We start from the raw sequence: 144,179 nt of genomic DNA on the forward strand, positions 1-144,179 counted from the left end.
CGACCCTTTGACCAAACCTACATTCGGCCCGAAGTCCACTCGGCTCGAGGTCCACTCAGCCTAGGACCCACGACTCGGCCCTTGGCCCATCATCTGGCTTGACCTGTCCGAGTCACTCCACTCGGACCTCGGCCTACTAAAAAAAGCTTTTTGCACTCGGACATGCACGATTCGGCCCGTCCGAGTCACTTGCTCGAACCCTGCAATTCGGACCAGTTGGGCCAAGTGTGTGCCTAACTCAGTCTTAGAGATTTGACTTGACCCAACTGGAGCTTCGCAGCACAACCTGCCGTGAGCCCTCCTCACGATTAGAGCCTGATTCTGGCGCACCGAGTAGACAAAATCGAAAGGCATGGCCGCTTAACAGTTTGAGTGGACTGTGGCGATACCTAGAAAACCAAAGACTTAGAAGGTGACCCACCGAGCCATAAAACCCTGATTGAGCCCAAAAAACGACAAGGCAACGTAGCCGAAAGGCCCAAAATCCCATCTACACAACCAGAGAATTAATCTACAAAGCCTATCAGGCTCGAGGATTCATGAGACGCTTAGAGGCTGTTTGCCGCACACACCTTGAATTTTTGCACTTGAAGTGCACTTAAGAAAAATTGAAAGCTTGATTGAACACACATGCACCAGAAAGAACACACACACGGAGTGGAGATAACTTGAGGACTGTATTTAATAAGTCAAGGAACTCACTCAGATAAGCCACTCAAGCAACCCACGAATAGGAGAGAACCCACGGACGGAGACAAACCATCAACACGCAAAGTAGGATCAAGAAAGTGGCACAAACAAAGGGGATTTGACAAACCCACTCAATCCGATCGATAGCTTGGCAAAGCACGAGAACTCGACTATGGCGGAGGAAAGCTCGAACCGCAGATCCAATGAGAAACTCAACTTGGGCATCTTCCTAGAGACTATTCAGCAGTTCGTCAGCAGCTACGATGCGCACGCCCGATATGAGCACCCCGGTCGGACAACAGATACTATCGTCGCAAACTTCGAAGAAGAGAGGAAGCTAGCCCATAAGGCTTTGCAAGGCATAGCCGCATACAATAGAGACCAGTAGGTCAAGAGTCAAAGGCAAAGCACGGAGTTGTGTGAGATACAGCAAGTGCTAAACTTAGCCGGTAGAAATCGAATGGATCACGAGAGAGCCCTAGAAGGAGACTTAATGCTGAGCGAACTTCTTATGAAGCGATTGTTAGACAACACCACAGCAGAGCAAAGTGCCACAACATTAGCGACCTCACTGCTGGAAGGGTTAGGAGCAACCCAAGGCTCTAAGAGCCACTCTAAAATCTTGATAGTCGCAAAGCAGCTTGACAAGTACCAATCCATGACAACCCATACAGCTTTGTAGAGCAGTTCAAGCAAGTCTGCGAAGCCTGCCTCAACGACCTAACTCAGTGTTCTCAAGCGTTCGGACTCTGCTTAGGTGACAAGGGCAAGACATGGTATACAAGCTTAGATGTTGCAGAGCAGGCAAACTTCAATAGCCTCAAGGATCTCTTCATTAAGATATTTGCCGAGCTTGGATACTCCAACAATCTGCTGGTGTGACTGATGAATGTCAAGCAGAAAGAGAAGGAGGACATTCGCGATTATGTAACCCACGTAAGGAGCCTCTTTAAGAGAATCCCTACAGGTGAATGACCGACTGAAATAGCAATTTCAACTGTGTTCATCAGCGGAATTCGAAACGAGGAACTGTATAAGGCTTTGGCAGCCAACTCGAGCTTGCAGTGAGACACGCTAGCTAGGGTTTTTGAGAAAGCTGTCAGAGTTGATGATCAACTGAAAGAGAGAAGCTCCAGGAACTCCAACTCAGAAGAAACCATCTCGCGAGGCTTGGAAAGAGCACCAACCTTTGGTGAGCGACCAGCACCATCATCCCAAGATAAGGGGAAGGCCACTAAGACGAACCATGACTTGGCTGATGTCAAGATTGAGATAGTCAAGCTGCAAGACCTGTGGGGATGACCAACGCGGCCACACGTCTAATGTGTATACTGTGGCAAAAATCATTTGCTAGCCGAGTGTCAAGATCCTCGGTCAAGACCTTGCGCTAACTGCGGCAGGTTCAGTCACGACGCTATGCACTGCAATAGGCCCAGGAGACTTCCGTACTTCCAACCATATGCTCAGCCTTACCTAGCTAACAAACCACAGCCACTTTTCGGAAGGGGAGCCCCATTGGCCCTTCCTGTGCCTAATGACATGAAGCCGGCTGTCCCAGGATTGACATAAACCCTACAAGTATATCTAGGCCACCCGATCCCTATGTGACCCATCCATTGAGTGATGCTCCAGTCCACTACATGGAAGAGCCAAATGAGAAAGAGACTTACTTATACCCTTATGTCTCTCACAACGAAGAGGGCGACGCCGTCCTCATGGACTATTGACCAGTACCAGTGATGGCGTTAGGGAGAGAACGAGGTAAAAGGCCAAGGGGATAGACGCTGGATCCAATCATCTGTTGGACCTGTGGACACCCAGGCCATGTCTCATCACGTTGCCCTGAGAGGGCATAGTAAAATAGAGACAAAGCTGACCTAAGATGTGTAGAGTGTGAAATCATCCATCTCTTCATTGATTGTCCAAAGCAGAAACCTTCTGCAAATTCAGTAGAAGTACCATCTGTCCCATTGGGATTGTTCGGCATTGAGAACCTTGATGGGGAGGCCACACCCATCCCATTGCGGGTCATGATCCGTGCCCAGACAAAGCAGGCCGGCATATCACTACTAGGGCCCAACAACCTCAATGCAACCTCGACGGGGAAAAAGAGCCGCAGGCAAAGGAAGAGGAGGCCGGAGGCTAAGGTCGCACTGAAAGCTAAGAGTGCTACAACTCTACCTATTGGAAAGAAAGTCGAGGACACAGAGACGGAAATTTCAGCCCCCAAGACGGTCGAAAAGGGAAGTGCCAAGGTAGGGGAGTACCCGCATCTGAAGAGCCAACTCGAGGCCATAGAGAAGGTAAGGGACTGGGTAAAAGAGGCACAAGAGCACTTAAGAGACGCTGAGCCCATCCTAGAGGACAAGAGCGAGGATCTCATTAGCATGAGCATGGCAGACTCACCCCCTCAACCAAAGTCAAGAAGGGCAACCACACCACAGACAACACCCCTTAGGGCAAACCTTGATGCCGCAGGCCCACAAATCAGTCACGACCATTGGCCAGGACAATTCCGCACAGGAGAGGGACGAGCAATCAACAGCCTCCTCACCACGCTAGTGACCACCCCAGTGACATTAAGCCTACGAGACCTGCTTAAGCAGTACCCCACCCTATGGCGAAACCTCAAGCAATGGGTCGAGGAATCACGAGAACAGGCATCGGATCTGCAGGATCAGGACGTAGAAACACAAACACCGAGTCTAACGCTACACTCTGTGCCAAAATCCTGGTACATTAACACTTTCTAGAAAGGCACTGAGATGCATGCAGCGTTACCAGTCCTAGCCTTAGGAGACACAACAAGAAAGGGGATCGTAGACACGGGAGCCAGGGTTAGTGTGCTAAGCCATGTAGTACTGTAGACCTAGGGAAACCCACCTGTTGAGACCGCTTGGTTTAATGTCATGTTAGCAAACAGCATGAGGGTGAGGCCATTCGGGGTACTTAAAACTGGCTAGTGAAAATCGCAGGTGTCCAGTTCTCTCTCGACTTTATAGTCATGAAGGGGGTGGACTACGATGTCCTGTTAGGCTGGCCCTGGATGCGCAATGCCAGAGTTATTGAAGATTGGGGTAACGACTTGATATTCTTAAGCAACAGGGCAGAAGCTATGAGGATGGAGATGGACACTTGGAAAATCTCACCAGTCAACTTGGATGCCATCTCCTCGATGCTCAAGGGCGAAATCAAGTCAAGAAGTCTTATGGACCCCTGACCAAGTATATCCCATGTCCAGAAGACGAGCGAGATTGGATAAATGTCTTTGCTACAATTGACCTGCCGTTCTCGGACTAAGAAGTGCATGAGCAAGCCATCAAGATGATGGGCATGACCGACGACATGCCCTCTATACCAGTGTGCATGATGGAAGGAACCCATCTTGGGAGACCTAAGCCCTTCACCTTCCAAGTGCCAGGCAACAAGAGAGAACTCCAGGAGGCCCTAGAATACTTAACAGACAAGCTGGCTGACAACTCAGCAGCAAACCTCACACCACTCCAGGACCTCTTAGGCGAATCCGAGTGGCAATGGACCAGAGTGCATGACTTGAACCTTATGTACAACTAGGCCTTAGTCCCGGATCGGCGACAAGAGATGTACCAAGCCCTACGGGACGATGAACCGGCTGGCACAGAGGACTCTGACGATGAGTACAAAGATTGCCAACCCTTCAGGGATGGAAGTGAGGGTGAGGTGGATTCGGTAGAGTACGACACTGAGGGACATGAAATAGAACAAATACGGGCAGATTTCAAGCCGCAAAAAAGAAGTGACTACAAGATAGAGCGAGGATTCATGCACATAAATTGTGACCCTGCTTGGTTAGAACATGTAGCAACCATAGACCTTGAGCAAGCGGGCCTAGCTCAACTAGGGGCGACGCAAGTGCTTAGAGCTGAATCACCATCTAAACTGCGACCACCAGGGGAGACCCCCTCTTTTAGCGAAGATGGCGAGTTCGACTCTAAGTCAGAAGTGAGATCAGATATCGACCCAGAAATATCTAGGCCGCCCAAGACCCGACCGATGCACAGCTGGTGACTTACCCATCCACCTGAGGCACAAACGATTGAAGCAAGGAAGGGCGACCCAACCCAGGGACACCCGAACATACGAGCAACAAAAACCACGGGACCTTCCAAAACGATTTACGAAATTCAAGAAAAGAGATAGAGTAGTGATCTTGATGGGTGCCAAACAGCAAGGGCAAACGAGCGGACCAATCGAGGGACAAGCCAAGGTCAAAGAGGTGAACTTACCCCGGGAAGGGGAGACACCCCGACTAGTCTTCATTGTCGATGACTTGGCTGAGAACGAGGAAGCGAGTCTGGTCGCTCTCTTGCAAGAGTATGTGGACGTGTTCGCATGGTCCTTGGAAGAGCTTAAAGGGGTAGATCCAAGTGCAGGGACTCATAACATACCCATGACACCTGACGCAGCGCCAGTGAAGCAGCAACTATACCCAATGAATCCTAGGCATGCTCATGCTGTCAAGGAATAAATTGATAAGTTGATGAAAGTAGGATTCATTTACGAAATTGAGCACACAAACTGGGTATCACCCATAGTCATTGTGATGAAAAAAAACAGAAAAATTGGAGTGTGTGTCAATTATAAAAAGGTGAACGCTGCTACCAAAAGGGATAATTATCAATTGCCATACACCGATTATATGCTTGAAAGAGTGGCAGACAAGGAGGCCTACAATTTTCTAGACGACTTCTTAGGATACAACCAGGTGCAAGTGCATCATGCCGACATGCATAAGACTGCCTTCGCCACCGAGTGGGACGTCTTTGTGTACATAGTCATGCCTTTCGGTTTGACTAATGCCCCTGCCACCTTCCAACGTCTCATGTGCACCATATTTAAAGACATGCTTCGCAAGGAGTTAGAAGTCTTTGTTGATGACCTCTGCGTTCACTCGACTTGGATGGAACACTTGAACAAACTCCAAGTAGTCTTTGATTAGTGTCGCCTATATCGTCTCTCCCTGAACCCCTTGAAATCCCAGTTTTGGGTGAAACATGGATGCATCCTCAGCCATGTGGTGTCGAAGAACGGCATTGCCACTGACTTCTCAAAGGTCAGGACGACCTTCCACCCCCAACCAACTACAAGGGAGTTCAATACTTCTTAGACCATACGGGATACTATCGACGGTTTGTGTTGAATTACGCATTGATAGCAAGACCTTTATACAAACTGTTGATTGTCTTCGAATGGACTGAAGCCTGCCAATGCGCATATGAAGAGTTAAAGAGGGCTCTAACCACAGCACCAATTCTACGAGCCCCGAATTAGACCATAACCTTCCACGTGCATATCGATGCTTCTAAAATCGCTATGGGGGCAGTGTTGTGTCAACTTGGCAAGCACAACCTAGATTATCCAGTGAGCTTTGCTAGCAGACAACTCATGGAGATGGAAATGAATTACTCGACGACGGAAAGAGAGGGCTTGGCCTTGGTGTTTGCTGTGAAGAAGTTCCAGTATTATCTATTGGCTGCGCCCTTTACCTTCTTTGTAGACCATCAAGCCTTGCTATACCTAGTGAACAAACCTTGCGTTACAGGACGCATAGCATGGTGGCTCCTTCTGCTTTTGGAGTTTAACTTCTCTGTGGTTGTACGAAAGGGGAAACAACACTACATGGCTGATCATATGTCACTCATCCCCACTGTGGAATCCGCTGGAGAAGGCATTATCGACGAATTGCAAGATGCCCACCTCTTTAACCTCTCCAACGGGAGGGATTTATTCAAGGCTGATCTAACACCATATTGGGCAGATGACATAGTCCAACTGCTTGAGCACGAACTGCCTGAACGACCAATAGAGAAGGCAAGACTGAGACAACTTATTCTCAAAATCCAACCCTACCAGTTGATAGCAGGCCAGCTATATCGCTTAGGGCAAGATGGATTTATACGCATATGCGTGTGCGAACATGAGATGCACGACGTGCTCTCGAAGGCACAAAGTGGAATTGCTAGTGGATACTTTTGCGGAGACACAACAGCCCGCAATGTGTTGCAGTCTCAACTATGGTAGCCAATGCTGTTTCGTGATGCTGCGCGATTTGTTAAGCATTATGACGAATGTCAATGGACAAAGGTCTCGATTCGCAAGGATCAGATGAAGTTGATCTTAGTCATTGTACGACAACCCTTCGAAAAATGGGGGATCGACTTCATGGGACCCATCAGCCTTGCTGCACAGTATTCTCAGGCCAAATACATCATTGTGGCCACCACAGACTACCTAACGAAATGGGCAGAGGTGAGAGAAACCCGAAAGAACGATGCTCGAACGACTGCCAAGTTCTTATGGGAGCAGGTGATCTCATGATTTGGATGCCCCATCGAACTAGTCAGTGACTAGGGGACACACCTCATCAATGAAGTGATAACTCATCTCCTATCCACCTTCCTAATTATCCATCGGAAATCCTCTCCATACTACCCTCAAGCAAACGGCCAGGCGGAATCCACAAATAAGATTCTTGTCAACGTCCTAACCAAGGTAATCTCGACCTCACGCAGTGACTGGGATAACAAGCTGATGGCGGCCTTGTGGGCTTACCACACAGCTTACAAAACGACCGTCGGACAAACCCCCTTTAGGTTGACCTACGGAATCGAAGCAATTCTCCCCATAGTATTCTTCGTGCCTAGCCTATGAATTGCACTTCAGGAGCGATGGGACAGAAAGGAAGCATGGATGCAATGCCTAGTAGAGCTCGAATGTCTCTCGGAGACTCGTTTTCTAGCCACTCATGCACTCATATGCAAGAAGGCATGACGCAAGAGCTGGTTTGACAACCATGTCAAGCAATGCGACTTCGAGCAAGGAAACCTAGTGCTCCTATACTCAGTCAAGGGGCACAAGCAAAAAATGAAGTTTCGAGGTCTTGGACTTTTCAGGGTTCGTGCGATCAGCCGAACCGGCAATGTCAAGCTCGAGACACTAGCCGGCGAAGGAATAGGCTTCTTCAATGGCAGCCACGTTAAGAAATACTATCCCCCCACTCATCCTTTGCATGAACCACCAATGTTGGAACTACCAGTCAACGTCCGAGTGGCCACCATCACCGAAATCGATGACATGGATGAGGAAATCATGAAACCTGCATACCTGCACATCATAGTCACTGCCAGGCGAACATGCATCTTCAATGCCTTAATTGACGAGGGAGCGGACTTCAATGTCTTGACTCACGATCATTGGACCCAACTTGGCAAACCGCCACTACTACCCACTAACGCCAGGTTAAATCCATATGGGGGCCACTCCTATGCACTCCTCGGCAAGTGCAGGGCTGTCGTTTCTATGGAGACTAAAACTGTACCAATGATCTTCTACGTGCTGCCAAACACCAAGGACGCATGCACGGGGACGTTGCTAGGGCGAACCTTCAAGAAGCAAACTCGTTGCCACGTCGATTATAAGTTGTAGTGCATTCACCTAGCCATAGGCAACATTTACATGGATACACCTTTCAGCAAGGGTTGCGCGATGGAATAGTCCACACGACCACCGATAGGACTATTAGCATCCGAATCTAAGGAGAAGGGTAGTGCCTGGCCCCACCCACCACCTCTCAAGAACCACTACTCGTGGTAACAAAAGCTAAGGCTCAACAGCCTAGGTTCCAATGGAAGCCTAAACAGTCGCAACCGCCGTCCCGGAGTCATCGCACACGACCTCATAAGACCCAAAGTGCTAAACCTAGGATGCTAAGGTGCGGTTACAAAAATTAGGTCATCATCCAGCAAAGGTGGGTCTCCAAAGCCCTCTTGCATGCGCAAGGCTACTATGAGGGAAAGACCTGGTTATATATCCCTAAAGCCCACTTAGCCAAGACCGCCACTCATATGCTACCCCCAAGCCCGATCACCCTCAGCCCCATCAAACCTCAAAACCATGAGCCGTAGTGCTCCCCAGGCCTACATCCATTAAGCCCATCTACACATATGCCCGAGAGACTCGAACAAGCCTACCGGCCCAAGTGACAGACACCGTTGCATGACCCATCACCCACTAGAGTCCATCCGACTACAATGATCCACTCTGAAGGCAGCAGTCCATTAGAAGTAGTTGCTGCTCCCCCAGCCCCAAGCCAGGAAGCCCAACCGCAACCTAAGGCACACCCGCAACCACAACTATCCACTGTCGAAGGCTCTAGTGCTATCAAACCCCAATCGCCAATACGTCTTAAACCCTCCTACAAGCGGAAGTCATTTTTGACACTGGCCTCAGATCTAGCCAAAGATACAGGGGAAGACGTGGTTGATTGCATTAAGTGGCTCGATGCCACCTTCAGAGAGCTAGCTCTAAGCTATGACCGCTTGGACTTAGGCTTGTTGCCCGAGCCTTTTGCAACCGAAATTCGCACGATGCCTTGTTCTTGGGAGACATTTGAACTTGCCTTCGCAAAGGCAACAAACTCCGCTGCTGTATCGCTCAACAGCGAGGTCTCTAAAGAGCAAGCCCTCAAACAGCGCCTCATAATGTCACACGATCAGCGAACCACTTCTGCCATCACCAACCAAGAAATTGCAAAATTATCCCAACTTGCGGGGGTTGAATCCCCATTCTTGCCGCACTGGTATACTCTTAGGTTGCAATGGGAAGTAGAGGGATGCTGAGTCATGACCAATGCGGAGCAGCGCCGCACAATCAAAACAGCAAAGTACGACCCCACTTATATCGCGCCAACCTCGTATAGAGTGTTAACCACTCTTTGCAACTGCCCCCCTGAAAGAGCACATCAAAGGACATCCTTACCTCGATCGCCTACTGACTGAGGAGGAGCTACACATTGCTAGCCATGGTGCCTCCGGTGACTTCCTAACAGATGTTCTCACTTACATAACACATGTTGGCACTCGTCCTTTTGATCTCGATCGCGCAGCTCAGTTAGAGTAGAACTCGATTTTTACACTTGGTTCCTACACCGGTGACTCCTAAGACCCATTACCCAAGGTCCTCAACCTCCCACACCTTCAATCCTAGTAAGGATTCTTCTCAAGCTGGGAAGGGAAGGGGAGTAAGGCGAATCAAGAGATCAATGGTGAATCAAGAGATCAATTAAAACCAGTGAAAATCAAGCAAAACGCATAAGCGTGTAGACAATGAGTGAGGTAGGAAGATGTCAAGAGAACTTTAAAATAAAAGGCAAAAAGTTAAAGCTGAAAGGGAAGGCTCCACATTGGATAATATTTTAAGGCTTTCATTCAGTAAACACATAGAGTCTTTCCTTTTTAATCTATGATTTCTTTTGTGAATTGTTAATTTGGAAGCACTAATGAAAACTGGGGTTTGTGACAGGAATGAAAGATGTCGCAACAAGACCGTGCCCACCGACTTCCATTCACGAAAGAGGAAAGAGCACAGTACAGCATCACTCTAGAGAGCCGCGCCTACAACCAGCTAAAGTTTCGAACCATTCACAACATAGAAAGTTTGGTGGCCAAGTGGGAGGCGGCCAGGAGAGTCATTGAAAAATGCAAGTTCACCAAGTACCTGGAAAGATTCGCACAAGAAACCCAACCACACAAAGTGTGTGGAATTTCTCAGGTCTTACGATCCCGACAATGAGTGCGGCACCATCACAATAGAAAGGGGACAAAACGCCAAACAGGTGATGGTTCACTTAACCCCCGCCTTGGTGGAGAAGGCATTGGGATTGGAGCTGAAAATAGAAAAGAAGCAGAAGAGAGATGTGTATGCCATGCTGAGGATGAGAAAGGAGGACGTGCTGACAAATGATGGCATCAACATTTAGGACATCCTTGATGCAGAAACCAGATTGCAGGCAAAACTAGTACACGCGCTCTTCTCCAGCCAGCGCTACAATGTATTGATGCACTGAATCAGTGTGCCTGTGCTGGAGAACGTAGCGGCTCATACCTTGCATGAAGTCGATTGGAACGACTATGTACACAAAACTATCGACCAGGCAGCTAAAGCACTGGCCTTAGGAAGCACGCCCATAAGAGGAGAGTCTCCAGCATTTAGGGCCACAGAAAGAAAGAAGGCCTCGTTCATCACCTATGGAAGCATTTTAACTGCGCTCATCCAGGAGGCAGTGAAAGAGACACAAGATGCAGAAGAAGGGGAAGGGGAAACACCCGACAGGTCACCCCCTCATCAGTACCAAGAGAGGTCCAGCGGACAGGACTAAAGCTGATAAGGAAGGACAGGGGCAAGAAGAGCAATCAAGCAAAAATCGGGTCAAGGAACCCAAGAAGAAGACAATGCATAAGAAAAAGAAACCAGGAAGGAGAAAGAGGATTTGGAAAAAGTAAAAAGACAATCCCTCAAGGAGGCCAAGGAGAGGGAGAAGAAGAGGAATCAGGAAGAAGAAGAAACAACAGAACAAGTTAAGAGGGCTAAAAAGGCATCAAAATAGGAGGCTGAGAAGAGAAAAAGAGAAGAGCATCTTTGATAGCGTGTGCATGCTTGGAATTCATAGTATATGATCACTATTTAATTGGGACCACATTTGGTACCATGTGAATATTATGAGTGATGATGCTGGGGTCTACTCCTTTCACCACATGAATGCATCTTTGAACTCTTGTAAGAGGGTTATACGGTTAGTTTCCTCATCCTCAGTTAGGTCATCAATAATGAACATTGGTTGGGGTTTTTCACATACCCTAGCTAAGTTGACTTCTTTGACATTTTCTAGGCCTTCTATTGGTTCACTAGCTTGCCCTTCTACAGGGTAGAAGGGAACATATAATTTCTCCTGTATGGGCAAGAGACAAAGATTAACCAGAAAATAAGTTAAGGAACTTTTTTGTCAAAAGGATTGCTTACTCTGTATTTGTGTCAGTACTATAAGTTACACAAACAAAGCCTGTTCCCTAAAAGGCTTAATTAAGGAAGATGATTTTGAATGTCACACATAAATGTGATATGACCTAATTAGAAAAATAAAGCTATCAAGGAATGTGGGTGGACGGAAGCCCTGACAGGTCTATCCTATGGTAGGGTGGTCCCAGAGAACTAGGAGGCTTCTCACAAGGATTTATCCACGACTGGCCCTTAGTAATTGTTAGGTTGGAACCCTGATTCATGTTGTCTAGTGGAAGAGGAATTGGGGTTGTTGTATGTCAAGACCATGGAGTCATAGCTTATGAGAGCCGAAAGCTTGATGACAAGGAGCATTAATTACATGTTTATGAGCAAGAGGTGTTAGCAATATTGCATGTTATTAAACAGTGGCATCATTATGTCTATGGCAATCATTTCAAGGTCAAAAGCAATCATCATGTGCTGACATACTTCCTTTCACAACCAAATTTGTCTCCCAAAGCAATGAAGATGGTTAGCTACTCTTCAAGGATATGACTTTGAGATATCTTATATGGCTGGAAAAGACAATGTGGCGGCGGATGACTTATCAAGAATGTGGGCATGTTCCATCTCTACAATTTCAATTGTGCATAAGGATTGGATACATGATATCCAAGAATAGTATTTGCTTGATGAGCAAGCATTAAAGATGATGAAGGAATTTCAGCAAGGCAAAGAAGAAGAGTATCCCAATTTCAAATGGCACAACGGTCTTTTATGGTATCATAGTAGAGTTTACTTGACACCACAATCTTCTTTCAAAGATTGTATCTTGCATGAGATGCACTTTTTGCCTTTAGCAGGACACCATGGATTGTTCAAAGCATTTGGTAATATCCATAAGAGTTTCTATTGGAAGGGCGTTTGAAGGGATGCCAAGGATTATGTTATGCAATGTCTTTTGTGTCTACAAAATAAGGACTCCTCTCTTCTACCTGGCAACTTACTTCAGCCACTCTCTATTCCTCAAGGCAAGTGGACTAATATTACAATGGATTCTATTGTGGGATTACCTACAACAAATCATGGGTGAAATACATTTATGTGATGGTAGACTAGTTGACTAAATTAACTCATTTCATCCCTACCAAAGCTTAATTTCCAGCAAAGCAAGTGGCTAAACAATTTATGGAATGTATTTTTAAGCTTCATGGTATGTCATTGAATATCGTATCCGATCGCGATACCAAGTTCATGGAAAGTTTTTGGAGGAGTTTGTTCACTTCTATGGGAACAAGTTATCCTTGTAATCTTTCCTTGTAAATTGTCTCAATTCCAGCTTTGAGGACAAAGCTCTTTTAGGCGAGGATGGCTTGTAATAAAGCATAAATGCCTTAGTCTAGGGTACACTAGGGTTAAGTATAAAAGGTAAAGATGTAACATGTGAAGGATATTTTTGCCATTTTAAAACATTACATGTTTGAGGTCTCAACCTCCCACCATCCAAGAGGGTGAATACTCTTGGCCACCATAGCTTAGGGTCCATACCATGCTACATCCTCTCATCATTTCATTCTCATCCATTCATGGTAATATCATTTCATGCCTAGCCACCTTGGCTATTGTTTCTTGGCATTTAGTCTATTTCTTTGTATTTTCAATTTAATGGTTACATGTGGGAATTAGCTTCTTTACAATGATGGCATTCACGGACAATGTATGTATGCAAAATGCGTCTAATAATTTTTTGCTCATTGAATTTGTACATTTGGATTCTATTGGACACCCCCCAATGTTTATTGTATATGATAGACTTGCAAGTATGCAATATTCTTGTTTGGGAATGCATACTATGGATGCTTTTGACACTCAGTAGGACAAGCAGTGTATTTACCATTGTGTAGTGGATGCTTTTCTTGTTGATGTATTGTTTGACATAGAAGCATACATATAGTGCTTTTGCTTAGTCTATTGGTGTTACTCTGTTGAAAATTTAGTTCAAAATCATGTCTTCAACAAACATGATTGTAAGTGTGATCAAAGGTGAGAATCTTGGCAATAATAATTAACTTGCATGGAAGTTTCATATAAGGAATTATCTCTTTGGTAAGGACTTGTGGTTGCAGCATGCCTACATAGTCTAGGCAAGGAGTATCAATCATTCATTTCTAGTATCTCAATGAGAGAGAATATACCAACCTCTACCCAAGCTAAGTGCAAGTATTCCCAAAGAGAAGAGGAATAACTTAGCCATGCTCACTTCTAAACTTTCAGACATGAGATGTGGCATAAGCAAATAGGCCACGTGAATTTTCAATGATTGACTAGTCTTCCAAAGCTCAAAGTTGTTACATGTGTGCTAATGTTCAAGGCTACAAGCCCTTCGTGCATTTATAATGCTCACCAAATTGCCAAGCAAGGATGTAAGTCATTTCCTAAGGAGGGAAAGAGAGCATAGAGAGTGCTAGAGTTGGTGCATAGTGATGTATAGATAGCATTGCAACATATCATGAGTGGGATGAAATATGATGTCTCCTTTGTGGATGACTTTTTTAGAAAGACTTGGGTGCATTTCCTACGAGAAAAGTCTGAAGTGTTTGAGAAGTTCAAGCTCTTTCATAGCATGGTTCAGCATGAGATTGGGGAGTATATTATTACCATCCATTCGAATGGAGGGGGAGAATATATATCCAAGGAGTTTACACAAAACTTAAATTCTCATGGTATACAATTACATGTTTCATGTTCTTATAACACACATGAAAATGGTGTGGCAATATGAAAAAATAGGAGTATTCCCGAGGTTGCTACAACATTACCAAATGAAAGACACATGCCTAGATGATTTTGGGTAGAAGCACTACAATGTGCCATTTACATTATGAATAGGATACCTACAACGATAGTATACAACAAAACTCCTGAGGAGGTGTACATTGGGTATAAGCCAAATACATCTCATTTAAAAGTTATTGGATGCATTTGCTATGTTCACATTCTTGATGAGAAGAGGAAGAAGCTAGTTCCTAAGATAGAGAGATGTATTTTTGTTGGATATATAGGAGAAGCAAAAGGCTATAGGTGTTACAATCTAATCACTCATGAGCTTTATATTAGTTGTGATGTAGTCTTTGATGAGTTGAGTAGTTGGTACACACCAATCATGACTACTCATGATACACTTGCTAATATGGATGGCAATTAGGTGCAACGACATGCATAGTCGGGGGCTACAAGTACTTCATGTAGCAGGGTGACTACAATAGAGATACCACATGTAAGTGGCTATAGAATGGAAAGAAATGCACATAATGCTACTAATGTTACAATAGTAAATTAGCCTTGTTCTTATGAGCTTAGAAGTAAAAAATCCATGCCAAAGAGTCTGAAATCCAATGTTCAAGGGATTTCTAATATTCAACCATATGTTGATGGTTAATGGTCAATCAATGACATCTAGAATAACAAATTTTGAGCAGTGAATGGGTCTACAAAGAGGTGGAGTAGAAGCTAGTTTACCACATCATTCTACACCTCATACCCATTACAAAGATTTACATATAATGGATTTGTAGCTATACCATCATGCGTACATGAAAATTTTATTGGAAGAAAAAGAGTGCAAGAAATTTGAGAATGCAATGGAGAACCCTCAATGGGTACAAGCCATGGATGAGGAGATGGATGCTTTAGAGCAGTAAGGTACATGGTCTCTTGTTGACTTGCTCGATAGCAAAAATGTTACTAGATGCAAATGGGTATATAAGATAAAGCATAACTCTAATGGTAGTGTGAGCATGATAAGGCTAGACTTGTGGCAAAAGGCGATGCTTAGTAGTGTGAGCATGATAAGGTTAGACTTGTGGCCAAAGGCTATGCTTAGTAGTGTGGCATTGATTATGAAGAGACTTTTAGCTCGGTGACTAAGATGGCTACCCTTCACACAATGGTTGTATTGGCTACATCTAATAGGTGGCAGTTGCATCCAATGGATGTGAATAATGCAATCTTGAATGGATATGGAGATCAGAGGTATCTACATAGGATATGCAAATTCATAAGGCGATCTATGGGTAATAAGTGCCAAGAGCATGACATGGTTGCATTATAGCCTATTTACAACAAATAGTTGGGATTTCATGTCTATCCATCTTGCTCTTTCTTGTTTGCAGGGAGTGATAAGGTCTTGATGATTCTATATGTTGATAATCTCATTCTTATGGGTGATAATGAGCAGCTCATTGCTCGGGTCAAGGGTCAATTACAACAAGAAATTGAGATGAAGGATCTCGGAGTGCTCATATACTTTCTTGATATCGAGGTGGTGAAAGAAGGAGACAATAATACATGGCAATTAAAAAGACAATATGGATTAGACATGCTAATAACAAAGTATGGTATGATAGCATGTAAACCCATGAGCACATTGCTTGATCCAAATGCAAAGTTATAAGTACACGAGGGTAATGAGATAGAGGATCCAAATACATACAAGTGTATGGTAGGAAGTCTCATTTACCTTACCATTACACAACCTGATCTCAACTATGTTGTTGGAGTTGTGAGTCAATTTATGCAATCACCTAGGAAATCACATTTACATGCAGTACATAGGATCATGTGCTATGTGAAGACTATAGTGGGTAATGGATTATACTATAAGGTAGACATTGAGCACACACTTTATGCCTACACATATGTAGACTCGGTAGGTAAGACAAATGATCTGAGATCAACATCATGATATGTATTCAGTCTATTAGGTGCATCAATTTCATGGATGTCAAAGAAGCAACCTAATGTTGCTGAATCTTCTATAGATGCCGAGTATAGAGGGGTAGCAATTGCATCAAGTGAGGCCATATGGTTATGTAGCTTGCTAGAGAAGATTGGCTATGACATAATGGATCATGTACCTCTTTATTGTGATAACATTAGCTACATCAAGCGAGCTAATAACCCAATGTTTTATGCCCGTACGAAACACATAGAGATCCATTACCACTTCGTTTGTGAGAAGGTACTTAATGGAGAAATAGGCCTATAGCATGTGTCTACTAAGTAGTAGGCTGTAGACGTTTTCACTAAGCAATCGCCTCCAAGAGAAACTAGAGTACTTCTAACAAGCTTGCTATGGGAATACACAGCTTGAATGATGCAAGCTCAAGCACTCATCCTCCTCGTGACTTGAGCTCGAGGGGAAGTGTTGATATATACGGTGCACATGATACCAGGCTATAATATTTGTCAACTTGTACATGATTAGGTAGAGAGACATGTAACACTCTACTACTCGCACATTGAGTTGTAGTGTGTATGTGTGGTGCTTGTAAATAAGGCACGCTTAGTCATTTTCATTTAGTGAGAGTGAGAATACACTACAATAATAGAAGAGAGTAGAGCCCAAGAGCTCCCTTCCGCCATATCTTTTTTGTTGCGTATGAGTGCACGATACATGTGTTACATTCTTGATATTATTGCTATACCTTTACAAAACTATAAGTTAATTCTTAATTAAAAAAACTACGAAATGCCAAAGCCATTACAGCTTAGACTTTGACCAAGTAACTTTCTTGATTTTGGTTTCATCTTTTGCTAGGTACTCCTCCTCAACATGAGGTGTTAGGTTATGCAACAGTTTCGAGCCAAATATGATTATCTTTCACAATGTTAGAATCTATGCTTTTTTCTTTTTGTCATAATGCACAATAAAGGAATGCAAAGAAAAGCAAAGAAGAGTGCATGTCTTCTCGAAAGATAAGGGAATGACATCTTTCCCCTTAAATATAAAATAACAAAGAGATCCGTACCAACTCTTTGACAAGGTATTTGTATAGCATGTTTATGTGTTTTTTGTATTATTCATATGCTTTTTATGGAGTTATAAGTCAAGTCTTAAAAAAATATGCTTTTACGAAGTTATAAGTCTAGTCTAAAAAAAAAGGGAAATGTAAAAGACATTACATCTTAGACTTTGACCAAGCGACTTTCTTGCTTTTGGTTGTATGTTTTGCAAGGTACTCTACGTCAACATGATGTCTCAAGTTTCATTATTAGTTTCTAGCCAAAATTTATTAGCTTTATTTATTATCTAATGCATGGTAGAAAACATACATTTCATTTTGCTTAGATATGGTTAAAAATACATTCAATTCGACAAGATTTATATTACACATGAAAAATACAATTCTTATACATAGTTCAAAAGGCACACATTCATTTGCCTAGATATGGCTAAAAGAAACTTCAATTTGTTGGGATTAATATGATTCATGAGTTTTTGGAATAAATTACTCCATGCATTAGTATTTTAGTCAAAGGATGTACCTCTTATTTTTCAATGGAAAAACATCAACTAGACTCGATCAAAACATTGTTAAAAAAATCATGTGGTTTTTTCAAGCATTGGGATTAAGATATTCCCATTACCTAAACCTGGCTGCATGTGCCAACCTAGTTTTAAAAATAGGATAGATTTTTGAGATGCCACGACCCCCGATGCGGGCGAGGCAAAACAAGACTAATGCATCTCCCTAGGAATTGAACTCAACTGGAATGTGCATGCAAGCTGGGTCATGCGCGTGCACAAAGTCGCACGCGCAACAAGCCCTTGGGACTCTGAAGTTGAAGTTGGGAGGTCATCTATACTATTAGTTAAGGAGAGGTGGGGGACGGGTGCCACATGGCAGCCCCTCACCTCCCCCACAAAAAAAAAGAGAACGTGGGGGCGGGTGCCACGCGTCCAACACCAACACCCGCCCCTTGGCAAAAATCGCGCCCGCCCCTGGCGAGTCTAAGCGCGGAGCGCGTAGTAAGCCATTGAGAGGTCATTGGCATAACCAGCAAGCCCTTGAGAAGTCATTGGCACTCTTCTTATTAGAAAATGAACACTTTCAAACCTTGAAAATAAGGCGCGCACACAAAATCTTCTGCGTTACTCATCCCCTTCGTCTTCGATGCCGAGCAGGTCCGGCCATAGCGGCCACAGCTTGCTGTCCTCCCATGGAGACCGCGACTGTCATCAATCTCCGCGAGCTCCTTCGCTCCCGTTCCCCCTTCTCCGTCCACCTTCGCAGGGCCCCCCAGACTCGCCTTCCCCAGGACTTGCACACCCCTCACCCTTGCGCCAAAGACGAGACGGTTGCTGCTGCTTCTGCCGCCGCCAAATCTTCCAACCTGCTCCCTCTCGCAAGCCCGCCTCTGCTTTTGGTTGGCCGCATCCATCTATGGAACAGCAGCTCGCAGCATTCTTCACCTTGCACGCTCAAGTCCGACTGCCTTGCATTCGTCGATGACTCCGCGGTAATCTGCTGCACTGTCCAGCATTTCGATCCGCGGCTTCTTGGTGCCCATGTACAGCTGATCTCCTGGAATTACATTCCTGTGTCGAATGGCGGTGCGTGCTTGGAAATTCGTGAGGTTGAAGTTATCCAGGGAACTTACTTGTCTCGGGGCTCTCCCTACCTTTGTCCTGAGTTGGCTGACATGCCTAACTCGGTACTTGAGACACCTCCGCCAAAGCAGAAGCAAGGGAAACCTAGGATGGTTCTTGCAGGGTGCATGAGCTTCATCAGTCCGCCATTTGGAATTCCGCATGGAGAATCCAGGATGCAGTTTGCTTCCAGCAACGTGGATAGGGCTGCAGACAACTCTTTGAAAACTGAATTTGTACAAAATTCCACTAACCTAAAGGACTCGCATGATAGAAGGCAGAGGGAAGTATTATTGCCTTTATCTGGCGGTGCATCTAAACTTCCAGGCTACAGTCAAAATCCTGCAAATTTGCCAAATGTTAAAGCCCCACATAGCACACTGGATAACAAATTACAAACAGGGATAATGCAAGGTTTTTTGGTCGGGCTAACTGCCTGTAAACATACCCCTAGTTGTGCAGTGCCTAAACTAGAGCATCATGGGAATATTAGATCATTGGCTAATTGTGATATGCAAGATGAAGTTGGGAAGGCTTCATCACGGAGGGTGACATATGTCTATTTCTCTGGTTCACCAGCTGCCTGGCGACCTATCTTGCTGAACGCATCTGGTCACTGCATCGTTGTGACAGGTCTGCGGGAAAAGTTAGTTGTTGCTGGGGCACAACGGAGGAAATATTTTGTCTATGCAGCTACAAGGATGAGTATTGTTGCTTTGCTTTGCATGCTCACAGACAAAAGTCACACGAACCAGTTGTATAGGCCTGTTAGAAGTCTAAGTTGTTCCTCAGGACTGGAAGGGAATGGAAGTTACCATGAATCAAAATGGTTTGGCAACAAGGCACATTGCACATTCCAGGGCAATGAAATAGGATCATACACAGGATTAGTCACTGAAATATTTGTGAGGGGAAGATTAGTGGAACTTGACAATTGTGTTTGGCTTCTATCAACTCACCAACCATTATCCCAAGTGCATGGCCTCCGGATAGGGGCAATGGTAAGGATACAGCTTTTAATACATCTAAACTGCTTTTGAAAATTTTGTGGAGTACTAAAACAGTCTCTAGCTTTTAAAGAATACCAATGATTTCTTTGTGTTGTGAGAAGCACAAGATCTCACATTTATTGGTTGTACTATCCCTGGTCACAAATCATTATCTGCTATTGGTAACAAGGATAAGCTGATTCATAGCAAGTTGAAATGTTATTACACAAAGTGCCTTGAGCTAGAAAAATGGCCCTTACATGTAATAGACACAGACATAATTATTGGGGCAGCAGGTTTTGGGTAAGTGCAGTAAACAAGCACGACTGGGTCAGCTTTCAGAGAGCAGCAAGTTGACTTTGTAGTCAAAGACGAGCTTGGTAACCTCAAGGCAACATTAACATTTTTACATCATATTCGTGACAGCCATGAGTGGCTTGCACATCGCTATAGTTATGTATTTAATATTTGAGATTTGACAGAGTATATTTGTATTTGAGAGTTCATAGATGTACAAGATAACCATCAATACAAAGTAAGGTTTTGTCCAGAAGACCTATTGTTATACAAGATGACATTTCAGAGCAAGAGATTGTTTGTTCTTGAATGTTTAGGGACAGTATCCTGTACAAAGACTTTGAACATTCTTGAGCAAAGTTTGGTCATAGTGACAAAATGGCAGTCCCATTATTTCTTCCATCAACATGAACTTGGTTGGAAATAACAAAACAGACTCAACGGGGTGCAAAACTTTGGGTGCAATTGATTAATCATGGGGATTTAATGGGAATTTGTCAATCTTGTGTTTGAAAGGTAGTATGGGGGGTTGGTGAGTGTCTGAGGGTAGTGGGGGGGAATGCCCATCATAGCTGTCCCAGAGTAAAAGGATGTGGTAAAGTGGGGGTAGGTGAAAGGTATGGTGTTAAAGTTTGGCATTTCCCCCAATGATGCACCAAGAGGTGGAGTGATTGGAGGGTAGGTAGATGGTAGGATGGAGAAAGAGAAAGTGTTAGGAGTAGAGATGAAAGATCTAACCCCTAGTGTGCTTTGAGCGGAAGTCGAATGTAATCTAAGATTTTAAAATGAGGATTTTAGATTAGAATGTGGAGAAGATAGTAGTTGGATGGCAGGGAGTTAAGAAGTATGATTTACATGCTCAAATGAAATAGATGGTAGAGATATATGTGTTGAAGGGTGTTTACTTCAAGAGTCTCCTTTATTAAAGTTAACATACTGGAAACCATTCAGATCCTACACACCAAAAGGAGAAATAGAAGAGGGTTTTGGCTTATACGAATCAAAAGGGTTAGACGAACGTGACATAAGGCTTGGCTGTGATGAAGGAGATGGATTGCCAAATATGCTGAATGTTGTGGTCTCTCCAAGAGCAAGGAGATGACTAGTCTCACCAATCGGTCCAAACGGAATAGTAGCACTTGTTGGAGTGAGTGTAAACTGAATTGTATGTGATATGTGAGTACTCCTTAAACTCTTCATTTATAAGATGATCAAAATGAGAAGAAGAGGATGGTAATGGTGAAGTTGTGTCTACCTTCCCCTTGAGACCATAATGCTTTCTCAGAGCCTCTAGTGATGGAGAAGGTTGATAGGATGCCATAGGATTTGAAGAAGAAGGCGCCTAAGACATTGTGAGTTAGAATCAAGTTGTGTGTGAGTCTTGCGTAAAGACTAGCCTCCACAATCACCGTAGGATACTCTTTAGAAGAGCATTGGCTCTGATACCATGTGAAGATATGCTAGGGTAGATGTTGAAAACGCAAGCTTATCAGATGCTATGATGATGCAGTAGATGGAGACCTCCAAACAGTAGAGTGATGGCTGAAAATAGGGTGCCTAGGGTTGGATAGTGATGGGCTATAGTCGGCGATGGCTAAACAATAGATGGTAGGTGGTTGATGGTTAAAATTTGCACGGTAGAGTGAGAAATCTGCACAAAAGGATAAGGTTGAATGGAGGGCACAATTTGTTTATTTATAGATGTTGAAGGATGCTCCAAAAAATTAGGGTTTTTGGGGACCATTGAAACTCTCTCAAATTGCAAATCAGATTTTCTTTTTCATTAATTAAGCATGATTTGGGACTGTTTCAAGATGCTAATTAGTTGCTAAGCGTATGTTAGCTCATCCACCTCTTAGTCACGATCAACACTTTGGATTTCTCAATATGGAAATGTCTATTTATGACAAAGCGAAGCTCAGGTGAAACTAAACGAAGTTTTGAATGGATTCATGTTGAAAAGTCAAGAGGGGTGAAATATCATTGGGAATTAGGGCTTTAGGGTTCTCTTGAAATGCGTTGAGATGCAACATTCGATTGGATGTGGCTTGCCACACTCTCTAATGTGCAAGGAGTATCTTTAAACCCACTTAAGTGCTTGGTGATTCATTTTAACAGGGGAATCCTTTCCATGAAGAAACTAATTTAACTTGTTCAATCTTGGATAATTTCCAATAGTACCTTGTCATTGGTTAATGGATTATGCTTGGTTGCATTTAGCTTTGCGATGCGTATGGGAAACTAGTTGATCCAATTGCCATAGTATTGTTCCAATGCAAAGTTGCTCACTTTTGTAATGACCTTAAATGCTTCATCCCAATAATATTGAAGGGTCGGACCTTTGTGATTGCACTAAATGCTTTCAATGCAATAGATGAATGATTCTTTGTTGCTTGGTTGCACCCCTCTCAACAAATTTGCAAGTGGTGTTGGGATTGCAATTGCATCCTGTTCTTGTAACATCTTGCTAAAAGGTGCTAGCATATTGATGTGTCCAAAACACATCATCACAATTCAAAAGGGGTATGGTGGCTCGTGAATATATGTTTGAAAGATATGTACTTGATGGTACCTTCTCTATAGATCTATGTTGGAGAGAGGGTAGCACTATTGAGTTCAAGGCTTTGTGATATATATTGGTTTTTGAGTTGTGCACATTCCCTTGAATGTCATGGTCTTGGGTTCTAAAGTATACACATTCCATTGTATTCAATCAAGTTCATGAATGAATACTAATAAAGCTTCACCATCTTGCTTGCCTAACTAGCCAACCATTGTGAGAACCATGTACAATTGAAAGGGAATTTATCTTTGAGAGAGCAAACTCATCCTCTAATTGAACAAGATATTGTGGTGGAACAACCTATTTCTAAACGACTTGCGAAAATCCAGCCAATAATTGGTCATTATCCCTATGACTAGGTCCATTGAGTACTAAGATAATGCTGCCACCACACAGATGTTGATGGCACCTTTTCCTAATCCATGCATGAGTAGGCAAGAACTTACCTATTAAAGTCATGTAAAAAAGAATTGACTTAAGATCGATTTGTTTTACTGTTATATTATTGAAGGAGGTTATGGGTGTTTCAATGCATGCCATCTCATAGGCAGGTGCTTGCGAGACGGCCACATGCTAAGTTGTTACATCATTTACTTTGGAATGTTAAGCTAAAACAACTCAATTACTAGTCAAACAAGTGAATAACTAGTTAGACCTTAATTAGCTCTTTTAAAACAGCCCCTAAAGTCAAGATTACCAAAGTTTTTGTGTCCCATAAGCAAACACCCAAACTTTTGGGAGGATCCACATATATAAATAGGAGGCTACCTAGCCATTTGCTCCACCTTGTTTTGCAATTCTCCATCAACTAGTGCCTTCATTGCCATTGCCCAACTCTAGGCAATCAGTTTGGACAGCCAGATTGCTGTGTTACTACAACTGCCTCCATTGCGGTTTTCCATGTCATCATCCAACAGTCACCTGCCCCTGAGTCTGTGTTTTCATCTGTCCAGAGTTGTACGACAGCTGATGTCAGCATCAGCCCAGTTGCTTGCATCATTTGAGGACCATACAAGAAGCTAAGTCCAAGGTATTGTGGACCATACAAGATCCTCAAGTGCCTAGGACCTAATGCTTATAGACTGCAACTACCTAAGAACCTTTACCTGAGAACCTAAAGGTTCATAATGTATTCCATATCAGCCTATTGAAGAAGTATGTATCTAATCCTAGTCACGTACTTGATGACCAACAAGTTGTAATGCCTAGTCAAGGAGTCCTTACGGCCTGACAGGATCTTAGATGTTAGGGAGAGACAACTGAGATCCAGAACCTTGAGAGAATGCCTCGTCCAATGGAAAGATTATCCTGAGGAGGATGCCACTTGGATAGACGAAAGCACTCTCAACCATCAATATCCCCAGTTTATCTCGAGATGAGGACATCTCGATTCCTCCAAGGGGGAGAGAATGTAATATTTCTGCTGAAAATATTACGAGCCGCGTGAGTCTCATGCAGTGACAATGTCGGCATTGTGGTTACGGACAGTTCGGTCATTAAATAGTACACTCTCCATTCGCCAATCAAGACTAAGGACTAAGAAACTCGCATATTTTCATGTGAGCCTCCTCTTGGGAGGAGGTCAAGAGGAAATTGATTAATTTATGGCAATTTGTTTTTTTATCCCTTCTTTCGCCTAGCCGAAGGCTGTGCTGGAGGAGAGGGAGTAGGTGCGGATGACTAGGCTCTCTTGCTGGAGGACATGGGGGGAGAATGGCCATGCAATAGGCCGCGTGGGGGGGGAGGTCCCCTCCCTTAAAAGCTATATAAACCCCCTATGTGAGGGTGGTAAGGGAAGGAAGAAAAGAAGGGCTGCGACGCCGCCAGTTTGAGAGAGAGAGGAGAGCAACAGCGCCGCTCTGAATGTGCCTAGAGGAAGGAGGATTGCCTTGGAAGAACCGCCGCCGCCATATTTCGCCATCCTGCCCACCAACATCCGTCAATAATAATTGTCCCCTCTTCCTCCATGTGGATTCTGACAGCCCCACAGAAGCTTCCAAGAAGCTTCTTGGAAGCTTCTAAGGGCCCCTTAGAAAGCCCCCTTCCTGTGGGCTTTCATAAGCCCCTTCCCAAGCGGGTTTTATAACCCTCCCCCACCAAAGCACCCCTTCACCGTGGAATTTCTCTTACAAGTCCCTTTTGGGCCATTTACCCCCGGTTTCTTCAAACCCCTTTTCCTTACATCCCCCATAAAGCTCCCACTAGCCGGGTTTTTAAGCTCCCTTTTCCCCCCTTGCATTCCACAAAACCAATTTTAACCCCTTCATCGTGGAAATCCCTACTCAAAGATCATTTTAAACCCCCGGGCTTCCTTTTAAAACCCTTCCCACACAAGTCTTTTTAAACCATTGTATCCTTTTTCGTGAAGGCCTATTATATCCGGAATTTTCAAGTTCCCTTTTCCTTACAATCCCCAAAAGCCATTTTGCCAGTTGTAAAGTCCTTTCCGTGGACTCACGTAAGGCCATTATAGCCAGGATTTAAAGCCTTTCCCATTGTATCATCACAAGCCCAAACTCTTTGCCAGGATTAAGGGCTCTCCCATTGAACCCTCCTAAAGTTAACTTCTTTTTCCTCTGAGCTTCGAGGAGGAAGACTATAAGGTCTTCCAAAGCCCAATTCCACAAGACGGTGCATTGGTCAAGGACGTGCGTGTGAGGGAGACGGGCCAAGATCATAAGTCTGCGGCCAAGGCAAGAAGGTCGAATTCGCGATGGCCCCTAAAAAGGCACAAGGTGCAACCGCAGGAGGATCATCTCCTAACATCCATGTGGACATTTCACCGAATCCACAAGTCCAGGTTTTCTTCTTATTTTTTATTTACGTCATAATATTGCAATTATGCATGGTTAATTCATGGAAGCAAGATGCGCTTTTACGATTGAAAACATTGGCTATCTTAAGGGAAATAAGTCACAATTGAAGAATCGGTCATTTGTATTTCTCAAAGAAATGAACAGAAGAAAAACATAAGATGTTTATGCATTCTTAGCAAATTGTTTTTATGCATTGCAAAGTAACGAATTTAGATAAACTAATGACTATCATTTCAAAGTCGAAATTATTGTAGTACACTTCGATTATGCATGGAAAGATTAAATTGCATATCGCATTATTAGACATCTCTTTTTCGCAATGATTCATTAAAGAAGATTGCTAACAACCGTAGGAAATTGCAAGGCATGGAAATGATTCTAAGGCTGCACGAAGTAGATTAAACTCTAGGCAATTGGCATAAATCTCGTTCAACTGCGTAGTTGTTAGAAAAGGCTGCATGGTTCAAATAAAAAAACCCTAAAGCTTAGTAGCTTGAGTCTTGAATGCATGTTCTAGAAGGATCAATAGAAATTATGTCGTAACTTAGCATATGCTTTGATCTTAACGGGAAAAGTTAGGGTTTGTAAATCTAATCATACGTAGGCAATGGATCATGTGTTTACGAGAATGGTATCGTAAATATCTTCAAGAATAGACAAGTAAATTGGTTTACCCTAAACACCTAAACCACGAAGGACTCGCTTAGGAATGGTTAAATTGATGCAACATATCCCAAGTGCTAACTGGGATTTAGCACCTTGAGGACATGACCTAGTCGCTCTTATTGCCAAGCTGAAACTCTCATACCCTAAATACCTGTTTACATTCACGGAATGTAGGGACAACAGGACATATTTGCAAGAAATGATCTAGGGTTTCTACCCTAAGGATCGCTCGCTAAAAAGATGAAACTCGGTTTGAATTGGAACCCTAGGACCGACAATGTCGGCCTAGTGCAATCAGGAACGGATTGGATATGAAGACACCCTAACCCTGTTTCCTATATAATCATGATTCCGTGATTAGAAGACGCTGTTCGATGGGTAAAATAGTCCCATGGATTAGGTGCGACACTTGTGCAACAAGTTGCAAAGTCGCATGATCTTGTGAATTGATCACAAGGGAATGGCCAATTCCTCGGAAAGAGATTGGCAGATTCTTGTGCAAGTTTATCTTGCAAGGGGATGAGTAATCGTCCTGATATAGCACATTTCTTGGGAAAAGTGACCAAGATAAGGGAATTAGATAATTGCTTGGAAGCAAAGGACCAACCAATAATTTGGAGCAACATATTATTTGTTAAAAGAACTTAAGGTATTGGTTAAGTTGGGCCAATAGCGTACGGCCCTAATCCAAGGACATACGGGTTAACAAACAAATCCTTGGGAATCTTGCCGAGTCACAATTGATCCCGGATCGAATGCTGGATGCATTCGGAGAGAAGGATTCACTCCTTAGCAATTGGCCAAATAACGACCACTGAAAATGATTGTGCTTGTAACATTTTTAAAGAGCATTGTTTGCTTTGTTTGCTCAAGGAATTAAAGGATGAAAAGATATCTAATGCTTCAGGTTGAAGGCCTGAAGGGAGAGGTAGTCTCAGTTACCCCCGACTGTCTGCCTGATCCTAACCAAGGGGGTTGTTAACCGCGCCGGGAAGGTGGACCGAACCCGCCGCGAGAGATTTCTCCGCTGAGCGCTACTTGGAGCAGGAGGACGCTTGGGTGCCAGGGGGGGGGACTCTGGCCGTAAATCCCTCGCCTTCCGGGCCCTACACAAGAGGCCAACGTGACTCAAGATTGGATCTCAAGGCCTGCATACTAGTGTACAGGCGGAATCTTGGATTAGTAATCCCTGTGGATTGCTGGATAGCCTTTGGACGGATTATGAATAAGCCTACGGGCTGGAATTTATAAATGTATTCCAAAGATAAATATGATAAGCTGTTGAAAAGGAACTTGTTTGACATTGCTTTTCTATGTCAAGTGCTATGATTACGTGAAGGAACCGGTGCCTAACGGGCTAATTAAGGAAGCTGTTTGATGCATGTCCAACTAAAAATGTGGCAGGTAATTAGATAACTAAAACAACTTGAGGAAAGTGCGGTGGATGTGGCCATGGGTCCGTCCTACGGATGGGTGGTCCCATTCTCAATCATGATGGACAGCAAGAAGATCATTTCAAAGGAAATGAATAGCAAGGGCGCTGACTTAGAGTCTAAGTTATAATAATCCCGATTTACGTTGTTTTAGGGGAACAGAATGGGACTATGCCTTATGGCAGAGAGGTCGAGCCTTGCATCCCTCTCGTTTCCCATTCTCCTTGAATCAAGTGCAGTGTGAATCCGCTTCGGCCCTGGTGTTTCTGCGTAAAGTAGTTCGCTCGAGGTTCGACGCTAGTTGCCGTTTAGGAAATGACCATTAGGGGAAACCCTGATTCAGGTCGGTCCTAAGTGGGAACGGCCAGAATACTTCCGCTACGTGGCAGACGCGGAAAGTCCTGGATCGCAAACCCCGTAACATTCCATGGGAGTGCCAGGCGGAGCTTTCTAGATCTCCTTTCCGATGGACTGCTAAGACGTGTTCTGAAGGGAACAGGTGGACACGTTACACACACTTTGACTGTAAACCAACCATGTATCATTTCTCTATCCAAGAAAGCAAAAACCATAAGATTAGCTTTGAGGTGCAGTGAATTCACCAACTTACATCTTTCGTAGTAGCACTACACACCACACCGAGGGAACTATCAACCATAGATACATTTTATTCCTTTAGGCCCTTTGCTTTTGCGCAATTAGGTGGTGGCCCGTGGGGACTTGTCTCCCAATCCAAGAACCTTTAGGATACTATTCGCATTGGTTATCTACCTAAGTGTACCTACCCTTGAGTGTTGACTAGTTGATATCATAGTTTGCACATATGTCATTATCTAGTGGACCTTTTGGTTACAGGGACATTAGGAGCTTTGACATTCAGTCTGTCATGTGTTTTGACGGAGGCAGCTCTTTCTAGAGCATGCATTTCTTTTTGATTGATTGAGGGTGCGTTCACACTTGTTTTTGTTGGCGATCATGCAATTGGCTAGATTTTTGGTACCCCTACACAACAATCAAGCAGTTTATTTGCTCCATTTTCTCCATTTTTATGCAATTGGCAAGATTTTTGGCACTCCTACATGACAATCGACTAGTTTATTTGCTAGTCATTATCATCCTCTGCAGGTTTCAGCACACTCTGATATACAGGGGGACTCTTCTCCATCTTTCGATGTTGCATTTTGTCATCTGCTTGATATGATGCCCTCATTGATGCCTTGGGCTGGGTGTAAGGATTGATAAGTCCTCTTTGTATTTATCATTCTTTTGAGTTTAGTGCAGATTTTCCTCTTCCATTCTCTTCTTTCATTGTAGTCTCTTTCCCTCTCTCTTTTTTTTTCCGTAAAAGGTAATTGTATTAAATACAAAAAAAGGTACAAGTTTACATGATCACAAGATACACGATGGCTCTAAGCCATCGAGTTACAAAAGTCATGGCAAAGACGCAGAGGAAATTGCCATATATCAGGGAAGCAAGTCCTCCCGAGAGAGTAAGTCAGAGTGGCGAATGAGATCTTATCTGCCAATGTAGGAGACCTTTAAGCCTCGCAATATGTCCCGGAACATTAGAGGCCGAATCAAAAAGAAAGGCTTTTCGAGTGGTCCAATTGTGCCAGCAGCCCCAATATCTAAGAAAGTGAAACAAGATCTTCATATGTGACTATGCCGGTGTGGGGTATTTGGGCCGTACAAAAACCCAATCAAAAGGGCTTAGCGAGAAACCAACCACTACTCGCCAAACCGCTGACAAGAGTGACTAGATATTCTTATTGAGAGGGCAAGAAATAAATCGATGATGGGCCGATTCCACATTAGTGGTGCAAAAGAAACAATTGCTGTTAGAGATTCGACGCTTGGAAAGGGCTGAAGCAAGAGGAAGACCACCAATCATCACCCTCCAAAGAAAGACCTTGCATTTGAAAGGTGTCTTGTTCAACCAGCCCTCCATCACAGTTGCCTTCCACTATGACTGAGATTTACGCAATCCCCATACAGTATTAGCTTTAGTAACCAGCCATTGATGATCTTTAATCAGAAGATGATACACCTGGTTAGCTGAGGCCTTTTCCAAATTCAACCGACCTGCAAGGTCCCAGTCCTGCCAAGGACGATCCGAAGCAAGGGCAGGAAACGGTTGCCTGCTCTGGAGCACTAGCAAAAGTTGTTCTCATAAATCACGGTATCCACAAGGGATTTTGAAAAGCCTCTTGGCTGTACGAAACGATATCAACACATTGCGACTGGCAAGGGTGGCATCTGCAACTGAAGTCAAGCCCAAACGTGCCATGCGGTTAAATTTTGGTCTGAGCTCATGTTTGGCGTCCCAAGAAAGTAATTGCGAGGCTGCCAACAATTCCAGTTGAAAAGAGTTAGTATGTAAGCAGTCCTCCGTTGGATGCCATTTCTCTCTCTCTCTCTCTCTCTCTCCCCCCGTGTGTTTGTGTTTCCTTTCCTTTACGCACTCTCACATGGTATCATCACCAAAGTGAGGACTCCAAGGTTCTATGAAGAGAAGACTACACTTAGCTTGTTGTTTGGAGTAGATCTGTCATTCACGAAGAATGTAGAATTTCTATCTTTTTTGGGCCTTCTACAAAGTGTATAGGGCATCTATAACTTCTCTTTGTAGGGTGTAGCTGATTCCTCCTCTTTTTGGCCAGCCTAACCGCAAAATGGAGGTGTTTTTTGTGTTTGTAGGTCTATTTGAAGAGTTATGGAGTACCAGTTTGGTAGGTTTAATGACTCAGATGAGGAGATTGTTTAGCCTTTCTTTGATAGGCGATATCAGTGTGATTGTCATGAAGAGCAACGTGAAGATCAACACTTAAATCCTCGTTTTTGCTTTGATAGATCAAGAAGATTGAGTCTCTTTCCCTCCCCCTTTCTTTCCTACATGTTTTTCATAGAGCCCATACTATAGATCCTTGCATAGTCATGATGGTCGTTTTCTTCAGGTGTGAGTGCTTCCTTCTATTTCCAAAGAAGGTTAACTTGATGGTCCAAACTACTTTCTTTGGTCTTGCAAAGTGGGGTGTATCCTTGACATCTTCAACTTATGGGACTTTCTTACTATCCCAATCCCTTGTCTAGCGGAGGATTTGTGCATTGGTACCAAGCAACCCTTTGGGATCGGCTCAACTCTAGAGGGTGATCTTTTCTCTTTACTAGTCTATGGGATTTTGTCCTTGTGCTTATGTGTAGGGGCTTTGGATTGTAGCAGAAGTGTGGACAAAGCTCTCTTCTCTCTATCATCAAAAGACCCTTGCTCATTGTATCACCATAGAGAAGAAACTCGAGATGCTCTTAGTTGATGATTCCCCTTCTATCCAGGATCTCATTAACAAGATGGAGGATTTGTGGGATGAGCTTGCACCCATTAGCAAGGGAATCTCATCAGAGTACATGGCAATGCCATCTTCCTAGTATGATGTCATGTGCAGTGGCTTGCTTACTTCGAGGGTTTGGGAGACTCTTCTATGGGAAGAGCTAGCTCCACTTGTTTTGAAGCACAAAGAGCGATTCAAGGAGATTGCTATAGTGGATCTAGCCTTACTTAGGCTTTTATTGTAGGTTTGGGAGGGGGCAACACAAAGGACAAGAAGCCCAAGCACAAGAAGAAGAAGTGGGTTAAAACATTCAAAGTCTTCCTTGGGCTCTAACATAGATTCAAAGTAGCTTAAATGCCCGCATTGTGGGGAGGGTACTCTTCTGATGAGAAGTTTTGGAAGAAACGCCCTCACCTTCTTCCAAGAGTGAAGAATAGAGCCAACATATCCGAGCCTTCTTGAACTTGTTCACCAGTTGTTACATATGAGTCCGTCTTTCTTTACATCCATGAGATGGAGAAGCCTTCTTTTTCGGCTTCAAAGTGGCCTTGGCTCATTGATAGTGGTGCTTCAGGTCATGATTCCTTGCGGAGATTTGTTGCAGGATCCTTGTCCATCATAGGGTATAGCCACTATTGATGTTTTTTGGCGCCTCTTAGTGGTGTTGGCACTTTGTTGCTATTGCTTGCCCATCCCTCAAGCTTCGTTTCGAAACTCCCCTATTCTAGACTTGGGCTTCCCACTCCTCTTTGCTCATGGCCTTACTAGACTTTGTACCTAGGTTGTCTTCACATGGGAGGCCGTTTATGTTGAGGATTCTTCGTCAATCGCTATTTTAACGACAAGTTGGCACAAAGAGGGCTATATAGGCTCTATTCCCCTTCATTTGTGCAAGGTCCTTTGAGGCAATTGTCTATTGTTGCACTTGTTCTCGATTGTGCACCATCTATCCCATGTGTTCCATCCCATCCCCCACCATCACCTTTGGTGGTTTCCTCATAATCCCAATCCCTTTCAGAGGGGGACGATATTGGCGATGTGGCTATGGATTTCTTGGTCCCATGTGTTTCAGATGGGGATTCCTAGGATCCTGAATGAGAAGCTTCTTCATTGACAACAGACTAAGGACTTCTTTCTCATTGGCACTTCTTTTGCCACCCTTGGATCCATTTTGTCTTCTTTAGCCTTCAGCCACACCCGGGATGTGAGAGGGGGTATTAATAGTCATGCGTGTCATGCACATCCATCTCCTACTAGTGAGCCTTAGTTTGAGGCAAACGAGGACATTAGGAGCTTTGATACTTAGTCTATCATGTATTTTGATGGAGGAGGCAGCTCTTTCTAGAGCATGCGTTTCTTTTCGAGTTGGCTTCAAGTGTGTTCACATTGGCTGTGGTTTATTTCTAGCCTTGCATTTCTTTTTTAGTGATCCTCTGTATTCACACCTATTTTTTGTGGCGATCAGCTCACACTGTAGGCGATTGCATTTTCTCCATTATTTCATGTAGTCAGCTAGATGTTTGCACTCCCACATAGCAGTCAGCCAATTTATTTGCTGATTGGCTATTTATAGCCATTTCCCAATTGCTAGTCATTATTATCCTTTGCAGGTTTCGGCACACTCCGACGTATAGGGGACTCTTCTCTGTCTAGCAATGTTGCCTTTTGTCATCAGCTTGATTCGGTGCCCTCATCGACATCTTGGGTTGTGTGCAAGGATTCATGAGTCTTTGTATTCTCAGCATTCTTTTGATGTTCAGTGTAGATTTTCTCCTTCCATTCTCTTCTTTAATTGCAGTCTCTCTCTCCCCTTCTCTCTCTATGTTTATGTTTCCTTTTCCGTTGCACACTCTCACACATGGTGAATCACTGTTCTATTTGATTTTCTCACGTCTTGGTATATGGATTCCATTTCCCCAACATACTTTTGAGTTCTTCCTTTGCAATGTTATTATCTTCCTTTGCAGCCTCTCTCTTCTCTCTTGTTGTGCAGTCTATTATAGAAGATTCTCACCCTTCCATCGCTGCACCCACTTTTGACACGGTGTCAAATGTCCATGCTTGGGATCTTGGTGCTGATTTCTGCTGCTGCCCCATCTATCCTTGCACTTCTGCATTGCTGATCTACCTTCTCCTGATTGCTGCTACCTAGACGACCCCTGTCTGCTTTTGATTGTCCAGTTTTCAGCACTCTAGACTTGCATTTTGATATCAACTTCCTGCCTTCAATATTTCTGCAGTATTTTCGTCCTGTACTGCCTTGCTTCTACTGACAGGGTTGCCTTGCAGCATCTGTATTTTCAGTCTTTCTCATCCTTGTAGGCTGGGCAACTGTTGATTGTCCGGTTTTGAGCACTCTGAACTTGCATTTTGTAATCAACTGCCTGCCTTCTATATTTCTGCAGTATTTTCTTCCTGTATTGCCTGTACTTAATGCTTCTACTGACAGCATTTTGGCTTGCAGCATCTTCATTTTCAGTCGTTCTCATCCCTGTAGGCTGGGCAATTGATCTTGCAGGCTTTCTTGGCTATGTTGATCAGATTTTCCCCAATACTTGATTGCTGCCATGTGGCCATCTAATAACCAGCCCATTTGACTTGAGGACCTGCACTCAACTCGACTAGCTTGGTTTTCACCTTCACCTCAACTGACCTTCTGTATCCTCGGCCATGCCTATTCTCAACCAATGACTGATCACCCTCACTTCCTATGTGGCCAGCGGACCTTTGGCTTGCTTTGAGTCGTTCAGACATGGATCTGAATGCCCCTCCAGGCATATCTCGAATGCCATCGCCTCAACCAGCATTTCTATTAATCCCCGCTCCTCCACTGGAGTGACCAAAGTGCTCTACTTGAGGACCTGCAATTAATCCTCTGACGTGGTTGAGGAAACATGAAAAGGATGCTGAGACCACACACAAAACAGTGAAAACAAAGCTTAATTGAGATTATCTTGTGAAAGAAAAGTTGGAGTGCATGAGTCTCAGAAGTGGTTCAAAACCTGCAAGTTTTCTGTAATTGCTGGTGTTTGTTTGGTTTTTTTTTTTGTGATGTCTTTTTTCTGGTTGCCATATGTTAATAATAATAATAATAATATTGCTTTTTTGGAATAGTTTGTGTGTCTTGCTTGCGCTTTTGGGTTTCACACGTGGAAACATGGGCTGAGAAGCTTTTAGAAATCGACTCTAGTCTAACCATGTAATCTGGGTCTTCCTTGAAGAGAGGCTGGGGTGGCAAGGTGCTGGCATTTATTTTTAATTTGATCTCAAGTGTGTGCTTGGGTCACGAGCTATCATTGGATAGTGTCTATAATCAACTAACAGAAGCATAGTTTGAGTAGAATAATTTCCTTAACCTTTTCAACTTGCAGATATGGAAAAACATGCAGATCTAGATGTAATCGTGTTAATTTTGGACAGTTTGTTTCAAATAGGTGAGTGCAAGGCACGTGCACTTTCTCAAAGTATCATGCTCGACTGAGACAGCTTTGCTGTTGGCTGCCTGTACAATATCACATATTGTGATAAAATGCTTCTCCCCCCTCAAGACCTTGTAAGAACAGCTCCATTGGTAGGGCATAGGAGGTTGTTCATTAACAAATTATTACTAAGTTGAGCTGGTCTTCCAACTTTTCCCCTTGCACTTGAAGGTACACAGGACAGTGGGAACTGCAAAGTTGTTTGAGTGGTTTCCTTGAGTCTCTGCCTTTTTCCTCCACTTTTTGGTAATGTGCTCTTTGTGTTTCTTTCACTTCTTTATTTGCTAGTGTTTTTCTACATATCAAGTTTTGTGGATTGATGTACGAAAAAGCTGAAACTCAAGCCTTACAGGGCTTTGCAGATAATAGCAAGTCTGAAGCAGAAGTTTCATGGTTTCTACAATGACAAGGAGATTCTTGGGACCACTAAGGTGACAGCTGTACAAGTTTGAGTATTTTAAGATTCTAGGAATCCTGCCCTGCTATAGCTGTATACGATCATTCAGTGGTTGTGGTTATGACAAAGTTCTTTCAAGGCATCGGATCTACAGGAAAGATGCATTGCTTTAGTCCCAACAGATTAAAGTTTTCAAATGACTTGGCTGCCTCCTTAGAAAGAAGATCCTCATAGTTACAAATCTCAATTGTGTGGTCCATTTTTTGTGAGGTTTTTGGCTGACGATGAACTACTCAATAGTACAGGTTCCACTTTTGTATTGTTGTTGGTAAAAGGTCACTTGCTTCTTCTTTGAGATAGGACTAAATATGCATCATATTCATTATGGTGGCTGCATGAGTATGCCTGAAAAATTTGTGTTCTTATGATTAATCTTATCAGAAACTAGTCATGTAATGTTGCCTGAAAAATTTGTGTTCCTATGATTAATCTTATCAGAAACTAGTCATGTAATGTCACTTTGTTGTTTCTATTGGCATGGAACAGAGCAGAGGGTTTGCAGAAAAGTACATCAAGGATTTTTTCAATGTTGCAGAGGGTTCTATTCGTGTATGACATGTACAGTTTTTAAGGGCAAATATTTATTTTCTGTGTGACATTTGGTCTGAATTGTTCAGTTTAAATATCAAAGCCTGCTCATGATTACTTATTATTGTGCTTTTTGGGCAGGATGTTTTCAAGGAGTTCTTTTTGCATCATCAATTCTGTCGCCTAGCCATGTCTGTTTCTAATGTATTTTCACCACAGGTTAATGTTGTCATGAAATTTGCTCAATGCTGGAAGTGAATTGCATTTAATGTGCTGCTTGAACTGCTGTGCTTGACAACACTTACTAAATGCACTTATCAATTAAGTCAAAAAAAGAACCACTGCATGTTCTAAGTCAAAATTTGACAATTATCTAAGTCAGTTCCAGGAGCATGGCATAATGAAGCATAAGCAATTCTTGAATATAGATTGTATGTTTGATCACCGGCAGGATGGATCTTTTGTAAACGAGTTTGGAGTTATTGTTACTAAGCTTCTCTCACTCTGCAGGTTCCACCATTGAAAAATTTCTGCAGGCATATTCAGTTACTGTGGCATGACCATAATTCAGTATTGTGCGGTTTGAAGCCAGATTATTCTGGAAAAGGGGAAACTGGATATGCTGTCCTCTCATGTGAGACAACAAAAGCTGTTTTCTTGAGACGGGTGATATCAAGCAAGGCCATTGATGTGATTTTACTAGGTTATCTTCAGGTAAGACACAAGCAGTTGGCTTTTCATACAGAAGTTAAATTTCACAGCTTAATTTTCTTGGCTTGGCGGGCTGAATTTTTCTCCTGAACTGATTAGAAGCTAAGACACGAAAAGAGACCACCAAAGCCAGAGTATGCTGGCAGTGAGTGCAGTGTCCCCTAAGCATAACTAACAGTAGGGTTGGATGGCTGAGCAGGTCGGTGAAATAGTAAACTGCAATCTGCTGTTTGCAGGATGATGCAGCCTCAAGGGTGTGGAAACACTAAAACCTACACAAGCTAAATGTAGGGTACGTGTCGGTGGTGCTGGTGGGTTCCCCCAGAGCAGTAAGCTTGCTCTGTACTCACCATCTTTCGTAATGCCCTTGAATTGCCTTCGAAATGTGTGGAGCAGTTGGCGAAGTGCCCAAGAAGGTTGGGGAGAAGACTGGAGGAAAAGCCCTTGACAAGGTCCAAGGAGGAGGGTTATGCAGCCTGGAAAGTTTGAGAGAAGGTCCAGAGAAGGTGGAGAGAACTCTAGAAAAGAAAGGGCCCGTGGTCCAAGGTCCAAGGTCCAGGTTTTAAGGATCTGACTGGTCTAAGATCCAAGGTTCATGGTCCAGAGTTGGATCCCAGTTTGAGGTCCCCTGAGAGGAGATAGGTGAAGATATAGGAAAGAGAATGCAGAGAGGAGAGAGAGTGCTTGAGAGAGGTGAAAAGAACAGAGAGGAGGGAGGAGAAGGGAGGGCAGAGAAGAGAGAGAGTGCTAGAGTACGGTGATAGGTGACATAGAGGAGAGAGGGTGAAGAGATTGGGAATTGAGAGGAGAGGGATGGAGTAGTGGAGTGAAGAAGTGGAGTGTAGTGTGGTGCTAGTTGAGGTGGAGTGGAGTGGAGTGTAGTATGAAATACAATTGTGGAGTGAGGTGGAGTTGAGAGGGAAGAGAGAGAGGAGAAGTACACAGTAGAGAGAAGTCCACACACTTCTATTACTTTTCAATGATCCTCATGACAGAGAGTTGCTTCCTTTTTATAGAAGAGAAGGGCTAAACAAACAATCTTATTACATCTTTTCTTTCTCTGGAGGGAGACTGATGTGCACTGAATGCGAGGAAAAATCTGTGCGCGTGCCAAAGTCCTCCAAAAAAAATTTGGGACTAGGTTTAGTCTTGGGTCTAGAGTCCAGGTCTAGAGTCCTAGAGTCCGAGGTCCAAAGTCTTGGATGAGAAAAACAAAAACAATAATGAAGAAGAAGAAAAAGGAGGAGGAGGAGAAGAAGAGACCACGAAAAGGAAAAAAGGAGAGAAAAGAAGAGAAAACAAAAGATAAGAGAAAAAACTAAGAAAGAGAAATAGAAGAAAGAAAAACACATTGGATATTGGACCCTACATCCAAACCTAACTTGGATATGAACCTTGGACCCGACTTCCTTTCTACCACTTGGGTTTACACTATGGATCCAAACCCAAGGACCTTGAATCGCACTTCCTTTTTTCCGCTTGGGTCTAGAATGGACCCTTGACCCTACTTCCTTTTGTCAATTCCAAGTTGGGTTTGTGGACCTAGGACCCTCCTTCCTTTTCTGCACGTGGGTCTAGACCGGACGGACCTTGGACCCTAATGTTGCCTCTTGGGTTCACACTCTAACCCACACCCAACTTTCCTTTGTTGAGAAACAATAGGGTTTGAATGGAGAAACATAGAGTGCATAGCAAACAATGCAACAAAGAAGCTCATAAAGAATGATTAACTGTGAATTGTGTTGAATGATCTTCGAGCTTATCTCCATTGTATTAGTATGATTCAAGGTTCACGATTCATCCTTCTTCTTTAGAGTTTCTAAGTTTTTGTCATATTGTTTCCCATGCAGTGTGTTTCTCCTTGCAAACCCTACATCTCTCTACATGGTATTAGGGGGGAGGTGCTCAAAGATGTAAAATCCTCATTCTTTGTTGAGATGAAGAAAGGTAGCAGGATTGGTGACACTCGTAGTTTCCATATTATTTTACCACCATGGGGGGTATCATTATCTTCTTTTCCCTTGCACCCTCTCTTTACAGGTTTGACACAGTGCTGCTACAGCTTCTCCATAGATGGAAGCACAGATCAATATCAGTCTACTCCTTCGGGAGAGAGTAGTTGTTTGACACCTTCCATTACTTCGGCTCCGCAGTTCACTCCATTGAGAGACATCGACTGTTACCCACTTTTGGCCCTATGTGAGCCTATCCTTTTCCCACCCTCAACTACTCAAGTTTGAGTGGCCACCTCTAGGAGTTCTTCAACATCTTCGACATCTTGACACCCTAGATACCTTCTTCGGCATGGCTGACGGCACTTCCTTTGTCATCAGTTGGTTTGGAGCTCGTGATCCATGAGTTTTTAGATTCCGTATCTCTTGCAAAGGGGGATGTACTCTTTTTGCTCTCAGAGGGGGCTCCTATTTCTTCTTCGGCTTTAGAGGGGCCTTTGAGTCTCCACGCTCAGAGGGGGCATCTACTCATCATGAAGTTCTTCCCCACCATTTACTCTTTTTTGGGGATGGTTGCCTTCATGCAATCATTTCTCCTATTCATACCCAAGATCTTCAGCGCGACCACTTAGATTGGGGCCTTGGAGGTTTGGTCGTGACTCGGTGATGAGGCCTTCAAATTCCTTCCAGCATGGAGTTATGGAGCTAGTGGCTTCTCTCTCCCGAGGTGGAGTCAGGTCTTACAGTTCATCCCGTCTATTGTCCCTTACTATAGGTTACCTATGAGATTGAAATCTTGGATCTTTGGGATCCTTTACATCTTCTTTGTATCTCTCTTCGCTTCTCTTTCATCGCTTTTTGGGCATGAGAGGGGGTGTTGAGAAACCACTTTTTCAGTTTACACACTTCATTTAGGGTTTCTCATTGATAGCCCCAACAAGGGTTGATGTCCTCATTTTGGTCACTTTTTCTGTGAGTGCCCACTTAGTGGTGCATCACCCTAGACAACTTATGCCTATAAATAGGCTGTCACTTCATTCATTCTTCACATCACTCGTTCTTCATCCCTCTTTCTTCATCACTCCGACACTCTTTTCTCTCCACTCCATTGTTTCTCATACCCCTATTGGAGGACATTGTAGTTCGTGCTCACTCTTCCTTTTCTCCTTTAGGCGCCTTGTTTCCTCATCATCAGGTTTGCGTTTGGAGGTCTTTTGCAGTTGTCGACCCTCCTCCCTTGCTAGCGACATCTCCCCCATCATCTAGTGTCAGTCTTTTGTAGTTGGCAACAACCTCCACCTATCAGCATCATTTGTATCTTGTGTTTGGCAGCCTAGAGGTGTTTTCTGTATTCGGTGACATCATTGCCACGTGGTGGCACTTTTGCAATTCGCATTTGTTGATTAGGGGCATCAGGCTTTAGCTTTTCTCACCCAAGCGTTAGTCTCGACTAGTTGACGTTATCATGTACCATTGTGTTGGGTAGTCAGGAGGCATTTGGCATTTGCATTTTGCATCTTGGCCCACTTTCCGACATTTGAGGACTATAGTTTGCTATCCTTGATAGCTAGTGATCATCTTGCTCATCTCTGACGGCATCAAAGGATTGAGATTCGCTTCCTTGACAACTATCCTTCACCTACTTGATTAGTTCGATAGCCCACTGCCTGGAGGATTGCATTTCACTCCCTTCATTGTGCAGATTCCCACAGGTGCTACTTTGTGATCCAGACAGGACAATGCAGTCAGCTTCTGAGCTTCTTCTTTGTTGTATCAGCTTTTCTTCTCATATCATGATTCAGTGCATCATCACCGTGCTCTTCTCGTGTTTCTGAGTTTCTCTTCTCTCTCAATGTTTGTTGTACACACAATGTTTCTCCCCGCAAACCCTATTGTCTCTTTGCACCATTGCACATCTTGATACCATCCACACATTTTTGGCTCAAATTGTGGTTTTTTTCCTTCTTCTCTTTCAACACCAACACAGAGGATGTATAGTCTCTAACTAGGATGGGAACTTGGAGGTTTTAGCCATTACTTGGTGGCTCTACCTTTGCATGCTTACCAACATGGAGCAACGGAGCCAGTGGCTTCTCTCCTAAGGTCGAGCTTAGGTACTACCAGCCCATTCTATTTCTTGCTCTTCCTTTCAAGTTTCCATTTAGATGAAACACTTGGATTATCGGGTGGAGAATGTCTGTTTTACTCCTCTTACAACACCTTTATGGGCCAGAGAGGGGGTATTGAGCAATATCAACTCATTCACTTGATCACACCTTTGACCTTAGCCCTCTACTACTACTGTCCATACCCCTACCTTTGCGGATATCTTAGTGCATGGTGCTGTCCATTTGATCGTGACATTATACTAGTAGGTGACTTCATTCTAGAGGTCTTCGCCACATTGCCATCAGCTCCAGACACTCCAGATTGCTGTGTTCACAGCTTGGTGACTTGTTCATCATGTTTGGTTACAAACAACTCATCTTGTTCTAATCCAAACTAGAGGTGTTGATACATATATGACTTATATTTAATATTATTCCACTGCTATGTGTTTGACATGTCTTCGATCGTTTCCACCTCTAACCATGCCTTGACAACACCTTTGGACAGACATGTAAATTTTTTCGACTCCACATCTACAACCCTCCTTACAAAGTTGGATTTGAATATTGCTTTTGTACTCCTTGATATTGGCCCTACCCATACTTTCAGCTCCCATTTTCCCATCCCCTCTTACTCATATGTTTTTTGGCCCTCTTTATCAACTACTGCAAGGTGGACAAGGAGAGTGCCATTCTTGGGAGTCTAATTGGTGCTTATCCTTCTATGCCTATTGGACCTTATTATATTCTGGTTTCTTTGACTTTTCTTTGATCTCGCCTAATTGGACCCACATGAAATCTATTGGGTCCACTCATGTTCCTTGCAGCATACATTAGAGGCTACACACTCTTCATCTTAGACCAGGATTGTGAGTTGATGAAACTCTAAGCTTGTCATTGGTAACTTCTACCAGTAGGGGAGGTGATGTAGATGATGAGACCTATTGACCTTCTCGTCAATCTGTTTTGCTGGAATTTGAGGAGGATTTGCCTTCCACCCCCTCTTTCCCCTAAGGTAGATCCATTGCCATTACCTATGCCACCTTCATCTCTAAGCTCATCATTGGTAACTTCTACCAGTAGGGGAGGTGATGTAGATGATGAGACCTATTGACCTTCTCGTCAATCTGTTTTGCTGGAATTTGAGGAGGATTTGCCTTCCACCCCTCTTTCCCCTAAGGTAGATCCATTGCCATTACCTATGCCACCTTCATCTTTCTTTTTTGTAGACGAGCCACCTTCTCTTATCTCATCCATCTACCCTCTCTACCCTTCCTCCTTTCCCCTGGCCCATCTTGTCACTCTTACCCCCACACTTCCTTTCCTTGATGAATGTCTATGTAAAAAAAATGGTCATCAACATATCACTCTCCTCTCCCTCAAGGCAAACGACTTGACTCAAACACCATTATTGTTGTCCTCAACTTTCGTAAAACTAATGTAGTTGATCCACTTATCCATAATCATGTCCAAAACCTCCTCACCAATCCCACTTCTTTCCTCTAAAAAAAGGGGGGAAAAACGAAAGGTTAAAAACAGCAATTAGAGGAAAAGAAATCAAATACTAAAGAAAACAGCAAAAGATAATAAAAAAAAGCAAGAAAGTAAAAGAGAAACCTCTTGTTTGACTCATCCCATCTTCTCTCTCCTCTCCTTGCCTCTACAACATTCTTGTTTGCACCCTTCTCTTCATCAACTTCTCTTGCTCTGGTCCTATCTTTTTGAAAAAATCGATTCACTTTGTTTGTGTATTCAATATGACTTCAACCGCTCCTACGTCCATCTATGCCTTTGTAACATCTTTTGACTCCCCTATACTTTTGTCTCCTCCATATCTATGCACCTCTCTATTGCATCTCACTCCTCGGCACTTGGCCTATCCACACTTTTGGCTCCCATTTGTGAAGATATGCTAGTTTGCACTGAGGAAACATAGAAAGTACAACCACGACTAAAACACCAAGCCTAAGACAATGAGGTGCAAAATGTAAAACACAAAATTTAAATTTCAAAGCGTAAAATCCTAAATGCAAAACCCAAAACCCAAAACCCAAAACAAAAAACGCAAAACCCAAAACTCAAATAGCAAAACCATAAACGCAAAACATGGATCACCAAGGTAGTAGGAAGCCATGTGACAGTAGGAGGAGATATTAAATGATGAAGGGAGCAGCAAATCTGCAAATTGCAGCAGTTGGTGCAGTGTTGGATGACGTATCGGGGCATGCATTGCAAAATATAGCCTGTTTGATGCTGAGTGGATGCCTAGACAGCAAGGCGGCCTCCCTCATTAGCAAATGCAGCAGTTGGAGGGGTTGAATGATGTCACTAGCAATTGGAGTGATGGGCAGCAAAAGTGGATAGGTTGCGAGGGGAGGATGATCATGTGGCACTAGTCTAGAGCAGTTGGACAGCCGCGGGAAGAAGGTTGATGGTTGAGATTTGCATGTGAATGCGAGAAATGTGCATAGAAGGATAGGATTGAATGGTGGGCAGCCTATCTATTTATAGACGTGGAAGGATCCTCCCTTATCAGGGTTTTGCATGTGGGATATACAAACTCTCTAGAATTGCTTCCCATTCAATAAAACTTTTGGTAACTTATTGTTTTGGGGATGTTTTAAAGAGCGAATTAGCGGGTAATGAATTTTTAGTTGGGCACCCCCTCATAGGCCCAAAGCTAGAACCAAGAAGGGATTGGAAGAAAAGCTCTAGCCCATTTTGGTTACCCCAAGGCGTCCCACCTCAAAGTAGCTAGGGCATCAACACATCAGTTGCACAATGGCCTATCAAGACTACAGAGGCGATGCTTATCTTACCAAAGGAGTCTAAGTACTCACCCAAGAGGGGACATGGCATTGGACAAACGGTGCTCATCGGTTGTCCAATGGCTTACGAAGTCCTACAAAGACGGATGGAACCATGTTGAACATTTGTTTTTTTGTCGGAGGAGAATAGATATGGTTTGTGGCCTTTCAAGTAATTGTGTTCCGTGGGGAGAATGAAAAGGGATGGTTAGATCCAACATATCACAAAACAAACAAGCTAACCTGACCAATGGAGGGTGTCGATGACGACGGAAAGGGTGATGAAGAATGGCAAGGTGATGAAGAACTGTTGGTGGAGATAGCTTATGATCTGCCCAGGTGTGCTCTACATAATGAGATGCGTCGTGTTGGAGGTAAAGGTGTTCGTGGCTAGCCGCCCGTGTATTACTACATTGATAGTACTCGTACACCTGTACATTGCAAGTGGCGGGCACCCATCATTGTCACATCATTCTCTATTCTTTCAGTGACATTTGAATAAAAGAAAGGCCGGTCACACATTGTGATTGTTGGAGTTCCCACATCTTGTTTCTCTCTCTCTCTCTCTCTCTCTCTCTCTCTCGGTTCCACTCGCATGTTTTCACTTTGGGCTCACTCTGTGCAAGTGGTATTAGAGCCAACCATTCGAGGGGCTTCTTCATCCTTTGCTTCAGCCTGGATTCAAAGATTCAACTCAAGGTTTCATGGCAGCCATTGTTTTTTTCTCTCGAGATATGCATTGAGTCTTTCCTTCTTGTGGCTTGTTTCAGCTTGCTTGTGCTTGTTGAGGAGCTTCCCAAGGCTTAGCTGAGCTTTGTTGAGTGCTTATTAAGTTGAGGAGCAACCATTTTATCCATTTTTGAGTGGATACAAAGCATGCTGTAGAAGTCGTGGATAGTTATGGCAGCTTGACAACACTGTTGTATTTTGGCCATAACCTTTGCATATGGTATTGTATTTAGGTGTTTTATAGCTAGAAATGAAGAGTGCGGCGAGATCTATAAATCTGGGCACTCACGGAGTTGATTGTATGCAGTTTTTTGTTCTCTGTTTTGCACAGAACAGAACAATTTTGGTTTGGACAATAGACAATAAATTCCATAATGCATGTTTGATGCTTCGGGGATGCTATTTTGGTGCCTAGATGATATGGTTATGGTTTTGGGCTGATTTGAGCACGCATTTGGCTCACTTTTCTCGGAGTTTTCATTGTTGTAATAACATGGCTGAATATCATTTATTTGGGAAAAGCATATGCCTCTTGTCACTTGATGCTTTTGGGGCTTGGTATTGATGCTTGAATGTTTGCTTGACACTTGGGGATGCTTGTCAGATGTCTTAAAATGCTTTTGGGCTTTGACTTAGCTCGCATTCACTCCGTTTTGTCTGTCATATCCTTGCTGTTCATAGTGGACAAAAAGCAGTTATCTAATAAAGATTATGGTCACTATTCTTTGAAGCTACTGGGGTACCAATATTGGATGTATTGACACTTTGGTTGTCATGTATGTCTATGGATATTTTTTATGACATGCTCCAAAGCTGAGATTGGCTTTTTGATGCTTTGACATTGGTTGCCATTCATGTCCTTGGATGCTACAATCAGAGTCTTGCCGACTACTTGGGTTCAGTGCTTTTGTATATATACTTTATGGATATTGGATGTCAGGATGTCATCACCATGATGTTTTGAGCTTTGCTTGTTCATTTGGCATTCGACTTTTGCTTCAGTCGGAGCTGTTCGACTTTCTGTATTGAGCCGCTTTTACACTTGGATGTACTACAAAACATTTGGTTTATGCAGTTGAACTTGAGCTTATCACAGTGAGAGAGAGGGACTCATTGTGCCATGTACATACTCTCTTGATATTTATTGAATGTAGTTACTCTATTGTGGGTTGATTTGATCTCTTGGCTTGGACCTGGTACTTATGTCTGCCAGGGTGTTGTTAGTGGTATTTATATGCTTTTGGGTTATGTATTGAGCTTTTACTCAGCGGGTTATGCATATGACAATTCTCCTTATTTACCCTTGAGACCTACCTTGTGCATGGTATCTATGCCTACTGCATGTATGGTTTTTGACACATTGCAGTTGTGATAGTTTTCAGTGCTGGCTGTTCTTGGCTTCTTCCTTCTTGGTTGATCACAATTGGTTGTTGGTATATTGCTGCAATTTGTTACAGCAACTTGTCATTTTAGTTTTATGCATTCTATTCAAGGGCGACCACATGGACTCCATAGTTTTTTGCTTACAATTTGTGGACAGCTCATGACTTTGGCAGTATCTCCTATCTCTTGCTTGATTTAGCAGTGGTTTTGGGGCTGATTTGCAGGGTATTACAGCAGCTTGTCTTGCCCTTCTGTGTACTTGCTTGGTCTCATTATGGCTAGCGGTTTTTGCGATAGCGTTATTGTCAATATTGAGAAATTGGATGGGACAAATCAAAGCTATTGAAAGACCTATATATGGTAGGTTTTAGTGTAGAAATTGCAGGGTTAGACCACTAAAAAAAAAGGGGTTGCCAAATGCAAAAACATTGCGACTAAGAATTGGGATAAACTAGATGAGCTATGCAGGTCCACAATCATTTTATCACTCTCTAAGCATTAGAGTGCATATGAGCTTTGAACAGATTGAGAATCTTTATGACAAGCAGAGTCTTATATCTCAAATGTATTGGTTGAAATTGTAGGATGTTATGATTGCCCTCTTGATAGAAAAGGTAAACAGAAAGAATGTGGATGCTTTCCGTATATCACATGCATTGACTAGGAGAGGCCGGCAAGATGAAATGGCCATGGTAGAGACTCTAACAAGTCTTAATCTAGGACACATGGATAGTCTCGTAGTCGTAAATCCTGTCTTATTTGCCATTATTGTGGGAAAGCAAGTCATATTCGGCCATAGTGCCATAAAATGCTTGAAGACGAGCGCAAGGAAAAGGGAAAGGGTAAAGTGTAGGATAAGAATTGTGATCGTAGCATTGTGCCTAGCAAGTCTATTGTCAAGATTGAGGAGATTAATGTAGTGCAGCTTGATATATCTCATGATATTATCTTGGCAGCTTTTTCTTTGGATACTTCACAGTTGATTGATGCTTTGTTTGGATATACTCAGTGTTGGTTGATAGATTTAGGGGCTTTTTTTCCATGTGACCCCTATTGAGAGTGGTTTTACTCCTATCGCAGCATGACTAGATCTGTCCGTTTGGGTAATGACGTGGCATTGGAGATAGCTGGTATTGGTGATGTCCAGTTGCGTTTTGGTTTAGGTAGCATGTTCACTCTTCATATTATATGTCATGTACCGGCTCTCACGAAGAGTCTTATCTCTGCTAGCACCTTGGATGATACAGGTTATGTTCTATTTTGGTGATTCCTCTTGGAAGATTACTCGTGGGAATCTTGTTATTGCACATGGTGCTAAGTCTAGTATTCTCTATCCTTTGTTTGTATCTGGGTTAGTTGACCATGTTTTGGTTGTGGTTGCAGTTCCATAGGTATCTCTTTAGCATCATTGCCTTGGACACATGTCTTTGAAAGGAACGAAAATGCTTACTAGTTTGCAATATCTTCCATTCCTTGACTATTAAGTGTTTTGAGTCTTGTGATCATTGTTTATATGGTAGGCAGACACGTAATATGCATAAGAAGTTTGGTATTAAGCGCATGGGTGAGCCTTTGGCTCTTGTTCATTTGGATGTATATGGTCGCATGCCTTGTGAGTCACTAGGTGGTGCGAAGTACTTTGTCACATTTATTGATGATTACTCATAAGGTTTGGGCTTTCTATGTTAAGCGAAAATCGGATGTTTTGTTTACCTTTCAGCGTTGGCTTGCTCTAGTTGAGAACCAGTCTAGGTATAGATTGAAATGCCAAAGGTCAGATAATTGGGGTGAGTATGTCTCAAAATCTTTTAAGTAGTTTTGCGATGAGCGAGGTATTAAGCATCAATTGACTGCTTCTTACAGTCCTCCCTAGAATGGTATTGCTGAACGCATGAACATGACGATTCAGGAGAGAGTCTGTCGTATGCTTATCCTGGCAGGCTTATCCCAACAGTTTTGGGCTGAGACAATTACTATTGCTGTACACTTGATTAACTGGTCCCCTTGGATTGCTATTGATTGCTAGGTTGCAGAGGATGTATGGATTAGAAACTCTCAATTCTATGCTTATTTGCGTTTCTTTGATTGTGAGGCATTTTGCCATGTTTCCAAGGAAAAGCGTAATAAGTTGGATCCTGAGTCCGTGAAATGCATCTTTCTTGGTTATGGGGATGCAGGTGAGATGGGCTATCGTCTATGAGATCCGTAGGTTTGCATGGTTATTCACAACCATGATGTTGTTTTTCATGAAAAAAAGATGGATAAGTAGCTTGAGCAAGTGGTTGAGGTACGTAGGGTGATTTTTCAGGAGGAGCCTTTTGCTCCCATATGACCAACTAGATAGCTTGTAGCATAGTTGATGCTCAAGTGGTCTAGGCTCTGCTTGTTGTGTAGGATCAGCTTTTTGAGATGCTCTACTAGAGCTAGACATCCGCTTGAGCGCTTTACGTCCTTGATGAATTATGTTATGGTGACAGATGCAAGTGAGTCTCTCTCTTATGATGGGGCTATGCATAAAGATGATAGTCACTTATGGAACATGGTCATGCGATCGGAGTTTGACTCCTTACAGACTAACCATACATCAGATATGGTTCCTTTGCACAGTGGCAAGAAGGCATTGGCATACAAGTGGATGTATAAGTTGAAAAGTATCCCTGGACGCCCCAAGCTTACTTATAAGGGCAGATTGGTAGCTAAAGGTTTCAAGCACGAATATGGTATTGACTTCGATGAAGCCTTTTTTCCTGTGGTCAAAATGACAACCCTACGCTTGATACTAGTATTTGTTGCTCAGCTAGATTTGAACCTTAATCAGATGGATGCAAAGACAGCTTTTTTACAGAGGGACTTGCATGATGAGATCTATATGTGGCAGCCTAAGGGCTTTGAAGAAAAAGGTAGGGAACACTTAGTGTGCAAGTCGAGAAAGAGCCTATATGGCGTTAAGCATGCACGTAGGGAACGGTACCACAGGTTTGATGCTTTTATGCATTCGCAAGGTTATAGCCATAGTGCTATGAATTTGTATTTATACACAAAGAAGGCTCGTGATGGAAGCCTTATGATTTTGGTACTCCATATGGAGGATATGCTTATTGTTGGGAGAGCTCATGATGAGTTGGATGCCCTTGAAAACCTAGCTCAAGAAGAGCTTTGAGATGAAGGACATCGGATAGGTCTCGCACATTCTTGGAATGTGTGTCACGATGATTGCTCTAAGGGGCTTTTTTATTTGTCTCACAGAAGGAGTATATCCATAAATTCCTTGAGCAATTTCATATGCATGATGGTAAGTCTATTGGCTGTCCTCTAGCTTCTCATGTGAAGGTTAGTTAGGCCAATTGTCCGTAGTTTGAAGAGTAGAAGGCCGAGATGGCCAAGATCCCTTATGCATTTGCCATGGTGGCAAGGCCCAGGCGTATGGGATCTGCTGCCGTGTAATGGTCGACCGTCAGGAGTCCGAGGTTGGACAAGGCCCAATCAGGCGACTCGGTGGGGAATGGACCGGACGGGTTTGGACGGGACCGAACGTGGCGGATAGGATTGGACGGGTCGAACTAGTTGACCCGTCCGTCAGATGTGGACAACCTTGATCTATCCTACTGTAGTTCTTGGCTTCTGAGAGGAATTATTAGACCAAGGTCTAGGTTTTTTCAAAGAGTATCTAACTGTGATACCATGTAAAGAAATACCCTAACACAAAAACTTAAATACAATCGCACAACAATGCACAAACTGATAATAGAACACAGTTAGGGTCAGGGTAGCACAAAGACCATGAATATAATGAATGATGAAATGAATGAATTTGAATAGATACGATGAATGAATACTAACTCCCGAAATCCTGTGTTTGGAGGACCGGCGTAGAGAGTATGAGCTGGATTTTGTGTCTTACTTTGATGGATCCTAAAGCACAGCAAGGCAGCCTCTGAAGGTGTCTAGTAGCAGCAGACACACTAGTGGATGCCCGATTAGTAAGGGATGGGCAATGAGGTGAGAGAAAACTGCAAATGCAAGTCTGAATGATGATGTGGTACGTTGTCAAGAGTGCAAAAACTGCAAAATGCAGATTTTGGAGATGCTTGAAGCAGGGCAATAGTAGTTTTGATGCAAGTGGCAGCTTGAGAGTGAAAGCACTGCTAGAAATAGACCATCAGCAGTAGGCGACTTCTCCAGGGCAGCAAATGCAAGTAGTAGATGGCCACCAGCAGCCAAGACACAACCTTCTGGGGGACTGGTAGAAAGCAAGTGACAACAGTTATGAATAGCAAACTGCGAGGGAAGGCTGGTAAACAGACGCTAGATCGTAGATGATGATAATGGAGAGCTCCAATTGAGATATTTTTTGAGAATGAGGGGTGGACAGCGAAGCTTCAACACTTGCAAACTGCAAAAATGGGATTGGACTGAATGGAGGGTAGCTTGCCTATTTATAGAAAGTTTGGAGCTCTCTAGGTTTGGGTTTCTTTTTAATAAAAGGTTTTAATTCATTAATTAATTTGAGTTTTGGAGCTATTTTAATAAAGCTAATGCATTGTAGCTCAACAACCATAAGGTCTTGGGTTCAACTCCTACATTCTGCAGGGTCGAGATAAGAACATATCATACTTGTTAAGCGGACTACATTGTCAAGCCATCTCAGATATTGTTGGCTTGTGTTTTTTGTGTGAATCCATTTGTTAGTTGTGTTTGTACACTATGCGAACCCTGGTGTATCCTCACATGGAATTAGAGCTGGTGCTCTTGGAAGATTGTTTGGAGCTATTGTGAGAGCTAGGTTTTGCATGAGCAGCACAAGCTGACTCATGATATCTCTGTCATAACTTGCAATGTCTTAGTAATCTTCATCCTGGGAGCACCTCGTTTCCACCTTGGTTCTTTTTCTCTGGTAGTTTTGCCTGCTGGAAAGTGGGTTGTTTGAGCCCTGCTCTGAATTAGGTTCCTTAAAAGCCTAGAGAAAGGGCAAATAGGAAATTTTGGTCACATAGGTGATACAGATAAAAGGGAAACGCAAGGAAACAACAGATTAGGATGTGTTGTGTTTATATTTGGGAAGACACCGTTTTCCTGGAGAATGTGATTTTTCCTAGACAATATAACATTCGTAGGATGGGAAATGGGAAAGTATGGTCTGCAGATCCCTGTAAAGCTAAGTCACACAATAAAGGTTTGATGCATTACAGGTTATCTATCTTAATTGTAATGTGAAGTTATTTATGATTGTTCCTCATAGACCTGCACTTCTTCCTTTGCATTTGTCTGAATACTGGATGGGTATGTATTACATCCTCTCAAAATTGTATGTGTTGTAGATAATATTAATTCTTGATTGTAGTTTGAAGTCCTTTTAGGTAGATCTGGAATTTGGTCATGCAAAGATATTAAGTAAAAGGTGCTTGACACAGATTGAACTGCTGTGGTAGCACAGTTCTATGGAATGCTACAAAATGGCTTATTGAGTGTTTTTCTGTGCACATATTGTAGTTTTCTAGAACGTCTGGAAGATTGCAATTGATTGATTCGACTGGAGCAATAGATGTTGTGATTCCTGACCTTCAATCTGCATATTTCTTCGAAACAGCATATCAGGTTTGAGAAATTGCAATTTTTCTTTCTTGTCTTTCTTGTATACATTGATTGCTTAAGATAAATGGCGACCTTGTGTTGATCTGACTTTGTGAAGTAGAGAGATAATATGGTGCCAGCAGGCAGAGCTACTGTAATTCCAGCTTGTTTAAGGGGATGTTTACAGATCCTCAGTGCTGGGTGCTTGTCACCCATGTAAAGAGTCTACATTGCCGTGAGTTCTCAGGCCAGCTATTGTGTGTTCAGCCATCCTCCTGAAAGTTGTCATATGGTGTGGAGATCAATTTATGGCTGTGTGACATGATCAGGTTGATTGTGTTTTGCATGTACATGACATGTTTTGGGTATTGGTTGTAGGGCTTTTCATGACCTGTGCCCTTAAAAAGCAATTACTAGGTTAGGAAAGGGTTGCCCATGGCTCTGGCACTCCATGTTGGGCTTATGTATAGAGGGGTGGGCCCGGGGGGTGGGGGGAGATGGGGGGACTATTCTAGATTTGGAGACACATATGATTGCTCTTCATTGGTCACTGTTCCAGGCTTTGTGTGAGGGTCAGCAGCACTGGTCTTTGATTGCCATGTTTTATCTTGAGCCACAGGGTATTAAGCATGGAAACACGAGTATTTCTGCTTTATGGTGGCATGTGGTTAATGCTGACCAGCTTTTTCAACTTAAATATTCCATGCTTTTGAATAATTTGATCTACTTGTACTCTTGATCATGCTGTGCTTTTGAGATTATGTTTTGGTAATTAATACAATTACACTTTATGAAAAAAAAAAGATTGTGTTGGTATCTAATATTAATGTTTATGTGAGAGAGAGAGAGAGAGAGAGAGAGAGAGAGAGAGAGAGAGAGAGAGAGAGAGAGAGAGAGAGAGAGAGAGAGAGAGAGAGAGAGAGATGGCGACCTGTCACGATTGGCTTTCTGCATTTGTGATCGGAATCTGGTTCTGCTATGGCAAATCTGCAGGAATCTAATAGTATGGAGATGGCCTTTCTTGATCAGCAGATTGGGCAAGGGAATGACAAAGACTTGGCAGACTTGGATGGTGATTCGTTGGCTGAAGAATTCGGGCCGTTGCTGGACGGTGATGAGATGGGCAAACGTTGTAGGGCGTTGGTCGAAGAACCGGTCTTAGGCCCGAATTTGCCTCAGCTAGAGGGTCATGTTTCGTGCTCACAACCTGATGGGTCTCTTCAGTTCATGTTGGATAGTGCCAATCATCTTATGTCGGATTATGTCCATTGTAATGAGGGTAAAGCTAACTCATTACCGGATGGGGACCAAGTAGTTGCAGCCATCGGAACAAACTTGGTCTTACAACAAATTGCTGCTTTCCATGAGAGGGCAGCCATCTTTTATTTTACTAGGACTCCTTTGATCACTAGAATTCGTGCTTGGTTGCAGTCCATGCTTGTCTGTTTTGAACAATGCTTAGATGATGCTTTAGGGCGTATGCATGCTCCCCTGGTTGAAGAGATTTATGATGGTTTGAAGGGGTTCTTTGAGGTTATTTTTCGTTCCGCGGAAGGACAAGCTCTTATTATGCAACGCATTCCTTTGTTTATGGATGGGCAACTAGTTCATGTGGTCCCTTGGAGGCCCATGGCTGAGTTTTAGGAGGTGCTGAGACAGGCATGCCCAATTTGGGTAGAGGTGGTTGATTTTCTTGCATATCTCTGGAGACTCCTCCCTCTAGTTTGAGAACCCTTGGGGAGGCTTTGGTGGAACCTCGATTGGCTTCTCTCCATCGGAATAGGGCATGTATACTTTGGAATACGAGGAAACCTTGCCGGACAAAAATTCGTTTTGAGCTTCCAGGATTACAAACGTTGGTGTATGAGTTGAAATGGGGTACTTTTGCAGGACAGTATTTTAGATGTGGCCAGTTGGGCCATTTCATTTAAGAATGTGACAAAAATATGGAGGTAGTGCAATGCCCTATGGATCCATACATGGAAATTCAAGACCACCTCCCTCAGCAGACGATTCAGAAGCCAGTAGTTGATCAAGCGTAGCTCTCCCAACATGGTCGTGATAAAGGCAAGAAGGATGTTTTCCATGCTTTGTTTGCGGGTTGGCGGAATTTGTCTCCTCAGGAGGATTCTTGGATCACTGTGGTTCGTGGTAATATCAGATAGGATTCTCGCTCGACTCCTGTCTATCCTCCGTTGCCCCCAATCACTCAGGCCTTTCAATGTAGAGGTAGGGGATTTTATATGAAACCTCAATCTTCACGTGCTTCGGCAGTGGAAAAGAAAAGGACTTTTGATTATGCTTTATGCTTCAATGCGTGTGGGACGCTTGTGCCTCCTCGGGATGTTTTTCGTTCCCAGCAATTGCAGTTTCCTTCTTGGGCTTTGATTGTTGGTTTGCAGAGGGTAGATCTTGTAGATGTTATCCGAAGTGAAATGGAGAGATTCTAGACTGCCAAGGCTTTTGATGTAAAAGGGAAAGGGAAAGCAGTGATTCAATAGTTTTTCTCATTTGTGATTGATCATGAAAATTGCTCTGTGGAATGTGAAAGATATTTCTTGAAGCAGTAAATAGTATCGGTTGTGGAAAGTTGTGTTAGCTGGAAATTGGGATTTCCGAATGATTCCGCATCCCGACGGGATCTTTGGTCCACTTTGCAGGGCTCCATGTCACTCGGCCGAAGGGGGTTTTTGATGGGAGATTTCAATATGTGCGTTGACTCTTCTCAGTCCACTTCAGGGCATTCGGTAATGGATACACCGGAAAGCCAGGTGTGGAGTTCCTTTGCTTTGCACGTACTCAAGCAAGATCTTTGGTCGTGGCTTCACCCTTCTTTTTTAGGGTTTACTTTTCATTCCGCACAATATGCAACTACCTGGTCGCGACTGGACAGAATGTATATCATGCAGGGGGATGATTTTCTTCCCGAGATGCTGGAAATGAAGGTCTTGCAGCAATATGCGTTGTCGGACCATTTCCCCCTCCAGCTTGAGATGCGGGCACACTCTATTGCACCTTTTGTGCAATTGCTGGATAGGCTCCCTTTACGTTTCAACTCCTCTTATTTGCAGCATTCAATTTTCCAGGGCTATATGCAGCAGCTGATTGAGAGGTTCTTATTGGACTTCGTCTCAGAGGGCTTGCCTTCATTTGCACGGCTGCTCTCTAATGTGCAGCGGGTTGCTCGCCAGTATGGGATCCATCATGCCTCGCTTTGCCGCCGACGTCGACATGCAGCAGAAGATTTACTGGCTTTGGTCCGTTCCTTGCTTCTGGATTCCCCTGATGATGATTTTCTGCTGTCTCTGGAGATGCGGTTGGCCCATCTTATTCAAGTGTTTCAGTTGAAATCTTATCAACAGGCCAAGCTGCACAACTTGACTGACACATTGCAAGATAGTGCCTGCCAGTCTCATAAGTTCTTTCGCGCCTTGCATGCGTCTCCGGCTCGCGAAAATATGACCAGACTCCAGGATTCGGAAGGTCGCATGGTCACGGATCCGCAGACCATTGTCACTATGTGCAGAAACTATTTTATGGAACTTCTTGGTTCTTCTTTCTCGCCTTCTAGCCAGGTTACGCATGCCCGCTCGGTCTTCTATCATCTGGTCCGCCAGCAGGTTCCAGTTGATATGCAAGCCACTTTGGAGACGGATATTTGCGAGGAAGAGGTTATGGATGTTTTGTTGCACCTGCCAAAGGATAAAAGTCCTAGCTGGGATGGTCTCACTAATGAATTCTTTCAGACCTCGGCCACGCAGTTGGTGAAGCCATTGGTGGCCATGTTTCAGCAGGTTTGGGAAACGGGGGTCATGCCCTCCTCATGGAAAGAAGGCCTTATCAAACTACTTCCAAAGGTCCCTTCGCCGTCAAAGCTGCAACACTAGAGACCAATCTCTTTGATGGGCTCCATGTATAAAATCTACTCTAAAGTGCTGGCGAATCGGCTTCACAAGCACCTTCCAGCTATTGTGCATCCTCTCCAATATGGTTTCATTAAGGGCCGCAACATTCTGCATAATATCTTAAATGTGCAAATGGCTATTGACTATGTGCGGCACTCCGGTCAGGAAGTGGTATTGATTCAATTGGATTTGGAAAAGGCGTTTGATTATGTGGACTGGTCTTTCATTGCAGACCTCATGTCTGCTATGGGCTTTGGTACCCGGATGTCCCGATTGATCTACACCATTAGTGCTGCGGCTTCCTCCAGAGTTATGCTTAATGGTGGGGTTACAGAGCCATTTGTCCTTGCACGCTCGGTCAGACAGGGTTGTCCTTTGAGCCCTCTCTTCTTTGCCCTGGCGACTCACCCGGTCCTTTCAATGTTATCCTCCATGGCAGCCTCTGCTCAGCTGGCCGGGCTGTCTCTTCCGTTGGGTCAGCACTTCGTTAGCCAATCTTTGGCTGATGACACCTTTATGATTTTGCAGGCGGATAGGGACAACATTCGAAGGGCATTAGATGTTGGACACTCTTTGGTCAGGCCTCTGGGCTTCGCATCAATGCCTTTAAGTCAGCCATTCTCAGTTGTACGGAGTCTGATTTACAGTCCTTAGGCTGGCAAGGCCAAGTGGTTTCCCGTGGCTCCATTGTCAGGCATCTTGGATACCCATTGGGGGTGGATGTACGACCAAAAGACCTGCTGGAGTGGATTTCACAAAAACTGGCGGCGAAGTTTATGTATTGGAAGTCGCAAGCGTGGCCATTCCATGTCCGCCTCAAAGTGGCCCAGACAATCATGCTACCAATGCTAACGTATTTCCTGCCTTTGTTGCCATGGACGCCTACTACTTTGAAGGCTCTCACTCATCCCATCCGTTTCATGTTGTGGAAGAAGGATTCATTGCAGGCCAGCATTTCGTGGATTTCATGGTCACATGCATGCACCCCTAAGCGCATGGGTGGTGGAGCTATTTTGGATGCACACACTCATATGTTAGCTCTCCGTTGGTCCCTTTTTCGTGCCACGTGTGGATCATCACCCGTGGACCATCATAGCCCGTTATTTTCTTGAGGGCAGCGGGCTCCGCCATGGCAACACATGGCTTCGGGCCTCCTGGTGGCATGTCCTTAATGCTGACTCTCGTGTTTCCAGTCCCTCTTCCTCTTTGTTACTGCACTTGGTCGGCTCTTGGAAAGTGGTGCTCCAAAAGGCCCGTTGGCACCCAGTAGGGGACCGCTTGCAGACTAACTCCTTTCAGCTGGAATTGTTGGCAGTATCGAGACTCCTTTCATGGGAAGATAAATATCAGCTCAGACCAAGATTTAATCGCATGGCCCGTTTAGGTGTGACGTCGGTTGCGGATGCTACCCTTACCACTCGCAATGTCCTCGTATCGTTTCGGACTGCTAGGTGACTCTTCAAGATCCCGCGTGGATACCGTGATTTATGGGAGCAGCTTTCGTCGGAGCTTTAGGGTAGGCAACCCTTTCCTGCCCTGGCTGTGGATCGCCCTTGGCAGGACTGGGACCTTGCAGGCCGGCTGAGTCTGGAAAAGGCCTCTACTAATCAGGTGTATCATCTTCTCGTTCAAGATCACCAATGGCTGGGTGAGCAAGCTAATACTGTTTGGGGACTGCGGAAATCATTGTCATGGTGGCAGAAAACGCTGATGGAGGGCTGGTTAAATAAGACACCTTTCAAATGCAAGGTTTTTCTTTGGCGGGTGATGATTGGTGGTCTTCCTCTGGCCTCGGCCCTTGCCAAGCGTCGCATCTCGAATGGCAATTGTTTCTTCTGTACCACACCGGCGGAATCGGCCCGACATCGTTTTCTCTCTTGCCCGCTCGCCAAGAATATCTGGTCACTCTTGTCGCACATTTGGCACGCGGTGGTGGGGTCCTGGCTAACTCCTTTCGATTGGGTTTTTGTGCGCCCGAAGTATCCCACACCGCCACAGTTGCATGTGAAGATCTTATTTCACTTTTTCAGATATTGGGGATGCTGGCACATTTGGACCACGCGCAATGCTTTTCTCTTTGATTCGGCCTCTAATGTACCGCGACATATTGCCAGGCTTAAAGGGCTCTTGCATTGGCAGCTAGATCTCATCCGACACTCCGACTTGCTCCCTCGGGAGGATTTGCATCCGTGGCATATGGCAATTGCCTCTGGGTTGTTGCCATGATTGGTGTAACCTTTTCAGTGCATTACTACGGGGCTTCCCCACACGTTGGCCTAGGGCCCTCGTGTATCTTGTAATCAGAAAAAAGAGAGAGAGAAAGAAAGAGAAAACCTCTTCACATGATGGCTTTGTGTCATCATGTATCTTGTAATCAAGTAATCTTGTATTTTTTTCGTAATTAATACAATTACCTTTTACGAAAAAAGAGAGAGAGAGAGAGAGAGAGAGAGAGAGAGAGAGAGAGAGAGAGAGAGAGATTTACGAAAAAAAAAAAGAGAGAGAGATTCGTAGGACTGAGAATGGGATGATGGGATGTCCATTCTCCTATGGTCAAGCTGAATAACGCTTTCAATGATGTAGTGTCTTGTAGTTGGATATGGATGAGGATGAAATGGTCTTGAATTCTGACATGGAACATGTTGAGCCCCTTGTCAAGCGCTCCAAGTTTGTTGAGGCCTCCCTCGTGGGAGGGACAAATGCATTGCCTTGTGGGGAATCACAAACATTGCCTTGTGCTTCGGAGACTTGTCACACTTTGTCCTATGCTTAAATAACAGGGCAATTGGATGATATAATTGCTACGACTTTGAAGAGAATAATGTCATTATTATTACCGTGCATACAAAGAAGGTATTATGTTTGTTCTTCTCCTTCCATGAAAAAGCAATCATCTTGCTCTTTATTACCAGAATTCTTATAATGTCTTCCATATGCTTATGGTTGATGAGTGTTGTGCAAGAGGACTATATGGAGGACCTTTTTGTGGGCTCAAGGGGGTTTTATGAGGTCTTGCTCCAATCCGCTAATCAATGTGGTGTATTTTTAAGCAAGCTGCCATTGTTCTATGATTACAAACTGGTGCATGTTGTCTCATAGTGGCCAATGGTAGAATTCATAGAGCTACTAAAGCAAGAATGCCCAATTTGGGTGGACGTGGAGGGTTGCCCTACCATCAGTGTATTGGCCCCTCTTGCTTGATGCCATGACCAAGATTGGTAAAGTGTTGGTACTCCCCAATACTCCAGCCATTAATAGAAACAAAATGTGCATGCTCTAGAATACGTCTTGAACATAGTAGCCAAAAAGGTTTAGAAACGAAATGTGTTTCATAAGTTTATTTCAAGAGGGGGTAAAATAAGAAATGCGGGGTTTTTTATATAGGGATTTTAAAGTAGTTTTAACTAGGAAAAAGAGGTTTTAAGCCTCTATAGAACTCTCTCTTAAACAAAAAAGGCCAATTGAGCTTGGAGTGATAATACATGAGAGTGATTTGAGAATAATACGTTACATATCGATGATCCATTATTGTCTTATGTCAAAGTTAGCTATACTATGTTTCGGATCTCAAACAGTATGATTCATACATATCACATAAAGAAAATTGGAATAAACATGTAAATAGCTCATGTATAATATGGACTGAGTCAAGTTGCATTATCATGATTCTCATTCCAAAACAAATTAACAAAATGTCAAAATCTAGAATGAATCATAATATATCATAAATAACTCATAAATGAGACGAAAGTTGTATGATAATCAACTCTCAAGAAAAGAATAGATACTAGATTGATAGAGCCGAATAACTAAACAAAATCTTGTTAGTGGTGAGAAGTGCGAGCAAGTGCCTTTGTTTGGAGGAAACTTATTCTCACGAGATCATTCTTACAAGGCCTTCTACCACCAAGGAGGAGGTTCCTTAACCTCATTGCTATATTTGACAATGGTTTGTAGACCAACTTGACAAGGGAATGGGATGTTGAGGGAAATGAATGCTACATGTTTGACTTTTCTCTTTCTAGTGAGTATGAGATTGTGCACGAGCCACTACCTTACAAAGATGACGACTCTAGTCAAGGGTTAAGTTTGTCATCCAAAATCTTGAGTCCTCACGAGTCATTACTTATTATCATGATCATGTTTTTAACATTGTTCAGTAGTTTTTGTAAAAAAAACCCAGGTTTTTGGGACCCCCCTTAAAAAAAAGAAAAACGTTTCATAAGTTTCAAACTCAAAGAAATGTGTTTCTTTGCTATGCTCTTGCAAGTGTTCCACGTGGCTACGAGTGAATTTCTTTCTTACGCATACGTTGCACTTCTGTCTCAAATACTTTGGAATACCTCTTGCAAGTGTCCCACTTGGCTAAGGGTGAATTCCCTTGGTATGCATACTTTGCATTTTTGTCTCAAATGGGGAGCCTTTATGGGACATTGCTTCGATTGCGGACGATTGGGTCACTTTATGGCAAAATGTACTAAAAGCAAAGAAGAGATAAGATATGTAGATGATGTTCTTGGGGTACAACAAGATGCATATAGATACCTAGCGCGTGGGGGGAGAATTTGGGCAAAGGCAAACAATTGCTTTCACCTCTCACTGATGGTGCCCATGGTTGGCAAGAGTTGTAGTCAGAATATGGCAAAAAGTCAGATGACTTTCAGAACATTGGATCCTTGGAGGATGCACAACATGTCTTGTGCACCTATGTGTGTCGTATAAGGACAAGCCTTTGTCCTAAGGTGTTGGTGTTATACCTTTGAGTATTAAGGCGACCTCCCTCTTATCCTAAGGCTCGACAAGAGCCATTATGCGCTCCCCCTAAGCGTTTGGCCTTTGACAAGAACGGTAAAGTCATTACTACATGGGACCACAGATACCCCCACTACAACACAATGGATGTGGAATTGTCCTTGACTTCTAAAGCATGTGGTAATAGGACAAATACCTTTGTTGTGTTGATAGATTTTCTGGAAATGAGGATGTTCTTGTTGTTTTGGCAAATAAAGTTGCATCGAGGTAGTTGCAGTGCCACCCTTGATCTCCCCTTTCATTATGAAACTCGCTAATGGGATGTTCGGGGTATTTTTTAACATGGCAAGTAGCATGCTATGTGGCAAACCTTGCACTCTAATGCGTGGGATGTTTTGTGTATGATGGAGCATAAGAATCATAAAGAAGCAAGGAGAACCTTGCACTATCATGGCTTTAAGCTTGTGAGATGTGAGAGGATGCACAGAGATGAGCTCAGCTGAGAGTATAGTTGACAATGAAGAGAGTGTGAGAGTGAAGACACGACTCCCAATGCAATAATCAAAGAGTGTAATGTGCAAGTACAAAGTACAACCCTTAAACCTTAGGGTTGCTAATGTGTGGTCACACTTGAAAGGTGTAAAACATGATTAGTGCCCAAATTGTGTAACATAGGCACATAAAATAAAAGAGAACAAAATTGGTGGAAAAAAACTCTCGTAAGGAGAGTAAAAAGTGTCCCAATGTCCTACTGAGGTTCACCGATACTCTTTTGTGAGCGTAGGCGTGAGTCAAACCCAACAAACCCCCTTGGAGTGAAGAGTGATCAATATACAAGGATCATCCACGAAAGAAGATCAAATTTAAAGCATTGCGGAATGCTTCAAATTTGTCAGGAGGAAGAGCTTTGGTGAAGATGTTTGCCACATTACTGGTGGTAGGACAGTAGGCAAGGCTGATATCTCTTGTATGTAGCCGCGCTCTAACAAAGTGATAGTGGATCTCTATGTGTTTCGTGCGTGCATGAAACACTGGGTTCTGTGCCATTGCAATGGCACTCCGACTATCAGTAAACAAAGGAGTAGACTGTGTGACAGATACGTCTAAATCAACCAACAAACGTCTCAACCATACACATTCAACTATGGTAGTGAAAGCTGCCTTCTATTCAACTTGACAAGATGATGTGGCAACAATGGATTGTTTCTTGCTAAGCCAAGAGATGCAAGATGAGCTAAGAAGAAACAATTTCCACTCGTAGAGTGAGGTGAATCAAAATCACTAGCCCAATCTGAATCATTGTAAGCATGTAGTTGTAGTGGTCCCCTCTTGCCATAAAGCAATCCAAGAGTCCTAGTACCCTGCAACTAACGAAAAACACACTTCGTAGCTTGCCAATGTGACATGCGTGGGTTGTGCATATATCAACTCAGGACTGAGATTGCAAACTGGCCTTGTGTTGCATAAGTAAATGAGACATCCAACCACTAGAGCATAGGTATGGATATCAAACAAATCACTGTCATCATGCAAGGACAGCTTGAGTCCAGTCTCCGTTGGTGTGCAAACTGGCTTGCAATCCTGTAAGCCAAACCTCTCAAGAAGTCTACCAATGTATCTAGACTGTGACAATCCAAAACCTCTAACATCATGAATGAACTGAATGCCCAAATAATAATGCAAAGGCCCTAAGTCCGATATCTCAAAAGTTTGCTGCAAACTTTGTTTGATTGCTGAAATATGATCAGCATGTGTCCATGTGAGCAGAAGATTGTCAACATAAAGACATATGACCAACAAGGATCCCCCCTCTTTACATATGTAAAGTGTAGACTTTGATGAGCTGTTAATGAACCCTTGGTTGAGTAAAAAGGCATCAATTTTTGTATACCAAGCTCAGGGGGCTTGCTTCAAACCATACAAAGCCTTTTTTAGCTTGCATACCAAGTGTTCGGATCCCTCAACTGCAAAACCAATGGATTGCTGTACATACACTTCTTCTTGAAGTTTCCCATGTAAAAATGTAGTCTTAATATCAAGCTCGTGCACCAACCATTATGGGCAGCCAAAGCAACCATAGACCGAATGGTAGTCATGTAGGATGCAGGAGCAAATGTCTCCTCATAGTCAATGCCTTTCTTTTGTGCGTAGCCTTTGGCCACAAGTTTGGCCTTATACTTGTCAATGGATCTATCTACATTCCTTTTCAGTTTATAGATCCACTTTGTACCAATGGCTTTCTTCCCAATAGGCAAGGTCACTAAATTTTATGTTTGATACTTTATGATAGAATCAAATTCAGCTTGCATTGTTGCCATCCATTGCACACTATGTTGTGCATTCTCAAAACATTCAGGCTCCTCATCATCAAGTGTATGTGTTGCCATAAAAAACGCCGTTGTATTAGCACCATCATGCAAACGAGCGGCACAAGCAATCATGACTAACATGATCTCTTATTTCTTGCCTTTGCTTCCTTAGATGCAAAAGTCATTGCAAGAACTACTCGAGCCCATTTGCTTTATGCTCTGCAAGAAGCAAGGAAATTGGTTGGGTTATGTGTAGGTATTCTAACATGTTAGTACGTCAAAAGGGTTGGGTGAATTATGAAATAAAAATTTCCATGAATTGGGAAATGGGGTACCTTGGTAGCACTTGCAAGGAAGAAATGTCAAAAGACAGATTTCCATGACTAGAATATGGAAGAACCTATTAGAATTTGTCTTTGGCATAGGGGGAATATCATGGGAGGATTATGGATGGACCATAGGTCTCTACCTTTGAGGATGGCGAATTACAACAATGTTGAACTAGTGTATCAAAGGAATAATCTTGGTTGTTTTGTCTACAAGGTCTAATGTGAGCTAAGTATTGGACATTTAAGATTCAATGTTTTTATTTGAACCAAGTAATAGTTATGATGTTGAAGTTGAAATTCTCAACTTGCATTGTGCATATTCATACGAGATATGCTTGATACTTCTTCTTTGCATGTGGATGAACTTTTCTTTTTTTTAATGGATTGGAGTTTCTGGTGACTACGGGTTTGCAACTACCCATGCAACACTGTTTTCAACTTTTGAGAAAATCAGTTTCACAGGCTGATGTACGTAGTTACTCTTTATAGAGTTCCCTGTACTTTGTATCTTTCATCAGGGGTTTTTTTCTTTGACAAGTTATTAACAGAATTTCCTTTTCTTGAAAAAAAGAAAAGGTAGTCCAAAAAGACATTTTTAAAACCATTTTCGAAAGCAAAAGATTATTGTTTTACAAATGGCGACTAAGTCCCAAGACCCCAGACTTATGATTGCTTTTTGAATGTAACATGAAAGATTACATTCTTAATGAAAAGAATCTTGTGGAAGCTGAAAAACTCTTGAAAATCTGGAAAGAAAACTCAGAAGGCTGAATGCAAAAGCTTAAAAGCAAAGCACACAAGGCCGGAACTTGTTTTAAGATCATTGCTACGATCCAATTGGAGAGCCATTGCTTTTGCTGAAAACTGCATCTACAGCTCTTGTCAGCCTAAGGTGAAGCTGCCCACTGCTTGCTCACAGCCATGTGGAACAACTGCTGTGCATCCCCATTTGATAACATTGATGGGTGGCAAGGGGAATACTAGCTGCACTATTTTCATCAGGTGAAGCTGTCTTGGTGCTTTGTCACAAAGGCAAGCTGATCTGTCTTGTTTGGGATAGATGATTGGTCTATTGTCTCCGCTAGTGATGTATTGTGGCAAGTCTTTCACGGATTGAAGAGATTAAGACATGAGTTTGTGTTAAACATTTCTCATGCAGCCTTTGCCAAGTTTTAACCAATATCGTTGAGAGGTGTGGTAGAAGTACTGACCGTTCGTATAGTGTGCAATCAATGATATAGTTAAAGACTTTGCTAAGTAGATGCCATTTTATATAGTATATTGACAATAAAGCACTATTACTCTTGCATTTGACATCTCCCTTGAGTAGATAGTGTATGGAAATGTTGACCTCTTATGCTTTTTTGTAGTTATCTTATATAGTGGAATTTCTGAGTACGTATATTTATCTTAGTTGTCATTATCATGGAGGTGCCAAACCTTTGGGAACTATCTATGTTTGAGATCAGCCATCATGGATATGGATTGCTGACATATTTGGGAGAATAGCAAGAGCAGCAAATGAGGAAAATGATAAATCACCAGTTTGAATGATCATGAGAGAGTGTCAGTGGTGGTATCTTGATTCTCAGCACACAAAACAGCGTTTGAAGTAGTTTGGGAAGTTGTTGGAGTGCTTGAATTTATGGCCCCTTCTTTGAGAGCCTTGAATTCTATAGCCAAACAACCTAGTGTCTCCAAGAAGAAAGGGCCTTCTTCCCAAGAGCTTCCTTATGTTGGTTCGGTGATAGTGCTTCTTGAAGATCCTGCCCAATTACTATAGGAGTCTTAGATTGTTAATTAAAGTCATATGATGTAATGGGTGATGGGTTCATCCTGCAGGAACAAGAACATCTTCGGCTTAGAGACTGGTCATATGTATTTTTCACTCGTCTTCTATGGCGTCCTCACTGTGCTTGGTGCATGTGCTGCTGTATACTAGTACAGAAGATCAAGTTGATCTCATTACCAGCACAAAATATAGTTGAATCAGGTGTATTATTCTTAGGAGGTGAAGAGGATGATAATTTGCACCCCAGAGGGCCCTGGGAATTGCTCACCTTAAGTAAAAATTGAATTTGTAGGCATAACATTTTATTGGCTCAATTTCTTAACAGGATCTTGCTCTCTCTGCTGCAGGTTACAGATTATGAACTTGTTATTGAAGGCTATGTGAATTCTGCCAATCTCTGTAAAAGGGACTCAGAAGCGAAGCGAGATCTTGCTTTATCTTGGGTTAACAATCTGAAAGGAAGAAAGTTCGATCTGGATTCCTCCATTTCAGTGTCACTATTTGTAGTTTTCAATATGAAACAGGCTACAGTCTTGAACCACACAATACAGTCAAACCAACATTATATTGCCAGAAGACAGAAAGAGCAACATATGCCTTGTTTGATTGAGGCGCTGACAATTGGCATGACCAGATTTGATTTGGTTTTTGTAGTACATAAGTATCCCCTGAGATGCAAGGTTGTTTCATGAACTCAAGTTTTGGTCCTTAGAGCTGTTGAAGTGGTGCAATTAATGCGATTGAATCTGATTGGTTTTACTTCTTTCTTCTTGAAGCCATTTGGAATGAATACAGAGATTTGTGAGCTAAAATTTTCGGTCGAAGCCATCAGGCTTCCATTCAGTTTATATATATCACATCGTGCCCAGGGGCAATCAGGGTGCAGTGTACCTGTAGGATCAGAAAATCCCTTTGTTGCGTGTGTGGTTTCAGTACTGTCTCAGTCGAGGAACCATGGGGTTATACAATCCATAAGCAAACTCATCAATTTGGATGGTAAAGAGCAGGATGGTGCAATTACATATAAAGATTTTGATTGTCTAATGAAAGAAGAGAATAACACCCATATTAAAAGGTTGCTTTTTCAAAGTACCACTTCATGTGTCGGAAGATATGAGGTAGGCCATGCTATCCTCTCTCTCAGCTATTGTCGATTGTTTCAATGATAAGTCTAGCATTGGATGTTGAGAAGTTTCATATGTTGCAGGTGATTCAGATTGGCCACTGCTATCTCATAGAGCCTTTGGCAGCCTCTCCTTTAGTGCATGTGGGATGCCAATTCTGGAGCTTGATCCCTAGTATAGATTGTGCTGAGAATGGAAGAAAGAAGGTAATATTAGCAGTAAAATATGAAAGCATTTATGGACTACCAGCAATTGAATATGCTCGTATAAATCCAATTAATCTGTCAGTTTTAAGATGATGCTGCAGGATGTCAAAGGGACCTGGTATAAGAAGCAAGTGCTTATTGGTATATGGTGTTTGCAGGTTCAGGTTTCTACCTGTCCCTTAGTAGATGTTGTTTTAGACGTCCCCATGCCGCTTCAAGCTACTTTTAATTCAGCACTGAAAGAGGCTGAGCAATATCTTAGTCCTATCATGTCTGTGAAAGACGTACTTAATGTCAGAAAATTGCCAGGACATTGTGACACCCCAGTTGAAAGTAAGCTTGCGGCAGGGTTTCTGGTGTCCTTTTCTGGAGTTGTCAAAAGCTTCCATTCCAATGATTTACAGAAATTTTCAAAAGTCTCAGCCACATCTACAGTGTGTCAGAAACGCTCAACTTCTGAAACACTAAGCACTTTACTAGATGTGAAGGACATGGAGAGCCTTGATTTGGTGAGCTTAGGCACCCTTGTCATATACCATGCTCGTATGATCTGTTTCTGATGTTTTAGATGCTCTGAACTAGATCAGGTCAAAGGTAACTATAACAGTTATGCTTTGAAACGAGCAATGTGTTTCTGAATTTCTGAATTGCTCTTTTCAGATTAAGGTCACTTGTTCTTTTGACACGCATGTGTTTCCACTTGGTCTTGGAGCAGGCTCCGCCATAACCGTTCATCGAGCTCTCTTGCAATGGTAAGACTATCCCCCTCTATCCCCCTCTCGTTCAAATAATGTAGTGATCAATTGACTTCTGTATAGTGGTCAAATTGTTAGTGGTTCTCCGCTTTTTCCCTATTGTTAAATATGAGTTATGTGCTCTGCTCAAATGAATTTTTAGCAAAAAGCAATATCCGCAATGTCCTCTATGATGTAAAATCCATATTTTTCACTTGAATTCAGAAGCACTGTACAGAGACCTTAGCTTGGAGACGGCATCCATGCAGCAACTTTGTCCAAACTTCCTGTGACCAGGCATCATTATCTATGTCAGGCTATCATGAACTTATACAACTGTTTGAAGCTATTGATAGCTGCACAAACATTCAACCACTGTGAGAATACTGCTGAATCAATCGTAAATAGATATCAGCAGTGTGAGTTGCATGCGTTTTGGCTGCTGCCTCTGGGTTTCCAACAGAAATGCTGCCATGGTGAGCCATACATGGCATATGTAATTGAAGATTTTAAGCCTTCATGGCACTAGGTTACTTACGCGGTTTGTAGCTTTCTGAATTCAAAGAAAATGCTGGTCCCCAGTTTAGTTGATGTTAGGTCTTAGTCTTCATTTGTTTTCTGAGAACATGATTGATTGCTCCGTGTCCTTTTACATTCGTTCTCCAATGTTACTTTTGCATTCTTTCATAGCTGCACGTACTTAGCATTTCAATGTCTTTATAGACATGGGGATGCATGTTCTGATTTTGTGGGAGCTTAGTGGAAAAGAATCGTTGTTCTAAAAGCACTTAGCCTCTTTTGAAGTTTAGAGAATAGTCCTGTCTGAACAGTGAAAGAAGACGGGTTAAGAGTTCCTGGAGATAAGTAATCTGTTTTTGATGTGAGGAATAGGCTTGGGAAAATGACTAACAGAGATGTATCAAATGCAGGTCTACCATGGGAAATGTAACAGTCCAAAGCCTTCCTTCCACACTTATAGTTGTTTCTAACATAAAAGAGGAGGATTTGGTACCCTGCCATGGAAACCTAATCAACCATAAAGTAAATAATAGAGATCAAAATGAGCAAGAGGAGTCTACTGAGCTAACTATGATATCAGAAATTGAGCACGATCCTGTGAGAAATCTGGTGAAATTGCACTGCAGGGTAAGCTTTTGAAATATTGGCATTCTGTTTGGATTGAGATTTCATACAAGTTTCTTTGCTTGTAGTATGCTGAATCCTCAATACTTAGGATTGTCAATTTAGACAAGCAAGGGCTTCACTTAATGTTGCATGTACAGCTAAGCATGCTGCACTCTATGTTCGAGTTCGATTTCATGTGCCACATTTAATTTGGAGCAAAAAAATATTGATGCTTTCACATCACAGGCTTTGGTGACAAAACATTCGAATACAAACTCTCTTCAACTCTTAGAGGACCAAGGTTGAGACAATTTGATGCATGAGAGTTTCTCACATATTAAAAATCCATTATCAAGTGATGGCAAGAGAGGCCTCAAAAAATTTCATGGTCATCTAGGTAGTCACATGCATTGAGATGGAAAATGGGTTTTGAGATTGGACTACTGCACACTAGGAATAAATTTTTGGCATTTAATAAGGGAAAATTTCTAACTGTCCATACTCAACTCACCTGATTCAAGATTAGGAAAGGGTTCTATGTTGTATTAAAAGATCGGGAATGTCACCAGTTGTAGATAACACATGCTGGAGAACGTCCATTGGAATGCACTATTTAGAGGTCATCTGAGAACCAATAAATAGAATATTCTAAGCTATGCCTCAATTTCTGGAGTTCCAAATATCTTGTTTTAGTGAGGCTTTCCAACTTATTGGCTACCAAGTGCCGTGTAATATCTTTGTTTGCAGGTTGTGACTTGGCCAACGTAATTAGAGGAGTAAAATGAAGCATTTTGGCTTAAAATCTGCAAGCTGGATGTGAGCCCAAGTAAAGATGGCACATTTGGGCTTCCTATGTACTGTTTTGACTTTTGAGGCATAAAGATTGGATGCTCTACATAAGCCTGAGTTAAAGAAATGTGATTCATCTGCCAATTTGAAGAGGTCAATTTGTCCATGCATAACAATTTTGTATAACGAAGGAAAGGGTTCATAAGGCACTGAGTGGCAGGCTTACCTCTTGAGTGATGCCCAAAATTCAGAGCTCTCTGCTTATACTGCACAGTGCACTTGCATTGGAGTATAGCTGGTGAATTGCATGACTCTGGTTATAGCCAGAGGCAAGTTTCATTATCGTTCAAAAGATAAAATCCCATTACACTGTATGCTTGTGCTACACTAGCATAAGGATTTGCAAACATCTGTGCTGAATGTCTTATAATCTATGATTGAAAGGACAGGCATAAGTGAAACGGCCTGTACCGGCATTCTATGCATCAGACCTTGTCCATGTTGACATCCGTGATTCATTATCATCATTGAAATGATTTCATCCACGAAAACATTAAATAAATAACTGTAACTTGTCTGCCAAGGGGATTTACTTTTATCAAGGCATAAGTGAAATGGCCTGGGCCCTGTGAGAGCATTCTATGAATCAGACATTGTCCATGCCGACATCTGTGATGCATTATCATCATTGATACGATTTCATCCACAAAAGCATAAATAAACTATGAGTTGTCCACCAAGGGGATTTACTTTTTTCAAGGGGCTCCTGTAGCTCTAGTTGTGCAAATGGCTCCTGAAAGTTGAGAATCTACAATCAGGGTGACAAGTATCCATGAATTTGAGATGAGCATTCAGGATCCAGATGGAGTCATGGGGGAGAGCCGACAGCCCTGGGGGGTGGGGATGTGAAATGTTGTCTTCATCCAAGATTCCAAGATCTGTCGCTTTGCTTGACTCTCAAGGTATATATACTTTTTCCTAAAGCTTAGAAAAGAGCCCTTGGAAAACAATGCAATACCCATTTTGCAAAGATGAATGAAGCATGGTGCATATTTTCACGAAGCACATTGAATGAAGACCAATGACTAATTTTTCCAGTGTAGGAACTTCTTTGGATTGATGTTTGTCAAACTGTAGAATCATGATGCTTTGTAAGCTAAGAGTCATTTAAGGAGAAATCAATGTGGGTATCTCATCTTTCTCCAAATCTATCTGTAACTGGTCTTCATGCATCATTGGTTCCGTTGAGATGTTTTTCTAAGCTTTTGTTGTTTGGGGACAGAGTAGAGAACTGGATCCTTACACATGGCTGGTTTCTTTCCCCCTTCCCATGTTGCCTTACATCCTTCTTGGGAATTCAGTGCATTGCTGGGCAATATAGGCAATCTTCTTACATTTGGGGCTTAAGGAGGCAAAGTGAACCTATATGCAGTAGGGTTGGATACATGAAGCCACACAATTCCAATAAGCAGGAAATATTTGGATATTAATGTCCCACAACACACATACCCTTATGTCTCTTCTGTAGGTGTTTTCTCCTTGGGGCATACAATGCTCCGCCAAAAAGTGCTGCAATATAATGAACACAAGACATGAGATGTACTAGCAATGCTTCATGAGTTATCAAAACTGTAAAACAGAACATAGATCTCAGAACATCACATTGGCATGTATACCACATTTTCTTACCCTTGCTTTACTAACCAACATATAGATGCCTTGAAGGGTATAGTATTAAGCAATGCCAAGAAAGATGAACCTCCCAATTGCCTTATCACATGCAACATTCTTGGTCCAAGATTTTTTACTGAGCCTCTATGTCCCAATAAAGTCCTAGTGGCTGAGAAACAGTCTGGTTCAGTATTCTCTTTCTTGCATGTCCCAGCGCAAAATTGTGGGATGAAGTTTTTTGTCATAGAATTGACAGAAAGTAACTGGAGAACCTCAACCTATCAGCTTTGTCACTTTGGCATGACACATTTCATTTTTCCTTACACTATGCAAAATTAATGCATTTCTGGAATCTCATGGGAAAATCAGCTATTAGTTGAAGCAATACTTGAGCTGAAGAAGACTGAATACACCAAATTATCTTCCACATCTTCACTTGGTTCTCAATCTTTCTCCCCCCTTCACTGCTTCTCTCTTTCCCGCTAGTCCTCATTTGCTGCATTTAGAGGCATTGCTGCCACTCTCATGTGAACATGCCTACCTAAGTGTAGAGCTAAAGCTCTCTTTTGTGAGCCTCACTTACCATTTGCAGGGGATTCTCCATCTAGCTCGAGACTTTCCACTGGCTCTACTTGTCCTTGGAGAGTGATCCATCTGTCAAGTCTGGCTGACACTTCATGTAGTGAACTTAAACCCTCAGGTTTTCTTCTATAGTAGTTATAAGCAGAGTGAGAGCCTAGCTCTCATGTATACTGTTGCTGGTATTGTCCCCACCCATAGTCCTATTGATGCAATCCCTTGAGCCCTGTGTAAGGTTCTCCTAGGATACAAAGCTGAGCCTACTACTATCTAGAAATGTCCTGTTTAGCATGCAAGGTTGTTGGAAAATGACCTTATTTAGGGATACATTTGGCAACCGTAGCTGGATGCTAGGGGATCTTCAAATTTTAGTTTGACAGTTCTCAGTAAGTGGAGGAGGTTGTAAGGTAAAGACACATGGACTCTTGTACAATAGTTGTGTTCTTTTGACATGTAGACTCAAGGGAAAGACTTTTGTCATCATCTTACATGTGCTGTTTGCTTGATCAACATCTGAGCATGGAGTTGCTGTGTTTGGCAGGTTTTGGCTGTGGAAGGACTCTTATTGGAATTGCAAGAAAGCTTGGAAAGTTCCACAACAAAACATTCCACAAAACATGTTGAATGCAAGAGATTAAAATTAATGGAAGAAACATGCTATAGGGTGACATATGCTTCTTTTGTGTTAGGCAAGTGAGTTCAAATTTTGTGATGTAAAAGAAAGAAAAGAAAGAAGGATGCTTGCTTGATTCTTGTGAATTAGATGGTTGTGTTTTTATATTGTTTTCTCAAGTTAGCCACGGTAAGAATAAGTCACAAAACTGAAGTGAACAATCAATTTTCAGTTTTTTCATTTCACCTTTCTTAGAATTGAGATCCCCAAACATAGATGGCTTGATATTTGGGTCATTCGGAAATGGAAGTATTCTTTCTGTTTATCCATTCAGCATCTATTTGATGAATGCCTGCTTTTGGCACGAAGAATCAACCAGGTTGGTTCCTAATAGACTTGTATGTGCATTCTCAGGGATTGGAATTGTAATTTTATCTGTTCTCCTGGTGATGACCAAATGGACAACATGTGGCTTTGGACCACTATTATATAGGTGGCTGTTTTTGTTGAATATGGTTTTGACCTGAAAAAACATTTTTTGGATAATCTATGTAATCCTTATTTAGAAATCAGGTGTGCTAAGCACACACGCTAGCATGTCTTGTTAAATAGAGCTTATGATACAATGCAGTGGTGACATGTTGTGGCAGTTAAGGGTGTTATCTTGCTTATCTATAGACAATTTAGGGTTGGTAAGGGGCATCATTAAAGTCTGTTGGGTAGGTAAGCAAGGCAAGTCTGCCCCTCGTGTTTGAATCCAATAGTCACTAAGTCTACACTGTAGGGGAGAGAGCGAGGGAGACTTTGGCCTCTAAAGTGGCCTATGAGATCAGTAGATCTGATGCCATGATTTCAATAACTTTGTCAAAAGAAAGGAAAAGCTGCCCAAGGTAAAGTAAAATGCTGAACTAACAAAAGCATGCTAGTTTGCTTTGGATCTATAACCATAATAACCTATAGGGCATGCTAGACCTTCGGAGCTTTGTAAGAGAGCCCTTAGGATGTTGTTTCATGGCCTAGTAGATACTACAGTAGTGACATGGGGATCAATTGCTTGGGTCATGGATCCAACCTGTAGATATGAGCATGTGTAGGGGAGTCTTTGCTATCTCATCTCTGGTCAGATCTCTAGCAGGATTGCCAGGCTAGATTTTTGTAGTTAAAGTGGACTCGGGGTCATTCTCACATTGGGAGCTCATAACTAGCATCATTGCTTGGTATATTTGAACTGCCAGATGTAGTCATGCTATAGATAAATTGGATATACCCACTGTAGAGACTCTGTCTAGGATTTGGACGGAGATTGTGCACATTCTCTGTGTAAGGTAGGAGAGGCTAGAGGGCTACTTGAAGACTCTGAGGAGGAGAGACACTTTTTCTTAGGATTCGGGATTCTGCCACTGTCTTTCATTACCAGTTGTATATGGTCTGGCAATATAGACCTCCTAATTGGTAATTCATTTAGCCCTTGTAATAGACTTCCTTTTGTTGTATATTGGTATTTTTTTGGAAGTCCCTTACATGTTTAATTTTCTTACTTTGCTTTGAGATATTTTTTCTCAAAGGGATTTATTAGAAGAATTATTCTTTTCTCTGAAAAAAGAAACCATGGATAATAAAGTTGCACAAATGGTGACTATTCTGTTCTTTGTTTTAAGAGTTTCTTAAGCTTATGATATTTAGGATCTAGTTATGAAGTCAAGTAGGAAGGATCCTGTGAGTCTAATGGAAGTAAGTTTTGAAGGATGTAGAAGTAACTACCAAATGTTTCAGGCAGCTACACCGTTCCACTGTTCTGCTGTTCTATGGGTATGAAATCATTCATGTATTACTGTCTGAAGAGCAATGGGTAAATGCATGTGTTGTGGGTGGAAATATTGGATTTTCTTGTACCTTTGGAATTGGTCATTAATGTTGTCGCACTGTTGATATTGCGTTAAAGACCACTCAATGTCGCCAGTTACTCCAGTTGATGAAAGAGCATGCATCCCCCCTCCCCCCCAAGCATCGCTTATGGATAGAAATTTGAGGGGACCCAAGCTCATGTGACATGTGCAAAAGAGATTGGCAAGTTTGGGATAGAGGGAATATGCCATTGTGCATAGTTGATGGTGGTGCATTGGTGTACCCGACCCTGTTTTGGTATAAAGAAACAGCTCAACTTATTGCATTAGAAATAAATTTAGGCACAAATTGTTGGATTAAAATGAATATGTTTGAAAACATGGCCATGCATTTCTTGTGGGTGGAAACATTGGATTCTTCAATACCTTTGGAGTTGGTCATTAGGGTATTCATAGAAGTTTTGTACAAAGAAACAGACCAACCTATTGTGCTAGAAATAAATCTAGGCATGAACAATTTTGATCGAAATGGAGATGTTTAAAAACAGGGCCAACTTGGTAATTTGTTGAGCCAACTGTCCTGCGTTGGTGAACCGCAATCAAGTGGTTAACCATCTTCCACCCAAGTCATTAGCCCTACCCTAGACTAAAAGGGGAGTAATAAACAAAAGTCTGGACTGTGTGTGCTGCAGTTTGCTTGAAATATCACTTCTTTGTTTATTATCTGAGCTTGTTTTTGTAAAGAGTGCTTGGAAATATTTGATTTGTCTCAAACATATCCATATTTTTACCTGTGATCATAAAAATCACTTTTGTAGAAGCTGAGTGCAAGATGCTACTTGGAAAAAGTAAACTGCACCGTTTATTGCAAAGCACGTTGAAGGTCTTTCTCTGAACTTTTGATGCTCACCCATGTGATCTTTTTTGGCTTGTATTAAAATAAGTTGTCAAACTGTTTGAGCTTTACATGCATTTAAACAAGTGACATTCTCAAACAAACATGAAGTAGCTTAGAACAATGGGATATGTTAACAAATTTGTGTTTGCAGATGATGGCACAGGATTGGCATCCTGCTTGGCCAAGGGTGATACAGCAGCATGTTTACTAAATTTCCCTTTAGCAGAAATGCGATCAATTTCTTCAGCATATCAAACTAAATTAACAAATTATAAGGACACAGTTTTGCAGTTGAATGCCCTTGTGAGAAAATATGGCACAATATGGATGCAAAATATTGATCCTGAGCTTGATTTTCCTAGCAACAGTGTTATTGTTCAAGGAGGCAAAGATAAAGATTTAAGTTTCAAGGAAAAGAGGTTTTTCTATGGCATTGTAAAGCGAGCTTGTCATGCAGGGCTGATGGTAAGATGCTTGGAGCCTTTACTTCCTAGTTTTACTAAAATCCTATAATACAATCTCAAAGCTAAGGTTGGATAGGTTGAGACACACTCGGGCAAAATTATCTTCATGAACTCATTTCTAAGTTTCTTTTAGCAGACCTGTTTATCAGCTCTAGATCGAACTTTTCAATTTCTTCTGCCTTATCTTTTCTTTTTCAATGCCGTATACGGCAATATGCAGGGAGAGGCACTGACAAAACCTTTGCTTTGACAGGAAATTGTAGCTGAATGTCAGAAGCCTGAAAATGCTGATGTTCAACATTATGTAACTCAGATGAACTTAATAGACATGGACGTTTCAGGTTGTGGGAGCACCAGGAATAAGCTCCTACTTAGAAAAGCCAAGCCACTAAAGCATGAGCTGTATCTGAAAGACCTTACAAAGGACTTGTCAGTTGCCTTCCAAAGGATGGGGAATGCCTCTGCAGAAATTTAGATATCTGCACCTGGAATAGATGATAATCTGAATTTTGTGGCTTCATGACTTCGGGCATGTTTTTCCAGAGGAATTGAGGCCTAGTGGCTTGGTAAAAACTAGATCAGCAGACTGAGTGAGCCAAAAGTCAAACACATGATGCAAGAGTGCGTAATTGAAGAGGCATCGTTTACGGTGTGCCACAGGCATGTGGACTTATTCTTAGCCCTGGAAATGATGAACATTGCATTAGCAGTGCAGACCATGGGCAGGATCTTGGGATTTATAACACCAAAGGTTAGAATAGGTCACTTTCAATTAAAGGCCAAAGAGTGGTGAAAAACCTTACTGTGAAAGTCTTGCTTTAATGGAAGGGCGGTTCTGTATGCTACTGGAACAAGAGAGACTCTCAGTAATGCTCAATGCCGACTGTCCTATGATCAGTTTGATGTAGACAAGTTCACTGAATTGTGAATTACTGTGCTGCTCTGTAAAATAATACTCATCTGAGACATTGGATACGATGATCATGCTCAATATAACCCAGAAATTTCAATCTGTCTGCCAAGATGCACGCTTGTGCCTGTTGTATAACCCAATAAAAGTTGTACAAAGTCATACATCTGAGGCAAGCATGTCCATTTATTTTCACATATTGAGCTTTGCTCATGGTATATCCACATCCAAGGTGGACTACCATATTGAAAAACAAAAAATGAGCTGAAAGCCCATAATATTGTGTGCATGCAATAGCTTGAAACTTAATAATGCAGCCTTAATGCAAGCCTATCATCTATTAGGTACTTGGCATAGGTGGTTTGCTTTTCAGTCCTTCCGACAGGCAGAACATAGTCGCAACATTCCCAATATTGATCCAAATTCATTAAGGCTAATCAAGATCAATTACTCGCCCAACCAACAGATGCTACCATATAAGCATTTAAATATTAACGTTTGTGTTTGAGATTATTGGGTATTTTTATGGGTTTTTGTGCATAAGCTTTGGTTTTTGTCCTTATATTTAATAGAATCTTCATAATGATGACTGTTATACGTAGAGTTTATCACTGAGAATACTCATTTGTAGATGTTACGTTTTCCTGTTCACCTCATTTTTCATTCGAGATATGCCCAACTACTTTTGTCTGCTTGTGTGACAGGATTATAGGCAATTTTTGGGTCTTGTTTTCTTTTCCCTTACTCTTAAACCCAAAATATCCTTCTGTTAACCGGAAAATGGGGAATATGTCAATTTTATAAGTTAAAACAATAGATACCAAACTTCTTGTGATGGCATTATTTCCTTGTTTTGATGTTGAAGCCGTATATTATGCATAGGTTGAGAGGAAGAGAATCCATATCCATGGGGAGTCCAAATTGTTGAACAGTATGTGTACTGTATGATTACAGGGCTGTATCAAAACAATTTTAGCAATGTGTATTGTATCTACAAAAAAGGCATAAATCATTTTACTAGAATTACAGGGCTGTATCAAAACTACTGCTATCAAAGCGTCAGTATGTACATCTACCTAACTACATCGATACCCTTCTGATTTTAAACCATGTCTATTCACTCGATGTAAAGCCATCAAGGGTGTAAGCTTTTGTCATGTAATCATATTCCATCCACTAATCACCATGTTGTCTCTATCTCACTTGATCTTGCTTATTTGTGCTTCCATCAAGTATGGTCATTGTATATTTAGCATAATACTCAGTACCAATGTACACATTGCAATATTATCATTAATCCGTCTTATGGGCACAAAAGTCTATTGAGTAGGATGGAACCCATCATGCAAAAATGCCATAGAATTGATTATGCAAACATCTCGGCAACCAATTTGTAGATCACTGGCATCAATGTTATGGGCCTCCAATCAAAGCGATTCACAAATCCAGTTTTAGGAAACTGCTTAATAAAATCGTCTTTTCACGCAGGCTTAAGATTCCTCTGCATGTTGTCGAGTATGGATTCATGCAGCCAACTCTGGTATGCACTAAGCAATTCTGATACCAAGCCATCCCATCGAGGTGATTTTCATCTTCTCAATTAGTGCCAAGCATTCTCTAGGATAGTCTAAGGCGAATGGCTCTTTTAAACCTAATGCATCTCAACCACAGTAGTACTAATAAAGGAAAGGGGCACGTAAATTAACATAGGGTTGCTTACAACAATGTTCTAATGCTAGAGATTATGTCTAGTGGCCGACTGCATTTTCAGCTTAGACCATTTTTTAGTAAATCTTTAGATGAGCAATCTGTATTTGCACTAGCTTTGATCATTTATATAATCAATGCTAGTCATTCTACATGATAACATGCACATACATGTATACATGTATGTATACTTGTGTGTGTATAAAAATAAATAAATAAATAAATAAATAAATAAATAAATAAATATAGAGAGAATATCAACATCATTGTGAAAGGCCATTGTGGCCTATGAGACAAGCAAGACATACAAAGAAATGTCTCTCTCATCCAAAAGTGATAAATGGCATGCATGTGAGACTAGATATTAGTTGATATTCTAGGTAAGAATATGTATGTGGAGAGAGAGAGAGAGAGAGAGAGAGAGAGAGCACTATTGACCATAGTTTTGAATGACAACTTGCAAAGACTAAAAAAGCTCAAACCATTAGATACACATGCATCCTTAATTTTTTTTTGGATGAAACATTATATCATTGATATACAAAGAAAATAAAGCCTAGTGCAAAGTCTTCCAAAAACATCAAATACAATCGTAAAACACCTCCATAATGGAATCATGGTGTTGCTCGATTGTTAGCTATTATGCAATGATTGTTGTTGCCATCGAGAAAGGAAGTTCTATGGATGAAACAAATGACTGACTATATGTGCTTGATTTCATTGGTTTTAGATTGTCCAAAGTACCCAAAGGCCAATTGAAGTAAATAATTTACAATATTGGGACAAGCTAGATTGAAATTTGTCAAACGGTCAAAGAAATTTGCCAAATAGTTGTGATGGGAACTTGGTATGCAAAGCTTCAAGCCTCCAAAAAAAGAAACTTATATTCAATGGTAACTTAATCTTTGAAATCTTGTTGAGATTTACTTCGATTTACTTGTCATGATTTGTTCAAGTGCCATCAATTTCATGTTTGTCAATCCAACTTGAGTGGCATAATGTATTAGTAGATCTTAATGGTGGTCATTTGATGGAGTGATGAGGTATGGCAACCTAGGGGATTACTCTTGAGTTTTCGATCTTGTGGATTTTTGAGATGTATCAAGATTAAGAACACACCAAGAATCTTGCAATAGATTCTATGTTTTCCTCCAAATTGGTTAATGATGCATGTGAAGACTATAAGGGCTACATGCATTTGTAAAAGGAAGCAATTGTCCTTATGCATAAACCACTCTTCATATATCCCAATACCTAGTTTGTGTAACTTGAAGGCTCTAACATGTTCTTGAATAGCCAGTGTCTTATAGGAAATAACACTTCGATGAATATTCTCTTTACTCATGGAATTTCGATGGAGGGAAAGTTTATCAAACCATATAAGATGGGATAACATTTCCTTAAAATCCTAAATGAATCTAGTTGATTATGGACAATGACAAAGTTTCCCTGAATAATGACCATGAGGCCCTTCTGGTTGATATATGATCCGTTTTTCATATGAGTTGGTTGTCATACTAACAACCAATGAATCCAATGTAATACTCCATAATAGTTTTTATTGAAAGAAAACCAATAACAAGGTAGGCTTATGTATAGAGATGATGATGGGGTACCCAATTGCCCAATGGAGAAGGCTAAACTCACCCACCTTCTCATCAAGGTCCAACCCTACTAGCTCATTGCAAGACAATTGTATTGATTAGGGCAAGATGGGGCATTGAACAAATGAATATTAGTGGATAAGAGTATTGATTCGAATAGATGAATTGGCGTTGACACCAACTGTACCATACCAACCATTGAAAAATGGCAATTACATGGATACGACCTATAAATCTTGTAGTTCTATACTCTCAAGATTTATGCACGTTGTTGATTTTTTTTGAATGGATCACGTGATAGAGTGCATACAAGACTAAAAGGCTCTAATGGTAGCATCAATCTTACAAGCCCCCTACATTGGTCAGTTTCATTCCACATTCACCTTGCCATGGAAAGTTTATATATGTACCTAACATGACTTATAAGTTTGTGCTAGTTAATCAAATGATTTAGAGGATCTAGAAGTTCCCTTTCACAAGCATGCTTGTATGGTATCAGATACAATAGACACCATGTGGGTTGTTTCTCTTGGAAAGAGGATATTTAAATTAAGTGTCATTATGGCCAAAGATTGACATGATAACTTGGCTATTCTTCATGCTAAATTTTATAACATTGAGATGTGACACAAATGGATTTGGTACATGATTTTTTTGTGATTGAAGTCTACCAAACTTAGGTGTCATTACAAGTGTCTTGAAGTTCAAGGGCACAATGCTGTCAATGTGTGTGTGTGTGTGTGTGTGTGGTGCTTCCTAATATTGGAGCTCATGCATGTAGATGTGTGGATAGGACCTTAGCCCAACTTGTTGAAGTATCATGTGGCATTTGTGGATAATTACACAAGGAAAACCAAAATGTATTTTATGTGGGAAAATGTAGAAATACTTGAGAAGCTCAAGTTTTAATTGCAATATGATTGAGAAAGAGTCTAGAGATATGACAGTTGCCATTTGTTTGGATGTGGTATTCAATGCAAGTTTCTTGCACATATGCACATTAGCTAAATGGTGTAGTAAAGATGAATAATATAAACATTATACATGGACATTGCACTTTTGAGTGAAAAAACATGTCTACATTTTTGGGCAAATTTAGTTACATAGGAATTGAAAAAGTGATTCAAAGTAGCATTATCTATAGAATACCCACCTCAGAATGAAGCAATTACAGGGATCTGCCATCACAAATACTGTGCTTACTAAACTGGTAATTACAGTATGTCCCAAAAACTCATTTAACCCTATGAAAATAAATAGCATATCAAAAGTAGTATCAGTCATTAATAAAGGAATGACTTCTCCAACATACCAAACAAATTTGTGTAAGTATAATCATGAACTTTAGCAAAATAAATGCTAGGTTGGATGAAGTTTTTGAGCCGAGAGAAGTTTTGTTTGACTTAAAACAAATTGTTTTACTAGAAATCCAATAAGTACTGTGGGCTTGGTTGTGTGCATGTTATCCATCTAGAAGTTTGACTTTAGAAAATGTCCCCCACACTATTAGAGAAGTTGAGGGGATCACAGAGCATTCCTATGAAGGGCCACATCATATACTGTCCCTATTGGACAAAATTGAAGGGTTTATCATTAAGGTGTGTTTCTTATAGAGAACAACAAATATCCTATTATTCATTCTATTAGAACTTGGCAAAGGTTTATAAATAACAAGAAATTTAGTAATCTATGTGATTGATACAATAGTGGGTTGTGGGAATCGAACCCACATCAGTAGCTTGCAAAGTTAAGTATTATAGTCAATGTTATCTTATGTTCCTAGCATCTCTAATTCAAAATGGAATGTGAGAGTGTGTAGTTTATGTCACAAGCAAGATGTCTACTGCAGTGATGTACAATAAAAATCCAAAGGAGAAGTACTCGTTGAGAAAATTAGGTGTTTCTTATTGGGCATTCATTAGAGGGAAAAGGAAACAACACACTTGAGATACTCATTAGCCATCCTATAGTATTTGATAGCTCACTAGTTTTTGGTATTCTCTAGTTGTCACTATGGATGAAAAATTTATTGATGCATTTGGAAATTAGGTCCTAGGACAGGCCATATTGAAGTGGTATAGCCAACTTAGGGAGTGTTTTGACCACAACAAATTCTAGCAAGCCATGGTCTATTCTATTTAATATATTTAGATTATATATAGGAGGTTCTAGAATGGTTAGATGTTCCATACGTTTGGTTGATATTACATGAGCAAATACATTTTAATCATATGAGTTAATAGGTTCTAAGTCTCCACCAAATAGCTTTGATTCTAATGCTCAAGGAAGTACCAAGGTTCAACCACTTGTTGATGGAGTTCACATCTCATGTTTGACTTTAGAATTGTTGATTTTGAGTAGAATATCAGTGTACAACCTTATGTAGGACATTAGACCACTTCACCTCGAAGATATATTTAGGTGAGATACCTAGTTCATAGGCTTACCCATGAACAATGATATTTTTTTCAAGGGTCTCTCTTTGAAAATCAATCCTTATTTGGTGACAAGGTCCTTAACTTGAGAGGTAAATTATTACATATTGCTATATACTTTTATATGGATGTTTGTGGATATCCATACTTTTCATCTACAAAAATAGACATTTTAGGGGGTCAAATCTCACTATTAATGCACAACTTTCAATATTAGGCAATCATTATGATTTTGGGGGACTAAAAATGACCCTAATTTTCACCTAATTTGTTAGAGGATCCATATTTTTAGCCTGAAAATTGAAAAATTTCCCAAAAGAAAAACACTACCCATGATGGATTAGCAACAATACATAATCCCTATTTGATGTGAGAGATATTTGAGGAAAGAGTTAAAGACCCATAGTAGATACAACCCATGGATGAGGAGATGGGTGCATTGGAACAACATGTAGCATGATTGATTGTAGATCCTTGAGGAACACAATGTTATTGGTTGTATGTTGGTTTACATGATTAAATACAAGTTGAATGGGAGTGTAAGCATGTGTAAGGCTAGATTAGTAGCAAAGGGATATGGATAGTAGTACGACATATATTATGATTATATATTCAACCCAATTGGCAAGATGGTGACAAGTCATGAGATGGTTCTATTAGCTATGGCTAGTGAGTGGAAGATGCATCAAATGGACATTAAGAATGCATTTGTGAATTGAGAGTTGATAGAGGGATCATACATTCAATAGCCATTGAGATATGAGGATATGAGATATCCACATATGTATGGTTTGAGAGTTGATAGAGGGACTATACATTCAATAGCCATCGAGATACGAGGATCTAAGATATCCACATAGGAATGGAGAATTCATGAAGCTATTTGTTGGATGAAGCAAGTGCCATATGATGATCTATTCAACCTAATTTCCAGGATGGCCACAAGTCATGTGATGGTTGCATTAGCTATGGCTAGTGAGTGGAAGATGCATCAAATGGGCATTAAGAATGCATTCATGAATTGCGAGTTGATAGAGGGACCATACATTCAATAACCATCGAGATATGAGGGTTTGGGATAACTACATAGGGTATGATGAATTCACAAAGCTATTTATAGGATGAAGCAAGTGCCACTCTTATGATAATATTAGCAATATTATGGTACATTATTGCACAAAAAAATAGAGGTACACTATGAATGTAGTGACGGGTTAGTCACGAAGATCGAGACAATAGGTGTTTGTTATGCATAGAGAGTGATAGAGAGCAAAGTAGAGAGTGAGCACGTTTAAAGGTACAATGACGAGTGTGTACCTTTAGGTTTTTAGATAGATATATATGTGTAAGTACAAGTGCTAAGGGTGTGTTCCCCCCCAAGCACATTTAAAGGCACGAGGCATTTATTCCCAACAACCTCCCACCTAAAGGAAATGTGCCTTAAGAGGAGAAAAGAATCAACTAAGTCTAGGTATGTACAAAGCTGAAATACATATATCTATCCAACTCCCATCATATGTTGGAAATGAACAAACCGCTCTGTTGGAAGACCCTTTGTGAGAAGGTCTGCAAGATTATCATCTGTATGCACTTTGACAAGCTCAATGCTCTTGCTATCAAGTACATCTCTAATGAAGTGGTACTTCACCTGTATGTGCTTTGTCTTTGCATGAAAGACATGATTCTGTGCTAGCATGATAGCACTCTGACTATCACAATGGAGAATAGGTAACTCTGTGATGCTAAGCTCTCCCACCAGATGTGAAAGCCATAAAGCCTCCTTGCATGCCTCAGTTTTCTACAGTCCGCATGGCCAGCATAATCTGCATCCGTAAAGCCAACAACAGATGCCTTCTGCTTCCCAAAGCAAATGCAAAACTCCTTTGTGACTTTGAGGTATCTCATAATACCTTTCACTGAATCCCAATTCTTCTTGCCAGTGTTTGCCATGTATTTGCTAACCACTCCCATTGCAAAGGCAATGTCAGGATGTGTAGCAACCATAGCATACATCAAACTGGAAACAACTAAAGCATATGATATCTTGGCCATTTTAGCCTTCTCATCATCAGATGTAGGGTTGTCCTCTGCACTGAGTTTCACATATGGAGACAATGGAGCCTCAATTGTTTCCCCCCCTCCATATTAAAACACTGCAAAACCTTGGAGATATACTCTTGTTGAGATAGATAGAGTAAGCTTGTCGACATATCTCTGAGTATTTGCATGCCAAGAATGTGATTTTTATCACCAAGATCCTTCATGTCAAAGTTGCCATGAAAACTTTGCTTCAGTGAATCCAAGGCATGAGTATCCCTGCCAGCAATTAGCATGTCATTGACATACAAAACCAAGATAATTAGTTTGCCATCTGTTTCCTTCTTGGTGTACAAGTAGTGATGCACTTGACTTCTATGAAAGCCTTAAGACTGCATGAATGTATCAAACTTATGTTACCATTCTCTTGGTTCTTGTTTCAGCCCATACAAACTCCTTTTGACTTTACATGCCATCTTTTCTTTCCCTTTTTCAACAAACCCTTGAGACTGCTGCATATATATGTCTTCATGCAAATCACCATGTAAAAATGCAGTCTTTACATCCATCTGAATGAGTTCCATATCTTCACCTGCAACCAAGCCCAAAATGATTCTCAATGGAGTCATCTTGACTACAGGAGAGAAAATCTCATCAAAGTCAATTCCATGCTCTTGCTTGTACCCCTTTGCAACCAATCTTGCTTTGTACTTTGGTGAGGAACCGAAAGTGACCTTCATCTTGTAAACCCATTTGCATGGAAGTGTTTTCTACCCTTTAGGCAACTACACCAAGTCCCAAGTGCCATTTTTCTCAAGAGATTCCATTTGTGACAACATGGCTTTATACCATTTCTTGTTGTCCTATCTGTCCATTGCTTCCTTGAAGCAAGATGGTTCACCACAGTCTGTCAATATGACATAATCAACCACATTGTTTGCACCAGGAACAAATTTGTCAACTTGTCTAGTAGCCCTAGACAATCTCCTAACCCAATGATCATTGTTTGCTAGCTGTTCTTGCAAATTTCCATTTTCAGCATGTTGCACTGGCATTTTAGCCTGCAAATAAGCATTAACAGCTTGCTGTCCTAGCTGTTCCTGCACATGTAGTGGCTCATTATCATGAGCAGTAGCTGGCTGATAATTTCCATCATCATTTTTTACATTTAGAAGTTCATTTATAGCAGGTATTTGCTACTGTACAGTGGGCACATTTTGCTATCCAAAAGGTATTTCTTCCCAGAATATAACCCTACGAACCTTCTTAGTTTTTTCGGGTTGTTTATGCATGTGATCTTTCCGAAAGATAACATCATTGCTATGTACTACTTTCCTTTCCTCCGGATCCTACAATCTAAACCCCATTTCACCCTTGTCAGCATATCCTAGGAAAATACATTTACAGGACTTTGGCTCAAGTTTGCTGCACTTTTCTTTATGAATGTGTACACAAACCTCGTAGCCAAACACTGTCAGGTGAGCATATGAAGGTGGCTTGCCCAACCACGGTTCTTGAACTCCCCCCCCCCAAAGACCTGTTTGGTGACCGATTAATTAAGTGAATGGCTGTCATAATAGTCTCTGCCCAAAAGCCATGAGATAATGCAACATGAGACAACATTGTACGGACCTTATCCTGTATGGTCCAATTCATACGCTCTACAACTCCTTTTTGGGGTGGATTATGAGGGGCAGTGAGCTCCCTCTTTATCCTTTTGTTGTCATAAAATGCTTGAAAGGCCTTGGACACATATTCTCCACCATTGTTAGATCAAAGACACTTAAGTGTCCTATTAGTCAGATTTTCAGCTAACGCTAAGAATTTTTTAAACTTGGCTAGCACTTCATCCTTGCTACAAATAGGGTAAACCCATACCTTCCGTGTAGCATCATGGACAAAGGTGACAAAATATTTATTTCCCCCTAAAGATAATCCTGGCGTCTGACATACTTCTGAATGCACTAACTCTAGAGGAGAAGATTTTAGTGAAAGAGACTTTTTATGAAACGTCTGTGCATGATTGCCATAAATACAATGATCACAGTGCTCAAAATCAGCATAATAAAGACAAATCAAGTAACCCAAACGCGAAAGTACTTTCATTCTAGTTTGACTCACGTGTCCAACCAGCCATGCCACAAAGAACCACTTGACTGCTCGGTCACAGCAACAACATGGTCACGCACACTAGATACATGAAGTGGATACAAAGTATCACTCTTGCAACTTCTGGCAATAACCTTAGATCCCTTATAGATATTCCATTTTCCATCACAAAAGGTGGTATAAAAACAATCATCATCTAGCTACCCTATGCTAATCAAGCTCTTCTTGAGTTGAGGTACATGCCGTACATGTTGAAGGGTGAAGACAGAGCCGTGCAGAAACTACAACTACACACTGCCAATACCTGCAATGTCACATGCATAGTTGTCCCCAAGATGGACAACACCATGTCGACCCCCTGATAGGCAGAGAACCACTCTCGATGAGGGGTGACATGAAAGGAAGCACCTGAATTGAGAATCCAGGTATGCATGTCATCATCTGTATCTGCAAGTAAAGCATGTGCACTAAAGTGTGAAGAGACAAAGAGTATGTCACTCCCACTATCACTATCATGAGTGACTACATTCACCTCTTTAATTTTTACACTGCTTTTATTAGGTTGATTGTCCTTCTTCTCTTTCTTACTATCATTTGTCTTCTTGCCCTTTCCTTTCTCTTTCTTCCATTTGTAGCAGTCATGTTTAAAGTGACCCTTCTTGCCACAATGATGGCATTCAACATCTTTGCCACGTGATTTATTATGTCCCTTGCTATCATATTTACCTTTCTGCTATGATCTGCCCGTAGTATGCAAAGCACTGGAAGACTTACTAGATGCATTGTTCTGCCGATTCATTTCTTCCATGAGTAAAGCCTTCTCTACATTAGCATACAAAAGGATCACATTAAAATTTCTCATAGCAGTCTTGAATGTATCCCAACTCTCTGGTAGAGTGCAAAGCAAGAGTAGCCTTAAATTCCTCATCAATCATGAACTTCAAGGCAACCAGCTAGCTGAAAATGGAGTTAAAATCTTTGAAATGAGTAGACATCATTGTACCCTCTTTCATACGCAAATCCATAAGCTTTTTCAGCCAATGCACTTTTCTTGCAGCACTCTTCTGTGCATACAGTTCTTCCAGTCGAGTCCATATAGTAGATGCAGAATCCAAACCTTCAATGTTAAACAACAAGGCGTTAGAAATCGATAGCTCGATGGTTGAGCCTACAAGCTCATTTAACTCATCCCAATCGTCCTATTCCATATCTACAGGCTTTGCCCCTTGTGTTTTGATCGGCTTTGCCTGTTTCTTTTGCAACATGATATTGTAGCTCTGCTTTTGCCAAACTACAAAGTTATGTGCTCCTTCAAGCTTCTTTATGTGCATGAGATTACTACTGTCACTGCTACTAGCCACCATGATTTTTAGCCCAAATGTGACAAAAAAATTAGCAAATGCAAGCCCAAACTATCACCCAAGTGACCAAGGTACAAACAAGTACCGACCAGCAATAAAGACCACATAGAAGCATAGATTTCCGATCTATAATTAAATTTATAGAAGCACCAAACCATGTGCTACATCGTTCCACAACTGATTACAACGTTCCAGAGGCATATACATCACATTACATGAGAAATCCCAAAATTTTAGCTGCAATTTCTGTTGTACATGTACCCACGGGCATAAAATTTGACATGCACAGTCAAAAGCCCCAAAATTTTTGTGCTCAAAGCATCGACCACACATCTACATTTTCTCTGTCATGTATAGAACATGCCAACTTCGCCAAAATAAAGCAAATTCAGTAAAACCCCCAAATTTTACCAAGCGTTGATGTCCAAATTGCGTGGAATTCAACTTGCATGTACATAAAATGACCACGTGTTGCACATATTTTTCCCAAATTGCAAAAGCCCCAAATTGCATAGGGTCCAATGTCCATGAATGTCGAGAAATTGGGTAAATTTCAACCCAATTTGTGCATGTACATGAAAAGCCCCAAATGTCGGGGACAAAATGTTACAAATTCTTGCAATTTCTGAGACATATAGCATTGTTGCATCTTGCTCGAACCAAATCTGGACAAATCCGCAAATTTTCCAAGTCCTGCGTGTACTAATTTTAGTGAAATTGAAAGAATTTCACTAAAATGTGAAAAGCCCCAAAAAATTCATGGGTAAATGTGCATCAACTTTGCAATTTCTGAGTCGAATTGTCCAATTTTGCATTAAGATCCCCAAATTTGAGAAAAGCACCAAGTTTCTGGGCCTAAATCTGCCCAAAATCTTGACTATGCCTACATGCACAAATGCCCGTTAGTGTGCAAAGGACTTGTTTGCAGGAAACCTTTGAAAAAATTAAAATTTTGCAAAGGGAAAATGAGGGATGCGTTCTCGTTGACCAGCCGTAGTCGTTGTGACCTGTCGCCTGTAATCACATTGTAGAAAAAAGTGACGTCTGATCAAGCCTACGGCTCCTGCTTGTCGCCTTGCAGTCGTGCTTGTCGTGAGCACTACAGTTGTCGTGTATAGCTCCCGCCAGTCACGCCTCTGAACCATGCAACGTTTGTCGTCAGCACTGCCACATTGCCACGGCTGCTGCTTGGTTTGGTCATTGCCCACTAGTCTTCAACTTGACGCTGGTTCCCTAGTCAGCTGAACTGCCCAAAAACCACACGCACCAATTCCTTTTTAGCATGACCTCAGTTCCTTTTTAGCGTGACCTGAGCTGCATAAGCCTTTTGCATGATGACCTATTCAATGGTTGCCTACACAACTTGTCGACTATCTTTCTTTTGCTCGGCGAGTGCACCTGAGACTCTTGCACAAACTTCAAGAAGTACGAACGCCTCAACTGTAGCTCTGATACCACTTTGTAGTGACGGATTAGGCACGAAGATTGAGATAGTAGGTGTTCGTTAGGCGCGGAGAGATAGAGAGAGTGAGAGAGAGTAGAGCAGAGAGTGAGCACGTTTAAAGGTACAATGATGAGTGTGTACCTTTAGGTTTTTAGATAGATATATATGTGTAAGTACAAGTGCTAAGGGTGTGTTCACACCCGAGCGCATTTAAAGGCACAAGGGCCTTTATTTCCCAACAACAAATTTATTTGAGAGAAGAAACTTTGTGGTAATATAGACTTACAACATGTGTCCATGTAGTACCAAATTACCGATAATCTCATGGTGATTTCCCCCGAGAGAAGTTAGAATACTTTCAACAAGTTATGAAACTAGACACCATCAATGATACAAACTCAAGGACACATACTCATTGTGACTTGAGCTTAAGGGGGGGGGGGGGGGGTGTTCACATGTATGGTGCACATGGTGCCTGACTTGATATGACTTCTCATTGTGGACAAGCAAGACTTGTGTGTATGGTGAATAGGTGGGACCCATATCACATTGCTATCCCACACCAATAGTTTTCGCATGTATATGTAGTGTTAGTATATATGACACACTTGGTCATTTTAGATATAGTGCACTCATTAGTAATAGAAGAGAGGTGAGCCCAAGAAGTTCCCTTCCACCATCTTTGTGTGCAATGTTGTGTCTCCTCTAGTTTCGTACATATGGTATTGCATTTGCTTGCCTTTATACCATGTACCATAACCTTCTATCAATGTTTGCACTTGAAAACTAAAAGCATGATGTGCACATTCCATGTCTTTTGGAGCATGCACCCTAATTGGATGAATAATCTCCTTTGCTATACACTAAAATTGTTGATGCATAAGGTAAATTCTATGTATATGCAACAATCTTTTGATGTCATAGAGGGTGATAATCCATGGGTGTATCAAAACACTTTTCCAACCATAAATATGCATGATCTAGTCCACCCATATTTTGCAAGTAAATGATCCATATTGTTGAGCATTTAACAAATACCATATCTGTTCAGTCAACACCCAACAGTCTATGAATGCATTATAACAATTCGTAAAGCCATGCAACCAAAGTATCAAAATTTGTCATAAATCAGGTGCATGTAACAAAGAAACTATGTTGGTTGTGCTCTTGTGTACTTCAAACCACATTGTGTTTACACGATTCCATAGTAGCCTCCACTTATTTATATTATTATAGAGCCCTTGTATGTGATATGCAAAACATTTTATTAGTGCAAACATAACGGGAATATACAAGTAGAAAAAAAGCGTTTGTGCATTATTTAGAGTAATTGCACTGGTAGGTGGTTGATATGGCATAGTGGGACATTCAGTGGTGGCTGAATGTTTGAACTAACTTAACTCAAAATATATGTCTCCCCCAAGCCCTCCACCCCTTGCAGTTCCACTCTAGTGGAAGGGGGTGCTAGTCTTTTTGTACTCCACAAGATACAAAATTGGTTTTGATTGCATTAGTGGTAGAAGTGCATGTAGGTCCAACTATTAAAATTGTAACCAAACTATTAAAATTCGAGTTTGATAAGTTGGGAACTTGAAGATTGTGATGAGCTTGTTTTATGTATCTCTTACTTGAAGATTATGAGGTGGAGACATAATAAGGCTAGTTTGCATGCAAAATCACATTCATTTTTATGATCTAATCTTTTGGATGTTTGTTTGCCTTTCCTTGCACTACTTGTAGTGCCACATACAAGTTGAGGGGCAAGTCTAGCTAGACATTGTTCTAGGCTTACAAACCTTGGAACTACTAATTAAGATACTTCACCAAACAACCCTTAATCTTGAAATCATAGACAAGAATTGTTGTGCATTCTCTCTCTCTCTCTCTCTCTCTCTCTCTCTCTCTTTTCCCTAGTCTTAATCTTATTTAGTTAAATGTTTGATTGTTGTTTTTGAAACGAAATGCACCGTGGAAAATTTCAAGAATGTGAAGTGAGGCTAGAGTGATGATGACCCTTGTGCTCTTGTCCTCTTTATCACAAATAATTGATTTGAAATGTAACATGTCAGATTCCTCAAACCTTTAAGGATGAGGTTGGAAGGGGAATAAGGAAGGAAGGCATAAATGTGACACAATGTAGTAAAAGCAAGGCATGTTGTAGAATGAAGAGGAAAAAGAAAGGCCTATCAATGACATATAATGTGGATTAAGATATGAGAGATGTGTGTATAAAGTAAGGCATGTTGCAGACTGAAGATGAATGAATGGTAGGAACAAATGAAAAGAAGGGCATATCAATGACATATAATCTGAATCAAGATATGAGAGAGGTTTGTATAAAGGCAGGCATGTTGTAAGCTTAAGATGAAATGTATGAACAAATTAAAAGCAAGGGCCTATCAATGACATCATCATCATCATCATGTGAATTAATATAAGATGTAAGAGGCGTCGTCTGTTTAAATAAGCATCTGACCTTGGGATTTCAAGCAAAATACGCGTCGTTGCCGAACACACTTTGATGGCTCAGACAAGCAGACATAAAAATATGGAGAGGAGAGAAGCTCTTGTCTGTTCCTGCAGCTGAAGTCAACGGAACATCTGATGCAATTCATGCCCCTGAAACTTGATTAGTAAGCCTCCAACCCGCACTGTTCATTTTTCTGCGGTTCATAGACCCTCCATGCCATCTGATGCAATTCTCTACTGATCAGATCTGTAAGCCTCCAGCAATTACATGTTATCTGATGCAATTCATGCCCCTAGAGAGCACTCTCCCTAGTTCCATTAATTGGTAAGCATCCAAAAATTACAGGCTATCTGATGCAATAATTACTCCTAGAGCACTTCCCCTAGTGCAATTGATTGTTGGTAAGCCCCCGACAATTACAGATTATCTGATTCAATTTTCCCCGAGAGAGCAATCTGTGTAGCTCAAGTGATTGGTAAGCCTCCAACAGTTACAGGCCATCTGATGAAACTCATGCCCCTTTGAGCACCCCCCAATTGCTTGATCGGTCAACCCACAACATAGTAGTAGAGAATTGGGTTGTCTCTTCCATAGTCTGATTTGTGAGCAGAGAATTGGGTTCCCATGCATCCAAGGCAAAGACCTGCTGTTTCATGAAGTAACGGACCCTTACGAAAACATAAAGCAATGTGTTTCTTGTGATAATTCAGATTTTCATCTTTGCCTAGCAAGATATGGCCTGCATCTATCTGCTTCCACACTCATCTCGCAGGCACAAACATATCTGCATCCATGCATAAATGGACAGGCTCCTTGTGGTCACCCCCACTGAAGTGAGACTCCACTTTGAGACAGGAAAGCAGGCCACTGCCAAAATCAGGCTTCATAATGTCATGCACACTATGCCTGTAGCATTCAAGGTGTGGTCCACTGCACCGAAAAAATATACTGTTTTACCACAGTGTTTCATCATCCCTCCCCTTGGAGAACATGTCATTCAAATAACTGCTAATTGCAACTTCCCTGACAAGTTTCCTTACAGCCAGGATAGATTCTACGTGAAGAGCCTTACGATTCCCACTGGCAAGGCCACACATGCTGAATTGAACTTGTGGTTCACTACGAGGAAGAAGCACGTGTTCAATGATGGGACCCTGAGTGTGGTTTTCACAGGAAGGCATGTGCTATTGAGACTGGCTGCAAATGGCTCCTTTACATGCGTGAATGAGGTTCTGAGAGATACACATGTCGATGCCAGAGACAACAATGGTCGCACAGCATTGTTTCTTGCTGCAGTCCAAGGTAACCTGGATGCAGTGAAAGCACTCATAGGGAGCAAAGCTGATGTGAATTCCAAGGATAAAAGTGGGCAGACCCCTTTGTTTGAGGCAGTTCTTGCAGGGCATGTCAAGATTGTGGAGGCTTTGCTAGCAGCTAAAGCTGATACATGGCATAGGAATTGGCGTGGCTGGACCTGTCTTCATGCTGCAACGGCTTGGCATCGCAATGACATTGTTAGGTTGCTGCTCAATTCTGGGGCTGACATGAATGCAGTGGATGAAAGAGGAGGGACACCCTTACATGAGGCAGTTTTGAAAAGGAACTTCCAAGCCCTTGTCATGTTGGTTCAAGAAGGTGCAGATTTAGATAAACCATCTAGAGATGGGTCTACAGCTCTACATGTTGCTGCAGCTGTTGGCTGTGCAGAAATGGTCAATTTTCTGTTGCAAGAAGGGGCTAACATGAATGTCCAAAATGCTGAGGGAAAAACACCTCATCAATTGGCTTGTGAGTATGGACACTCTCACTTGCTTGGCTCCATGTTGTTACAAGAGACTCTGCAAAAAGCTGCCTGCAGAAATGATGTATCATTAACGAATGAGTGCTTGTTACTCGGTGCAGCACCAGATGAAACTGACCAGCATGGTTGGACCGCATTACACCGTGCATCATTCAAGGGTCATATTGAAGTTGTCAAGCTGCTGCTCAAGCACCAGGTTGACATCAATCTCAAAGACGAGAAAGGGTACAGTCCTCTACATTGTGCTGTAGAGGCAGGACATGCTGAAGTTGTCGAGCTTTTACTGCAGCATGGAGCTGATATCTGTAGCAGAACCTGCAAGGGAGCACTATCTCCCTTGGGGTTGGCATCCAAAGCTAAGCACTTGCCTTGCTTTCCCTTGAAGCTGCCCAACAACAGTGAGACTGATGACATTGATAAGCCATATTAGTGCCATGATTAGTGCCTTTTTGAGATCAACCACAAACTCTGATTAACATTTGAAGGACCATTATTTCTTGCCAATTGACCTGTAACAGGCATCAATAAGGTGATCTTCTCCCTTGTATGTTGGATACGCTCCTCTGCATTGTGATGTAAAGGCAGACATGCTGAAATTATGACTGCAGCATATGGAGCTGATATCTGTAGCAAAACTTAAGCACAGTTGCCTTGCTTTCCCTTCAAGCTGCCCAATGACAGTGAGACAGAGGACAGTGTGAAGCTACATTGCCCATTTGATAGCTTTCTATGATCACTACCTTTGGGATCAATCACAAGCTCTGATTAGCATATTTAGACCCAACATTCCTTTGCCAATTGGCTTGCAAGTATCAATAAGGTGACAAATGTCACAAAGATCTGTCCATTCTATGTTAGATAAATTCCTTTGCTGCATTGTGCTGTAGAGGCAGCACATACTGGAATTGAGCTTTTACTGCAGCATGGAGCTGTTATCTGTAGGAAAACCTGCAGAGTCTCCCTTGGCCGTGGCATTCAGGACTAAGCACTTGCCTTGCCTCTTCATCAAGCTGCCCAATAACAGCGAGGAAGATGGCATTGTGAGGCCACACCTGACTACTGTGAGTAGCATCTGAAGGCCCAACATTCCTTGCCAATTGACAATTTTTTGCATTGAATGCAGCTGTCAATGAGGTGACAATTGTCATCACAAAGATTTGACCCTTGTATGCTTGTGATATAGAAGGCAAAACTACAGAAATTACAAAGGCTCGCCGTATTGAATGTATTGAAGGAAACAAGAGTGCATAAGTGCACATGAGCATTTAGGTGATGGGCTAGCAAAAATGTGCATGGCCTCTAGGGTTAACAAAGCTCTAAGCCTTAGTGATTTGATTATTGGATCTAATTGTGCTCTATCCTTAAGTATACGGTTCCAATTACACTAAGTATTTGAGAAGTGGGAATGAATGCATCAAGTACTTGTAAGGTGGTTGTAGCATAAGGAGCTTACTTAAAGCATCTAGAGTTTTACTAAATGAAAAATAATATACATCACTCAGGGAAAAATAGTAGAAGCTTAAATTTGGTAGATACCCATTAGGTGCACTTGGGAGAAAGGGTAGAAGCTAAATTGCTATATTATCCAAATTAAGACATAGTAAGCTTGGTTTTTGCACGTTAATAACTTGTATCTTGTACATGACTTTCCATATTGGAATTTGGGATGTAATCTATGATGCGAGCACATGCAAGTACAAATTTACCATCCAACTAGATCTAATTTATTCATCTTGGAGAAGTATACATCGTCGAGTACTAACAGATGAGATGGAGGCTAACAGATTGTGAACTCAAGGAAAGAAACATATAGATTTGTGGGTGGATGGAAATAAATATCCTAAGGATCCTTCCATAGGTAAACCTTCTAATTTTTTAAATATTCATAACTACGTGAGATATGTTGGGGAAGGTTATAACGGGATGCTTGGCTATTGTACAAGGTTATGATCTACATCTTGCACATACATGGCTCAAATGAATGGAATGAGAAAAGGATTATTAATTGCACAGATAAACATTTTTGAGCTTACAAATAAGATTGACATTCAAAAAATGCAAATAAGTCATTACAAGACAAGCTATCACACTTAAAGGAAACTCCAATAGGATTAAGAGAGAGGAAGAGACAATTAAAAAATATAATTAGCTTATCTGAGAGAGTAAAAAAAAGAAGACTGAATCTTACAAACAAATATGTCTCTAACATATCATGCATTAATATTTGAGAGAGTGAGGAGAGAATCAATCTTTTAAAAGAGACCATGAATAAGAATGGTATTTTGAGGATTTTTAAGTTATCTCAAGATGTGGATTTGAGAGGCCCAACTCTTAAAGAATTGGCAAAGGACTTAAAGGACACAATAAAACCAAATGAAATTGTAGAGACGTGATAATGTGGGTATTAGTCGAAAAGGTTATCATGCTATCTCTAGATTATGGTTTAAAAATCTTAAATGTAACTGTACAATAAATACATTTAGGTTGCCTCAAGCCCTTGCAGTATCGGTTGCAAGGATTGCTGTGAATCGTAAGATTCCATATATTTTTGGGGAATACATTCATATTGAAGCATCTATGCAATATGAAAAGACAAAAATAAAATCTAATTTTTGATACAATGCATTTAACAATATATGGGTTGATCTAAGAAGAGTGTAGATGGTACGCAGATCGGATGTCGTATGCTTGTGTAGTGAATGCCGGAAGGTCCCCAAGAACAATAGAACTCTACTTTTTGCACAAAACTCAAGGTAAAAAGCATGCACGACATGAACAAGAGACCAATTGGGTGCAATCTCCCCCCATGCCTTGTGTGAGCGCTCCACAAAGCATGTATTTCTATGTATTAATCATCTTCAAGCTCAAAAATAATAGCCCAAATTACAAAATAGCACGCTTTTGGCTTTTGAGTTTGCTTTAGCACAAAATAGAAATAAAGCTAATGGGCGGCGCCCAAAGAGTCAGGCATACCCAATACAATGTCCAAATACAAATATCATAATCGTGCGCCCATGCTCATACAAAATAATAAACAAATATCCAACACCTCAATAAATAGGCGCGACAAAATATAGGCGCCATGCCTAAGGTATGCGCCCATCAAAATATAAGTGATAACTCGAATACTCGCTATCCTCCAATGCTTTCCTCTGTCACTGCTGCTATCTCTACACATCAACTGAAGCATTCACAATCGTTAGTAAAATAATACAATTAAACCGACAAAAGTGAATACCTAGCAGTCTTCAGCTACATAAATAAATCAACTGGTTAGAAATCAATCCTAACCTTAATTTATTATGAGTGCGCACTCTAAACTCATAAACGTTTATTAATTTAATATGTATTTTACGGAATCATCCGCTATGGTATCACCCATGTACACACTAAATTAATGAAACGCCCGAAAAGGATAGGCGTCCCCATCAACTTCTCGCACAAAGAATCCACTTTGTGTATGAGCCCCGGTCAATAAAGTTTACGGAATCCGCCGTAAAACCTCACGGAATCCACCGTGAAATATGCCTCCTGGCATCATACCCCCAGGGTGGGACAGCAATTGACCTCAATTGCTATTATCTCAATGTGGAGCTAACAGAGTGGGGAAAGCATTTAAGTCTCTAGCGTGCATCCATTGGGCTTCTTCTACAGGATGGTTCTTAAATTTGACTAAATATCTAGAATATCTTCGGCCAATTCTAGTAGTCATAAAGTCAGTATCTATGATAGCTTCAAGTTCAAGTATTTCAGTCTCTTCATTTAACAAAGGTGGATTTTCATAAACAGGGTGTACAGGTAATTGGCCTCTAAAGGGTAATAATAAACTAATGTGAAATGTGTTGTGCATTTTCCAGTGAGGTGGTAATTCTAACTTGAATGCATTGTCATTAATTTTGTGAATGATCTTAAATGGTCCATAGAATCTAGGTGTTAATTTCACAACTGGATCTTTATCTATACTTTATAATCTATGTTTTTCTATTCTCAACCGAACATAATCATCAACTTTGAAATTCATTACTTGTCTTCTCTTATTGGCTTGTTTGGTATATGATTGCTGGGTTTTGGCAATCATGTCTTTAACCTCATAAAAAATAGTAGCGTGCGTACTAGCAATATCATCAGCACTCTGAATTCTATTAGATAAAGATGCAACAGGTGTAGACAATCTATAACCATAAATCACTTCAAACGGTGCTTTCTTTGTAGATGCGTGTGGTGTATTGTTATATGCAAACTATAATAAATGCAAAATGTCTGTGGTTTAGAAATAGTGTAAGCACGCAAAAGATCTAGAATAGTACTATTAGTAGCTTCTGTTTGTCCATTAGTTTCAGGATGAAATGCAGATGAGAAATCAATTTTTGTTCCTAGGTTAGCAAATAAAGTAATCCAAAAGTTGTTACAAAATCTAGAATCACGATCAGAAATAATAACTTTTGGTAATCCATGGTTAGTGAAAACAGTTTTCAAAAACAATTGTGCTGCCTGAGATGCTGTTAAAGTTTTCTTACATGGAATGAAATATGCTTGTTTACTAAACCTATCTACTACAGTCCAAATCATGTCATGGTTAGCTTTAGTATTAGGTAAACCAGTAATAAAATCCATAGAAATTTGTTCCCATAGTCTTGATGGAATAGATAAAGGCATAAGTAATCCATAATGTTTACCATGATGTCTCTTAACTCTTTGACAAATCAAACATTCAGAAACAAAGTTAGATACATCAGTGTCCATATGTGGCCAACAAAAATCTTCAGTTAATGTACGCAAAGTAGATATGATACCTCTATGACCTTGATATGGAGGACAATGAATCTCATTCAAAACAAAAGATCTAAATGGAACTATAACACATAATCTCTTTTCATAAAACATGAATCCATCATTATAATACAGTGAATCAATAGGAATCTAGTTATTTCCAACTAATTTATTCTAATCAGCATGAAAAGTAATGTCCTGATGATAAGTATCTTTCATAGGAGTTAGAGAATCAAATGATATAACAGAAATATTATGAATGGTGGGTCTTCTACTTAATGCATCAGCCACTACATTTTCTTTACCTGGTTGATATTGAATGATGGGATGAAAACTCTGAATAAAGGTTGCCCATTTAATATGTCGGTCAGATATTTGGGGTTGGCTAAGTAAATGTCTAATACTTTGTTGATCAGTCTTAATCATAAACTCAGAACCCATTAAGTAGTGTTTCCATTGTCTTAAAGCTTGTACCACAGCTAATAATTCTTTATCATATGTGGAATATTTAAGTTCGGAGGGTTTCAGTTTACAACTAGAATAGGCTATGGGATGATTATCTTGCATAAGTATGGCTCCTATTCTAGATCCGCTAGCATCAGTAACTACTAAAAAGAATGGTCTATTAAAATCAGGTGCATGGGTTAATGCATGTTTCAATAAGTTAAAAGATTTCTGGTTATTAGCAGACCAATGATAAACAATACCTTTCTTTAAAAGTTTAGTCAAAGGCAAAGCAAGTAATGAAAAATTTTGCACAAATTTTCTGTAAAAACTAGCAAAACCTAGAAAAGATCGTAACTCATGCACATTTTTAGGTATAGGCCAGTTCAATATTGCTTCTATCTTCTTAGGGTCAACTTTAATACCATCTGATGATACAATATGACCTAAATATTCAATTTCTGTTTTAAAGAACTCACTCTTTTCCAGATTAGCATACAGTTGATTATCTTTCAATAACTTGAAAACTAAGAACAAATGTCTATAATGTTCTTTCTCATTTTGACTAAACACCAAGATATCATCAAAGAATACAATAACACAATGCTGATATTTCAAAAATATACGGTTCATCATTCTACTAAATGTAGCAGGTGCATTAGTCAATCCAAAAGGCATCACTAAAAATTCATAATGACCAAATTGTGTTCTAAATGCTGTCTTGAATATGTCAGACTTATCTAATCTCACCTGATGATAACCAGATTTAAGGTCTATTTTACTAAATATGGCAAAACCTTGCAGTTTATCCATAAGGTCATCGACTCTAGGAATTGGATATCTATTCTTTACTGTGATCTTATTATAGTTAATGCACATACGATAAGTATTATTCTTCTTCTTTACCAACAAAATAGGTGCACCAAATGGAGAACTACTAGGTCTAATCAATCCTCTATTTAGTAATTCCTCAACTTGATTTTGAATTTCTTTTTGCTCTATCTGGTTATGCCTATATGGTGCTTTGCAAGGTGGTTGTGTACCAGGAATCAAATCTATTTTGTGGTCTTTTGGACGTGAAGGAGGTAAACCAGGTGGTAGATCTTCTGCAAAACAGTCTTTAAAGTATGCAAGAAATTCTTTATGCCTAGGGTGCATATGTTTTTCTTTAACGTGCAGTTCATTCACCCAAATGAGATAAGATTTATTACTTTTGCGTAATGCACGTTTAGCTTGAGTATGAGAAAGCAGTGGAAAAGCATTAGATACATGCATACCATACAATGTAATATGTTTTCCTTGAAATTGAATATTAATTGAATGTGTGGAATAATCTATATCAGGGTTATGCTGATGACGCCAAGGCATACCCAAAATAATATCACTGGACTGTAATGGTACAACTAGAAAATTCCTTCTTTCAGTGTATTCACCAATTTGAATTTCTAGATCATGCACCTCTTGTGTTCCATTATACCTTGTGCCTAAGAATGCTGCTTTAATGCAATAATGCGTAGGAACAGTTTGTAATTTCAATTCTTTCACTAGCTTTGCAAAAATAAAATCATGAGTACTACCATCATCATGCAAAATAATCTTTTCTTTTTCATGCACTAAACATTTCATTGTCAATAAAGAATGTGGAGTTGGCATACCTGGTAAAGTATCCGAAGGAGTGGTAATGTCGTCTTCATCTTCCGTAAAATCAGGCATTTCTTTATGTTTGTTGAGTGTTGAAATGACTTGTTTTTTGGCTGATTTTTGTTGTTTTTGAGAGCTGAATGGTTGATTTTATGAGATGATTGATTGGTTTGGAAGTGGTTTGAGAGTGTTTTGGATGATATTGATTGGGTTTTGGAAGATCATGATATTTATTGGAGGTTCTGTGATGTTCTGATTGGTTCTGTATACCTTCTGTTTTGCTCTGTTTTGGTCTGTTTTGTTCTGATTGTCTTCTGTAAAGATGGATGGAGTATTGATTGATGAAGATTGAGATATTGAGAAAGCTTATTGAATGGTTTGTGAGAGTTTGGAACGGTTTAAGAATGAGTTATGTGGTTTTGATGACCTTCTGTAACCTTCTGTAGGTGTTCTGTAGAGCTTCTGTCTCTGTTCTGTTTTGTTTTGTTCTGTTCTGTTCTGTTCTGTTCTATGACTGTTCTGTATGCTTTTGTATGTGTTCTGATGGATGAGAATGTAGCTTGGGAAAATTTTCTAGCCTTGGAAAGAGGTGAATACAAGTGCAAAAGAGCTCGAAGAAGTGGAAGAAGTAGCTGCTGAAGACTCAAGTGAAGACTAGAGTGAAGTGACAGTAGTGAGCTATGAAAGGACACTGTAGTGGCTTTGGTGACTCTTCATATCAGACATACCTCTTGGGAGGGGTATCCACGACCTAAGAGGGATTATTGAGAGTGATTTTGAGAGATTGTAGTGAGGATATGATGTATTATTGATGGAAAGAGAGAGAGAGAGTCAGAGATAGCCAATTCTACAAAAACAGAGTGATTGTATATGAGAGATTGAGAGAGAAGACTATGAAGATATTGAAGATGAATACTATGTGATGTATTTCCATTCAAAGATGGTGTATTCCTTTGCTTTCTTTATTCTATTGATGGATTTTGTGAAGATATTGAAGAATATGGTTGATTCTACCAAATCCGTGGGAGATCTACATAATGCTGCATGAAGAATTGTTGTGCCTGGTGTTCTTTTCTTTATTGTGATCATATGAAACATGATAAACAAGCTTGTTGGTGTTACAAGATAGATTTTCTTGCAAGAGAATTCCCTTTTCCTTGGTGTTCCTCTCGGGGCTCCATGTTTTTGGTGTGCAGCCAGGGAAAATTGCCATCAACAAGCACCAGAAGAGGCTGAAAATGAAGGAAATGGCATTGCCAAGAAGAGAAGAATTCAATGGATGTTTGTAAAGTTCCTTCTTCCACTGAAGAGTTGGAATTCCTCATAATCAAAGCCATTTTCCACAAGAAGTTCATCCCACAATGGCGGAAACACATCACCATCATGATGCATGCTTTATGTGGTGGACAGTTTCCTCTTCCTATTGAAGCAGCAGAAACTTGCATCTTGGTGGCAAACTGTTTGGGAATAAACTGAAAAGTAGAAACAGAGAGAATGACCATCCATGGAAGATTTGGCATTCATTGAGAAGTTTCCAGACAACATCAAGTGGGAGATTGTGAAGAAGCTTCAGGAGTCTTGGTCTGTAGAGGTTCACAAAGACAAGAAGGAAAAGAGTTGGAATTTGTTCGTGGATGCTCAACAGCAAGATACATGGGATGCTTGGTGTACTGATAATCTTCTGTTTGTTCAATTAGCAACCCACTGGAATTTGGTAGACAGAGTGTTCTTTACAACATACACTGTTGAAACCATCAGAAGCTGGCATTACTATGATGATGGCACCACCACAATGCTCAGACGTATGCATTTTGACACCTTCAGAACCGAATACCTTCCTCTGTGCAGTGGCATGAAAGCAGAATTCAGGGACGTTGAAAAGAAAGAAGTAGAAAAAATGTTGGCAAGAGAACCCTCCAGAGACTGAAGCCTTTTGTTAACCCTCTGTGGAGCACTAACAACCTAGTGGAGCCAACCCCCTGATGAATGACGCAATAAAGAGGCAAGCGTTAGAACGAGTCCAGAGGTACGTGAGAAGAGAGAAAGCAAAAATCAAGGCTGAGAATGAGCTCGCAGCAGAAGCCGCTTTTGATGCCCTTGAGGAACTCTTTACAGAAGTCCCAATGGCACATCAAGCCCTTCCTCCTCCTGCTGGAGGTCCACTTCCAAGTCAGATCCGTCCTGGAAATATTGATAACAGGCCAGCGAATGTAGTCCCATTGCCAGTTTTTAAGGGAGAGTACAATGAAGACCCCGATCTTCATGTAGCAGAGTTTATGGTAGCGTGTGTGGCTAACAATGCTAGAACACCTGAGCATTGGTTAGCAAATTTTCCCGCCACTTTCAAGGGCGCGGCGTTTCAGTGGTATGAGAGACAAGCAGCAGTAACTTTTGGCACATGGGACGACCTGAAGTTGGCCTTCCTCACTAAATTCAGGCGTGAAGGTTTTGAAGAGCGGATGAGAGAGGAATTTATGAACCTAAGTCAATCCTCTGGAGAAAGAGTAGAAGCTTATGTCTCACGAATGGAATCCATCCTGAAGAGATGGACTAACCATAATCTAGATGATGGCATTCAGAAGGGGGTGTTTCTTAGAGGATTACAACCAGAAGTCCGTAAGTTTATGGAGCTGCAAAGACCAGCCACACTACAAGCTGCAACAGAAGGTGCAAGACTGTATAATGAAGTGGAAGCTCGATTAGCGATGAATACAGGAAGAGGAGTCCTACCTCCTCTGATGCCAGGAATGATGTACCCACCAAATGCAGTTCCAGGGACTGTTCCCTATCCTTACCAACAGATGCCCTCGGTATCACAGTACAGTGCACCAAATCCACAGTGGCCACAATCCATACCTCAAATGGTGGTTCAACCACAACAACAATGGTCCCAACCAATTTCCTCCATGCCAAATCAGCAGCAACAGTGGAACCCTACCAACTGGAGCCAACAGCCAACAGTTCAAATAGGAGCTCTGAATCAGAACCAGAACAGAGATCCCTCTGTACCAGCCCAACCCGTTTATGCAGTGATTACAGAGACTCCTCAGAACCCTACTGCCAGTACGTCCGGAGGAGAAAGCTTGAAGGATTACTTATCCAACTCAGTTGCAAACATAAAAAAGGAGTTGATGGATGTGATTACAGAGCAGCTACAGACGCTGAAAGTGAATACCGCTAGCATATCCAATGTTGCAGGAGCAGGAAGAGATGTGATGCGGTCAAATACTTGGTGTGGTAAGTGTCATCAAGCAGGCCATTTAGCCACTGAATGTACACGAAAACCAACTATTCCTGGGGCCTTCTGTTCCTACTATTTGCGGAAGAACCATACAGAGGACATTTGCTCTCTGAAGGAGATGCATGATAGGAGAAGGAAGGAAGAAGACGCAAGATTCAACTTGCTGGAATCCAAAATGACAACACAGGATATTGGGCCCAAGCCTAGAGAGTTTGGTCCTAATTTCGGACCCAGAAGATTTCCCTCTCAAAGTTACAGAGGAAGATAGTCTGGCGGTGGTCAGAGATCAGAAGTTGAATGTTATAGATGCGGAGAAAAGGGACACATCTCACCAAATTGTCCAAATCCTCGAAGGTCAGTGGATTACAAGCCCTTATGCAGTCGATGCAAAGGAGAAGGCCACACTGCAAAAGACTGTCCAAGCCCAGCCCCAGTGAAAAACAGTGCTACTGATAGTTCGGCCAAGGCTTAAGAGCCTACCTCCAATTTGGTGGAATTGGAAGTTGCTGCCATCACGCGTGCAAAGCAGAAGGAACCACCTATCCAGAAAGAAAATAACCCTCCTGCTAGAACAGTGAAGTTCAATCTTCCACCAGAAGAACAGAACAGAACAAAGACTAACAGTGCCGTACAGAGCACTATAGTGCCACAGAGAGTTACAGAGACAGTTACAGAGACAGGACCAGAGGTCCAGGATACAGAAGAGGAGGAAGTGCCACAAGTGGCAGAAGAAGTTCCGGTAATTCCTCTGTTGAAAGAAAGAGGGAAAATGAAAATGGGTGTTGCCCCATTCCCTAACCGGTTAGAGAAGCCAGTGGATCCTATTAAGGAATACGATCTAGTCAGAGATCTAGATACTTTTAAACCAAACCTCTCATTCCGACAATTATTGATGTTGTCTCCCAGTTGCCGGAAAAGATTCAAAAGTATACTGACAAAAAGACGTGGTTTAAGGATTGCTCCCTCAACAGCAACAAAGTCCAACAAAGCTCCAGAGCCTGTAAAAGAAGTGGATGTGGCTAATGCTTTCCTAGATCCGGGTACTCCAGAGACTGGCGTGTGGATAGAAGGCTGCTTCATTGCAAATGCACTGATTGATGGTGGTTCATCAGTGAACATTATGACGGATGTTACAATGAAGGATCTAGGCTTACAAGGAGTGCAACCAACCCAATGGCTTATCAGACTGGCGGATCAGAGTAGAATCAAGCCTTTGGGCATTCTCCCATATGTGAAGACTACAGTGGCTAGAAAAGATTATTGGCTAACCTATTTGGTGGTGAAGCCAAACTCTTATGGCACATCCTATCCTCTGTTACTGGCAGACCATGGCTTTTTGAAGCCCGAGCAAGGACGGATTGGTTCAAAGGAACCTTGACCTTGGGCAGAGGACCCAATAAAGTGGTGTTGAAACTGTATGGTTCTCAAAAAGGACATGGATCCACCTCCTTGGAATTATCTTCTGACTCCCCTAATGAGGCTACAGATGGAACATCAGTAGACGAAGATGCTGTCAAATAGATCCTTCCCAAGAAAACAGTGGCACATTCCTTAACAGTGGATACTGTAAGCCGACTTCCAAAAGATGCAAAGCCATTATCAATGGGTGAATACTTCCTGCCTGAACCAGGAATGACTTCTGAAATCACTTCTGATAGTGAGATAGAAGCATGGATGTACTGCTCTCCCTGTTACAGGGCCATAGCAGAGACAGAGACAGAGGCAGAAGAGGAAACAGAGGATCTGTTCTTCTGTTACAGAGCCCCTACAGAGACAGAAACAGAAGTAGAGATAGAGGCAGAGACAAAAGTAGAAGCAGAAGCAGAGACAGAGACAGAAGAGGATGGATATGATATGGATGAAGAAGATTATGAAAGTGAAACGGAAGAGTCTATCCCACCTGAAGAGGATACATTTGAAGAAGAAGTTCCAGAAGCATCAGAAACAGACGAGCTCATGCTATGGGACAGAATGGTGATGGTACCATTTGGTCTGGTAAATGGATCTTCTCATATGCAAAACCTTTATAAGAAATGGATTAAGAAGAACAAGCCGTCTTTTAGCAGTGGCTCATGCCGTCCTAACCTACCCTTGCCAAAGAAAGATGATGATGATGCACCGTGCCAACGAGCACCAGTCCCACAAACCCAACAGGCATCAGAGGGTCCCTGTTATGTGACGTTCTTGGATGTGTCATCTTCAGAAGAGGAGTCTTCAAGCCAAGAGGTAATTAATTTTGAAACCAAACCCGAAACAACTCTAATCCCATTTCAACATCTCAAGGAGCAACCTAAGTCTCCACCAAAAGAAGAAGTTGGTTCTAGTGGGACATCAGAAGAGGATACCACTCCCTTGAAGGAGTCAAATCTGTATTCAGAAGCAGTCCGTGGGACCTTCATCCGTGAAGTAGAAGGTAAAAGGCAGTTAACCTTTGTGGATGCAGAAGGCACTGAACTCCACTTGAAGGTGGGTAGCAGTCTCCCAGAAGAGGAGTTGTCAACCTTGTACAACTTGTTAAAAGAAAATTTGGATGTGTTTGCATGGTCCTACAAAGACCTAAAGGGGATTGATCCCACAATATGTCAACATCATATTGACTTGGAGCCTGATGCCAACCCAGTACGGCAACGACAGAGGCGAATGAACCCGAATTATTCCACATTGGTGAAAGCGGAGCTGCTGAAGCTTCTGGAAGCCGAGTTCATCTATCCAGTGGCAAATAGTGAATGGGTTTCACCCATCGTGGTTGTACCCAAGAAGAATGGTAAATTGCGAATATGTGTGGATTTCCGAAAGCTTAATTCCAAGACAAAGAAGGGTCACTTTCCTATCCCTTTCACAGACCAACTGTTGGACACAGTGGCAGGACATGAGCTTTATTCCCTTCTGGATGGATTCAGTGGATACAACCAAGTCCAAATCACAGAAGAAGACCAATCCAAAACAACCTTCACCACAGAATGGGGGACCTACGCTTACTGAGTGATGCCATTTGGGCTCTACAATGCCCCTGCTACTTTCTAGCGAGTCATGATGGCCGCATTTCAAAATCATCTACACGACTTTATTGAAGTATATTTGGATGACTTCTGTGTCTATAGTTTGATCTGTGAACACTGGGAACACCTGGAACAATGCTTTGACCGATGCCGGGAGTATGGGATTTCCCTTAACCCCGACAAATGCATCTTTGGAGTCTCTTCTGGAGTCCTGTTGGGCCACATTGTCTCTGCACAAGGGATATCAACAGACCCTGCAAAGATTGAAAAGATCGCAGCTCTGACAGCACCCACCAACCTCAAACAGTTGAGGGGATTCTTAGGCCATGTGGGTTACTACAGAAGGTTCATAGCCCATTTTGCAACAAAGGCAACCTCCTTGCACAAGCTTCTGAGGAAAGATGCAGAGTTTACTTGGACGGAAGAATGTGACAAAGCTTTCTACACTCTGAAGCAGTGTCTGATTGAGGCACCCATTCTGCAACCTCCTGATTGGACGAAAGAGTTCCATGTACACACTGATGCATCAATTGAAGGTTTAGGTGCTGTCCTCTGCCAGAAGGGCTCCTCGAAGTTGGATCAACCGATCTATTATGCAAGCCGAAAAGTCACTGATAGGGAACGGAACTATACAGTGACAGAGCTGGAGTGCTTGGCAATGGTGTTTGCCCTAGAGAAGTTCTGCCATTACCTCCTATCTACCCACTTTAAATTTTATGTGGATCATGAGGCCCTGTCCTTCTTGATGAACAAAGCAGATGTGAAAGGACGAATGATGAGATGGCTCCTTTTATTCCAGGAGTTCGACTTTGAGGTGATTACTAAGCCCGGTCGTTCCCATGTTCTGGCTGATCATCTGTCGCGTATCCCACAAACTGCAGACGAGGAGCAGGATGATCCAGACCTCCCTGATGCTTCCCTATTCTTGGTAGAAACTGTAACTCCCTGGTATGTAGACATTGCCAATCTGTTAGCAACCCAACAGTACCCTCTTGGCATTTCTAGTCAGGAGAGGAAGAAGCTTATGCTAGAATCAGCCCCATACACCCTGCTAGGTGGTGCACTGTACAAGAAAGGCAAAGATGAAGTGCTCAGAAGATGTGTTGCAGGAAATGAGATTGGGATTGTTCTGAAGGCTTGCCATGACGAGCCATGTGGAGGTCACTTTGCAGGAGAAGCTACAGCCAGGAAGGCTTTGTTAGCAGGATATTGGTGGCCTACAATTCACAAAGATGCCTATGATTACTGTAAAAGATGTGATGCTTGTCAAAGAATGGGGAAACCCACCAAGACAAGTGCCATGCCACTGCAACCTATTCTTCCTTTGAAGCCGTTTGAGAAGTGGGGCATTGATTTTGTAGGTCCGATCGATCCTCCTACCAGAAGGAAACAGAACCGATACATCCTCGTATGTACGGATTATGTTACAAAGTGGTGTGAAGCTAAAGCTCTAAAGCGGGACGATGGTAACAGTGTGGCCCTGTTCATGTATGAGAATATCATCACCCGTTTTGGTAGTCCCTTAGAGCTAGTAAGTGATAGAGGCACGCATTTCCTCAACAAAGTCATGGAAGAGTTGACAGAGTTATATAAGATCCGCCATCGCAAGTCCACTCCTTATTACCCCAGAGCCAACGGCTAAGTCGAAGTCACCAATCACATCCTCTACTCGATTCTGACAAGAACAATTGCCGCACATCATCGTGATTGGGATGATCGACTTACAGAGGCCCTCTGGGCGTACAGAACCTCCCATAAAGCAGCAACAGGACAGACACCCTTCCAGCTGGTGTATGGTACAGAAGCTGTTTTCCCTGTTGAACTGGAATTACCCTCTTTGAGAGTGGCCATCAAAGAGCGTTTGGGAAACGATGATTCACTGCAACGCCGTCTCTTGCACCTGGAATGTTTGGACGAAATTCGTAGGATGGCTCTACAGTGCATGGAAGCCACGCAAGCTCGATGTAAGGCTTACCATGATAGCTTCATCAAGCACAAGGAGTTCAAAGAAGGTGATTTGGTCCTAGCCTATGATTCACGCTTTGGCAAGTTTCCTGGCAAGCTCCAACAGCGGTGGATGGGCCCCTATAAGGTACTTGCAGTCAACCCTAATGGCTCTGTCCAAGTACAGACCGTTGATGCCTCTGATGATCTGTTTCTGATCAATGGATATCGCCTGAAGAAGTACTTCCCTCCTTGGGGATCTTGACAATTACGGACACTTGATCCTTTCCCTCGTTGGCGCTTCACTGTACTTCTTATGATGCTACTTCTGATAGCCGTTCTTCAGTCAATCCTGATGAAATGGACGCAACCCTTTGTCCCCTCAAACCCCCCTTCCAGCCTTGATCTCTTATCCTCTATTTTCCACTAGTGACAGTGGCGAGGTTGGTCTTGACAAATGGTCTTTCTACTATTCCCTTGCTCAATTCGAAAAAAAAAAGAGAAGAAAAATATACATATCGGTCATGGGAGAAAAGGACTTAGGTCCCTGTCATGCCGACCTATTATTTGAGAAAAGGTGGAAACACCCTCGGGAATAGGGGAAAACAAGAAAAAAAAAAAAAAACTGTTATGAGAGAAAAGGAAGCAATTCCCTGTCATAGCAGGCCTCGTTCCAAGAAAAGGTGGTCAACACCCTTGGGCGGGAAGCTGGCTGTGGAAAAGGTGGTAACACCTAGCAGTCCAGAAAGTGGATTCATTAATTGATATTTCCAGGATCCAATTCCGAAGCTGCCTCCCTTGGTACACTATGTCCTGGGTCTTTCTGCAGAGCGTCTAACTGTCCTCTAGCAGATGACATGTCCTATTCAACACAACGTTCGATTTGATGGCTACCTCCCTGGGTACGCCTCTTCAACAACTGATGACGCGATCTTCATCGACAAACAATCAAGTGACGTGAGCTTTCATCCTAACCGGATGGGGAAGTGAGTATGGGTTGCCCTCTGTAACTATCAACAGAGAGTGAGACAGAGGGTGGGGCGAGTGACCAGTCTTTTCCCTTCAAATCAAATGAGAGGTGAGAAGTGTGAATGCAGTGTTGCACGCACAGGATGGGCCTCTCAATGCACAAAACACAATTTGTTCTGTGCACTGCACTATAAGGCTCCCTTGCCTTCCTTCTCGCACCGTATGCCGGCACAGGGCGGGATGCACCGTTGCACCATCAAATGCACACAAGGCATACAATCTTTGCACAAGTGACTGTGAGGATTATATCAATGGGTTTCAGGAACGGGCTGCCCTCCTGTAACTATCAACAGAGCGTGAGACAGAGGGTGGGTTGAGTTTGACTGGAGTTTCTTCAATCAATTACCGAGAGGTGCGTTTGAGGGACGTTACGACACTTGGAGTCAGGTGTGTTCTAGTTTCCTTGTGCACCCACGGGATGGGTCTTTGCCCTCATCATAAGACACATCACCCTGTTCTGTCCACTGCACTGTAAGGCTCCCTTGCCTTCCTTCTTGCACCTATGCCAGACGGGTTGGACGCACTAATGCACCATCAAATGTGCACCCTGGCATACTCCTTCTGCACCATTCCCCCTTGTTGATTTCTAAACCGGGTATGCAATATGGGTTTCAATCCTTATTCCTCGAGTGATATTAGTCATGGGGCGAGTGACTGTTCTTTCATTCCAATTGAGTGACTGTGAGTTGAGTGCAATATCCCTCATCATCGACAACGCATTTCCTGCGATTCCTTCCATTAGCTACCTCCCTGGGTACTGTTGCATGGTACCTGCCCTGACGGACGTGTGTCGAGAAGATGCCTTGGTACCTCCTGCAGTCGACAACAACACTGGACGTGCCATCGACACTCAACTTTGCTTCTTGACGAAATGGGCCAAGTTTTTCTAACCCTCCCACTTTGGTTTCTTCGTGACGGTCATGTTTTAAGTGTGGGGACGTTAGTGGATGGTCTGTGGCGTGGTCCTAGGTCCCTGTTGCTCGGTTAACCCTACCCATTATGGTCTTAAGTGTGGGGACGCGTCCCTGCGCATCTACATTGCATATCCTCTGCATATGCCTTACCCTGCTCATGCATGTATGCCATGACTTGCTTTTACCCTAATGGGATCCCTTCCCACCCACCCGGTTATGTTCCACCCACTCTTGGGGCTGTTCCCTTGCAGTTTTCCTTCATTCTCTGATTTTATGGTCCTACTCTGTGAATGCATCCTACGTTCCCTGAAGTCCAAATCCAACCTTATAGCCCTATTCCTTCCTTTGAACGGCCCATTTTTCCTTCTTACCTACCCCTGTTCCGGTGCACGGTTTTTGCGTTATTAATTTTTGACACATTTTGCGCAAATTCGCTGGTTTTCCATGTGAACGTGCTTTTCTTGTTTCAGAACCATGCTCTGATATCATAGCCCTAACAACCACTTTCCCCCTGATATTTTTCCTTTTTACGCCCTGTCATTCCAATACACGGTTTGTCCATTATTAAATTTTCGAGTTTTTACGACTTTTTCATGCGTATTTTTTGACATTTTTCCATGTGAACCTACCTTGTTTGCATCGGAATTCCAATTTGATTTGACAGCCGTGTCCCCTGTGCCTTCCCCCACCTTTTTCCTTTTTCCTCCACCCTTTTTCGACTTTCGAATTTTTACGTATTAACTTTTAAATGAGTTTTCGGGCGTCTTTTTGTAGTTTTTCGCATGTGAACTCCTCCTACTTCAGCCGGAACTGCGTCTTAACATGACAACCATGTGCCCCCCTTCTTGCGGACATTTTTCCTTTTTACTGCATGTCGTTCCGGCAAGCAGTTCGTCCAATATTAATTTTCGATTCCATTTTCAAGTCTCTTTTTTGGGTTTTTCCCATGTGCACGTGTCTTATCTCAATCAGAACCATGTTTTGACATGATAGGATTGTCGGGCCCGCCTTTCTGCACATTTTTCCTTCTTCTTGCACCTCGTTCCGATGCACGGATCTTTTGATATTAATTTTTTTAAAACGTTTGTGGACCCGTTTTTTGCATGTGAACACCCTGTCTTTCCCCCGAAACCCCTGTTGCACGTTTCCTTTTTCTTCCCCCTACCGTCCTGCCCAATTTTTGTTTTTACATCATTTCATTTCGATGCTCGGATTGTGCGATATTAATTTTTCTTGGTTTATACGTGTCTCGCGCGCCTCGTTCCGCCCGTGACCGCGCTCGTTTTCGATTTCACGCGTCTTCACACGCCCCGGTCGCGTCCGCGTGCCCCGTCTCGACATCCTGGCGCCCTTCTGATCCCATCACGGCAAATTTTTTTACCCCACCCCGCGCACGCACGCGGGACCGGGGCACGCCTTTCTTTTATTTACCTTCTTTATTCTTTTACCAATAAGCAAAAATTTTATTTATTTTTTAAAAAGAAAAATTCATTATTTCCCTCCCTTCTTCCCCGGGCACCCTCCCCTATCCCCCCCACCCCCTCTTTCTCTCTCCCTGACCCCCAACCACCTCCCTCCCCATCTCCCCCCCTGCGTCCTCTTCTCCCTCCCATCCCTTCCTCCTCATCTCCTCCCTCCTCCTCCTCATCTTCTCCCTCCCATCCCTTCCTCCTCATCTCCTCCCTCCTCCTCCTCTTCTCCTCCTTTCCTCCTCTCTCCACGCCCCCCGCCCGGACGCTGCTGCTGCCGACGTTGCCCCGCCCGTTGGCTGCGCCCGCCGCTTGCCCCGTCAGCCCGCCAACGCCGTCCACGCCCCGTCGTGAGGACGTCGCCGCTCAGCCGGTCGCTACCACGCAGACGCTGCGACCTGCCGTGCCGTCCCCGTCGCCGTCCCCGTTGTCCCCGTCGCTACCACGCAGACGCTGCCACCTGCCGTGCCGTCCCCGTCCCCGTCGTCGCCGCCGCTCAGTCGGTCGCCGCCACGCAGACACCGCCCGCCGCCGGACGCGCCGCCATCCTCTTCCCCCTTCCTCCTCCTCCTCCTCTTCCACCTCCTCCTCCCTCACTAACCTCAGGTTAGTTACCACTAACCTAACCATTGTTAACTAACCTAACATTAGTTATACTAATTAACCCTAGTTAGTTACCACTAACCTAACCTACCCCCCTAACTCTAACCCTAACTAATCCTAGTTAGTTTCATTAACCATAGTTAGGTTAGTTTCATTAACCTTAGTTAGGTTAGTTCTAACTACCCCTAGTTAGGCTAACCCTAACCCTAACCCTAACCCTAACCCTAACCCTAACCCAACTTAGGTTAACTAACCCCCTTTAGGTTAGTCTCCATTGACTTAGTCCCCCCTAACTGACTTATCTAACTTCACATAGCCTAACCTAATTCCATCTGACTAACCTGACTTGACTTAGTCAGACTACCATGACTTACACAGACTAACAGAACTTAACTGACTTACTTTTAACTTACTTATCAGATAAACATGATTTACATGATTTAATTAATTTATAAATTAATTTCCACCTCCTAAAAATTCAGAAAAATTTTTGAAAATTCCCTTCACTTTTTGTCAATTTTTGGGAATTTGTCCGCTGGAAATTTCCAACCCTAAAATTTCTGAAAATTAAATATTTCCTAATTTATCCCCCAAATTACCAACAAATGTAGAAAATTCATTTAACAATAGTAAAAAATTCTAAAAAACTCCCCTCACCCCCCCTTGACCATTTTCCATTTATTTTTCACTTTAAAATATTATCATACATGGTACCCCTCTTATTTAAAAAAAAAAACAAAACCAACAAACGAAAATTAACCATCCAACTCTCTATTTTATTTTCATACACTCCATTGTGGATATTTCCTCCATATTCATGTGCTATATATATTGATTTTCTTATTATTATTATTTTTATTATTAAAAATAAAAATAAAAAACACAAACAAACCACAAACCAAACAAACCAAAAAAAAAAAACAAAAAACAAAAAAACAAAAAAACACATCCACCACACATAATAACCTCACAAACAAAAACCAACCATAAATAATCCCAAATTACAAAAATTAACAAACCAACCAAAAAACAAATCAACCCATCCACTAAGGTGTTGTCTTTGTTGTTTCGTCATTGGTCTTTACTTTTCCTTTACTGGATTCACTTCTTTTGGGAGACTCTTCCGTGTGCATTTCTGCATTATATACACACCCCTTCCAGGTATTTATTTTATGTGCTTTATTTATTTTCATTTTCCCCCTAATCACACATTAATTGTTAAAATGAACTCTTTAATTCACCCACAGTTCCACGCGCATTCGCGCTCAATACACACATACTTTTTAATTAAAATAAACCCGCCGTTCACTTAGCACGCGCTACGTGCGCTACAGAGACACTTTAATTTTTAATTAAAATGAACCAGCCGTCACAAGAGCACGCGCTGGCAAAAAAACACTCCACATCACCTTAATTTGTAATCAATGAACTTGCATTTAGAGGCCCAGTCTAGGTATCGCAGTCCGGGATTCGAATTAATGCACCGTTTTCACCTAATAATTGGTAATTTACTTTATAAGAAGGAACTGCCGTTTTGTTGCTAAGGTTTATCACCTAATAACAATTCACCCATTCTTAATAATTTATTAAAATCAACCCTTCATTAAATTAATTCCCCCTCACTGCACTTAATTCCCCTTTTTAATGAACCATTTCGTGGGATGGGTATGCGCAGTCATTTGAGTTGTTTTTGTGGTCCAGTCCTTGTTTATCACCGATGTAGTTTTGATATGTGTCGGATGTGCTGATGTTTTGGTTTACTGTCTTTGTTACGGTTACGGGTACGGTATGCTGTTTTTTCTTTTTTTGCCTTATACAGGGTTCTGGGTGTTTGTCTGATGCATCGCATGAAGCTTTCGGTCGCATATGTCTCGAGGTCATGTCAAATTTTTTTCTAGGTTGTGGTTTGCTTGGGGTTAGTTGGTCAAGTCACGTTTTATTGTTTTGGTTGTTCTCTTATCCTTGGATTTTTGTCTGTTGCTTTGCAGGCATTCTCCTTGATTGTCTGTGTTTGTGGTGTGTGTGTAACCATCTGAATGGCGCCTTCTCATGCTCCTCCCCCTATCCAGTACGTCCCATTAGTTAGTAGGGATTACTCTTCCCTACTTACTTTTGAGCCTCTCACGAAGGCTGGCCTTGCTGCTTTTGTGGCTACTTCTTTTCCCCTGCTTCTAGAGGATCCGTCGTTATGTGATGAGTTTCTGGCCTCTTCCAGCAAGAAGACAGGACTAGTCCAGGGCATTTCTATGACTTTGACACCGCGCGGCTTAGGGAAGGCTCTGTCTCTACCCTCCAAAGGTGAACCTTTTGTGACCACTCGTCAGCTTTTCTCTAATGAAGAGATTCTAAAGCTGTTGCAAAAGCAGACAAGGGAAATGCTGGATGTTAAGAAGGTGATCAACTCTTCAGGAGTTTCCTTTTCTATGATCACTGATCCCGTATGGAAGACGATCTGTCAGTTTCTCCAGGACAGGTTTATGCCTGCCAAAACGCCATCCCAGTACTTGTCCAAAGAGCTTTTTACAGCTTCCAGGATGGTGTTGAAAGGCGTTGCTATTGATTGGAGCACTTACCTCCTCACTAAAATGGATCAGCATTTCGTTAAAGTCACCAGGGGTAATGTTACCAATGTCACATATGGATCATATTTGTCTGCCTTCTTGACCTATTCAGGTTTACAAAAGACTGTGCCTCCACCTCCTCCATCAGATCCAATACCTCCTCCTCCACCTTCAGAAGAGTCAGCACCCATTGACATAGAGGATGATGATTCTCCGCCTCCCTTGGTCATACAGTGCAAACGCTTGAAGAGGGTAGCGGATAAAGCTCCTTTAGTACTTCCTTCAGTACCTATCCCTGCTACCTCTGGCAGTGAACTCCCTGGGTATCTCACTTGCAATAACCTGTTCAGAGCACATCGAGAAGGATCATTGGACATATAAGTTCCCTCCCTGAACAGTCTAGTCTCAGGAGATGCAATTCCTTTTCTCTGTAAAGATATTCAGAGCTCCATTGAGTTGTCAGTGACAGCCTGTGTTCAACAGCTGTACGTGTCTTTTTATGAAGAGCTTATGCAGTCTAAGGACCAGTTGCATAAGGCAACATCTGAGTTAGCTTCTGTTAAGGATACCCTAGCAGATTTGTTCAAGCAAATGGAACACCAAACCCAACTGGTTGCCACCCAAAGCGATGAGATCTCTTCTTTGAAGATCCAGTTACTAGAGGCTTAATCCCAGGTTACTAGCCTTTCAGAGGAGAAGGAGAGGATGTCCAGAGAAGCGCAGGAGTTCCAAGCTATCTTAGATGACAAACTTTCAGCTTTACAGATTGCTACTGACACAGTGGCCAACCAAGCCTCCCAAATCCAGCAGTTGCACGATCAACTGGCGAAGTCCCGCTCTGTTCCTCCAAGCCCTAATGTTCCCTTGATTCCTTCTCTTTCACAGCGGGACTTGGTTGCTCTTCAGAGACAGGCTACTTTGTGCCCTCTATTCCAAGATAAAGTGGAACGATTGCAGTCCAGAATGGACTTATTATGGTCTACCTTTGAGCAGTTTCAGGAATATGTTCTACTAGACCATTCTTTCTTTGTCCACTACCACTTACAGAAGTTGGTTTTCTATATGAAGCTTTCCACGATGGATTTACCTCTTCCAGAGGATGGATGGAGTGAGGCTTGGTCTGCTGAGTTGTTGACAGAGGTAGTCAGGATGGTCTTTGAAGATTCTGTCACACCAGATACCATGTTGATGTCCTACATGTATCTACGAGGAGACTTGTTAATGGCATGGTATGTGGGGGATGTGGTATTACAGGCTGTTTTGTATGTCAATCATTTGGAGTTGCGCATAGCTGACATGTTCCAGAGTTATTCCTCCAAAGTGGCTGATTGTCATGATAATTCGTGGCATCCCATGATTGATTCGGTGGTCCTAAATCAAAGACAAAACACAGCTCCTACCTTTGCCCAGAGTACTAATCAACTGAGGATGGATCTCTTAGCCTATCTTTCAAAACATAATCCATTTGATGCTACCTTCTTTGATGCCTATCATTGACGATCTCTCTTGGGACCTTCTGTTCCTACCCTCCTCTATTACCAACAAATGGCTCACCGCTATGTTATATATCTTTCCCTTTGTCAATCTAATTCCACCGCTATTTTATCCCTTTTTTTCCAACCTTCATCTTTCCCTCAAATTCCTATTTTTACATACTGCTCCTTTATTGAGGATAGGGTATTTTCCCCTTCTCCGCCCTGTCCTTCTCTCTCCATTCATGTACCCTCCACATTTCCTATTTATCAGTTAACACCCTTCCTTAGTGATTCCCTACCAATTTCTGCCACTCCTTCTTTAACCTTTTCTTCTTTTTATGATTTTTCCTATCCCTCCCTTCATCCACTCTTCCTTATTCCACTACCCTCTCCTAACACTTCTATATCTCAACCACCTCAGTTGGTTAGTGATTGTGATGGGTTTGATAATCAGATTTCCAGAAGACGGGGATGGAGTTCGGATGATTGCCTTACAGGACCTCAGATCAATTGGTCAATAATTCCAGGAGAATGGACAGCTTCCAGTCAAGCTTATTAGAACTATGATCATTTTGCTCAGCAGTATTCACAGTCTGCAGATCCTTCAGTGAGATTAACTGCTCACTTTGCTTGGTACCTGGCATATATGCATAGGCACTCTCATAATGATTCCAAGCCGATTCCAAAGTTGTGCATGAATGTCAATGTGAGCATTGATTCCCAGCAGCTGGATATACTGTATTTTCATGCCCTTTGTTTGCCTAACAGATACTTGGTCCTGTTGGAAAGGATGTGCTGTCTCCAGTTTTTTCAAAATTCTCCCAAAAACTTTGTAGATGAATCCTTGTCTATGGATCGTTTCCGACAACATCAATCTTTCAAGAGGGATCATCTTCATTGATTCCTTTCCAATGTATGGTGGATGCTTTTTAATGAAAATCTCTCTTTTTGGAGGAGTCATTCAGATGGTTGTGTTGTATTAGTGTTTGTGTTGTGAGTTCATTTATGTTATACGAGCGTGGTGGTTTCCTATTGGATTTCGTGTGCGAGCTACGTTTTGGAGAATTGTGGTGATGGAGTCGTGGATGGAGAATTGAAGTTGATGTTGATGAAGAAGAAGCAAACTCTTATATCCTTTACAAATTTGTTGTGATTTTTTTTTAGTTTGATAAGAAGTGTTAATGTATAAAGGGTTTTCCTTTCTTTGTATGTTTTATATCAGAAACAGGTTATAAGTTGGGGTCGTGGTGGATGGATTTTTTTTTAGAAGATGATTGAAGATCAAAGTTGCGATTTTAAATGCACTTGTATTCCCTTTTTCCTGGGTCGCGAGGACGCTTCCTTATTAACTGTGGGGATATGTTGTGTGTTGAAATGACTTGTTTTTTGGCTGATTTTTGTTGTTTTTGAGAGCTGAATGGTTGATTTTATGAGATAATTGATTGGTTTGGAAGTGGTTTGAGAGTGTTTTGGATGATATTGATTGGGTTTTGGAAGATCATGATATTTATTGGAGGTTCTATGATGTTCTGATTGGTTCTGTATACCTTCTGTTTTGCTCTGTTTTGGTCTGTTTTGTTCTGATTGTCTTCTGTAAAGAGGGATGGAGTATTGATTGATGAAGATTGAGATATTGAGAAAGCTTATTGAATGGTTTGTGAGAGTTTGGAATGGTTTAAGAATGAGTTATGTGGTTTTGATGACCTTCTGTAACCTTATGTAGGTCTTCTGTAGAGCTTCTGTCTCTGTTCTGTTCTGTTCTGTTCTGTGACTGTTCTGTATGCTTCTGTATGTGTTCTGATGGATGAGAATGTAGCTTGGGAAAGTTTTCTAGCCTTGGAAAGAGGTGAATACAAGTGCAAAAGAGCTCAAAGAAGTGGAAGAAGTAGCTGCTGAAGACTCAAGTGAAGACTAGAGTGAAGTGATAGTAGTGAGCTATGAAAGGACACTGTAGTGGCTCTGGTGACTCTTCATATCAGACATACCTCTTGGGAGGGGTATCCAAGACCTAAGAGGGATTATTGAGAGTGATTTTGAGAGATTGTAGTGAGGATATGATGTATTATTGATGGAAAGAGAGAGAGAGAGTCAGAGATAGCCAATTCTACAAAAACAGAGTGATTGTATATGAGAGATTGAGAGAGAAGACTATGAAGATATTGAAGATGAATACTATGTGATGTATTTCCATTCAAAGATGGTGTATTCCTTTGCTTTATTTGTTCTATTGATGGATTTTGTGAAGATATTGAAGAATATGGTTGATTCTACCAAATCCGTGGGAGATCTACATAATGCTGCATGAAGAATTGTTGTGCCTGGTGTTCTTTTCTTTATTGTGATCATATGAAACATGATAAACAAGCTTGTTGGTATTACAAGATAGATTTTCTTGCAAGAGAATTCCCTTTTCCTTGGTGTTCCTCTCGGGGCTCCAATGTTCTTCATCTTCCATTGCTCCAAGATAGTTGATATGGACATGTGGCTTCTTCGATTGGCAATTGGCTGCTAGATGTCCAGGTTGATGGCATTTGTAACACACTATAGGTTTGGCTTTAAATATATTGTTTGCAATGGCAGGAAGTCTAGGAATATTAGGATTTGGCTGTGAAATTGGCTTGGGGTTTTGATTGGTATTGGATGGTAAAGCAGGTGGTTTTGCCCAAGTCTTACGGAAAGATGATGAAGGAAAACGACCTTGATTAAATCTTCTAAAATTTGAGTTGAATTGCTTAGATCCATAGTTACCATTGGCTTGAAATTGTTGTGGATGCTTGTCTCTTCCTCGAAGCTTGTCTTCAATGTCATGAGCTAAGGAAATTGCGTCTTCAAGAGTTGCAGACTTGAACATATTGACTTCAGCATAGTAATGCCCAAGTAATCCAGACATATACTTGCGCTTGTGAGTCGCTTCAGGTACGTCTTCAAGCATGTGTAACTGGAGTAATGCATTCCAAAAGCGTTCGGTGTACTGAGGAATAGGCTCACGATCTCTTTGTTGAAGAAGGTCCCATTGCTTTATGGCTTTTTCATGGAATTGTGGAGGAAGGAAATTTTGCATAAACTTCTTCTTGAAATTCTCCTAGGTAGTGGGACAATCTATACTCTTACGAACCACGATCCACCAAAGAGATGCTCTATCCACTAAATGATTAGTGACACACTTGATTTTATCTTTTTCTGCGTATGTTTCCTCATGAAAGTAATCATCAAACTGACTGATGAATGCAAGAACAGTTTTTCCATCTCGAGTGCCATTGAAAGTACGGAATTTGAAATTTCTTTTACTTATCTTTATTTCTTTGGGATAGATTGAGCTTCGAGAGTCGTGTCGATGGTACGTCGGATAAGATCTTCAGATTGTGGTTCCTCTTTGTCAGTAGTCAATCTTTGTAAATTAGCCAATTGAACTTGTAATGCTTGCTGGGCTTGTCGTTCTTCATCCAATTGCATCATAATTAAATCTAGCTTTTGCTCCATCGTAGGTTCAGGAAGATCGCCTTCAGCCATTAAATCATCCATATGTGGTTCCGTCATCCTGCAAAACTTCAAAAGACCTCACACTCTCAAAATCCAATTAGTGGGATGAGCGTAGCTCAAGATCGGGTGTACAAGGCTTATATATTTTTATGTGTGGCTTTCACAATCTTCGTCTTTGGCTATTGCGGGATTTGTAATCTTTGAAAAATTTGTGTTTTATCCTTCTGCGTGTGCTGAAACTGGTTCAGCAAGTCTACGTATGCGAACAGTACCTTCCAAAGAATAACTTTGCAGTTCGGAGCTTCTGCGCAGGAACAGTCCTTCTAGGAGTTTTGGACAGAAGTCAGTTTTGACTTCAAGTGACTTGTTTGACTTGCACAGTTGCAGACTTATGATACTTGCAGAGTACCAGAACTTGCAGAACTTGATCAACTTTTGGAGCTTTGTGTGATTTGAGGCTTAAGAGACTAAGCTTTAAGCTTAGTAAAACAAAATCGTCGAATTGTAGAGGGGGGAGGGAGGGGGCGTTTTTTCACGTGAAATTTTCGCCAGGATGCCGCCCTGTTGCCGTTTGTTGAGGAGTTGAAAAATATAAGCTTTTTAAGCTTAAACTAAGCTTATTAAGCTTATTAAGCTTACTTAAGCTTTTAAGCTTATGGATTTTGAAGACTTATCTCTTTGTTTGTTGACGACTTGAAGAAGAGGATGTAGGAGTGGTCCTCCGTCGTTGCAGGCCGGTCCTTCGCAATCAGAGGATGGAAACAGAGGTTCTTGACCGCTAGGAATCTACCCGTATCGGCCGTTTGCGATGAGATTGACCGTAGAGCTCAATCATTCCAGGAGCTCCGCCTTCGCACAAGATGGGTAGCGATTGGAAGCTCTCGATCTCAGCTTCGCTCTGATACCACTGGTGCGCAGATCGGATGCCGTATGCTTGCGTAGTGAATGTCGGAAGGTCCCCAAGAACAATAGAACTCTACTTTTTGCACAAAACTCAAGGTAAAAAGCATGCACGATATGAACAAGAGACCAATTGGGTGCAATCTCCCCCCCATGCCTTGTGTGAGCGCTCCACAAGGCATGTATTTTTATGTATTAATCATCTTCAAGCTAAAAAATAATAGCCCAAATTACAAAATAGCACGCTTTTGGCTTTTGAGTTTACTTTAGCACAAAATAGAAATAAAGCTAATGGGCGGCGCCCAAAGAGTCAGGCATACCCAATACAATGTCCAAATACAAATATCATAATCATGCGCCCATGCGCATACAAAATAATAAACAAATATCCAACACCTCAATAAATAGGCGCGATAAAATATAGGCGCCATGCCTAAGGTATGCGCCCATCAAAATATAAGTGATAACTCGAATACTCGCTATCCTCCAATGCTTTCCTTCGCCACTGCTGCTATCTCTATACATCAACTGAAGCATTCACAATCGTTAGTAAAATAATACAATTAAACCGACAAAAGTGAATACCTAGCAGTTTTCAGCTACATAAATAAATCAACTGGTTAGAAATCAATCCTAACCTTAATTTATTACGAGTACGCACTCTAAACTCATAAACGTTTATTAATTTAATATGTATTTTACGGAATCATCCGCTATGGAATCACCCATGTACACACTAAATTAATGAAACGCCCGAAAAGGTTAGGCGTCCCCATCAACTTCTCGCACAAAGAATCCACTTTGTGTATGAGCCTCGGTCAACAAAGTTTACGGAATCCACCGTAAAACCTCACGGAATCCACCGTGGCACGGAATCCACCGTGAAATATGCCTCCTGGCATTTGTAGATTGCAATGGTTCATGTGGACTTACATTAGAGGAATGTCACGGTGTTTTGAAGTTTGCCTTGAAGTTAGATGAAATACAGATTCAAAAAGGACAAAATATAGAAAGATTCAGCATTTGCATCATGAACAAGGTATTGGACTACAATAATGGTGGGGGTCAAGCACTAGTGCATAAGTTCCAGTTTGAGATGGAGATTTGATGGATTGGTACAGCTCAGGTATACCAATTGAGAATCATTAAACATTGAAATGGTTGTACACTCATACAAGTATTCCAAACATTATTAAGTCTCAAAGTGAAGGAGAAATGTTGGTGGTTGATAGGGTTGGTAATTTTAATGTGGAATGGCACACGAGTGTTAACTTAAAAACTATCAAATGTATGCTTGTAATATGTAATGGGACCAAATGCAAAATATCCTTGTATTTATTGCATGGAAAGTGTTAGGTCTAAATATTGGAGCAACTTGCATCCTAGAGACTCTATAGATATGAGTAAATTTAAAAACAAAGAAGATATATGAGATCCCATTCTTTCAATTCCTCTTAGAAATGTCCATATATGTACTTTGCATATAGAGATTAGAATAATTGACAAACTTTTTAGGTTTCATCTCGACTATTCATACTCGATTAAGCCTTTGTCTTTATTGGATGAGTGTATTGATAAATGTGAGGCATTACTCTCCAAAATGGGTTTTCATTGAGGTCAAGTTCACTTAAGAAAAGTTCCAACACTTTCAGGGAAACAAGAGATATCTTGGTTAGTGTCTCAATGGGTAGCTCAAAAGCTAGATTCTCTTTAGGAAACCATATAGGAAAACATGTGAGTAATAGTTAGGAGCATTGGAGAGAGTTGTGTGGGATAACGACAAATGTTGCAAGCACACCATGACTTGCATTTCTAAGAATGAAGGTTTGGAGACACTTCAATGTCTTTCTAAAGCTCCTGAAGCAACAAAAGAGAACCTACACATATCCAAAAGAGTTCAAATGTTCAATTACAAATTTTATTCAAGCAATAAAGGAGGCATGATGAGAAAAGGATATCACATTTTATTTGGTAAGAGAGAATATTTAATCCAAGTTTTCTTTGATACAATTTTCAATGGCATAAAATGATTGTTACTCTCTTGTATTTTTAGCATATCCTTCATATCCATGGGCCTTACTTTGTGAAGGAGCAAGGCCCCCTAGCATCTTATAGCGACCAAGGCATGGAAAAATCTCACTATCAAGCACGCATAAGTTTTTTTCGAAGCACAAGACATGGAGGATGAGTTACAAAAAGCAATGCTCTTGAGGAGCTATTCAATTGGTTTTTTCAACGACAGCTTCAAGGAATGAATACTAAAGATGACAATGAAACTTGAGAATTCATAGTATTTTCAAGATAGAAAAGTACAAAGCTAGCTCTCAAGATCCTTTGCATCTTTCTCCCCCTTAGGGATCTTTCCTCTCTAACGTAGAAATTTTCTTCTCTTGTAGCCAATAATTGATTTTATTTCAGTTTGATTTGCCGCCAAAGCATAAGATGAGAGAGACATAAATTATCCTGCTCTAGAAGCAGAGAAACCAAGACCATAACCAAAAATCCCAATTGCTGTTGTCTTCTTCAAAAACATCACCTTGTGTGCATTATATTGTAACCTAGAGAAACCAAGTAGCCCTGTAAGTGCCTCGATACATAGTATAGGCCATGTTGCTTCCTTTGAGAAGGTGTTATGAAATATCAAGAAAACATGGGGATTAATCCTTGCTAAGTAATGGCCAAGTGTAACATCTTTGAATAAACTAATACTAGCTCTTGACCCTTTCTCCGGTCCCAAGAAGTTATCAAAATCTTCAATTTTTCAACCGCAAAAAACATGAATGTCAAATGAAAGTTGAAATCAAACATATTAATGTATCTTACAAAATTGGAAATAATAGTATCAATTGATTTTCATCATTCTCTAGGTTAGTTGGACTTCATATATTAATTGGTGATTGTGCCTCATTGGTATCTTCCAAATCTTTAACATACTCCGACTCCTCTCTTCCAAAATTGGAAACTCCAAGTTGGTCTTGAAGGTGATTGAACTCCTCATTAGTAATCCCATACTCTTTCTCAGTATCCTTTGCCTTATTGAAACAAAGAGAAAGGGCATCCCTTGCATCAATTAGCTTGTCATCTGTAATTTCAGTGTTGTCTAGTTTAAATAACTCTTCTTTCGATTAATTTTCGACATCAACAATGCCATTTGCATCATCAGAAGCCTTTGCAATGATCGCTAAGAGATTGAAGAGCTTGGATGTCTGATAGCAGCATGTATTCCTTGTCCTTAATAGGGAAAGTTGGAAGAGAAGGAACAATATAGAAAGAAGAGGAGTCACATACACAATATCTACGTTTACATGGTTTTCTTCAATTATGGTCTCAGCTTTGAATTGGGCAACATCTAGTTTGTCAGCAATATATGCTTCTTGCTGGGGGTCCAAACATTTCTCTGGATCCTTCTCATTTGCCACCTCATCCAAAAGGTAGAAACTAGAACATTTTGGTTCCTCCAATTGTTGTTCATTAGATTTGACATGATATTTAACAAGAGTAGATGCAATGAATGTAGTTGTTTTTGACATAAGCCTGCATTTTCTAGAATTAGCAGAACAAAACAAATCTGGTGCACAAAACCTGTCAAGAGAATGAGATACACACTTCCTTGTGAATAGTGCCTTCTCTGAAGGTGAGCTCCCAATAGGTATATAAACATATTTCTTTGCATCATTTTCAACCACCACAGGAAATGCAAGACTTTCAAGCTCAACAAACTCATCCACAATTTTTTTTTTGCAAGTCAAGACATGGATAATATCCTAGTCAGGGTTGAAAATATCCTTTGTAGTTCCATTGGTAAGATAACTCCATGCCATTCTGAAGAACAAAGTCTAGGAGCCTTTCTGAGGGAGAAACCTCTGCGATCTGAGACAATCCATGAACACCCTCAATGGTGACTTACATTTTATTGGAGACTTCCTAGGTATTCCCACACTTGCTGTGCTGAGCAAGGAGAAGAAGCTGTGGGAATTTTAGGAGAAAAGGCGGGACAACCAAAAACCCTTGGCCCTGAAGACAATCTTCTTCTTTTCCTCTTTGGAGTGACTACATCTTGGGAGCCTACAAAATCTTTTGGTTTAGACATCAAAGGATGCACAATACAACACGAATAGACGGCATCGTTGCCTTATCAGGAATCTACCAATTTAGAGATGAAAGACTTGGCAATGGCAAAGCCTCAATATGTCCATATGTATCTTCTGTAGAGGGAACCACATACTATGTATAATATATAAAATTCCTTCTCTCACTAAAAGAACTCACGGTCTCATTAGCATATATAATGTTTGCAAATGCCTTATGAATTGCATGGAAGGTTCCAGTTAAGCTCTCAACAGGTTGCCATTCAGTACTTGTTGATGGAAATATATCTACAACCAAGAATTTGGTATTAGTACTTGCTTAAATGAAAAAAATATCACATATGTTATCGACTCAAGTCTTACAATGTGTATGCTGGGAAACATATTCGTTTGGAGGCATATCCTTGGCCATGTAAACATGTTGCACTTTGACAAACCACCTTTCATGCATAATTTTGAAAGAAATGATATGTCCCTTCTAGTGATGTTTTATATCCTCTCGTTTTGTTCTTTTCACCTTGTGAGAGCCCTTGAAAGAGGCCAACATGGTAACCCAATCATTTATCAAAAGGTTTTGGGCTCTCAAGTTCAGTCAGCTCCTTGGCTGTAGATGGTGCATGAGTTTACTAAAATGAGAAGGGTATCTTCTAGATGCCATACTTAGATTGGATTCACAGAGAAAGAAGCTCACAGAGAAAGGCAAATGAGAATTGAAAGAAGCTCATTGAGAAAGGTGAATGAACTAAAGAGGAATATTAAGAAGACTAATGAAAATATATTGGGTGCCAAAAAGCTTTCAGTTTTCAAAAAAGTCATTATTAACTTCGTAACATCTTTATCATGTCCTTTGTTAGATTTCATAAGTAAATAAGGACTTCGAGACTACCAAAATATGTCAAACTTTGGAGTTTTTGGCTAAAAAGGAGGAGAGAATCACGAAGTGGAGTCTACTATCTCCAAAAAGGAGGATACAAGAATACCATATTCTTGCACACATGGTAAACTCTCTTTGACCCTTTCCTTAATCCTGTGATTAACAAAAGTACTTTTTTTGAAGCATTTTTGGCCCTAATATATCAATTTGCAGATTAAGTTTTAAGGATTTTTAGATATAGATCCTAGCATATGGGTAATGTTTTTCTTCACTCACAATACATGGTTGGAAAAACATCATTTTCAAGTATTGATTCCAACTCTAGCATGCTTAAGCTCTCTCCTTGGTATGTGAAAATATAGTTTTTGGTCTAGGGACCTCATGGTTATGGTGTATACAACCTTGATCTTTAAGGGCATGCATTCATTGTTATTATTAGAAGGATGTAACAAAATGTTGCCCGAGATTGCAAAAAAATTCACTTGATAGAAAAAATTAATTTATAATTTGCACAAGAATATGAAGGGGCAATTGTTTGTATCCTCCTTGAAAATTACAATTTCTTATTGCTTGTTATGGGAAAATCTATATGGGAAGTTACCACTTTCTAAGGCAGGACTCAATCTTTAAAGCCTAACTTCCATAGTTAAAAACCTAACTTGTAAATGGAACTTTGACACACACCCTACAAATCTATTATCTATAAATGTAGTCCCCACGCCAACTCATTATAACACCAACCCTAATAACTATCTACATAGGAAAATGTGGATAGGAAAAGATGAGATAGAAATGGTTATTGAACAAAGTTGTAAAGTCAGATTTGAATAATCATTAAAAAAATTCATGATATTTTGTCAAAGTTTCCCAATATAACCCCTTGATTTTGACTAAAACCCCCATAATGTACTTCAAATTTTGGAAAATTCCAAAACTATCCCTCACGATTTTGCAACCTGTAAATAATCATATTTTACATGTTTTATAAAGATGATCATCTTCCACCTATATGGGATGATAGATAGAGGTTCTTTTATATGTAAACAAATCTAAAGTGATAATGTTTCACAGAGAAAAATTTCCATTTTATTGAATGTATTATAATGATTTTTATGTATGCTATTCAAGGGAAGGACATAGATATATAAAATTATAAACTAGGAAAATGTAGAAACAATTTGAAAAAATAATTTTAAGGGCATTTGTATGATTTTGAAAATCTAAGGGCCATTTTAAAAATTTCACAAAATTTAGTTGTATTTTTTCATATTTTAATTTATAAAAACCAAACATATGCTATAAAACAAAGTAGCCATGAAGAAATGGTTCTCTTTCTTTTGGATGAAGTTCCTTTTTTAGGGGTCTCAAACATTGTCATGCTATTCTTAGTAGCTTAAGTTTTTTCGATGGACTAGGAGGATTTGTACTGAGAGTGGTGATCCTCTTTTCTCTACTTATGTAGTTTTTAGTTATTCCAGCACTTTTTGGTTGCCCTCACTAGGTCTTTTATTTGACTTTGAGATAGGCCTCTTGCCCTTCTCTAGAGAAGAGTTAAGGTTGCCTTAAAACGAAACTATCATTATCTTGATGCTTGGTAAGCTTAAATTGATTTGATGTGCTTAATAGTCAACTTCATTAAGGATACTTGAAACGTCTTTTGAACATGACTTCCTTTCCCATATCTTCTCTATTTGGAAGCACATAGAACATGATGGGTATGCTTTTAGTTTCTATGGTCATGAGGCTTTTGTATTTTCTATCCCGGGGGGGGGGGGGGGGGGGGTATGGAAAAATTTCGTAAGGCTAAATAGTTGCATTTGCCGAGACAATTTTAGGTTGTCCAATCTCCATCCATGCCTCATAAGTCAAGGTGTTGCCATGTCTATGAGAACATCAAGGGAGAGCTCTTTCTTGGTAGATAGTTTGACCCAAAGGTATATAAGAGCTATTGAATCTTTGAGGTCGATATTTGTGGCCTTTGACCTTTAAGTTGTTAGGTTGTGTTGACCTAGGTAGGGTGCTATTGGACACCTTGTAGATTGGACAATTATGATACATGTGAGTAAGGTTGCACTCTATGCATCTTAGGTTAGCCTTTTGTGAATATGCTTGTTTGGTCCACTAGTCATGGCCATGGCTATAGTTGTGCTAGCTATGGCATCTTGTAAATGAATAGTCGAATGGGATCATTTGATATTTCTTTTTTAAATTTGTAAGATTTGAGGACTCATAGAGTTCACGATCTAGTTCACTATTTAAGCATCAACAAAGTATTGGGCTCTCAATCGCCAGGTAAAAAACCCTTTTGACTCTTCTTGCAATGCCAACCAAGTTCTTGTATGGTCTAGATGTTTTTGTGTTTCTATTTGACCCATAAACACAACCTACCACTAATCCATCAAATTTAAGTATAGTGATTCCTCCAAATTTTGCTTTCTATGGGCTTGGAAACAATGGAGCAGAGATGCATTGGGTGCCTTAGTTATAAGTTGTTCTAGTAGTGTTTTAACACTGATTTAGCATATAATCAAGGCATCAAAGGATTTGAACATATTCAAGAGCCAATACAAAATGTGAAATGAAGCAAGGATCCAGAAACATAAAGAATCATTTGTTAGTAGTAAGGAAGTTTGTTGAAGGAGATACAATCGAAGCATTTATCACTCGTATCAAGAATCTACATAACCAGATGGATGGAGTCGGGATACAAAAGGCTAGTGTGAGAAGCTAGCTCAAAGATGGCTTCTGATTTTCCCACCAATGTTTAATGGATTGGTAATTGCCCTTAACACTCAAGTGAGACCTCAGGCTTTGACATTTGCAAAATTCTATACATTATTGATAGAGGAGAAGTTGCACCTTAAAGCTTGACAAGAAAGAAATAATAGAGATGCTATATTCTCTACCAACACAAAAGGCAAAGGTGGTTCATTCATCAAAAGTGATTATGACAAAAAGAAGAAGGGTGGTAAGAGAAAGTTTCAAGAAGAGTAGTGCTACTACAAGAAGAAAGGACATGCAATTGCAAATTTTGTGCTAAGAAAGCTTGAAAAATAAAGGAAAGGAGACACCCGACATGACTAAAGCAGAGGCTCAAAAATTTGAGAAGGCTAAAGAATGTATAAAAATTCTTGAGAATGCAATATGAAAATGTGAGAAGATATTTAGAATAGATGGTGGTGGTGAGTTCAACTAGAAGCCAGCTCAAAGATGGCTTGGCTTCAGAGTTTTCCACCAAAGTTTAATGGACTAGTAATTGCCCTTTACACTCAAGTGAGACCTCAAGCTTTGACATTTGCAAAGTTTTGTACACTATTGATAGAGGAGGAGTTGCATCTTAAAGCTTGAGAAGAAAGTAACAATAGAGATGCTAAGAAAAAGGATAGCAAGAAAAAGTTTCAAGGAGAGTGCTTCTACTATAAGAAGGAAAGACATGCAAGTGTAGATTTTGTGTTAAGAAAGCAAATGAAAAGAATGGTAGCTTGAAAATTGAAGGAAAGGAGACACCCAACATGACTAAAGAAAGGCTCAAAATTTTGGGTTTAAAGAATGGATAAAGCTTATTGAGAATGCTATAGGAAAATGTGTGAAGACATTTAGAATAGATGGCAGTGGTGGCTTCAACTTAAAGGACTTTGAAGACTTTTGTAAGAGCAAAGAGTTAACATGGTAGGGAACACCTAGTGTGCAGATTGAGGAAGAGTATTTATGGCCTTAAGTAGGCACCTAGGGAATGGTACCACAAGTTTGATGCCTTTATACATTCACAAGGATATTCCTATAGTGATATGGACTTGTGTGTATACACAAAGAAGGTTCGTGATAGCAACCTTATGATTTTAATCCTCTATGTGGATGATATGCTGATTGCTGGGAGTGCTCATGATGAGTTGGATGCCTTGAAAGGTTAGCTCAAGAAGAGCTTTGAGATGAAGGACATGGAACATACCTCACATATTCTTGGGATGTGCATTACATGTGACTGCTCTAAGGGGATCCTCTACTTGTCACAGAAGGAGTATATCTAGAAGGTCTTTGAGCAATTTCATCTACACAGGATGTTAAGCTTGTTGGATGTCCTTTACCTTCTCATGTGAAGGTTAGTTAGGCCGATTGTTCGCAATTTGATAAGTAGAAGGCCGAGATGGCCAAGATCCCTTATGTATTTGCAGTGGGCAGTTTGATGTATGCGATGATAGCCACTCATCTTGACATAGCATTTGCATTGGGAGTTGTGGCACGCTACATGGCTACAATTGGTTGATGGCATTGGGATGCCATCAAAGGTATCATGAGATACTTGAAGGACACAATAGCTATGTGCATTTGTTATGGTGGCCAGGATACAAGACTTGTGGGATATATTGACTCTGATTATGTAGAACATGCAAATAGTAAGAAGTCCATCTCTAGCTATGTTTTCACTTTTGTTGGAGGTGTTGTTTCTTGGATATCCAAGGTGTAGAAATGCACAAACTTATCAACTATAGAGGCAGAGTATGTTGCATCCACTGAGGCTTGCAAGGAGGCTCTCTAGTTAGGCTGTCTGAGACCTTGGTATCACTGATGTAGTCCCTACACTGCGTTTGGATTCTATGAGTGCTATTTAGTTGGCCAAGAATTTGGTATTCCACGCGAAGACTAAGCACATTGAAGTGAGTTATCACTTTGTGCAAGAGGTTATTGAGGACAAGTCCATTGAGCTTGTCAAGATCTCAATTGACCAAAATCTTGTAAATTTGCTTACTAAAGGTCTCTTAATAGAGTGCTTTGCCTTAGGAAGTTGATGGGTGTTGGATGAGATGACGTCTTTCCTCATTCTGTTGTACTTATGTACATTTGTACTTTGTCACTTTTTTCTTGTTCTCTCCTCACTAGGGGACACATTCGCCTTTAAGTGGGAGGTTGTTGGGGGTAAAGGTGCTTGTGTCTAGCCTCCTGTGTATCAGTTATACTGACAATACTTGCATATCCACACACCAATATATTGCAAGTGGTGGGCACCCATCACTGTCACTTCATTCTTTATTCTTTCAGTGATATTTGAATAAAGGGAAGGCCGGTCACACATTGTGACTATTGGAGTTCCCACATCTTGTGTGTGTCTCTCTCTCACTCTTACTCCTTCTACTATAGCTCTTGCTTCCACTCCGTGCTTCCACTTCAGGGCTCACTCCCTTCACCAGATTTGACTAAAAGCCACTAGATGCTTGGATGATGACAAGTACCATATCACTTTTGGTGATTTTGAATGGAATATTACACATGGCAATCTCATTTTTGGTAGTGGTGACAAGGTTGGCAGCATGTATCCCTTCCTTGTATTTGGCTTTGTTGATTATGTTCTGGCCATGACCAATTTTTCACATGTATCTCTTTTGCATTCTTATCTTGGGTATATGTCTCTAAAAGAAATGAAAGCATTCACTCATTTATAGATTTTTTGCCTTTTGACTAATCATGTTTGACTCTTGTGATCATTGTTATATGGATGGGAGACTCATAACTCACATAAAAAGTTTGGTTCTATGCACGTAGGTGAGCTGTTGGCTCTTGTGCATTAAGATGTTTGTGTTCCCATGCCTTGTTAGTTATTAAGTGATGCTAAGTATTTTGTCACACCTATTGGTGATTATTCCTATAAGGTATGGGCCTATCTAAAAAAGTATAAGTTTGATGTCTTGGCTAAGTTCCAATGCTTTCTTACTATGGTTGAAGGCATTGGATGAAATGCATGTGATTTGATAGTGGGAATACATATGTTTATATGGCATTTGAGTAGTTTTGTGATGATAGGGGTATTAAGCATCACTTGACCATCCCATACCCCACCTCAGAAGGATTTTATAGAGCATATAAATAGGACTATTCAAGAAAGAGTCCATAGTATACTTGGTCAGGTAGACTTTCTACACTACTTTTGGATTGAGGTAGTTACTACTATAGTTCATTTGATTAATAAATCCCCATGCACTAATCTTGGTGGTAGAGTTACAGAAGAGGCATAATCTTCCTTGCATATCTTTGCATTTGAGGCTTTCTATCATATTCCCAAAGACAAATGCAATAAGTTGGATCCAAAGTTCTTCAAACGCATCTTTCCTAGATATGGCAATGCAGGTGAGATGGGCTATCACCTTTGGAATCTGTAGGCTTAGAAGATTATCTGCGGCCATGATGTTGTATTCCATAAATAAAATATGAATACGAAACTAGAGCAAGTAGTTGAGATGCTCAAGATGACCTTATGAAGAGGATCCTTCTATTATAGTATAGCCAATCCTAGTTAGATATCATGCTGCAACTGGGATATGTAGTAGCCTAGGATCGAGGATTTGTCTATTGTGTAGAATCATGATGTTTGATAGAGAGAACAAGCTATATATGCCGCCTAGCTAGTCTTGAGATGCTTCACTAGATCCTCATGTCCTCTTGATTGTTTTGAGCCCTTTATGTTTTATGTCACGTCCAAAAATCCTAGTGAGCCCCTTATTTATGAGGAGGCTATATGCATAGGTGATAGTTTCTCTTGGAAGAGAGCCATATAGTCTGAGTATGATTCATTACAAAAAAATTATACATAGGATTTGATTCCTTTGACCAATGGGAAATGTGCATTGCCATGCAAGTGGGTGTACAAGTTGAAGAGTACCCCTGGTCACTGCAAGCAAACATGTAAGGCTAGATTGATTGTTAAGAATTGTAAGTAGGAGATTGGTTGACTTTGATGAGATATTCCATTATGTGGTTAAGATGGCTACCTATGCTTGGTATTGTCCTTGATTGCGTAGATGGATTTGGACTTGTGTTAGATGGATGTGAAAACAACTTTTCTTCATGGGGACTTACATGACATTTATATCAGTAGCCTAAAGGATTTGAGGAAAAGGGCCACAAAAACCTAGTGTGCAAGTTGAGGAAGAGACTTTATGGACTTAACCAGACACCTAGGAAATGGTATCATAAGTTTGATGCCTTTATGTATTCATAAGATTGTTAGGAGTTCTCAAGATGAGTTGGATGTTTTGAATACTTAGCTCAAGAAGAGCTTTGAGATGAAGGATCTGGGGCATACCTCTCACAGACTTGGTATGCGCATTACATGCAATCGCTCCAAGGGGCTCCTCTAGTTGTCATAAAAGGAGTGCATTCATGAAGTTCTTGAGTAGTTCCATATGCAAGGTGGTAAGCCTATTGGATGCCCATTGCCTTCTCATGTGAAGGTTAGCCAAGTAGATTGTCCCTAGTTAAATGATGAGATGGTCGAGATGGCCAAGATCCTGTATGCATTTGCGATGGGGCAGCTTGATGTAAGCCATGTAAGTATTGCACTTCTCTTGAAATTTATAAACGTGTTTTTCCCTTGCTCTACTGTGTAGAGCTTCTTAGCCACCACTAGACCTAACATAGCATTTGTAATGAGGTTGAGTATATTGTAGCTAGTGAGGCTTGCAAGGAGGCCCTATGATCATGCCATTTGGATGGTAGACCTTGGTATAACTATGACTCCTATATTGCATTTGGAATCTTTGAGTGCCATTCAGCTTTGACATGTAATCTCGTCTTTCAAATCAAAGACTAATCACATTGAGGTATGTTACTCTTCTTCTTCTCTCTTCATCTTCATCTTCTTCTCTTCTCTTTTCTTTGCGCGCATGGCTATGGAATTTTGAAGCTTGGAGCTTGGAGATGGAGCTTGCTTGAAAGCGCATCTTGGATCGTGGAGCTACCGGCAATGGATTTGTGGGAGGAGGCAACTTGATTGGATTCAAAGGTAAGCTCACTATACTTGTGTGTGAGAGAGTGCCCATGGCTATGTGAGAGGTAGCCATAGTTCTTGGCTTGAAATGCTTGAAGCAATAAGTGGTGCATGGGTCTTGTCGATGTGCTTGCGAGAGCGTCAACATTTTAACGGATTCAAGCTTGAGCACTTGCATGCTCCAAATCAAGCAATGGAGTAGGAGTTAGTCTCTGAAAGGGCACTTGGTTTAGGTAGGAAGTGAGGGAGTCAGAGAGTATTCAATCTTCTTTGCTTGATAGTTTAGGTGTTGGAAGATTTAGGAGCATTAGTTAGATTAGTGATATGTGGTTTTACATTAGTAGGATGCATTAAGATTTGGAAAATAAGAAAGAATGAGGGAAAAGATAAGTCTCTGTAACAACCAAGAACTAGGGAATATAGAAAGAAAGAAAAAAAAAAGATTTTAAATACTTGGGAAGAAAAGTAGATAGTAAGGGAAGAAAGAGAGAGCAATAAAATGAAAGAAAAAGAGAGGAATAGCTCATTTGAGTTGTGAGAGATTGAGACAAAGAGCAATAGGTCTAGGAAGAGCAGCATGCCAAAGGAGTAGTAGAGATCTATGAATTTTTGCCCTCGATGGTTCCAGGTATGATCAAAATCCTCCTTGCCGATTGATGAATGTAAATAGGATCATAGTTAGGTATGTGTGTGGTTGAGTAAACCATTATTATCATTTTTTGGTCACTTGCCATGTTTTTTCTACTGCTTAGATGGTGTCCCCAAGCCCCGGACGGTGGAATCCTCACTGGCCTTGGACGTCCAAGTCACCACACTCCTAGTTGGACTCGGACCACTTTTGGCCCTCATATGTTCGACTCGTAGCCTTGGATGGCAAACTCAAATGCTCGGATGGTCACCCCTCATCTTGACCACTTGGATGGTCATAGAGCCCACCCAGACACTCCGACACTCGGACATGCACCCCTCATTCGAGTCTGAGTGTCTAACCACTCAAAGGGTCATAGAGCCCACTCGGATGGTCGAGTTTGGGACTTGTATGGGAAAACCTACTACTTGGATGGGTTGTCCAGAACACAAATTTTGACAATTTTGACCACTCGATGACCTTCTAAGACCAACATCTAGTTGCCCAAAAATCCAAGTTGGAACTCAAACATGCAAATGAGACCATAGAGTTGATTTCACTATAACTTTAACCTAATAGTCCACGAGTGACTAAAATTACTAACCACCACCCGCTTACCCCCTGGTAGAGATTCACTTTGACTACCTGGGCTGATCACCCTCATCTGACCACCTATCAAAACCCATGAGGGACCCAAAATTGACTATTAGAAGCAATCTCAATTCATGCAAAAGTGCTGCATAACTGCATACAATTGATTGATAAAAGTATGGATGTGATTGATTTCATCAAAGGTTGCACCTTGTATCATATACACTTAAGTGCACGTGAAAATTGAAAAGCTTGCTTTTGCATAGCTTACATCGAGTTGCACTACTCAAGTGTGTAAGTTTTTGTGCACTTGCAAATTGATTGGATTAACAAGGAACATACTAAAGGGGATTAAGCTAAGAAATTAACCCACCAGTAGGAGTGTAACCCCAGAAATTGGATGAATGACCCAAGACACTAGAGACAAAGATCTAGGAAAGATAGAACCATCAAACCAGTGATGGAAGGAAGGACTAACCAAGATTAGAGACACATCTTTAGCCGGGCCTAGTCAACCTCATAAAAATACTAGTGGGTCAAGGGACAACCACCATGGCACGTAAAAATTTGAACAAGAATGAGCTCAACCTTGACCTTAACCTTAACATAATAGGGTATCTAGATGACATCCGATGACTTATCACACAATATGACCAACAGACAAGAATAACACATCATGGAAGACTTGTAGCCGATATAAGAACCAATCTTGAGGAGAAAAGGAGGGTAAGAAGGATCATACTGTAGCACATAGCGAGCTATAACCAGGAGCAATGGGCTCAAAGGTCAAGCTAGGAGAGAGAGCTCAATGAGATTAATAGGATCCTAGCCATCTTAGGTAGAAATGCAGCAGGAGGAAATGTCGATAGGGAGAGAGCCTTAGAAGAAGATCTTACAGTGGAGCAAGCTACTCACGAAGTGATTGCCAAACAATACCAGCACCAAGCAAAGTGGAGCAGCCTCGATAGCATCATTGCTAGCTAGGTTGGGAGTCACTCTAAATACTAAGAGCCAAACAAAGATGCCTATAGTTGCCAAGCAACTCGACAAATATCAAGTAGGAAATGACCCCTACGGCTTCGTTGAGCTGTTTGAGCATTTGTGCGAGGCTAACAAGCTCGTGGACCTTACTCAACAGGCACAAGCATTCACTCTTTGCTTTTAGGAGACAAGGGATGGACTTGCTTTACCAGTCTAGATAATGTTGAACACAATAATTTCAATCATTTAAAGGATCTATTCATTAAGAGATTCTTCTCTTCATTAAGAGACTCTTAGAGGTAGGATACTCCAACAACCTCATTGTTAAGCTGATGAATGTCAACCAGAAATATATAGAGGACATAAGAGCTCTACAAGAGGATACCTATAGCTAAGAGACCCAATGAGAGAGTGATCTAAATCGTATTCATCAATGGGATCCGCAACGAAGAACTCTATAAGGCCTTAGTGAGAAACTTGAACCTACAAAGGGATGTGCTAGCAAGAGTCTTTGAGGAGGCAAAGTGAGCGGATGACTTGCTCAGGGAGAGAAGCTCTAGGGATTCGTAGTAGCAACAAGGGAATAACATGTTTAGAAATGCCAAGAGAACTGCAACACTTAGCGAAGCCCCTAGTGAGCAAGATAAAGGAAATAATATCGATCAGACCCAAGCGATAGCTAATCTAAAGTCAGAGTTGACCAAACTACATGAGTCATTGTGAAGGCCAGAGCAACCTCACATGCAATGTGTGCACTTTGAAGGGAATCACCTACCATCTAAGTGTCCAGATCCTAAATTTTAGCCTTGTGCCAAATGTAGAAGGTTCAGGCATGATGCTATGCACTATCGATTGCCAAGATGATTGCCATACCAATAACTCTATGCTCAGTCATACTATCCAGGATATAGGCAACCTAACTTTGGAAGAGGAGCCTCTTTGGCTCTACTCGTACTTAATGATTCAAAGCCAGCCACTCCAAGGATCAACATCAACCCAATAGGAATCTCTAAACCACCAAGACCTATAGTGATCCATCCACCAAGTGATGCTCTAGTGCACTTTGTAGAGGAACCACAAGAGGAAGACTCATACATGAACCCTTATGTCTCTCATGACGAGGAGGGTAATCCCATAGTAATGGGGCTTAGTCATAGTTCTAGGTAGAGGGAGAGGTGGAGGCCTAGGAGAAGGTTAGAACCATAAGCCCCCATAGCATGTTGGGCGTGTGGCCATCCAGGGCATATCTCATCCCGTTGCCGAAAAAGAAGCAACCAAATAGAAAGAAAGCCAACTTGAAGTGTCTCAAATGTGGAGTCACACACCTATTCACCAATCGCCCTAGGCAACAACCCTCCAGTAGTTTGACAATTGTGCCATCTATTCCACTCAGACTCTTTTATGTCGAGTCACCTGACAACAATGCCACACCCATCCCCATAAATATCATGACACAAGCCCAAATGAAGTAGGCCGGTATTTCGTTACTTGGATCTAGCAACCTAGATGCAGTCTCTATAGGGAAGAAGAGTCGACGAAGGAGAAAATAAAGGATTGATGCAAAAATAACACTTAAAATAGAGAGTGAAACCACTTTAACAAAGGTAAAGTAGGTTTAGAATTAGAAACATATGCTCTTAAGATGAGGGAGAAGGAAAGTGCCAAGGTTGGAGAGTACCTTGACCACAACCAGCAAAACTAAAGGTTGTGGATAAGGGCAAAGAATGGATAAAAGAAGTACAAGATCACTTGCAAGATGATGAGCCTATCATTGAAAACAATATCAATGAACTCTCAACCATGAGCCCACCAATCTCTCCCACGTACTTGAGAGTAGGAGAGGCAGCATCACCACATGCACAGTTGCATAGGCAGTACATGGATGCCACGAATAGATGAATTGCCCCCAAGAGCATTGGCAAAATCCCATGAAGCAGTGAAGGGAAAGATGGTTAGCAATTTTCTCACCACACTTATATCTAACATTGCCACTTGTTGCTCAGGTAAAACCTTGCACAGTGGCAAGTTTCGAAGCAATGGGTAGAATGAACCAATACACATAAACCACAAGAATTGCCTGACCATGACGCTGTGACACACATACCAAGCCTAACATTGAACCAATGTTTAAGTCCCCATAAGTGAATGCCTTTTGGGAAGGCATTGAGATGCACATAGTCTTACCTATTGTTGCACTAGGAGATACAATGCGAAAGGGGATAGCAAACATAGGAGCAAGAGTTAGTGCACTTAGCCATACAATCCTGCAAGCTTGGAAAAACCCACAGATAGAAACTGCATAGTTCAATGTCACTCTAGCAAATGGAATGAAGGTCCAACCCTTTGGAGTCCTAAGGATTGGCCTTTAAAGATATCGATAATTCAATTCTCCATGAATATCATAGTCATGAGAGTGGATTATGATATCCTGCTAGATAGTGAAATGCCCGAGTGATAGAGGATTGGGGTAATGGCCTAATATTCTTAGGCAATAGATAAGAAGTAGTATGAGTAGAGATGGATACTTGGAAAACCTCTCTAGTGGACTTACATACCATCTTTGCCATGTTGAAGTGTGACTCAAAGGCCAAAAGCGAGTATGGACCTCTAACTAAGTACATTCCTTGTCTTGAGGATGCGAGAAATTGGATGCATGTATTGGCAACCATTGGCCTGCCATTCTTGGATGATGAGAATGAATACAAGCAAGCTCTAGACTCAGCTAGCAAAACCGACAAAGCCACAACTTCTAACCTACCTACAGTGCCCCTATGCATGATGGCAAGGAGCATCAGTCAAACAACACCAATCACCTATCATGTCCTAACTAACAAATTGGAACTTCATAGAATCCTTGAGTACCTACCAAGTGAGCTAGCTACCAACCCAACTACAAACCTAAAGCCCTAACTAACATGCCCTAACTAACACCAATCACCTATCATGTCCTAACTAACAAATTGGAACTTCATAGAATCCTTGAGTACCTACCAAGCGAGCTAGCTACCAACCCAACTACAAACCTAAAGCCCCTCAAAGATATCATGGAGAGTAAGGAGTGGTGATGGACTAAGGTGCATGACTTAAACCTATTATATAACTATGCTCTTTATAAGTGAGAAAAAACTTAAGGACATGAATCCTGAAAACAATGCACAACCTAAGTATGAGGATTTTGATGATGAGTACAAAGACAATTGTTCCATCAGTGAGGAAAGTGAAGAGGAAGTGGAGACCATAGAATATGACACAGATGGAAGAGTGATTCCAAAAATGAGAGCTGACTTTAAACCCCAAGAGGTCAATGCTCTTAGAGTGAATGAAGAAGTTATCAAGGTAGATTGATATTGAACTTGGCTAGAATACCTAGAGCTAGTAGATTATGAGCAAGTGGGATTAGTCTAGCCTAGCACCACATTATTATTTGGAGTGGAGTCAGCCTCAGAGCTATGACCACTAGGGGAGATAGCCTCTGCCTGTGAAGATTGTGAGTACGGCTTCGAGTCAGCTCTGATAGCGATCTCAAAATGCCGCGACCACCTAGGACAAAATGCACCAAGGGGGACCTGCCAATTCACCTAAGGTGCAAAAGGCTAAAGGAAGAGAGAAGAAAATAGTTGGAGTCCTCAGAAGCTGATTGACATAGAAGAAATCCAAGGATTTTCCTAAGCGTTTCAGGAAGTTTAAGAAGGGTGGTTGAATAGTGGTGTTAGTAGGAGCCAAGCAAAAAAGGTAGGTGAGTGAATCCATTTGAAGGACAAGCAAAAGCTAAGGAAGTCAACTTGGCAAGGAAACGTGACAAGTCTCGACTCATGTACATAGTGGACGACCTAACCAAGGAGGAAGAGACTAATCTCATAAATATCTTAAGTGAATTCGCTGGCCTATTTGCATGGTCCTTAGATGAGCAAAAAGGAATAGATCTGAGTATCATGGCTCATAATATTCCCATGACCCTCAATACAATACTAGTTAAGCAAAGACCATACATAATGAGTCCTAAGCATGCACATATAGTGAAGAAAGAGATTGATAAGATACTAAATGCATGATTCATTTACGAGATAGAGCACATGGACTGGGTATCACCCATAGTGATAGCCATGAAAAATAATGGAAAGATTTGAGTGTGCATGAACTATAACAAGGTCAATGTAGCTACAAGGAGAGACAACGAGCATATGCTAGAGAGAGTGGCAAGAAAGGAAGCTTACAATTTTCTAGATGGCTTCTTATGCTATAACCAAGTGCAAGTCCATCTGGATGACAAGTACAATATGGCATTTGGTACTGAATAGGGGGTGTTTGCCTACAAAGTCATGCCATTTGGGTTGACCGATGCCCGTGCTACCTTCTAGTATCTCATGTGTGCCATCTTTAAGGACATGCTCAAAAAATGGTTGGAGGTATTTGTCAATGACTTGTGCGTCCACGCCAACTGAGAATATCACTTAGAAAAGCTATGAACAATCTTTGAATGATATAGGCAATATAGTCTCTCATTGAACCCCTTAAAGTGCCAATTTTAGGTAAAGGCATCACTATTGCATTTTAGGCACATTGTGTTGAGAAATGGGATAGCCACAGACTTGTCAAAAGTTAAGGTTACTGTAGATCTTCCCCCTCCAACCAACTTCAAGGGAGTTCAATGCTTCTTAGGCCACATAGGATACTATCAGCAATTTGTGCTAAACTATGCATTGATTGCTAGACCTTTGTATAAGCTATTGATAGTATTCGAGTGGAGCAAAGAATGTCAGTAAACCTATGAAAGGCTTAAATGAGCTCTAAATTTAGCTCGTATCTTAAGAACCCTAGCTTGGTCTATTACCTTTCATGTGCACATTGATGCATCAAAGTTTGCCATGGGAGCAATGTTGTATCAACCTAGTGAGCATAACCTTGATTATTTAGTAAACTTTGCTAGCAGACAACTCATTGATGCCGAAATGAACTATTCCACAATAGAGAGGGAAGGGTTAGCCATGGTGTTTGCTGTAAAAAAGTTTAGAGATTATCTTCTAGTGACACCCTTTATCTTCTTCGTGGATCATCGAGTGTTGATTTATCTTGTGAGAACAAACCCCACATAATAAGATGCATTGCTTGATGGTTATTTCTCCTTTTGGAATTAGATTTCTCTACGGTAGTACGCAAAGGCAAACAACACTATATGGCAGATCATATGTCCTACATACCCATGGTGAAGCGGCTGGATAGGGCATCATTGATGACAAACATATTTTTAGAATGTCTGGCAAACAAGAATTGTTTAGAGCAAACCTCACACCATATTGGGTAGATGATATAGTTCACATCTTAGAGAATGGATTGCTTGAATGACCTATAGAAAAAGCTAGGTTAAAGAGACTAATTTTGAAGATCCAACCCTATCAGTTTTGATTGCCGATCAATTATATCGGTTAGGACAAGATGGAATTTTAAGGAGATGTGTCTACAAACATGAAATGCATGATGTACTCACGAAAGCACATGCTGAGAAATACTGGATTACATTTCAGTAGAGACACCACAACACACAAGGTGCTCTAGTCTCAAACTGTGGTGGGCTATGCTATTCCATGATGCAACTAAGTTTGTGAAGCATTGTGATGAGTGCCAATGGACCAAAGTCCCTATTTGTAAGGACAAAATGAAGTTGACCTTAGTGATTGCATGCAAACCATTTGAGAAATGGAAAATTGAATTCATTGATCCAATCAGCCCTGCGGCATAGCACTCACAAGCCAAGTACATCATTGTTGCTCACATACTATCTCACCAAGTGGGCAGAAGCTTGAGCAACTTGCAAAAAGGATGTTAGGACCATGACCAAGTTACTTTAGGAGCAAGTAATTCCCGAATTGGTTGTCCCATAGAGTTGGTTAGTGACCAAGGCACACACTTCATCAATGAAGTGATTTCTCACTTGTTATCCACCTTCTTGATAATCCACAGAAAATCCTCACCACATTATCCTGAAGTTACTGGTCAAGGTGAATCCATGAAAAAAATCTTAGCAAATGTCCTAACAAAGGTAGTATTTTCTTCACCTAGTGACTGGGACAACAAGCTAATAACAGTTTTGTGGGCATATAATAGGATGGTCTACAAAATGGCCATAGGACATACCCTGTTCAAATTGACCTATGAAACAGAAGCGATCCTACTAGTGAAATTATTTGTTTGAAGCTTGAGAACAGTAGTCCAAGAGAGATGGGAGAGCAAAGAAGCATGGACAAATTGTTTGGTAAAGCTAGAACGCCTACTATTCGAGACTCATTGCGACGTAGGAGATTGTTTGACAAGCACGTCAAAGAAGAGACTTCATGCAAGGAGAACTAGTCTTTCTATACTCTACTAAGAGATACAAGCAGAAGATGAAATTTAGGAGATTAGGATCTTTCAAGGTTCGCAACATTAGTAGAACAGACAATGTAGAACTTGAAACCTTAGAGGGGGAGGGCATAGGATTTTTCAACAGATGTAGCATCAAAAAGTATTATCTTCCATCACATCCACTCCATGAACCTCTAGTGATAGAACCACTAATGAATGTGAGAATTACAACTATCATTGAAATAGAGGATGAGGATGAGGAAGTAGTAGCACTAGCCTACCTACGTATAACAGTGACCACTCAAAAGGCATACACCTTTAATGTGCTAATTGATTAGGGAACTGACTATAATATCCTAACATATGACCAATGGACCACTATTGGTCAACCCCAATTGCAAGCAACCAATGCAAAACTCAACCCATTTAGAGGGAAATCCTATCCACTCTTGGAAAAGTGCAAACTAATGATTTCGATTGAGACAGAGAGTCTACCTATCATATTTTATGTAGTACCTAACAAACAAAGTGTTGGGAAGGAATCATTGTTGGGTCATGTGTTAGAATAGTAACACCTTTCAGCAAGGACACCACAACCACCCAAAAGCATGTAGTACCACTGGTAGTTAACTCTAGTGTCAAACCCTAAGGAGATCAGTAGTGCACCACAACATATACTCATTGTGAATTCCCACAACATCTAGAAACCACACCCAAAGCTACGGATCAAAGAATCAAGTGGGTCCCCAAGTAGAGACCATAGCCTCACAAATGCCAATCATTAGAAACTCATAATTTTCATGCCTCACACTCTAGACCTAAACAGAGGAGTTGGCACTCCTATGGTACACATGTGATTAGGCCTTTCTCGGTCCCAAATCCCTATTACATACCCAAGGTTACTATGAAGGTAATACCTTGGTGTGGCTGCCCAAACTCACAAGTCATATGTATGCCCCTCAATCCTAGGCTCCAAAAAATAATGCCCGAAAATGTAAATTAAAATGGGGTAAGAGAAAAGCCAAGAGAAAGGGTGCTCAATCTATGAGTTCTCCAATGGTCTATTAATCAAAAGCTCAACGAATCATCAATGAGTAACCAATCATCAATAAGCTCCCACCTACTAACTCTGATGTGATCACCACTGCACAATTTGATGACAAAGTGCCAATCAAAATTCAAAACCAATCAACTTCTCAAACCATGCTCACCAAATTTGATGAGAATCCCAAAGTAGAAACACTATGTACCAACCTATCTAGCCCAGTTAAACCAAAGCCACTAGTAGGCCTTAAGCCATTGCAACAACAGTGACAATCCATTCTTGAAGTAGCTTTTAATATGGCCATGGACACAGGAGATGACTTAGTAACATGCATTTGATGATTGGACTCAACTTTCACATTGTTTGCTAGAAGTTACGAATGCTTAGACATAAGTCTACTTGACGAACACATAGCAAATGAGATACATTCCTTGCCATTCTTGGGAAGAATATGAATTCATCTTCAAAAAGGCCACCATTGCATGAGAGTTGATTTCCAATGAAATTTCAAGAGAACAGGCCTTAAGTCAATGCTTAATCACATCCTTCAAGAAGAACAAAATTCCCATGCCACCACAGAAACTTGCTGAGCTCCAATGATTAGTTAAATCTGAGTCTAATTTCTTATGCAAGTGATATAATTTGTGCATTCAATGGGAATAAGAGGGTTATCAAATCATGACCAATGTGGAGCAATGACATGCCATCAAGACATCTAAGTATGACCAAATATATGTGGCCTGAACTTCATTTAGGGTATTAGCAATGATAGGAAATTGACTATTAGAAGACACTATCATGCTACATTCATACTTGGATAGGATCCTAATAGAGGAGGAACTCCACATTGCAAGTCGAAACAACTCAAGTGACCTCTGGATTGATTCATTGACTTATATCACACATGTGGGCATTCATCCATAGGATATGGAGTGTCATGCGACATTAGAGTATGACCCAACCTTTTACGACTAGCTCTTGAAATAGTGAGGTACACCAAGGATGCATTGAAGGCTCTTACACCTTTACTTCCACAATCCTAGGAAGGATTTTCATCATTTCCAAGGGGGAGGGGGTAAAGTGGAAGGTGAATGAAAAACCAAAATAGGATTTGAACTTCAAAAGAAAAGGATGAATTGAATTTATGGATTAATTGATGTGGAAACTTTTGGATTGAATGAGTTCTTGCATAGAATGTGTGGACTAATTGATGTGGAAATTTTCATTTCGTGGTTTATATATCACTATAATTTGATAGTGTTTCTTTCTAATTACTTTACATTTTATGCAAGAAATGTCCTTCAAAGAGATCTCATTGTGGGCTATTGTGTGATGACAAGAACCCAAATGATAGGGCAGCAGGATAAAACCAACAAGCTCCCATTCTCAGAGGAAGAACATAAAAAATACTACTTAGCCACCACTGAGTCATTGCCTTCAACCAACTAAAATATTGCAACATCCATAACCTAGAGGAGCTAGTGACATCGGAAGAGGTAGTCAAATAGATAATAGACCATTGCAATCTTGCTAAGTACCTCGCGAAGGTGGTCCAAGACATGGATCATAGCAAATGCACTGAATTTCCAAAAACTTTTGATGTCTAGAAGAATAGTGGCATGATAATAATTAGACAAGGAGATTCCACTAGGAGGGTGTAAGTCAAAGTCAGCCCGAAGGTCATGGAGAAGGCGTTGGGGTTAGTGGACAAGTTGGAAAGAGGCTAAAGAGAGATGTCTATGGGATGTTAGGAATGGATAAGGAGAAAGTTCACATGAATGATGGAATTAGTTTGGCTGATAGTCCTGAGCCCACTATTAGACTGTAAGTGAAGATGGTCCATACTCTCTTCTCAAGTCAAAGATATAATGCCCTCATGAATAGAATAGGAGTGCCCTTTTTACTTGAAAGCCTTGCAACAGTAAATGCATTTGATGAGGTGAATGGGAATTCTTATGTTCAAAAATAATCCAAGCATCGATAAAGGCACTAGCAACAACTCCAAGGGCAACACGAGGAGAGTCTCCAGCTACAACAACAGAATCAGAGAAGGAAAAAACTTGCATCCAAGGTGTCGATCTCGTAGGGTTTGGAGGGGCACTAAACAACCATAATATAGGACGTCATGGCAGAGATGGAAAGAGAAGAAGTAGTGGAGGAGACCCTTGAATGCTCATCGACCCAAGAAGAGCATCTCTCTCCCACTCGAGTGAGCCCTTCTGCTTCATTCTCAATAGGGAATTCGGGGGAAGAAGAATTCAATAGAGTTCAACATGAGGAGGTAGAACAAGTTGCTAAGAAGAGACAAGCTAACTACCAAACTCAATAGTAAGAAACTTCAAGTGAGAGGATGGTTAGTGAACAAGGGGAGTAGGGTTTTGTGCCATCAAGCCAATGAGAAAGAAGAAGAATCATGTTGAGAATCCCAAGAAAAACAATTGGAGCCATAGCAAAAGAGGACAAAGATGTAGAAGCCACCCAAGCAGAATCAAGAAGATTGAAAGAAGAATGTAAAAAGAAATAGGAGGAAGAGGAATAGAGACTAAGATGAGAGGAGGAGTAGGTGGCCATGGCTATAAGAAGATTAGTGGAGCAACCCTCCGATCTTAGGACCTATCCATAATGAGTCCTACACATGAG

General features: G+C 41.4%; 2 protein-coding genes across 22 annotated transcripts; both read left to right on the top strand.

The window, feature by feature from the left end:
- The first annotated feature begins 18,388 nt into the window (after positions 1–18,388).
- Positions 18,389–75,272, top strand: CTC1 (conserved telomere maintenance component 1). 20 transcript variants are annotated; one of them, XR_015688473.1, is made up of 17 exons: positions 18,389–19,938; positions 34,462–34,580; positions 34,678–34,752; positions 34,859–34,937; positions 35,450–35,512; positions 35,633–35,710; positions 36,002–36,205; positions 50,672–50,776; positions 64,187–64,519; positions 64,616–64,957; positions 65,047–65,169; positions 65,328–65,678; positions 65,830–65,921; positions 66,833–67,049; positions 70,609–70,756; positions 71,095–73,407; positions 73,574–73,636. XR_015688473.1 is itself a non-coding variant. In XM_087666064.1 (17 exons), exons 1-17 carry the CDS (start codon positions 18,508–18,510, stop codon positions 74,359–74,361), a joined length of 4,296 nt encoding a protein of 1,431 aa, XP_087522190.1. In that variant the 5' UTR covers positions 18,389–18,507; the 3' UTR covers positions 74,362–75,272. The 20 variants fall into 20 exon arrangements, 13 of the variants coding, with proteins under 13 accessions (XP_087522190.1, XP_087522192.1, XP_087522197.1 ...); XM_087666064.1 differs by lacking the exon at positions 71,095–73,407 and adding an exon at positions 74,140–75,272 and having other exon boundaries at positions 73,574–73,887; XM_087666066.1 differs by having other exon boundaries at positions 73,343–73,407; positions 73,574–73,781.
- Positions 75,273–89,977: 14,705 nt separating this feature from the next.
- On the top strand, positions 89,978–93,162 carry LOC148015278 (uncharacterized). Of its 2 annotated transcripts, none has more exons than XM_087665795.1 (2): positions 89,978–90,126; positions 90,208–93,162. In XM_087665795.1, the coding sequence occupies exon 2, from the start codon at positions 90,764–90,766 to the stop codon at positions 92,192–92,194; it is 1,431 nt and encodes a 476-aa protein (XP_087521921.1). In that variant the 5' UTR covers positions 89,978–90,126; positions 90,208–90,763; the 3' UTR covers positions 92,195–93,162. The 2 variants fall into 2 exon arrangements, with proteins under 2 accessions (XP_087521921.1, XP_087521922.1); XM_087665796.1 differs by having other exon boundaries at positions 91,006–93,162.
- Positions 93,163–144,179: the final 51,017 nt, after the last annotated feature.

The sequence above is a fragment of the Lygodium microphyllum genome, chromosome 24 (assembly GCF_053477565.2).
Source record: "Lygodium microphyllum isolate KBCC chromosome 24, Lygodium_microphyllum_v1.1.10, whole genome shotgun sequence".
In the NCBI taxonomy this organism is placed as follows: Eukaryota; Viridiplantae; Streptophyta; class Polypodiopsida; order Schizaeales; family Lygodiaceae; genus Lygodium; species Lygodium microphyllum.

Bases quoted from the DNA above. Each gene is read 5' to 3' on its own strand.
- CTC1 (XM_087666064.1), top strand. From the start codon at position 18,508: ATGGAGACCGCGACTGTCATCAATCTCCGCGAGCTCCTTCGCTCCCGT. The intron at 34,753-34,858 runs GTAATGTGCTCT...CAAGCCTTACAG, and splicing joins CCTTTTTCCTCCACTTTTTG to GGCTTTGCAGATAATAGCAA. The intron at 65,170-65,327 runs GTAATATTAGCA...TGGTGTTTGCAG, and splicing joins CTGAGAATGGAAGAAAGAAG to GTTCAGGTTTCTACCTGTCC.
- LOC148015278 (XM_087665795.1), top strand. From the start codon at position 90,764: ATGGACAGGCTCCTTGTGGTCACCCCCACTGAAGTGAGACTCCACTTT.